Genomic DNA, 144,179 nt, shown 5'->3' with positions numbered 1-144,179 from the left:
GAATATGATGAATAATTGGGCCGTGACAGTGACATGGGTGATAATGAAATGAAGATATACTTAATCGCCACAATCACACTGCTCTAGGCTGATGTCATACAGAGAATGAGCCAGAGACACCACCTGCCTTCTGGTAGCAAACTCCTCCCTTTTTGTGATGTTGTGTCATCGGAGCCATTTTTGGCTGGATCTCTTCCTACATCACTGCAGTACTTTCAGGCTGACTATAAAGGCTCTCCGACCAACAATGGTCTCATGCTTGCCAGTTTCAAATCGTAAACATTTCGTACAACAAAGCAAGCTACGTTGGTCAATCCTGGACACATTGGACTGGAAGGCAGAGGTCGAGTACAAACTCTCCTTTCTCAGCCATCCAGAGTTGTTGATGTCACTCCCAGGTCGCTCTTGTGTGAGTCCCCTCCTTGCCCGGCCACAATGGGGGTTTGGGCGAGCAGAGCAGCGACGAGAGGGCCTCGCACGGCAGGACGTGTTTTTCTGGGCAGACTGCGAGGAGTCGGTTTAACGGTTGGGAATTATAATTTAACAGCACACCACGCAGAGCCCTGCATCTATGCTCCTGAGAGAGAAAGGTGTTAATTCCATGTCTCAATATGGTTTTTGTTTGCCCCATCGCTGACATGTTCTCAGCCCTAATGGGCACCGGTGACGGACAGCCCTGAGTTTGCTCTGTGTTTGGTGGTAGAGAAGGAGTAATTATGTGGATGGAAAATGCATTGCAATGGCCCCATTGAGCAATCCTTGCTTTTCTAGAATAGCATCCACCAACACACCCTTTGTAGAACAAATAATTTAGAGTGAGGTTAGTTAACAGTGACATTTCAACATCACGCCTGGCAAAACAGGCATGAAATGAATTTCAGTGAGACTCATTCCTATTCCTTTTAAACTGCAAACAATTACCATAACTGTTTTCTTTCTTACTTTGTTTCCTGTGCCTCCATCTTATCTGAAGGTAATGCCTGGCAAGGGGAAGGTAAATGAGTAACATCAGCTTTCACACCACAAATGTACTGTACAAACATCCCAGCCAGCCAGCCAGAGTTGAGGGAGTGGACAGCCAGTCAGCCAGCCAGCCAGAGTTGAGGGAGTGGACAGACACTGGGAGTAGAGAAGACAATAAAGAGAAAGGGTGGACAACTTCATCCTGCACAGCATGTGAACACCCTGTTTTAGCTCCACTGTTCAACACATATGCCATTTATTTTTCAAACCTCAATGCAAAAAAGCCCACCTCAAATGTTAACCTGCATTAACTCAATGCAATATTAAACTAGCAATTATGTAACAGAAATTTACATATGTAAAACTGAAACCAAACCCAGGATGAAGACATGATGGCAGCAAGGGCGGTTTAGCAGGTCAATAATGCTCTGCTGAGATTCTGTTTGGTGGCTGTTCATGTGGACCCAATATCCTGTCTCTAGACCTCCAGCCTATTTATCCTAACAGGCACACACACACACACACACACACAAACACACACACACACAAACACACACACACTTACACAAACACACAATGAAACATATGTTTCTTTCTCAGATGCTTTTTAATGACAAAATGTAGTTCTCAGTGGGTTAGAGGGCAACAAACTTCAAATGCCTGGGCAGTAAGCGACAACAGTGCTTTACCAGTCATTTGCTACGAAAACACTTCCCTGCTTGGCCTCTCCGCCCACAGCCTGCATTCCCCCCACTGTAAATCATGATGAAATGGCTTGCAGGTGTCAGGATTAAAGAATACTCACACAGGACCTCCAGCCACAGACACAGCTGGCTGGCTCCTTTTGCCAGTTCCTTCTTTGCTATTTGTTTTGTTTTTGGCAAGATATTCTCGTCGTATCAGGGCCACAACGGAGGAAGTGCTGAGCGGAGAAGCGGGGGCGTGATGGGGGGGGGGTCAGAGGACAAGGTACGGGGGTCGAAGTACAGGGGGGCTCCTTCAAGGCCTGCTCTCAGTTATGCAGGCAGTCAGGCCAGTGAGTAAGGGAGCAGATGTCCCTCCTGTTCCTGCCCTCTCAGGGTGTTTAGCATACCTGCCTCCTCTAGTTAAACAACATAACCTTCACACATCCCTGGATGTACGAGCCAACCCTGGCCCTGTGCCAGAGGCTCTGGGATCAATAAATGCCCCAGTCACTCCCAAAGACAAACAGCACAGAACAGGAAAATGCCACATTATTGTGCACGATTGTTGAAGACAGCATTGGACTGTAAAACTGTAAAACTGAGTCTGTGTATCAGATACAATTCCAATGTGAATCCACTTTGAGAGGATCTAGCTTGAGCCTATGCTGGAGAAACCATTCACATACCTGACAGTGAGAGAGAAGGAGAGAGTGAGTGAGAGAGAGAGAGAGAGAGAGAGAGAGAGAGAGAGAGAGAGAGAGAGAGAGAGAGAGAGAGAGAGAGAGAGAGAGAGGGAGACAGAGAGACAGAGAGAGAGAGAGAGAGAGAGAGAGAGAGAGAGAGAGAGAGAGAGAGAGAGAGAGAGAGAGAGAGACAGAAATATACTTTTCAAGAAACCTTCTCAGAAAACCTAGACACTTAACTACGTACCTGCTCATTAAGTAGTAGTAGTTGCTGCCCGTGCTGCTGACTGCTGCGATTGTGAGAGCAAAGGTTTGGCCAGCTTTGCTTCTCAGTTGAGGAAAACCACAGCATTAACCAAAGACAGCTTTGACAGTGTGGGAGCAGCCTCCATGCAGAGACAATCTAAAGTGGTCCATAGAGTTCCTCACTAAAAACTCTCTTTGACACATTGGTGAGACTGCAGCTTAGGCTGGACAAGACCAGGAGAGATGTTGATGTATTAAGAGGGCCAACTGGGGCCAGTACTGAATGCCAGACAGAATTCCATGTGCACAGTGTAGGCTTCTCATACTCTACATGTCATGAAATGTCACATAATCTTTAGGTCTGTATTATCCCACGCCTGCCAAGAGAAAGTATCATATTGGATTGCAGAATATAGTCTCTTTGGCGCACGCCGTGTTCCTCAGCGATTACATAAGGGCTTTGATAAGTCATTAAAATGTAAAAGAACGTTTCCTTCGACCCACCCACCCTAACCACAAAGCTGAGCGAAACTGAATGGTTTGGTGGGAAGAAGGGTTAGTTTACAACTGCGTCAGTGAAAGAGGACCCCACAGAGCAGGCTTTATACACCCGCCGCTTTTGCACAGAACCCAATCTCTTGGACCACTTGTACCCCCTTCTTGAGCTAAAGAGGAGAGCCAGTCGGGGAGACAGGGGAGAAGAAAGCTCTCATGTGGCTGACTCGGTAATGGCCGTTCTGTTGGGAGCGGATTGATAGACAATGTCGTAGAAACATAAGGACTCTCGAGAGCGTTGCCAAGGGCTTGATCGAGCCGAGAGCCACTCACAGGGGCTGAGTGTATTGCCGTCGCTGACGATGTTCCCCCAGTCCCCCGTCCACGACTGAGGGGATACCCTCTGATGTTGGACAGGGTCAGCCCGTGGTTCCCTTCCGGCAGATTTATTTCACCAGCAGATGTAAGTTTACGATGAATCGTCCCCTGTAGAAATATGAATCCTGCAGGGCTTGAAGATGATGTTGTGTCGTTAAAGGTATTTCAATAACTGTCAAGTGTCGACAGTATTTCTTTTGTGGAAAGGAGGGAGATAAAGATAAAAATCTCTCCAGAATAAAAACACTCTCACTCCCCCCTTGAGACCTGATCGTCATTTCTCATCGTCTTGGAACAACTTTCGTCCAAGAAGCTCTGTGGATTGTCACACGGACGGCGTACATCTCTGTGAGCCAATCACAGGTCTCCACATGGAGTGAAAGTGATATGAGAGAGTTGAGATTGCTCAGTGTGAGTGACAGCACCTGTCTAAGAAGGCAACCCATGAGGCATGTAAAACATGTACAGGAGAGAAGCCCCTTTGCTGTCCTCCCATGTGCCTATTCCTCCTTTCCCCTCCCCTCCACTCCTTCTCCAATCGTCAGAGCTCTGCTTTCTATTACACAGCAGCTCCGCGGCACCTGCAGGGGCTGGGGCAGAGAGGTACGTATGCATCAGGCTAGCATGACCAGCTGCAGCTCCCTCCAGAGTGTGATGCATTCTCCAACTGTCACGGTCCTCGTTCTAATTTTGTTTTGTTTGGTGCTGGTGGAGAACAAAGTGAAAGAGAAAGATGAACAGACTTTAAGAATTTCGTTTAAGTGAGTTGGTGGATAACACTCCGCCCGCTTACAAGCGAATCAGAAGAACTTCCCTCCATAACAGGAAGAGAGCGGCACTTTTTTCCGCCCCCAGACCCCCATTTTACCCTCACTGTATTTCGGTATTACGTCAAAAGAGATTTTGGTAGATAAACAGCTAGTTATTCTGTATTTCAACCATATGTTTGTGGGTGGAAAATTATTTGTAATGATCTTCTGGTGGAACTCTCTCTTTAGCCAGATTCACCCCCGCTTACGTGGCTAACATACACATTGAACATCCAACACTTGTGAACTTCAAGACAACTATGAAGTTACCTCCTTTTTTTTAATATTTTTTCAAATTTACCCAGACCATGTGGCACTGCAGTAGCACCGTGAGATAAGTCTTCAAACAACAGTGGTGACAGGAAACATCCCAAACCAGACTGTTCTCCCAGAACAGTCCACAGACAGTGAAGTCATCAAACCTGTAAGGTGTTGCTTGAAGCATATGCTGAGTTCTCAGTTTACACCAAACATGACCATGGTGGCCTATCCAGATGATCTCAACCCCAATAACACCCTAATAGATTGGATTTCGAGATATTTGGAGTCATACCAGAACCCCATCCCAACAACGTTAGAAGACCATGGAGTAAACTGAGATGTAAAACTCCCAGAATGAGCAAGAACAGGGTCAACTACTACTTCACTTTGTATTGGAGTGGAAATTTGAGCCTTTCTTACTGAAAGACTCAACACATTACTGCACATCTGCCAGTGTCAACTCAATAACCTTTGATTCTATGAGCTGGTATAATCTTCATGGCATGACCATAAATTGGTCCATAGAGAATGTAATTGAGTGGACAAGCCATTTACAGTAAGCAGCATTGTTCCGGACAAGCAAAAAACTGAACAACACAACACAGTAGTTGGCAAATGTGTTCAATAACTGCAAATTAAGCATCATCTGTGACTATTAGTTCAGACGATCTTGAGAACATTATGGTAATTAATGTTTGGATCGCGTCTCAGCCTTCATTGAAGAAATATGCTTGCTCTTAGGATTTGAGACATGGAAGTGATAAAAGAAGGAAAACTGAAGCTTCCTGGTTTTCCGACAGAGACTTTCAGAGCAAGCAAACAAGGAAACAAATAAACAAACAGACAGACAGACAGGCGGAGACCACCACACCCACCCAGACTCCTCTGACATATCCCCCTCTCCAGCCGTCCTGCGGAGCCAGAATCGTGATGCTGACTCTGCGCTCCAACACACTCCCTGCTGCAATCAAAAACCACCAGGCCCCCAGGCTCAGAGCAGGCTTGGCGTGGACACAACATTAGAGCATATAAACAAGCCTGCAGTTCCATATAGAGGCCTTGTAATTGTTATGAGGTGGGTTAAGAAGGATTGCCTCTTTTTTTACTGCAGATTTTTTACTACTGTTGTAAGACACAGGGCCCAAAGCAGAACTTTACTACCACATGCAGCATAGAACACAAGTTCTTACCAAAAGGCATATAGGCAGACACAGTCCCTACATTTTCATCAGCAGCTTATCAGATACCTTGTGACATAAAACATGGTGCTGCTAATATCTGTCTTAAGACTCAAATATTAATTAATTTAGAGAAGTGATATGCCACATCTCACTTTCACAATTGAAACCTAATGAATAATGGTGGCAATAATGTTTTTTGACATGCTATATTTCATGATCGTACAAATGAAGTTAGCACTCTCAAATTTGAAAGTCTACCTGAAGTAGCTGTACATTTTCACTCCTGGTGCTTGTCACAAATTAGGCAGCATGATTTCACTGGAACAGAATGAAAATAATGAAAAACAGAATTACATTGTATTTATCACGCCCGTTATACTGACAGCTGAAGTCATATGAAGTCACATATAAATGACCCAGCCAAGGAGTTAAAACTGGTATTCTGGGTCCTGAATGCCATAACGGACACTGGCCAAAGTCATCAGAGCACAATGACAACATCTCTCATGTCTTCTACCAGGCCATTACTAAACACACTAAGACATTCCATGTTTCCTCTGTCAGTTTGAATATAACAATGTCCACTTACAAAGGTTATTTGACACCAACAAAAATGAGTTTGCTCATTCTGAAGTTGTGCAATATTATTATTCATAATATTGCACAACTTCAGAATGAGCAAACTCCTACTTCAGGATGCTCTGAAGTAACTTCTGAACTGCTCTGAATGAGTGAAGGTGGCTTTGCTTGTGGTTGTGCTTTGCTCGATGCAATAACACGTTGTAATTCCATTACATAAATGATCTAGGACAAAAGATATAGAAATCAGATATAAAAACTTGTGGTTCAGCTGATGAGAAGAAAGGGGGGGGGGGAAGAAAGAAAAAAGATGGACAAAAGCACATTGTTGTTGTTACATTAATCTGGATACAAGAATGGGAATTTTCCTCCTCATTATGACCAAGCTGCTGGGCAGGAGGCTCTGGTTTCTCTCCCCTACCGTGCCCTGGCACCCCTGCAGCATCCCCACGGAGACGGCTTCCTCGCCGTGATGAGCTTTTGACAGGTCTCGAAGCTGCCCGCTTAATGGCGTGCCAGCCCAGACGTGGGGCGGCCGGGACGCTGGCAGCTTCTTGGCCCGCTCCGAGCTCCGCGGGCCTCAGCCCATTTCGCCTCCTTCTTTTTTCTCCCTCCGCCTTTTCTCCCTGCTGCCTCACGATTGTTATGCAAAGTTCTCCAAGCAACAGTTGTGGGAGTCCTCGCTCCGGCACAGATGCAGGCCCTAGATTTCATACTGGGGAGGGTTTTTCTCGCCCCTCCTGGTTGATTCATAGATGTGGATCCCAGAGCGGTGGCCTCCGCAGGTGCTGGACTGTGGTCCACTGGGGGCCACACTGGGGACATCCACCCACCACACCTCCGAGCAGCAGGGCCTCACGATCTGGAATTGAACACTATTATGTCAGTTCCCAACTGCGAATGACAGCTGACAGCTGTTCAACAGCATTCATTCATACATTTTGACACTAGTTCCCCTAGTACACCATCATACCGGGTATCGTCATAGATTTCCTGAGAGTTGTGTTTTTCTTGAGTCCATTAAATTGGCTATTAACTAATTGGCTAATTACAGTATTTCAAGTGGAGCATGTGGAATAACAAAAAATTGGTTGTCCACAGTTGAAGGTTGGAGATAACAGGGTAAGAGGATTACAGTAAACAAAGTGGTGCTACTGCCATCTTGTGTGGAAACTTGGAGGCTACATGCAGAAGGCAAACAAACCTCTGTGGTCCATCTGCCTGAGGTGGTTTGAATACATCATCGTAATTAATTACAGCCATATCATCTATTTCCCTATGTAATCAGGGATACAGCTTCTGTAAGGTAAACATTGTTCCAGGCAAAACTAACATAGACTATCAGGGCAAAGTCTTGAATCACACATACTTATCCAGAATAGACTGTAGATATGGACATATCTATGAATGCCATGACACAGACACAAAGGCATGCATATGCTTTGAATTATCTTCACCATTCACACGCCAGTTTGTTTACAGTCATGGATAAAATATTAAAGCAAAATACTGTTAAAGTATAAATAAATAAATAAATAACAGCATCATAGTGAAGGGAATATTTGGTCTTGGCCTGAAGAGAGAGAGATTCAGCTAGCTCTGTCTCTGTGGGTGTGCCATGATAGGATCAACACCAGCCGGGGAATTCGGCGGGCTCTTATTGTCTGCATGTGGTGTTGATGGCAAGGCAGCTGCAGACACTTCCAGGACTGTTGTGGCCACGCATGATGACTCCTCTTCTGGAATATATGATGACATAAACAACCATCTTCCTTTCTGCTGCTGCTGCTGCCTCTCTCACACGTCGTACTCTAAACTCTTGATGAGAGTTAGAGGAGAGCACTGGGACCTGGACTTGGTGTGGTGTCTGTCATACGGGCTCAATGACCTGGTCTGTTTCAAAGAAACATGTCCACAGATGCAGCAGTATTAACACTTAATAAACTGTCAACGTCACCATTACAGTATCATGAGCATGGCATTGCCAGGTCAACAATTGGAGGGACACATCCACATGGGGAGAGACATGGACATTATGTCATGTACATTTACATTTAGTCATTTAGCAGACACTCTTATCCAGAGCGACTTACAGTAACTACAGGGACATTCCCCCCGAAGCAAGTAGGGTGAATTGCCTTGCCCAAGGACACAACGTCATTTGGCACTGCTGGGAATCGAACTGGCAACCTTCAGATTACTAGCCCGACTCCCTCACCGCTCAGCCATCTGACTCCACACAAAACAACTGTGGTAGACCTACTGAAGGGTCAAGGGACAGTAGACACAAAGCCAGACCCAGAAGAATGTCTGGCCCTTCTATCTGCTTCACATGCGTCACCATGTGAAAATGTAGAAGTAACACCAGTCCTACAGCACCAACTCAATGAAAACATTTGATCTGTTATCAAAACACTGACATTTTCTAACCTGCTTTGAGGTATGTCTTCCACGCATTGGGATTTATTATGAAAAACATACCTCAAGCAAATACCACAGAGTAAAAAAAAAACTTAAAAAAAACAACCTCTACATCATAAAAAGAAAAACATATTGACGTGTACAATTCATCAACAAGGCACGTATCAAAATACAAATGAATTAAACCCCCAAAATCTGGAATGCATAATTCAATTTGGACCTGGTAAGAAAGTGCAGAGCTGTTACTAATTGGAATGAGAGATAAACTGAAACCTTATCTGCAGAATCATGCTTCTGAGAGCTGCATTATTTCATATCCCTTTTGCATATCCGAAGTATGTGCTTGGAAAAAAGGACGAGAAAAACATAAGTGGAGTGAAAGGAAAAAAGCAAATGACCTCACGACTGTGTAACCTGGCAAACATAATGCAATCATTCCTCTGAGAGTCCAAATTGAGCTTAGTGCCAGTCTATACATCATATGTTCACTGCAAGACGGGGCTGAGACTGGTCTTTGAAGAGGCAGTTTTGAAATCATATGCCATTTTCCCTCCCAAGTCCAAATTATTCCTTGTCCCCGGAGACATGTGATTTTGGACTTGCATTTGGAGTAAATCACTTGCAGACTACCTCATGAGCGGTTTATTAATCTGAAGGAAGGGGTGTGGGATTCACCACAAGTATAAACAACCTCCAAAACGAACAACTTAAAGACTCTGGCCATAGGACGCATACTTGGTTCCAGCTCAGCCATATCAACGTGCTTGTGAGTGATAGCACGGGCCGGATACCATGGAGAAAAGCTGCAGGGGAAAAAAAGCACCCCATAATTGGTAACAGTCTCCACATTTATGTAAGCAAGGTAGGCCTTAATTAATCCCAGTACGGGGAAGATCCTCTCTGCAGCTCGCTGACATATTTATTATTGGACGTCTGAGCAGTCTTTCTGGAGTCCATCAGACACTATGTCTAAACACAGCAGCCAGATGGTGTTTTTTCCAGCGCAGCTCCCACCAATGCCTCGGCAGCAATTACCAGAGGTTATCAAGGAGCATCAACCACTAGGCTCAGACCCACGTGAATTCTGCCTCATTCCCCCCCCCCCCCGAGCTCCACCTCAATCACTTCTCTTTTATTCCTCATTAAAATTCCTGAATCATAGGCCTCTAAAAGTAAAATGTTCAGTTAGAGGTTCAGAAAGACTTGGAATTGATGTGTTGGGAATGGGCATGGCTGTTTGGGAAGAGGTTTAATGTTGCTGGCACTCCTTATCAGCATTAGTAAAGCTGAGAAATGATACTTGCCATATGTCACGTCAGACTGCTGCCATCCCATCAAACTCTGCCATTACCAGCAGTAACACGATCCAAATGCAATCCAGATGTATTTCAGCCATTGGGCCGATTCCATCAAGCTTCGATATTTCACTACCCTTATATTAATCTTCTAAAGCGTGTCAGAGATTTCTCCACTGATAACTTCACAGGCTTAAACGACGGCTGAGTCATTGCTCTCATCAAATCAGAGCAGGGTTAACCAAACATTCTGCTGGAAGATGTCAGCACACCGGTTGATCACCAACAGCAATTAACAATCAAGCATTAATCAGAGTACTCAAATGGAGATGTAATCACAAGATGTAAAGAACCCTTTGTTTGTATACAAAAAAGTAATAATAAAAAATATTTATTTCACAAGTCCAACATCCACAAGTACAGAATATCGTCGGTTTTCAGTCTTTTGGATAAATAAACCACATGCCTCACAATACTGTACAGCAGCCTCAACATATCACATTCTTTTGTGTAAGGGGATTTTACAGACAATCCTTCTACACAGCCACCGGATGATCACTGCATGAGACTCACACAGCCCAAAGTGAGGACCCTAGAGCAAGTGTTGATGCTGACACGGCACAAGTGACAACTCTAAATCACCAAAGATTAAAGGCCTTTAACCAAGTCTGTCTCCATTCACCTCCCTGAGCTTAAAGTCTGGAACACCCACTTCGCTGGTCCTCACTTTACAACAAGTCCATGAGCATCTCCTCTGAGGCTGGCTGCCTTTGTACTGATAAATCCCTGCTGGCCCTGATGCAGGGCCCAGAGCCTGTCATCTCGGGGTCATGGGTCAGGCTACCCACCTGCCCGCCCTCCCGGCACCGGCCCCCCAGGATTAGTCCTCATCTGAGTCTTCGTCATCGTGAACCTCCCGGTAGACAGCCAGGGGGCCCCCTTCTGGGCTGTAGCTGCCCATACTGATCCTCAGCCCGTCACACAGCTTCTGGGCTGCCAGTTTGGCCTGCAGCTCCTGGAATCAAAACGACACTGACTGAGCAGGAGCGACACTTCATCAAAAGCTACCCGCTCCAAACGCAGGTATATCTCTGTCGATATACCAAAGCACACGCTATGTCGAGGTCATGTCAGATGATTGCACATGTAGCAGTGTTTCTTTATGACGGTGACGACGGCGTGTGTTTGAACCGTCGGTGGGTGCGGTGCGTGTGCCTCTCACCAGTTGTTTCTTGGTCTGATCCTGCAGCAGACAGGCTGACTCATGCAGGGACAGCATCTGGGCAGGACTGTGGTGCAGAGGGGGAAGCCTGGCTGCGGTGATGTCATTTAGGTGCTTCCTGTCCCGCTCCCTCCGGACTTCGGCAGAGAGCGGAGACGGAATAAGGCCTCCGGTGGAAGGGCCGGGGGACAGGGACCCTGAAGGGGAGACGTCGGCTCTTGGGTTTAGCGTTCTTTGAAGATAGAGAAAGGAGATCTTTGTCAAAATATATATCACTTCCTCAAAAAGGACAGAAAAAAAGCCTATAGACCCTCATCTGGGGCATTCATCATCTTAATAAACAGCTCTACTTAAGAAAGACACACTCCTTTGACACACAGCAATTCAACGTGTACTCACTGATTAGGTTTGAATTTGTGCTTTTTTGTCTCAGGGTTCTTTTCATTCCTCTCCACCAGTTCTGTATAGTGAGTTTTTTTCATTGGCTGGCCTCCAGAGAAGGGGTTAGCATTAGCTACAGGGCTGTTGGATACGTCTTTGGAGGATCCACTGGAACCCACGGTAGTGGGATCAGACAGGCTGACCCTCTGCAAGGCCTCGGCTAGGTCACTCTCTTTTGGACTGTCGGAGTTCTGAGGGAACCCAGTATTGCCAGCAGGACTGGTTTCTATGGCTACTACAGCGCATAAATAGGAGGCAGTGTTGTCTTGCTGGCTGAGGACAGTTGGCTGCATATGGGGTGACAGGGGGGATGTGTCCATGTCCTGGACCCTCCCCAAGGCTGCGTCCCCACCCTGTCGGCCCTGTTGGGATGTTTCAGGTTTGTTGTGGACAGAAGGTGCTCGCTGTGTGAGAGCCTGCTGGTATTTGGACTGTAACTCTGACCTGACAGATGCCAGCTTGTCCTGTTTGCTTTCCTCTTCTTCATTGTTGATCAGAGCAAGACGAACTCTCTCTGCAAAGTCTAAGATTTTTCTACCTTTGTCTGGAAGGGTCTGTATGAAACGCCTGTGAATAATAAAAATAAATCGGTCAGTCTGCTGTTCATATAAATATATAACGTTAGCTAACTATCTTGTGAGACATTCATCGACACAGTTGCTATCTAAGATAGCTAGCTAACTGTAACTGTATGTTACATAGGTTGGCTGCTGATGTTAGATTCTGAAGTGGTTTGTAGCATTATGATGCTATTAAATTGTTCAAAATAGGTTACTACTACTACTTAAATACAGTTTCGTAGCTGTCTACTGTACTCACTTATTGGACAGTAATTTCTCTTGCCGTGATAGCAATTCACAAAGTTCTTCCTTGCTCTTGTTCCTTAGATCCCCCACTTGTCCCTGACGTTCTGTCCACGATGAGGACATTGTTTCTCGAACTCACAAATACACTTTAAAAAATACTTTATCCCGATTTAGGTATTATTTCTATGACATTTTACACACGATTTACACATGATACCGCTAAGTCAGTGTTTATGTGCTACTTCTTTCTTTCATGGTTGTTGACAACTGCGCAGACCTGACAACCGGAATCAGGAAGTGACGACTTTTAAACGCGCTTATCATTTCCAATGATTGAATTATTATTGAAAATGTTTTTAAAATACTCACTTGAGAAAACAATTTAGTTTTTACTGCAACAAGCTGTGATTTTGTCAAGCGCATAACATAGTTTGAATTGTATCTAAGTGAATACATCAGACTAGACGGTCAGTGCTTACTCGTGAATCGACAGCGCCTCTCAGTGTTTATTCTGGAGTTATAAACAAAATAGGTCTCAGACAAAAGCAATCACTAATGGGATAGTTTTATTAGGTTTTTAAAGTACACTGATTTAAACAATTCACTGGAAATGTCTCATTCAGAAAGGCACATCATAGACCTCTAGCTTCTTGGTTCATCAACACCTCTTCAACACAGTCCTGGCAGTGTAGACAAAATCTACTAATTTCGTTAGACTTTATGCAATTAATTGGCTCAGGAATGGCAGTTCCTTAAAGACATAGGTAGTCCTTTTGTAGGCCTATCCACCCATATTAACTTAGGTAATATTCATTTTGCAGGAAAAAGTAAGAGATTCCCACAACCAATGTTGGGTATCATTAAGCAAGCTTTTAACAAAGGCACAACATACTGTATATTTCATAAATATTTAGTATACATATATGAGGGATTAAGAAAATAATAATTATGTTTTGAGAAAAATTGCAGAAAAAGATGCATTATAAATATAAACCTTTACAAACATGAAAGTACATTCACTGTCAATAGATTTTCACTATTTACAGCCTATACAGAATACTCCCATCGTGATTTACAAAGCAGTGCAAACTGTGCTCCACCCCAGATATCAAACAATACTGTATGATTAGCTACTCTATATTAATCTTTGCTGTTATCTCCATAAGTCTCATGAAAGGAGTGTAGATACGACTGGATCTTGCTGGAGAGCAGGGTGGGCCTGAAGTAGGCTTCTCCTCACTGGAGGCCGTGTCTGAGGTTTGTACTGAGATGTCTTGGTCGGGGCCCGACTGCACTGGGCTCAGAGGGGCAGATTCGGACAGCTTTGGACTTGTCAGAGTTCCACGGGACCTTGGAGGACTGGACTGCAGGGACCGGCTGTACTCACAAGGAGAATACCTCAGTAAACTAGACTGCAGTCTGCTGGGTGGCGGAGGACCTGGCTGGTGTGTTCTGGAATGGAGCTGGATTGATGAAGGCTGAGCTGGTCTATGCCTGGGTTGGAATTGGGCTGGGGAGGGCAGGAATTCCGGGTAAACATGGGGGGGCTGGAAATCAGGCTCATCATCCACCCTCATCGCCTCAGGTCTGTGGAAACAGGATCAGACGTAGCAATAAAACTTCCCTTCAGGAGTGTTAGCAGACACAGAGGAAGAAGGCACAGTTGTTGGTGATGTTTACCTGGGGAGCAGATTGCAGCCCACTCCTATCTCTCTGGTTTGCACTACTTCTTTTGGAGCACTCTGCACAGACATAAAATACTTCAAGTTGTCTTCTAACTCATTATTCTAGGAAGAGAAAAAGATCAAAGGACAGAGTCAGAACAGCTCAAGGCACAAGCAAGGTGAACGTGATGTCACTTTGAGTGTGACGGTAAAATGAAGTAAAATAAAAGTACATGCAGACCAACACTCAGAGAGTTGCAGTAAGGGGTAGTTTTCATGACCAGGCAAAACTAAACCACACCACACTGGGCCACAACAAACTACGCTACAACACATTTTATTGGACAGTGTCTGCTTGTGTCACCATGTTGTTTTACCTCACACTCCACAATAGCGATTCTGTCCAAAAGCTCTGAGATGAACATGTCCTTCTGTGCCACTTTAGCTCGTAACGATTCAACCTAGACATCGGTCAGAAAAAAAGAATCATGTGATACTTAAAAACTAAACTGAAGGTTATGTTTTTGAATTAATGTTTTGACATGGTAGATGGCCCGCACCTCCTCTATCATGCCTTTGACCTTCCTCTGCTGGCAGAAGACCATGTCGTTCAAGTGCTTTATCCTCTCCTTGAGCTCTGATGCCTCTTCTTCAAGCTTCTGAGACCTGAGGACACATTGGCAGTCTGTCAACTCTTTGAATTCACTGTGCATCACACAATAAGTTTAGTATCTGCACTGGCTCTATAATGGTATGAGGATTCCTATGTAACTGTACAGTTGTGATTTTCTCATGGGTTTGTATTTGTACCTCTTGGAAGCTGATAAATTTGTTTTGTCTGTGAGTTCCAGCGAGTGAAGACGTTGTTCACACTCCTGCAGTTTCATCTGAAGATGGCCCTTTTCCTGTGACAGTCCCAAATGACAACATGTCATTTTGGTATATTGCACTGAACATCCTCCTCGGTATTGTTGTGCCGATCTTACCTGTCCCATGCAGTCCAGCAGGCGCTCAACCTCACTAATCCTCTGGTCTCTCTCAGCAATCTTGGCCTCTAAGATCTTCGCATTCCTCTCGGCCTCCTCCAGTCGCTTCACGTACTCATCAATTTGGGCCTGTAACATTAAGGTTAAAAAATATCACTGACAGACAGGTTATTATTTTAACCACTAGAGGGAGTGTTACATGTTAATATTCTCAGTCTTGCACACGGACACATTGTCAAGATAGTAGATAGAAGCTGCCCTGCTTTAAAACATTGCCTGCAAGTAAGGCTTCATGATTAATATATCTTGACGTATATACTAACATATATATACTATATATAAATCACATAAATTATCCTAAGTCATGTACCTGAAGGTTCTCAATCTCCTCTCTGTGTTTTCTCTGCTCCTCCCTCAGTCTCTCCTCGTGCTGCTTCTGCAGCCTGGCTGTCACATCTTGCAGGGCCTGGCTGCTGGTCTGCTGGGACGTCTCCACCTGCACAGCCCACAACTTGATGTTTAGACAAAGCATATATGTACAATCTCATATCATGGTGAAAGGAAGAGAGCATAGTGTGAAGGGTAATTGTTGTCACTTTACAGTCAAATTCATTTCGTTATAGCATTGCGTGTAATGCTCTGTCAAGTCTGATTTCACAGTTGTATTCCGTGAGACAGAAAACTGCGTGCATGACCTGTCACTCATTGTTACATGAAATTCAAACTGAATGTCCAGAAATCAGGGGAGATATTGAGGCCCATCGGTTAAAGAATGAGGAGAGTTGGGGAGAGAAGATTAACGTTGGATGACTGAACCAGAGCGTGAAGCAGATGAAATCAAGCACAGAATAAGGAGACTGAAAGAGACAGAAATATGATTTCACCCTGCAGTAGATGATTCAATGTTAGAACTGGAAACAGATCATACTACTTGAGCAATGCAAGGTATGACATGTTAGGGACCAAGAGGTTACCTCAAAGTCAGGTAGAAATATCCCGCACTAGTACGGATGGAATACGCGTATAATTGAATTGACTGTATTTGAATGCACTTGTTGGTGCTACGTGGTGTATGTCTGTAACCACACTTTCATTGGATGTATTATTTGTGGCAGCCTTTCTGTCCAAGATAAATATCCCTAGGGACAAACAAAGTAATCTTGTTGATCTCGTTCTATTTAAAGCTATATTGTAATAAATAACTCAGGACTTCTTGTATGTTTGCCCATTAGTTGGCTGTGGAATAACAAGTTCCACCATTTGTTCGTTGTTCCACAGCAACAATAAAAAAATTATACTGTGGAACAACCTAGAGAGATGCTGATAGCATCTTTAAAAACAAGGCTCCCCTATTTGAACATATCTCTGTGATTATCATCAATGGTGAGAATGTTGACAATGAAGAACCGAGAGAGGCATTTGATGAATATGACAACACTACTTGCATATGTGTCATGACTAATGACATAAGCATGTACTTGGGTTTCGACTTAATGAACTTAAAGAGGTACAAGGTTGCCCAGAAGGCTGCTGACGAGACAAACAGGAAGATCAACAATGAATCCATGCGGGTCGCACCCAAAACAAACGTGCCAGGTCAGCTCAAGCACAAGCAGAGGGAAATACTGTGTGCAGGATACCGGTGAAGCGGCCTACACTGCCCATTTGATATTTTATCCCTGCTGACCTTAAGGCTCAGAGCCCCTCTGTATATATTTGAAAAACATCCAGATAGTCCAGCTGAGGTATAAGACATCCAACCATCGAGTGGGAAAAATTTGTTTTCCAGTCCATGAAAAACCAGTCAGCCTACGTTCAGCACATCACAAAAAACATGAACTTCATATTCACAGCTGCTGTATTTGGTGCAACACCTGTGCACAAGGATGGCACTTAGCATCCCTAGTCAGTTATGCGACAGCTTGCTGTCCACATGCAGAGCCATAAGTCTCTTCTTCTGCTGTTCATTCAAATATTTACATATCAGAGGTTGTTAGGGTTAGAGTTAGGGTTAGGGTCAATGTCCACAGGGTGTTAGTACAGTATGGTATGTGTGCAGCATTACCTGTAGTTTAAGCGTGCGGTTCTCAGCCTCTGTAGCCACCAGCTGTCTTTCCTTCTCTCTCAGCTTTTCCTCAGCCTTCTCACAGGAGCTGCGCAGGTTCCTCACCTCATCCCGCTTGTCTACACGGTTCTGGCAGTTCTCCAGGATGGATTTCTGCAAAGGAACCTACTTTTCATTCCTCAAACCCATCCAGAATATCATGTCATATAAAAGTCATATGGGGAAAGAAACAAATTGTGTAAAAGAAATAAATTGCTTGTTCTGTCATTAAAAATAAAATGTAGCTTTCTGTTGGGTCATAAGCCTCTACAAAGAGCTATGTGGTCGAATTGTGTGTGACAAGTTCTCAAATGCTGTGTGCTGAGATGGGGCAGTGACTGGCCCGTCTATAAATGCTGTACCTGCAGATCGATGTTGGAGGATATGAGGGAGCTGTTCATCTGGTCGAATGTCTCCATAGCTGCTGTTCTCACCCTCACCTCGGCCTCCAGACTCCGCCTCTGGGAGTTTGCCGACTGGAGAGACAGGCCGGAGCAATCATACCCCCCACATCTATTCATGGTTTAGTGTCTAGCTACATGTTTAGAGTAAATTACAGACCTTTACTATCACTTTCTGTGTAGTCGTAAGTACAGGATTGTCTTACCCTGATTTCTTGAGATAGTTTCTCCATTGACTGTTGCATTCCTCCAAACTGGCCATACATCCGCTCTCTGACCTTCTCCAAGGAGTCTCTCACCTGTGGGAAACAGAGACAACACGGATATGAAGTCCCACATCCTCAGTGCTTCTATCAGGCTAGATCAAATCCATAGGATGTGAGTGGTGCCTGCCATGTGCTAGCATGCTAATAGTAAGTAGGGCAGGGCTGGCAGGAGTACCGCAGGCCACAGCTCTGTTTGTTCACAATCCTTAACTAGAATCAGGCTCATCCCTGTCTCCTGGTCTCCACCACTCACCTCCTTGATGTATCTCATCTCATCCCTCAGATGATTGACAGACCACTCGCACGCCATCACTTCCTGTTGTTTGTCGGAGCCTGTCCTCTGCACCACTCCGTACACCTTGGGCCCTGGCTGCTGCGGCGTCTCTTGCACCCCATTGGTCACCGCTCCGAGGTGCTGAGGGAGACAGGATCGCCCCGCTCAGGTTTCTGAGGCACACTCCACTGGGCTAGAGTCTGTGTGTGCCTGCCTGAGAGTTTGTGCGTATGTGTGTACGTCTCTATGTGTGTGCATGTGTGTGCCTATGTGTGTGTGTTTGTGTACCTGTGCAGGCTTAGGTATTTCAAGTATTGCTGCTGAGCAGTCTAAACTGGAGGTTGGGGACCAGTGACTACAACAGTGCAGGGTGCAGCGAGGGTGTCGTGTTTCTGCAACCCAGTACATGAGCTCCAGCTGTCCCCCTTTTGTTTCTCTCTGAAACAGGGCCTGAAGGAGCACAGGTGTGTTCCCACACTATATCAGCATCAAGACGTACACAGGGTCACTGTGTGTCATTTATAACCTGAGGAATCCATTGACTTACACAGATATGGTTGCCGTCTCACAGATAAAAACAGTGAGGTGTTAATATTTGATCAGTCTCGTTTTGTGAATGAAACAATGTGTTCTCTATACTTTGGATCAGTCATTCCGTCCGCACACGCAAGCACACACCCGCGCATCACTGCTCTACATTATTTAACAACACTGGAGCCTGCACAATGACCTTCCCCAAGCCACAGAACAGCATGACCAGGGGACAGAGAACGTGTGTGCCTCTGACTGGGCCAGGCAACATCAGCTCTGTGAGCTGGTATGTCATAATATGCATCCATACTGTACATTATGACATACCAGCACAAAATGCTCAGCATTGCCCCTCCTCCATACAGCATGTGTAAGAAGTCTGCAAGTGTGCAAGACCTTTGCATGAAACTTGAATTCAGTAAGTTGACGTGAACCGAAAGTTCAGCAGGAGACTCTGTACTTTAGAGCATGTCAGTGATCCGCCAGGGTGTGGTTCTCTACCTGTTCAGGTGACTCCCTGCCCGCCGGTCTCTCTCTCTGGATCAAGCCATTCTTCTTTCGTGTCCCATTGACAACTTTTTCCTTCTCTCCTCCTACTTTCTGCTGAGAAACAGAGCAACACACAGTATCTGTGTCAATGCATTTTTCCAAACATAAAAGTCCAATAACTCTTTATTTACTCTCTTCTTTAAATTACATTTACACAGAAAATGTCATGGTTATTACTATTATATCTAGTCCATATTAGAATGGTAGAATATAGAAATCTGGGATGAATACTGCAATGCATTTGCAAAGCATTTATTTATAGTATCAAAAATGATCACCTGTCATTTGAATAGTCAGTCTGATTTGAGTCATTACACAGTGTTTCCTAGCAATGTCCACACATTGGGTGTTGTAAGAGCTAGGGAATAGATGTTAGCACGCTCTTAAACCCGATAACAGGGCTTCAGAGAAAGATGTCTGAATTTGATATCTATATAAAAATCTTTCTATGAAATGAGCGGGACGTATATCTGCACAGTAAATTTGAGCCAAGACTTCCAATCAGTCAGGAGAGAGGAGGTCAGTGGAGGGGAGAGGCGAAATGGGGGAAAAGGTAGCAGTCTCTCCAGAGGAGATAAGAGAGGAAGAACTACAACAATGACGCCAGTGTTGTTTCATGGCTTAATCTGCTGGATAGAGCTTTCTACACCACACAATCCACGAGCAGTCTGACCAGAAATGATGAGGCTTCCTAATTGGCTATGTGAATTCTAACAGATGGGATAGAAGAATGGCCCTCATTATGTTTTATGGCTGTGTAGTACAATACACACACTCACAATGAGGTCATTATGGCAGTACTGCGTGCATATATCCCATACTGACGATGACAGAACTAATATTTGAATGTTTGCAGAATATGTAATATTTTTACCAGAATCTTTGACTGAAGTCAAACAGTGTCCATTAATCCACACAGATATGTTCATGTTGTTCCAAAAGGACTTCAACCTGCTCTAAGGTACCACTGGAAAACTGTCTAATTTGATCATGGAAAGGCGGATGAAATATACAAAAAGACAAGTACATATTTGGATGTCAGATTGATCTCTATTCTCACAGTTGACATGATATCAGTGAGTTTTATCACAAATAACTGTCTCATGCAAGACTAGTTCCACAGGCTGAATGCCTCCTTTCCTGTCCTCAGGACACATCCACATGGGGGAGAGACATGTACATTATGTCATGTACATTTACACATTTAGCAGATGCTCTTATCCAGAGCGACTTACAGTAAGTACAGGGACATTCCCCCCGAGGCAAATAGGGTGAAGTGCCTTGCCCAAGAACACAACATAATTTCGCACAGCTGGGAATCAAACCGGTAACCTTCAGATTACGAGCCTGACTCCATAACCGCTCAGCCACCTGACTCATTTTGTATTGCAAATATTCACCGGATGGCATTAACTTTGAAGGCACTTTTCTTTGACTAAAACCACATGTGCTGATGAAAGCTATGTGACTGCAGGCCCAGGTTTATGAAATGTGGCAGCTCCAGGCTGTTCTCATGCATAGTACTGTAGTAGATGTGTTACACCACATCCAGCCTGATGTCACTGACAGGCCTATTTCCAGCCGGTGTCAGGTTACAGGACACACCCTTCAAGATTTCATGGCAGGTCACTTTTTTGTTATTGTTTCGACTGAAAGAGAAGATCTCTGTAAGACGTCCTGGTTGTTTCCACCCTCCTTCACTTAGCTTTCTGGCCTTGCTTGTTTTAATTAGCAGTTCTTTTCTGTCTTCCGTTGTCACAGGGTTCTTAAATTTCATTCAACGCCATGTTTCATTTAAGTAATAGCTGTGCATACTGAAAGGGAGTCACCTTCAATACAAATTCCACAGTACATGAGAGACCACTTCATGTAGCAAGGGCTGTTTCAAGACTGCACAGCCTTACTTCGAAGATTCATGTTGACATGGGGAATGTCTTATGTCCCTGTCATTTTACAGTTTGATGTACTCAAGGCTAACCTGACAACAAGGTGAGGCTGAGGCACTGAGGTCACCTGCACTGGGCTCTTAGCGTGCGTGATGCCTGCTACCTGAGGAGATGAGGAAAGGTAGGGGTTGCTCTAAGGAACCCCTACCCCCATTCTTGACATGCTCATCATTTACACTGCTGATCTGTAAGAGTCTCTGAAGGTAACTGGCTGTGATGATGAATGTCATGTACAGTTTGTCCTGTCCGCTCCAGAGCATTTAGTCTTGTTAGTGCTGAGCTGCTCGTTAAGTGGGGCCTGTTATGCAGAGGGGGGCAGGGCACAGCTGGCCTCCCCCTCACTCCCCACACACAGACACGTTTTGTGTTGTGTCATCTGCGAACACCTTTGAGGCCCTTGCTGTCGGCACCTGACCCTCCTGTCCTCCGTAACCATCACGTTGGTCTCATTCCACAGCTGACGTGTCGCACAAAATAGGCAATTCAGACAGAACATGAATGTCAAACAGGAAAGGCCATTTCACAAAGACAAAACGTTTTTGTTTACTACCCCTGAAGATCTTCCACATTGGTGAAGCTCTATACTAACAGTGCCAGGACCAGACATAAGGTCAAAATGTTCATCACTTAACACTAGCCCAAGGGACAGAGATTCACAGTTTACATCATTAGCCGACTTGCTATCAGTTGAACTTTGATGGTAAGTACAAGAGTGAGGGAGGCTAGATAAATACTAACATATTCCAGGCCAAGGTACACAGAACATGTAGTACTGCTTTCTGTCACGTTCCCTGCCTCTTAGGAGAGGCTCCCAGCCTTCCCCGAACCTCCCCACAAGACCACACTGAGATGCTGTCAACCTCTTACATCACCACTTCCTAGATCTCAGCTCCATTAAAACAGAGCAATCCTACACGGTAAACATGATACTACTGCAGCTCTCAGTGTAGCTCAAGACAACTGAACTGGTTGGTTATGTGTATTGTTGGCCGCGGCACTGTAATTTACATTATAAGTCACCTCAACAGGTTTCGAAGGGGTGAGCGCACTGATCAATATTTACTCAATACACACACAATATAGAGCATAGACACAAGTGAATGTGATTTCCGTCTAATACATTCACAAACGTTTTTTCGCAGACCACTGAGCAAAACTAGAAACAGATGTGTGTGTGTACACACCCCTGTGAGGTTCAAATTGCGTAACTGGCCCAGATAACAAAAGAGCCATGAATCTCTGTTGCTCCATACCTTACTCGTTCTGTAATGTACAGGCAGTCTATGGTGTGTTGTAGCACTAGATCAAAGCATACTTTTTGCCCACATTCACACCTGTCCACCATTCGTGCTTTCATTGACTGTGTGTATGCTGTGTTTACATGAAGAAAAAAGATTGAAAGGCACAGACTGTGTGACAGTTAAAGAGGGCTGAGATAGGGAAATAATACCACATTGATTACACAGGATAGGTGGAGTGTGTGTCCATGTGAGTGTGTAAGTCTGTGTGTGTGTGTGTGTGTGTGTGTTTTGAGACTTACATTAGAGTCAGAGTGGGTGCTCATGGTCTCCTTCTGTCCATTTTCCCCAGAATGCAGTGTTAGTCTGAGACGCCGAATCGTCCTCTGATTGAAATAACAGACAAATACAGACAGACTTGTCAAAACGTTTTTCTTACAGTGAAACACTTTAGCTGATACATTTGTATTGTGGTTTTAAAGGTAATAACATGGACATGCTCACATAATTAAAAACAATATCAACTCCTGAAGCAGTTTCATGGCTAGCACTATGACTAGTGATGAAATGAACAGACTATTCATATATTTGTAGGCCATTGCACCTCTACCACAAACACATAATTAATTTACAGTGGTTGAGAAAACAACTTTTCCACACTGTATATTTGTAGCATTGATGGTAGTAAACACACACCCAAGTGCCTGAGTACCATCAGCTCAGCTAAGCTCCCAGGATCCATCCCATTATGTATTGGTAGGTAGAGGTAGGTTTCCAAACTATGTTTATTTCATCTTTAGCTGTTAGTAAAAACATGATGGCATTATCAATGAGATAAATGTAGCTCCATTGATGCATGGTATAAATATATATACAAGACATAAATCCTTTTGGATGAATTAAGTTCATTAGAAGTGAGAATGGATGTTTATGACAGTGACGTGTCTTGATAGACCTGATAAAATATACATAACAGGACTGCCTCCCAGGTTCCCAGCTTTCATTACAGACTCTCACTTTTGAACATGCCTCACTGCAAACGTGCAAATTACCACAAATCATGAAACGTAGAGCGATTAACCCTGAGATGAAGATGTCGGGAACAAATTGCCCAGGGACAAGAAAGAGACAAGAGAAGAGAGTAAGAGGAGAAATCAGGGAAAGAGCAGAGGTGAAGGGAAAGAAAACAAACTAGATTTGTCAGCTAGTGCACCAAACAACAGACTGACAAACTAGCCATGCTATTACTGTGATAAGAGACATTCAGAGTAGAGAGGGGAGAAGAAGGAGTAGAAGAGTGGAGAGGGAAGGAGGTGTGCATTCCTCGTGTCCCGTGACGGAGTCCTCATGCCCTGGCCTCTCCCCAGGGGATCATTTACCTCACTGGAAAGATCCGGAGAGTCATCGGTGGTGGTGCTGGTGACCGCTCTTGACGAGCCATAGCGAAGCATGTCTGACCCGTCCCGTCCAGTCTCTGCTCTCTCTCTCTTCCTCTCTCTGTCTCACACGCCTTCCTTCTCCTTTACTCTCTTCCTCTCACTCTCTTTCCGGTGTACTGTACAAGCTCACACAGTGACCACCTGCCCCCTGCTCCAGCCAGAGAGACACAGAGTGAGGGAGTGAGTGAAAGAGAAAGAGAGAGCAGAGGGGAATAAAGTTTCACTCTGACAGTCCAGTGCTAGATTTCCCTCTCCAGTTGATAAGGAAAAGTAAACTCCACAGTCTGTTATTCCTTGGGGTGGCAGTCAGGGTGTAGCTGTAGTTCCACTAGTCACTCCCCTCTACATTGGAGAGCTATGCTGCTGTCCCAGTCCTGGGCGGCTCCACCTGACTCCACCTGGTTGACAAGGCTGCCAGTCGCTCAGCAACCACTATGCTCCCTCCCCCCTCCTCTCTCTGTCTCTCTCTCTCTCTCTCTCTCTCTCTCTCTCTCTCTCTCTCTCTCTCTCTCTCTCTCTCTCTCTCTCTCTCTCTCTCTCTCTCTCTGTATCTCTCTGAGCATGTCATCCCATCAGACCTGTCGGGCCACATTTCAGTTGCGCCTGTGCTCCCTGACTCAGCCTTGCAGGGCAGGTGCACCCAAGCAGCCAAGGAAAGGTAGAGTACACTTTTTAAAATGGGTGTGGCACTAGGGTGTGCATAGATCGGTAATCTAACTATAACGACAGGAATCTCTGTCTGTCTGTCTGTGGCTTAATTTTCTCAAGAAAATAACTATAAATGTGCTCGCCCTCATGTTGAGCGACACGTGACAATGGACCCATGGAGCACTTAAATATGATATTCTTCCACGCATAATATGCAGGGTGATCTCCGAGACCCACCCCTCAGATCAAAAGACAAAAATGTTCATTCAAGCAGGCACTGCACCAAAGAGGAGACACGTCCATTTCACTCCATGTTGGGTCAATAGCTTAACCAGGCAGCACTGCTGCTGGTACTGTAGCAGATGGATGGTGGATAATACAGTTGAGATACAGGAGTGTTTGTTTAAACTGTTCATGTTTCATTAGGGAGGAACAAGGACAGGCATCTGTTTGCAAATTGGAGGTTTCGGTGTGTTTTTTATCTCAGGTTTGCTTTAACATGAATTGATGTTGGGAACTTTTACAATTCTGAACTCCTGAGCATCCTCATCATGAGCAAGACAGGTGCTTGGTTCAAATAGAGAAACATGAACACTTAATGACACACTCAGTCACACATTCCAACACACCTCTATGATATGTCACATTCCTGGAAAGTGACCTATCAACTAAGTCATGTGCAAACACAAACAGAAATATGTAAAATTGGTATACATTCTGTCATACACAGTGTGTACATGAACACATAAACTTACCCCCACACATACACTCTTACAGTGCACCGTCAGAAAGGTTACAATATCAAATTGAAAAGAATTTGGGTTATTGAGTAAATTATTCTCATAGTAAAAGAAGCAGAATCATTGATTTGCAACTTACTGTTAGCAATACGCTGAAGAACAAAATGTAGAAAAGGATATATCAATATACCATATTTATTTCAACAAGCATCTCAACCACCTTGCAGTGAATAGAAAGAAAATCTTGTGAAAAAACATTGTGTGGTTGGCTATGAACACAAGCATGGTTAACCAGTAACCAAAGATCAAACAAACTTCTTTGTTTACTTTTGCAATCCGCAAGCCATGCAAACCTAAATGGGCCACGTCCATTATGATATATTAGAAAACATGAACATCCAATAAAATCTCTGTTATATTTTATAGTCAGTATAATATAAGTCAGTCAAGTGTACTGATCTTGTGTTTCCCATGGAGGATAAACATTCACAGTACTGTTCTGGTTTACACCAAGCTGGTTGTACAAGAACAACTGGATTCACATGGAAGGAGTTTGTAGAGGCTACGCAGAGCTGAAAACACACAGAATGTAGCCTCCAGGAAAGAAAAGTGTAAACCCCAAATATTTCCCCTTAAATCCTGCCCGGCTCGTCAACAATATGTTAAACCTGCATGTCGTTTTCTGATCCACCTCTAACACATTATGAGTTAATTTCCTCACAATAACAAAACTATGTGTTTGCTATTAATCTCCAAGTCTGTCTGCTAAACCAATATCTTACTTTTATGTTGATATGTGTTTAGGCACACAGCTCTCAGCTCTGCCTGCTGGTTTTGCAAGATAGGTCCTGTACACTACACAAAATGTGAGTGTACTTGTGTGAGTGTTGTTGTAATGAAAAACAAAAGTATTTTCAGAGACGTCATTATTCACTATCACTATGCACGCATTGTGTTTACCTGTGTTTTGGAAACATTGCATGAGAGGAGCACTATCCCTCCTGCGGGTTTGACAGTCAAATAATATATCGCATGTTCCCTAGTGATGGACTGTCACTGTGTCACAATGACTCCTTTGTGCAGGTATCACTGAAACCTCCTCAGCTCATGGCAAACTGGTTTTTGACATTTTTGACCATATCTGATGTTAAAACTGAGTGTTGAAAGCAAATGAAAATTGTGCAGTTGAGGGACAAAAAGGAGTGACATTTTGTAATTGTTGATATACCATTAGCCGTAGATCTATTGTCAGTTTTGGTGACAGTTTCTTAATAATCAATGTAAAAAATAAGCATCCTGCATTGCATCTTTAACATTTGAATCAATGGTTGCAAAAGAGGAGACAAATTCCATAGCCCCAAAGAAAAATGCTTTTAAAAAGACAACACAATTGCCTGTAAACCATAATACATTTTTGCTGTTGTTTTTCAAGTCTGTACCTCGTTATGTATTTATTTTGCGGAGATTTCATTGCCATGGCAGAACCTTGCACTTTTGCTTCACAGCAAGAAACTCCTGGGTTTGATTCCAGCTTGGGGCACTGTTTGGTGCTCCGGTAGGTTATGTGTTTGCAGGTTCACGGGGGTTTCCACCAAAAAGATCCCCAATAAAAACATGTAAAACTGTAGATCGCTCTCTTGTCCATGATCCTGGCCAGGTAGAAGGAGAGCACTTGGACTCACAGAGGAAACATTTAATCAGTGGACACTTCTTCATGCGAGTGTGTCAGGGGCGTTGTTAGACCCTTTTTACTGGGGCACGTGCCCCAGTATAAATCTGCTGTGACCCAGTAAAATCAAAAGTTTGAGTTTTAACAATTTACTTTATTAGTTAGTGCATTAATTACAGAAGTCCAGGTGTCAGACTCGGCACACGTCAGAGGTAGGCTAAGAAAACATTACAAAACTAAAGATATCATCTTATTTTGACTAAAACATAAAAACGATATTACATGAAGCGCTCAGATGAATGCGAAAAAATGTGCGCGCTAGCATTAACTATTGATGTCCCTGCCAAAGCTGATATCAAACTTGCATCCCTGAACTCTTGTATAGAGGGTAAAGCAAGGGGAGTTTCTATATCCTAGTAGTGCATTGTGCGCAGCAAGCTTGAAAGACATAAAAAGGGATATGAATAGGGGCCTGTGCCCCAGTAGAGTTTTATGTCTAACAACGCCTCTGGAGTGTGTGTTCCCAGTGTCGCCGCTTCCTGAATGTCTGTGTCACTACTGGATGTTAAATATACTATATATACTATATAATATATAATCTAGTGACTAGCAACAAATTTGGCAACTTTCTGCTGCTTTTGCAATCTCTGTTTTCGCCGGAGCAAAATAACTAATTGTAGGCCTATAGGCTAACATAGGGTAGCTACTAAAGGAGCTACTTTCATGCTACTTTCACTCCCTTGTCATAGGAAGTCGCACAGTCTACACTAGACTGTAGAATTGGATCACTAGAGTCACTGGTATCAATCAGATGCTCTCAGATATCCTCTCTAGGACACGTTTGGCTGATCTCCATGATCAGCCAAGGCAGTACCTCTCCATGATCAGAGGTACTGCCTTGTTCATGCTTGCTTCTCCTCACTCATTCTGTGAAAAAGAATGTGTGCATATCGATAAAAAAATGGTCTATGTGGGCCCCACATGGGTTATGCTTAAAATGTATGAAGTTTCACCTATAAGATTCATTTAAGTTTGATAAACAAAACAAATTAGTTTAATTAGGGGACTGTCCTTTGTGCATGTGTGAGACCACACTCTTTCAGTCTAATAGAAGTTTCAGGAAATGTAGATCGTCTGACCTGCGATTGGGAAAAACTATAAAAATGGATGGCCAATAGGCCTATGTTTCAAACCATGACTGTTAGTTATTCAAGGTATACAGAATGTGCTCTCTTGTACATTTTGTCTAGTTAAACAGACAGAATGTGCGTTATCTTGTCAACATTTAATTAAGTAGGCTAAAAATTCGCTGAATAACCTGATCAGTTATCATACTATGTACTATGACGCAGTCGGTGATGAATATGTCAGCTTGTTGATTTAGTGACACACAGTCACGCACGCACTCACACACAGATTCCTGGTATTAAACATAGGGCCTAAATATGTCATTGTGTAGCAACAACAGAGGAGCAGAAGAATATTGATCTCCTCATCACACTGGCTGAAGTCATTCATGCTAAAAGATAGGCCAAATGAGTGTGCTTTATCTCAGAAGACTATTAGCTAGTATTCTAAAACACATTCTACTGTACCCAAAGACATGTAGGGCTAGGGAGTCAGGTGGCTAGGGAGTCAGGTGGCTGAGCGGTGAGGGAATCGGGCTAGTAATCTGAAGGTTGCTAGTTCGATTCCCGGCTATGCCAACCCAATGATGTTGTGTCCTTGGGCAAGGCACTTCACCCTACTTGCCTCGGGGGAATGTCCCTGTACTTACTGTAAGTCGCTCTGGATAAGAGCGTCTGCTAAATGTAAATGTACTATTTTAGCCAAACATACTCTACTGTACCCAAACACTGTTTTACCCAAACACTACTGTAGCCAAACAGACTATTTTACCCAAAGACACTAATAAGGCCTAATGCAACAAGTGCACAGTGCAGATGCAGTCAGTGAGTAAGATGTCAGTGATACACTGGAATTAAAGATAGAGTGTGTGATGCAGTTGGTGATGACAATTTTTCTCAGTGGCTTTGGTACCTATTTCTCAGATCACAAATGAAATTCTCAAAAGTACTTATTCAGCCTCCACATCATCTAGTCACTTATGCTCATCATAAAAGTCATTTATGGTCATGAGATGGACACCTGCAAAATGTCAGCTTTGCACACTGCCCGGTCTTCAAGCTAACAGTTCCACTACAGTCCCCCTAAAATCAAATCACACACTAAAACTTGCGCACACACACACAGATTCCTTGCATTATAGTATAGATCTGATGACGATGTACAGTGCCAGTTGCAGCTCTCGCTTGTGCAGTAGTCTACATTCAATCAGTGAGAGGTGTTTTGTTTGATTGATTTGATTGATTTAAAGGAAGACTGAATGTGGTAGGCTAAGTGCAATGGCACACGAGTCAGACATTTAATTGGTTTGAAGGGCTGCTGAGGAGAGGTGTGCATGTAGAAAACTAGAATGTGAAATTGCTTTAGGTTTATTACTGTGTCTTACACAGCCCTTGACAGCATATAATCCCCTCTGGTTTGTAAGGCAACAGTTGTCCTCGTCTCATTCCCCATTATCTACAAACACAACTCATAGTCCATAGCAAATCAGAGTGTCAGGCAACACAAACATTATTCATAAACAGTTAGAAGACCTGAGCATACAGTTTACAACTGAAGTAAAACACTGCAGTATGTCCTATATACATACAACAGCTAGAGGGCAGCAGAGCATCAATAACTTTAAATAAAGTCAAAAGTAATATAAAATGTAATGTTTCCAAATAAAATATCATAACTTAAACATATGGGTTAGGGTAGGGTCACATATTTTTCTTAAGTCCATGTATATACATGGGAAAATAACTCAGATGAAAGTATACCTTTATCAAATCAGAGAAACATTTCAAGCATTTTAGAGTCAGAAACACATTCTCTCATAAGCCTTTAAGACGACGATCACGATGTGTGAAAGTTTCAAAGATTCAGAAGCATGACAGTATCTTACTTCCATCTATCTCCATTATTTTCTCCCTCCATTCACTCTGCAAGAGGTCACCCAAGAATGGGCACTCTGTGAAACTTCAACAAAGCCCCTCCTCCCAGAGCCCCCCCCACTGCAGCCCCCGTGTGTAAGCAGACTGGGCCTGCACTGGCAGAAAGGGGGCAGATGATCCCCTCGCATTTAAAAGGTTGATTTGTTTGTTCTCCACAGAATGGCTACAAATGCAGGTCACGGCCTGGGAACAATAGCCAGCCGGCCTCTCTGGGAGGAGAAGAAAGGTCCTTCTTTGCTCCTTTTCTTCTGCTGTAGTCAACTGTAAAAAGCCCTTTAGAGAATGTGGGCATATCTCTTAATGCAGCCAGCCTTTCGCCCCCACATCTTGAGGCCCTGACTGAAAACAAAAGATCAATCATGCTCTGTTCCCCCTGAGACTGGGCTGGGCCCTGCAGTGTCAGGTGCTGGTGCTAAGGTCGGACACAGGATACAAGGACTTCGGCAGGACTACACTGGCCCACTGAGCTACAGATTAAAGATGAAGAACTTGTATTGACACAGCTGCTTCAGCCAGACCAAATATAGTCGGGAAGGAGTTGACCTGAGTGGATCACAGACTGCTGTGACACAGAGGTCAAAGCTTTCATCTCATATCCTTGAACATTCCTCAAAGTGGCTTATTTGTGTTTATTCAAATATCATCAGATAACCATTAGAAGACAGCACAGTCAGTACAATGCACAGAGAAAACTGTCATGTAAGATTAACCAAAGGTAACTTTATTTCTTTTAATAGGGTTTTGAGTCTCAGCAACATACAGAAAGATTTGTACAGAGGTAGTGGCAGGATTTCTTCTCAGTCCTCCCTTAGTAGAGAGAGTGTGTGTAGGAGATTTTAGACAAAGGCCTCCTCATTCCATATGGCAACAAGAGCCTTAGACACCTTTAAAATCCAACAGACAGTGCAAATCATCACAGTGTAGCAAATAAGATTGATTGTCAAAACAGCTAATTTGTATAAACTCCCTCATCATAGAAACTTGCATAATAGAGGTCAGTTCCCTCTCAAGCAGGCACAAATGTTCATTCCAGATCCTTGTACAGCATGGTAACAGTTGTTATATGTTTCCATCGAGGCACATTTCAAATACACATACAGGAAGTCCAAAAGAAGTTCATTATACAGCAGATTGACAAATTACAGTATATTCAATATTAACACTGTCTTGTTCATGGAGTACACCAGAAACAGTAGTAACATTTATGTTGCACAGTATAAGGTTTGTTTGTTTTAATATAATGCTTTAAAAAATCAAAAATAAATTTTTACAAAGTAACAGGAATATCTATCCACTAAGTCGTAGACATTAGACAATAGACTATTAGAGTATTGTTATCTGAAGTTCCTTGTGAAATGAAATTTGTATTTCAATAATAGCTGGAAAAATACTGCAATGTTTAGTGACCTTGAATCAGGGGTCTAAGTCTGATATCAACACAGATGCAACATAAACAGTTTTATATAGATCTTATTATGATGAAAAAATAGTTATATTTTGTACATTTAAAAAATATATGATACAGTAGTGTGTGTACAGAATCCCTCATACAAAGTTCCCTAAAACATACTGCCCTTCATGAAACCTTTCCTTCATCTATTCAACAGGATAGACATTGTTTTAGGTTCAACCAACAAAAGGCTTCACATAAAGAATTTTATACATTGGAATTAAATGTCTTCATTAGGAAGGTAAATATTTGTTTAGTATGCAGATTATTTTTTAGAATCCAAGTTGCCATTCGATTTGATAAAATGCAATAATGCAGTATATTTAAATAAAATCTACAAGGGTTGTGCTCAAATCTGTTACGTGATTAGCAAATAACTTCAACAAGGCATTGGAGCTTTTCCTTTCCTTAACAGGGCATTAGAAAGGTAAATACCGTGATGTCCTTCATATCTAATTGGTGGTGACAAATGACAATTGGTAAAACCACCATCACTAGACGTGCAATAATTAACAAGAGCTCAGGATTAGGAGTGTGTTTATAATTCAACTAATGCTGAACACCAATCTAATCAATCATTTACAAGCCAGCGCAATTACATTTTACCCATGTCTCCTAACAGTCGGTGCACTGTGAAGGGAATCCCAATTATGTCAAGCATGGTCCCATAGTTTCAAAGTTGTTTGGATCACCTCCCAAAAGCACATAGCCAGAATAGCGTGGTCTCTGAGATGTAGGGAGGTCAGTGCAGTTGGTTGCTCTGCTGTATACGTGGAGCTTGTTCTCGTCACAGACAGTCTTTGTCAGTGTTTGTTTACAAAGTGTAGGTAGAGATGATGTTGTCCTGACTGGAGGAGCGCTTGTACCCAGAGGAGCTGAAGTAGGTCTCTCCATCTGTGCTGATGTCGTCTTCGTCGTCATCGTCCAGGTTGTTGAGCAGCGGAGCCGAGTTGCTCTTCCGCCTGCAGAGAGGAAAGCATCATCTTGAGTTAAAAGACGGGCTGTGTTGCTTGGGGGGGGGGGGGGGGGGGGGCTAACTTTAGGCGGAGCACACACGGTACAGTTTCAGACTATTAGCATGTGAATACATTAACACATTTTTCCAAATCTTATTTGGCACTGTACTCTTTTTTTTGGGTTGTACCTGAGGCAATTAGTTTATGTAACAAATACGTGATTGATTTTTCTTATGTATTTTGTATGTGCATTAGGTGTTGTCTATATACTGTATGTGAAGCAACATGACAGTCTGGACTAATTGCCCCATGGGGATTCATATTAAAAGCTCTAAAACTAAACCAGCTCAAGAGAGGCGTGCTTAACATTAAAATTGAAAACAGCATGGCTTTGTTCCGAGTGCACGCTGCTGCTGTAGACCCAGTGTTCCCCCTGTGTGTGTTGGGGAAGCGGACCTCATCTCGCTGCGCAGGGCTTTGAGCTGGCTCTGGAGCTGCTCTGTGGCCTCCTGCTGCTCGTCCAGATCCCTCTGCAGCTTCTTCTTGCCGTGTTCCAGACGGTCGATCTCCTCCTCCGCCTCGTCCATCTGTCTCTTCAGGGCCTTCAGGCGCAGGTTCAACTGCAGAAAAACGCAACACACAGGGTTCAAACGTGACAAAAACAACACGTGCTGGGTGCCAGTTCAGTGGTATGGCCTGTGTAAAATCAGGTGGTAGCGTGTGTGTGTCCTCACCTGGTCCTTCTGGTCCTGCATGGAGTGGTGTTCTTCATCCACTTGCATCATCATCTCCTTGACCTTTCTCTCCAGCCTGCGGTTTACCATCTGCAGGTTGGAACGCTCCCTGTGAAACACCACAATCATCCATCAGTCTGGTTCCACACACTGTAATATCTACCAGATGTAACTAAATCAGTACAGCACATAGGTTCAGTACACCTTTACATGACATTTGTCAATTGTCAATGTGCCATACATAACATTGCTAATGACCAGAAGAATGTACTGTACAGTTCAGCTTATCCAATCCAGTAAAGCGAGGTTAAATGCAACTGGTCCTGATTATTCTGAAGGTCAGACAGCTCTAGTTAATGAGTCTGTCTGTAAGCTGTCCCCTAATAGCAGCCCTCATGTGTCCATACTTTAACTTTCCTTGCAGACATCATAAACCTAATACGTAAGCCCCGAACTCCATAACCCTCCCGCTCATTGTAACCCCTTACCCCCACCAGCCTCTTTCCTCCTCCTCCGTACCTCCCCTCGCCCCTCCCTCTCCTCGCCCTTCCATCTCTCCTCCTCCCCACCTCTCCTCTCCTCCCTACCTCCTCCTCTCCTCTCCTCCTCCCTACCTCTCTTCTTCTCCTCCCCACCTCTCCTTCTCACTTCCTCCCTCTCACCCTTCCATCTCTCCTCTTTCCCACCTCTCCTCCCCACCTTTCCTTCTCCCTCCCTGTCTCCCTTCCTTCTCTCCCCCTTCCCACCTCTCCTCTCCCTCCAGCCTCTCCTCCAGCTCCTGGATGCGGTTCTCCAGCTGGGACACCAGGCCTTCCTTGTTGGATTTCTGGGAGCCCTCCAGATGGGCCACTCTGCTCTTCAGATCCTTGTTCTGGGGAGGACAAGAGTGGAACAATCAGACATTTCCAGTCCCTCTCTCCCTGTGGCTCAGTTTCTTATCTCATTCTTACCTTATAACACAGAAAGGGACACAAAGATGAAGATGTCGAGAAAGTGAAAGGACAGAGAGAGACAGAGATGGATGAGGTGAGTGGAAGCTGAATTCAGAGTTTTCAGATTGTCCGCAGTTGTTTTTCTCCAAAGAGACCAGACAACACGAGGAGTGTGTGTGTGTACGAGTGTGTACCTGTCTCTCCAGAGCCATCTTGTCACACTCCACGTCCTGTCTGCCAGCCCTCTCCTGCAGGAGTTCATTTCTCATCTGCTCCACCTGTCAACCAGAGCGGAGGCACTGTCATCACCACGCTCACAAGCCTTCTGAGGAGCCCATTATTATCACACACCGTCTGCGTCTCTGTGCTGAAGAAACCCTTTGTACTGTAAGCCTGGCTGTGCAGTCATTGTTAAGGCACTCAAGGTTAAAAAGGGCTTCAGTTAATTACCGGTTGGGATGTTCTTGTTTGGTTGCATCCCCCTGCTCTCACACCAGCAAGGGTAATGTGTTGGAGAAGGATCATGTATCAGTCATATTCTGGGTGGACTGATAACTATGGGTGCCAGAAATGCACTTATGCTCGGCTATGATTTCTCAGGAGATGGGAATCTTAACTAAAGTTTACACAAGAAGAAACTTTAGCTTACAAACTTTTTTTTTTGTGCAAAGGCTTTGCTGTTGAGGGAGAATCAAAACTAACCTTTGACTAATTGGGGTGTGTTTTACACAGCATGGAAACATGACCAATAAAACAATTAATGGTTATGACTACCATCACCCCTCAAAGCAGACCTCTTCCTTCAGTCACAAACTTCCGTGGAGAAACTTCTAGGCATCATTGTTCATTGACACTTATTGCCTAGTTCAAGAGGGAGGAGAAATGGAGCTGGGTGAAAAAGACAACTAATCGATAGAGTTGAGATGGTTCTTTTTGGTGAGGGGAGAATGGGTGATATTTTATGCCAATTAGTGGGTGACAGTGGGCCGGTCTGATGAACGATGGCCCCCATAACTGGTACGCTGGTTGCAGTGCTTGAGGGAGCTGAATCAGCAGACTGGAACATCCAGCGAAACTAATGTGCTTTGTGAAAGACGGCAGGAGGAGAGAGGGGAGATTACTCTCATTTAGACAGGAGAGGAGCACCTGATGCCAGGAGAGACGCAGCTGCTCTCTCTGCCGCTGCAGATCTCTCCGCCAGACCCCCATGGCCATGCATCCCCCCCCACACACACACACACACATCCTCCTAACCCCATCCAACCCCACTCTAACTGCACACCGCTCCACTGTTGCCTTGGCAACTTACCTTGGCCCTGTGTTGTAGCCGTGCCACTTTGCCACAATGCCACTCTTTCTCAGAGCCAAGAACTGCACTTGATCAGTCTGTTCTGGACTCTTTTACCACTCATTCAGTTCTTTCTCTATTCTATCCATACTTTTGGGGTATCCATTTTAAACCATAACCTACACAGAAATACATAAGGGCAAAAGAAGGAAAACCTGCCAACACTATATTGTACAGAAGACAAGGAGAATTCCTCATAAAGAACTCAACATACTCTCAATATTACTTAGCAACCCTCTAACAAACAAGACTGTTCACCAGGAAAAATGTGCTTTATCTAAATCTCACTTCATCACAAGCCCATCAACAGTTTCTGTAACAGGGGAAAAAGGTTCCCCCAGATGTGAAAAGTATGGCCAAGCACAAGCATTGATGTGTCCCTGAGACACATTTACGGCTAGCTGAACCCCAGAGTCTGTAAACCTGAGATGTTTGGCAGCCTGCATACATTGGCTGAGGCGGTGCTTTAAAAGGGCTCTTTTGTGACTGATGCATGAAAATTGGATAGGCGCTGTTACACCACGCAGGCAGACTGCCAAACCGACAGATTATAAAAGCTCCTCTTACAATGCAATAACCCCTCTGCTCTCTCCAGAACAGAAATGAACTGGAGTTTTTCAACCACTGATCAGTGGAGGGAGACCCCCCCACACACACACACACACACACACACACACACAGAGTCAGGGCATTGGAGCTGTCAAAGGTGAGAGGATGTGACAAAGCACAAGGAGGAGACCACGGTGTCATATTATGCCACATAACTGTAATCCTTCCTAGCAACTGTCTGAAGAAACCACAGCAGCTTATCTGTATAACTATGATGTTATGGTGTTATAGAGGGTTATATAGAAGGTTATATGAAGTCTGAAGTGAGTTTCAAATTGAAGAGGGCTCAATAGAAAAGAGTGAATGAGTGTAAGGTCTCTCACCTGCTCCCTGCCTCGGTCTATCCTCTCCATCAGCAGGTCTCCGCTCTGACGCTCCTCATCCAGGTCCATCTCCAGCTGGGCGATCCTGTCCTGCACAACACAAAATGGGCCAAGGTACTGTTTATGGCTTTACCAGTGCAGCAGCAGCAAAAGATCTAGGAAGGCAAGTTAGCTCAACAGATCACATCTGGTGTCAAACTTCCAGCCAGTTGAAGACTTTATTTCCTTCACTTTTCACATTACTTAATTGTTCACACTTTTTAATCTCCCTGAGTTGGAGGTTCCACAGGACTCATACCTCCGTGAGTTTCAACTGTCTGGATTTGTCATCTTTAGAATGGGCCTTGGTCTCGGCCTCCATCTCCAAATCATACACCTTCTGTTCCAGAACTTTCTCGTTGAGCACTGCCTCATCTCGCTCCCTCTTACACTGCCTCAGGTCATCCTCCAGGTTGGACAGCTGAATAACACACACACAGACACACATAAATAACACAATAAACAAAAACAGAAAGATCACCACCTGTCATCCAAAAATATCTTGATAACCAAATGATATCTCATTATGGGATTTATGACAGTTCAAATTGACAATTGGTGTGAGTACTACTTTGGTTTCACTGAATAACAACATATGTATTTTATTGCAGATTCACAACCACTTTTGCACTGCAATTTCAACAGTGGCCACAAGATGCCATCTACAGTAAAGATTAAACCGTACCGATTCCAAAAATGTACTTCTGAACAAACATTGCACTGTGTAGCCAACGGCATCTTTAAAAGTTCTGTGATAAATGTCCAATTCCTGGGACACTAACAACAGCAATATGAGTGTAGTAATTGTCGGTTTAAAGACTGAAGGAGTGAATGAGATAAAGGCAGAAAGCTTCAACGGTTCTTTTTTTAAGCTGGCCAGAGTGCAATGTGTGTGTGTGTGTGTTACAGGGTGGGACAGACTAGGGATCTGACAGCAGCTGGAAAACTGACATCACCAGCCATGAGAAGAGTGTTGGGACCGTAGAGGGGGAGGATGTGGAGTCAGTCAGTCCACCTTCCACAACAATGACACATACCGCCCCTTCCTGCAGTCCAGCTGCAGTAAGACACCAGTTTGTTCCATCTGAGCATGTAGATTACACTAAAAACACCCTGACTGACACATGAACAATCAGGAGAAAATCTGACTCACGGCTTCGGAAAATATTACTTTGGTATGACTACTTTTTTAACGGAATTTAGCTGGTTGAGCCAGAGACATGATGGAGAAGATGTTTTCAGTAGACAAAATATATCCCGCCCTTTCTAATTCAAATTATTCACTTCACCCGTTCCCATAATCAACAATAACATTCCCAGCATTCCAAAGTCCTGACAAGGTCAAACTGCTCCAAAGTAACCAATCAGGAGTAGTCAGGGTTACAATCACATTGAGTGAGTAGATCTTACTGACTAAGAGGTCATAGATACACTTAGAAAATAAACCACAGTATCTGAGGTACTGGTGGGAGAGGTTTGGGGAGAAAAAAAACTGGAAGATCATGTTCCAAAGAAACCTGTTGAATTCCAGGAAGTAGCTACTTCTAATCACAAGTATGAGAACGATGGGTGTGATGTGAGACAGTGTCACCTGTTTTGTTATCATCTGAGGTTCAGGGGAACCTTGTTTGAAAAAAAGTCTTGAGACCAAAAGTCTTGAGACTTGGCAAGAAATTATTTGACAGTTATTAGTACCCGGGCTTGGTTCCACCTCTTTATCTGAAACCATACAACCCTGTCAGACCACAGACTGGTACTACCCTGTACCAATACCAATCTCACCTCCACGTCTCCCGGGACAGTTTGGGGCAAAGGGTGGAAAAAGGGAGGAAGGACAACATTCCTTGGGCATGTCATCATCACTGTCCACACCAAGTGGGGAGGGAGGTGGAGGAAGGACGGAATAACCACGCTACAGTGAGTCAGAACAATGGATCATCCCGCCATTGTTGTGGATGAGGGACATTTGTTTACCTCTTCCTGTAGGCTTTTGGTGTCCAACCGGGACTTCTCCAGCTCCTGGCCTCGCTCTCTCAGTTGTCTCTGCAGCTCGGACAGCTCCCGGCGGTTCTTCTCCTTGTACACGTCAATCTGCTCCTGCAGCTCCTGGGTGGACGACTGGGACGCCTCCACTATCTCGCTCATCTGCGAGGGTAAGGGATGGAGACACGGGGAGGGGGGTGAGGAGAGAGGGAGGGAGGGATGAAGACACGGGGAGGGGGGTGAGGAGAGAGGAAGGGATGGATGGGCGGTGAGGTAACAGGGAGAGAGGGGTCACCCATTTCAAATCCAACTCGTGAGCAGATGTGGGGGGGGGGGGGGGGGGGGGGTATGAGCAGGCATGGAAGTGTAGCCTGAAGCTGATCCACTCACCTCTCTCTGTAGTTTCTCCACGGTCCGGTCTAGCAGCTTTCTCTCGTCCTCGATCTCGTTCTTGGTGTTCTTGAACAGCTCCTTCTGACACCTCTCCTCTTTCCACCGTTCCTCCAGTTCTCTGTGGTCGTGGTTCAGTTTGGTCAGGTTTCTCTGGGGGATAAAGAGTTAACGGAAACGTTAAAGCAAGATGAAACTCCTAAAGTTACCATGGGGAGGAGGGGGGAGGGGAGCACTCCAGAAGTGTGGTCAGTCTTACCTGCACATCCTCTAACCGTGTGGTCAAGGCACGGTTGGCGCGTGACATCTCCTCCTCCTGCTCTTTGATCTCAGCCAGAGACTCTCCTAGCTGCTTCTTCTCTTTCTGTTTGAATGTAGAAGTAACATGAAGCAAATTAACATGTAAACAAACACCATCGTCTGAACATACCAAGGGTTCGTCTTCTAGTACACGTAGGTCGTGTCCCCCTCCGATCTCCGCGCCTCACCTCCAGTCTGACAACTCGGTCTCCCAGTTTGCTCTCCTGCAGCTTGGCCTCGTCGATGATGCGGTTCAGCTTGGCCACCTCGTTCTCCAGCTCCTGCGCCCGCTTACGCAGCCGCTCAAACTCCTGGGTGAGACGCCCTGCCTGGCCCTCCACCGCACCCATGGCTGCCTCCACCTCGGCCTTCTCCCGGCTCGCCGCCGCGATGCTCTGGAAACGAGACAGAAGGCTCAGCGACCATTTACCACAAATAACACCGGCCAAGAGGGTCAGTTCACCAAAAGCAAAAGATACCGCACAAACCACAAATGTTTTTGGCAGAGTATTTTTCACCAGTGAGTCATTCGTCTACAGTCCCTCTCGAATGGCCTCCAGCAAATCCTTCACACTTCGTCACCAACCCAGGAGGATTAGAGATGGGTGCACCACAGTGCATCGAAGCCTGTTCTTCCCTCATTCTGAACGGCCTGTGCTACTGGAGCAGGGAGCCACACCAAGCCAGAGAGTGACAAGGCACAGGCAGGGGAGAGAAGGGCACTGCTGCAGGCCCACGCTCTCCCCTCTCCCCCAGCCCAGTCCTCATATCTCCAGCCTGGCCCAGACCAGTGGCTCCACCTGTTGCAGTAGTCTTCCTGCTCGTCCCTGCATGATCAAATTCCCTCATTAAACAGCCCAGTGTTTGGTAGCGTGCTCCTGTTTGTACTTGGCAGCCGTTCCAGGGACAGTGTGAAAAGATGGCCCTATGGTTCCTCCCTCTGCCCATTTTTATGAATAGGGAAGCCTGCCTCGTCTGGCCTGGCTGGGCTGCTGTGTAAGAGAGACAGAGGAGAGGGGGACAGAGACCCTCACTCAGGCAGCTCTCTGGACTGGCTGCATGTTACCTCCCAGCTGACAACAACCAGCATAGCTCTCCATCAAGGCTCCAGGCGAGGCTTTGCACAGGTAGCAGCTTTCAGTATCGACGATGACACTGCTGTCAGAGGGATTTTCTTCACATCCTGGCCATGACAGCTTCAACAGACAGCAGGCTTGCATGCGTGTTTTCAGGAACAGGTTTAACTGGAAAGCGGGTTATGCTTCATAGAATGCCAGATAAAAACTGGTTTGTCTGTTAACTACAGTTGAGAGCCCGCGCTTTTCCACTCCACAGATCCTGGAGATAGTGCCGCTTGTTATCAGAGTGCTGTAGACCAGCTCTCCCACTACCGGCCATCCATCCCCCCTGGTCTGGTCCTGATAAATCTAGGCCCAACTCAACACTGGGATTACCAGTAATGTAGCTCATAATGTACATCATCTAATAACTATAGCTGTGTTAGCAGGTCAACCGTTCCTATTGTCCTGCTGACCTGTGTTGTACATTGTATAGCCACGCAGGTGTCTTATGAAGGGGAATGCCAGCTCTCAGGAGGATCAGGGTCGGGACACTGCAGATTAACACCCAGGACTTCCTCTTTCTCCCTCACACTAGAAGACTCCTCTCACTGTACTTACGGTACACACAACACCAAAACACAGCAGTCCAGTTGAGTTCCTGTGTTAGCCTCATCAGAGACTCACTGAACTCTTGGTAATGAAACCATGTGTGAATACCAGAGAGCTAATAGTGCAGAATAACTATTACAGCATCTGCAATGAGCAGATATGGACTAGCAGTCTACAGTACTGGTAATCCCAGTGTTGAGTTGGGCCTAGATTCATCAGGACCAGACCAGGGGTGTGTGAGTGAGTGAGTGAGTGAGTGAGTGAGTGAGTGAGTGAGTGAGTGAATGAACGAGTGAGTGAGTGAGTGAGTGAGTGAGTGAGTGAGTGAGTAAGCAAGCAATTAGGTTTGTGGTTGTGTATCTGTGTTTTGAAGGGCATCTGACTAAGACTGTGTGAATGTGAATGAACCAGTTCTAAATTATCAAACTGTAGAGCCACTGTGCTTTGAGCCCCTGTAGTGGCTCATTGGCAGTCAGTTAGGAACATTTCAGCCAACATTTGAGTCCAAAGTCCTTCCTTCCTCCCTTCTCCTCCCCCCCTCCTACGTCCCCCTAAGTAGGGCCGTCATTGGAGGGCCGCCGTTGGTCAGTAACGCTTCCAGCCTGAGAGTTTGAGCTAAGGTGAGGAGACAGATCATTAACCACCATGTCTCCAGTCCCTGCTGTCCTGCTGGGTCTACCCAGGCCTGTTGGACCTGTTATCTCCTCTCCCCCCTCACAGCCACCCCCATGCCTGCCAGGGTCATCTCCCCCCCCCCAACACACACACACAACCTGACGTCAGATCAGTCTCAATCAAGTCAAGCACTGAATTATGAGGTCCGTCAAGCCTTTACAGGGGTGCTATTTGTGGCACACAGCAGGGAAAGAACTGCACCCCACAGCAAGAACGTCATGGGGTTGATTCCCACTTGGGGCTGTTTGGTGCTCAGGTCTACCGGGCGTTTCAGTGTGGAGTTGGGATGTTCTTCCCATGCTCACGTGGATTTCCTCGACAAAGAACCCCAATAAAACCTGCAGAACAGATCCCTTTTCCTACTCATGTTCCTGGCAGATCACTGCCCTTGGAGGAAGGACAACAGGATGGGAAAATGCAGAGAAAACATGTCGGTGATAACTCAAGCGTGTGTGTGAGTGCATGTTGGTGTCGTCACCCCCTACACTCGTTCGGCCACATGATAAATAACGATTTCGTCCTTCTATTTGTCTGATACATGCCTGGACAAAATGTTGGGAGCAATCAGTGTCACTTACATACATTTACATTTAGTCATTTAGCAGACGCTCTTATCCTTAGCAGACGCTCTTATCCAGAGCGACTTACAGTAAGTACAGGGACATTCCCCCTGACGCAAGTAGGGTGAAGTGCCTTCCCCAAGGACACAACGTCAATTGACACGGCAGGGAAACCAACTGGCAACCTTCAGATTACTAGCCTGACTCCCTAACCGCTCAGCCACCTGACTCCCAATACTGAGATACTGTGCTGCAGAGGCGGGTTGATGCCAGTCTGGGATTGTAGCTGTACTGTAGCTGGAGAACCCTGGAGGGTGGAAGGGAAGCAGAACCCTCAGGAAGCAGCTCCCCCCCTGGCCCTCACCTTCTCTCTCACTGTCCCACTTCCCACCCTGGGTTTAGAGAAGCATGGGCTCTAACACTCTGGGGGGCTGAGGAGTGTGTGTGTGTGTGGGGGGGGGGGGGGCAGAGTGACAGAGCTCTGGGTGTTGAAAATTCACACAGGGTCTCTTGGTGATCATTGTTCTCTGTGTTTGTCATTTTATACAGGCTCAGAGTAAGCCTCCCTGCGAACAATTGCGCGGGGGTTGATTTCAAGTTCTCTTGTGTACTTTTAAACTGTTTATCTATAGTCAAGCATTAACCACCATTGTGCTGCCTTGGCACTAACGATGTGGTGAGTTATGCGTGGCCCAGTGTGAGTGCTGGGGTCAAAACCCTCAGGCCCCTCCATGTACTCTCTGCTCACATAAAACACACAGAACCCCTGCTGGATGGATAAGCTCTGGAACTCGGGGCATAAACAATGGAGGTTACAGATATTCCTCTGACAATTACAGTGCACAATAAACCTGGTATGGTAATCCTCAAGCCAGCACAGTCTCACTGCAGACACATTTATATGCACATAAATGTCCTCTGGGAGATGACAATCCACTTAATCCCACTCTAAATCCACGAATCCCCCCTCCAAAATAAATTTAATCTGACTTTTAACTGAATCCTAAACCACTCTCCTATCTCATAACCAAACCTGATGAAATTAAAATGAAATTCCCATCACACGTCCAACCACGTTTTTGCTGACTAACTTTACCCATCCCATCATGCAGTACCGACCTTTCCTGACCTTGCAAACCCTGACATGGAATAGGAGTCAACACACAGCGTCAGTCATGACGTCATATGACATTATGAAAGTAACTATAAACAAACAGTCTTCTCACAAAGCCTTGGGAAACACAACCTGTCTGTGCCTCACACACTGACTAGCACTTACAATGTTATAGCAGCAGCCTCTGCTATGAGATGGTTTTAGTTAGTGACTGCCTGATACAGACAGTAACTCCTAGCTACAGCACTGTACTTAGCTACTGTTAACACTGGGCCTCTGGAGTCAGGATGCTGTCAAACACAGGATATCCCACATGTGCAGCTGCAAAGACACACACCAGCGACATCACACGCTACACATGACCAATGCTGACCACAGGGAATAAAATGGCTCCTTCTATAGCATGTAGTACAGTTAATCACGATCTAACTTTGTGTCTTCAATTGAACTGCTTTAAAAGCCAGAGATGGAGCCTCACAGATCATTGCCCTGTGACTTCAATGCTTTACCCCAAGTAATAGCAAGCATGGGCTAAGAGTTGAGGGTGAGATAACCAATCTTCACACAAAAAAATAACAAATAAAACTGACCAAGGTCACTGCAGGTAGGGCTCATTTCCTGTCTGGTATCAGGTTTTCCGCATTCAACACCAAGCACTGCATCTTAGAGGGAATACCAACACAGTTCAAGCTCTTATCAGTGAATAGCTCAGTGAATTGGCAGTGAATAAGCCCTGGTTTGTTTCGCCAGCATGGAGGTATGTGTTACAATGGCTTACCTCTTGAACAAAAGGCACACAGACCCAGGTTTACCTGGTAAAGACAGGCCTGTGATGGCCTGAAAGACAGGCTGCCGTTGAAATTAAAACGTGATGCATGAGAAGCACTGGCCTCTCTCCAGGCACAATAAGAAGCCAGCAATCAAATCTTGTCTTGTCCTTTGGGACATGGAAAGAGAACCCCTTTCTTAAATGGGAGCTCTATCGCTGAGCCAAATAGAGAGATTGAAGGGGTGTTTGGGTTTAATAGGGAATTAAATAGGCCAGCCCAGTGAAAAGGCTTCCACAGAATGTCTTTGAGGGACACTGGTCCTTTGTGCTTTAAAAAAATGGAACCAGAGCAATAACGTTGACTGTCACAAAACTCAAAGCCTTCACAAAACCTGTCATGATTGTGTAGTAGTCAGCCAAAAAGCCAGGAGCTTCAAAAGAGTGGAGGGGGATGAAACTTTATAAAAATTCCCATGCACCATTGTGAATTTAAATAGTTGATCAAAAGCCAACTGGGTGATTATAATGTCAAAAGGCTATAAAAAAATGTTATGTCCAGGGAGGGGGGGGGGGGGGGGGGAGTCTGAACAGGAGCATATTTATCTTCTGGCTTGGGGGAAAATACAGAAATTTGGAAAGGATTGTTGCCTGAGCATGGCCGAGCAGGGGGAGAAACAGTTTGGGGACAGCACTGTGAGTGTCATGGGTGACATTGCTGTCACCTCTAGACAAAAGAACAGGATTATCTGGTTTCACACTGTACAGTCTACTGACAGAAAACAACTATAGAATCTACTCCTCACCATCAGTTGAAAATCCTCCCCAAAAAAGATGGCTTAGTACCACTGTGATCAGAGCCCACACTGTTCAGGCCCAGCATGAGCTAACTAAATCTTTAACTTTCTACCCCTGGTCCTAAATCCTCCGTCAGTCACAGCCTGAACATGCTGACCTGCTCCCCCACTCTCCTGGGGGTATTTGTGGGGAACCCTGGATTGTTGCGGGGCAGTTGGCAAACTGGACTCCCACCCCAACAGCTCTGCCTGCCAGGCAGTGACGCAGGGAAACAATAGGCACAAGAATCCAGGCCAGAGCCTTCTTTCAAACAGGCACGACCCTTGCATGGCAGGGGAACAACATCTCTCACTCACTGCCACAAAACAACCTGCGCGCTGCTGGCAAAGGCTGGCACAGCAGTCTGCCCCTAACCAGCCTGTGACAAACGGCGATAGGATTCTGAGAAATATAACTTTTAATCTCACTATGCCTCTGATGAAGGGGAACTCTTCCATCAGGGAAGAACATGTTCTTGATAGTAACCAGATGACAACCCAAACTCTGTACTTTGGCAGCAATGCACATTCCACTCTTTTTTTCTTTCCAGATGATTCCTTTCTCTCCCTTTGTTTCTCCCTCCTTCCCTCGCCCGCTGACTACCTTGTCTCCCACACAGATCCCTCCCTTATTCCCTTCCTCCCTCCCTCCCACCCTCCGTCCCTCCCAGCCTAAGTCAGCACCTGGCCGGGACCTCTGTGCTATCGTCAGCTGAGGAAACACACCGCCTCCCGTGGGATTTGACTCTCCAAACAGGCCCGAGGACGTGCTCCCCAGGACACATGGCTTCAATGTTCCCACACAAACACTCCAGCTCACACAGAAAACAAGGCAAGGATCCGTCCAGTGGTGGGCCCGTGCCGTCCAGATCTGGGGCAGTGAGGGGGGGGGGGGGGGGGGGGGACGTGCGAGACATGAAAGAGGGCACAGGGGTTTCGGGGGCGGGGGCTGTGGGATCGGTGCTGTGAATAAGAGAGCGGCGTGGGACAGCATCGCTGTGAGGGAAGCTGTAGCTCAGAGCTTTGGTTAGGGTCTGAAGATGACGCAGACAGGCAGAGATGGGTCTCGGAGCGAAGGGTCTGGAGCAGCCTGTCACAGGGTTCTAAGAAAGCTCCGGGCATTAAGAATCGGGAATGTCTGGAGTGGCAGTACAGAAGAAGGCCCCCCTGAAGACAGACCCACCCCCCTCCTTGTCCTCCACCCCCACCCGGGTCAGACCTGGGGATCTGGAACAGTATCTGCTACAGGGCGGGGGACTGTGGGGTCTGCAGGGTAAACATTCCCCACCATCCCAGGCCAGAACATTCCCAGACACACCCCGCTCTCCTTCTCCAGCTCTCTCTACTCACTGCACCTTATCTTGTACATTTTTCACATTCCTGCAGGTTACACTGTGGTACATTTCCTAGTGCTTATTTCCTATGAATCTATATACTGTATGGATCACGCCCCAGCTTACTTTTTCCATTAAATTCCAGACACATTACGGCTCAATAAAAACGATTTAACCTTCAAACTAAGTTACAAAACAAGCTCACCAATCCTTTCAGAGGGATGTCCATACATCCTCATTCAGCAGCATACTGACCCACTTATTCAGCATGTCCCCACCCCCACTGCTATTATTGTGTGGAACAAACTCATCATTCATCGACTGAGGACCACAATGACCCCGGGCCTTTCAGGGTACAGAAAGCGGACGAATACTTCACAACTCAGGAACGACCGCTCATTAGATTAGTGACGGCCTGCCACTGCAATTAAACAGCAAAAGAAGCGATTTGGTGCTCCAGTTTGCAGCATTCGCAGTTGCATAGGGTAGCCCTATCAAACCTAATGTCATGGCCGTACCAGCGTGCGGGTGGGATGCTGGATAGACGAATTAAGAGGACGCGTCTTTTTACCAGGAAAACACAGGGCAGCAACCAGCTTAATATCACACACACACATGCATACATACACACACACACACACACACGGGACCATTATTTACTCCTTCCAGTGCCTTCCAGTCCAACTGTCTATATGTACATACCATACAGTATACACTCTAGATATTCAAGTGTATCATGAATAAACAATTGTACTGTGTTAGTCAAGTTTCTGTTGGTAGTCTATAACAAAAACTGTGGAATTTTAGGAAAACGCCTAAAACAGAAAGTAGTCTAAATAAAACCCTCAAGACAAACGGCAAAGACACGCTACACTTTAACTTCTTTACAAAGCACTGTAGGTAAACTCCAAATGACTAAATCCGGGCTTGAAAAGGAAGTGTCTCTGTTATGTACAGGAAATGATCTCAATGGCTGCACTGGACCCCCACCAGAGCAGGAGGAAGTTGAGGACAAGGAGAAACTTCCACTCTCTGAGATAAACAGGAACCCCCTGCCCCCCTCCAAGCCCCCACTGTTACCTCACTATTGTCTCTCTCCTTCCCCCCCCACCCTCACTTTGCCCCCAAACTCAATTACCCTCCTCTCAGCCATGTCAAAACAGGCCTTTATTTGATTGTTCAATTTCAGCAAACACACTTAAAAGGGAATAAACTACAATTTGGTTCACAGACATACTGAAAGTATTTTCTCAGTAAATACAAAGGTGATGGTAACACAATAGCTACACACAATAGCTTTCAATGTTAACAAAAGATAGACTTATACAGCCTGACTAAATGTAAATGACAAAATGTACAGCTGGTGGACAATGAGTGTAATTCTAATTCAACGTCAAAGCCAGCACAACTTGTTAAGCCCAGAAGAAAAGCTTGGCTCTGGCTAAATCGCTTCTATTGTGTCAGTTACAGTACTAAAACTAAAGTCGCATTTTAAAGTAAACCTTTTTGCGGCTGGTGGAAAGTTATGGGTAATTTCACTTCAAAGCCAACTCGTAACTTGTGGTGCCAACACATAACTTGTTCAATCCAAAACATACCCTCTAAACAAACACTCTAACCCCTTGACTACAGTCCACCTGATGCAACGCTAATCCACTGCACAGTCTGTGACTGGGTGTGGATGGGGAGGGCGGGGGAAGGGCTGTCTACCTGCTTGGCCTCCTCCACAGACGTTTGCAGTTTGTTGATCTCCTTCTCATACTGTTCCCTCAGCTTGTCCACTTCCTGGTCATGTGTGGCCACTTCCTCCTTCAGTGCCCCCTTCAGAGCAGTCAGCTCCCTCTCGCGCCTTCTCAGCACCTCCTCCTGTTCCTCTTTAGCCAGAAGCACCTCCTGCAGGCCCATCTTCAGCTGCAGCAGGTCCTGCACACGAGCACAGGAGGAGAGACAAACAGTGAGAATGGCCCGTGATGTTTACACTGCTTAACAAAAATCCATTACTAGACTAGTGCCCTCGGTGTGCGGGCACGCAAGCTACCAATGCTAGGTGTATGTCGCCCAGCTGTGTCCTACCTCCATCATGGCATCCTTTTCCCCGTCCGACGCAGACCTCTTGGCACCGTCAAGCTCGTCATGCATCTCTGACAGCTGGTCCTGCAGGTCCCGGATCTCTGTCTGGTACTGTTCCCTCTCCATCTTCACCTGGAACAGCCTGACAGACCACACAGAGCCCATCACAACACACACACACCCGGCCGTACACAACACCTGACCCACACACACACACCATCAACACAACACCTGCCCCCTCATTCACACATCGGGGTGCCGCCACCTGTGTTCTGCCTGAACGCCTGTCCTCCAGACCACAGGGGCTAAGATGAGCACCTGGGTCCTGGAGGAGCGATACCACCCCAGCTGCACACTGCTGCAGCACAGAGGGGTTTCTGTGTAGAGGTATGGGGGATCTGGACACAGATGGGCGGTAATTATTTGAAAGTCAACAGCTTCCCACCATATGACATAAACCTTTTCCAGAAGAGGAGAATCCATTACTGACCATCTCAGTCACTTGTATGTAATATATGTCTGAAAAGAGTTGAGTGATTGTCTCTTTCTCTCTCTTTGGTTCTGCTGGCGACCTCTGTGTCATCGGGTTACGGCAGCGTTTGGACTGACAAGGCCTCCCCTGTCCAGTAGCCTCCCTAGGAGAGACTATCCTCTATTGTGATTCTCAAACACACCATCCCAGGGATTTGTCCAACGTCAACAGTCATTTTAAACGTAATCATATAGCGGACACTCCAGCCCATCCCTTTGTGGATCTCCTGGCGCTACATGACAGAATGGAGAAAAGGGGTTTGGAGGCCACTGCAGATACAACGATAAAAAAAGAAATGCTATTTTCAGCTGACACCGGGATCCCACTATGTCGGGATCTAAATCCTCATGGAAAGAGCCCGGAAGGAAAAACCTAGAGTCGGGAAGAGCTATAGATGAACAACTTTCTCCTGATAGGAGACGTAAAGCAGGGGATTATCCCTCTGCGCTGGTTCCTTTAGCGGAGCTCTGTTAACCTGTTGCCCCCTCCCCACCACAGAGAGGCTCTAAGCCGGCCCCGGTGGTCACAGGCCACTCACTCCTCCAGGGTGCTGCGCAGCTCCGCCTCCGTCTTGGCCAGCTTCTCCCTCAGACGGCAGACCTCCTCCTGGCTCCTGTCCACGTCCTGCTGCAGGCGCTTCACACCTGCACCAGCCTTCTCCTGGGCCTGGGTCAGACCCACCTGCTTCTGAAGCAAGCGCGCACATGCACGCACACACCGTACCAACACACAGACACGGGAATCTTAGTGAATGCCATCACATCCAGGGTCTTACAGGGTGTCTGCTGTTCTGCTTAAGTTATCAATTAGCAGCGATAGGATTTGTTTGTCTTAAGAGTCAAGGGAAGTCCTCCAATCATCAGCAAACAGAATGGCCAAAGCCCAAGTGTAAAGCAGTAAATGCTATGATGCTAAAAGCTACAATGTGCGCGGTAACGTCTCGTTTCAAGTGCACTGTGACCTGCCGCGGCGGTGCTACCTTTGCTTGCTTCTCCAGTTGTTGTTTTAAGTCTGCTACTTCCTTTTCCAACTCTTCTCTCTGCTCCTCCAAGGCCTTGGTCTGAACAGTAGAGTCCGGAGACTGGGAGGGAACAGGGATCATATAAGACAGCGTGCCCCTTTGAGAAGCACCAAGCCAACATGCTATGAGCTATCACAAGTGGATGGTGCATTTCTACTGAGCTCCATCGCAGTTACAGTATTTTGCAGATGACACTGTGTATTCTTGTAGAAAGATAATGGCCAGACTTAGTGCTGAACTTTTCCTTTCTAATACCCCCTCCCAATGCCCTGATTAACGTACAGATTACGTAAGAGGCTGCATTGCAAAGTAAACACGGGCTGGTGGCTTGTATGCTTTTACCGAAAGCCTTGGGGCCTAAGATAAGAGGCTCACTGATGTAGCTGTTTGTTGAGCCATGTTACAACCCGGCTACAATGCCTTACTTTGTTGTCCACTTGAACGCTCCCAGCAGCACGCGACTTCAAGGTCTGGATCTTCTCAAAGACCAGATTGACCTTCCTCTTGGTGGTGTCATCGTTATCGTTGCTCCTGCGGGGACACACACACACATGAGCATGGGTGTCGTCAAACCGTTAAAGACCCCTATCTGTGTGTGGTGGGTTGAGGACTAATCCCTGGCTGTTCCGAGAACAGAGCAGCTCTCTCCCAGCCCTTCAGGGGCCAGCGAGGATAACACTGCTTTGATGTGTCACCTTGCGACCCGCTCAACCTCATTATGGCCGTCTATTAGGAGGCACATGCAGGGGAATGTGTCTCCCCATCAGGGGACTGGGCTGGGGGTATGCAGCCTGTTCATGCGTGTAGGAAACACTGGGTCGCCCAAACCTGGGGTAGAGTCCTAAGGTTGCATTCCATTGCACTACCTGATAGAGGGCCACGCCCCCTCCTCCTCCTCCAGTGGGTTTTCATTAAACCTTTCTAACCTCAGCTGGTGAATGTTTGTCCTGTGGGCCTCAGGAGTATGGCTCCATTTCTGTGTTTCCTTCCATCTGTGTTTCCTTTTCCCTGACCCCTGACCCTGGACCTGTGACCTGACACGCCCAGAACAGTTTCCCGGACCGGCTGGACTTAACCAAGGCCTGCAGGAACCGCGTCACTTCAGACAGGAGACTTCAAACTCACACATAACTTAAGGACTGGTTTACAGGCCAGACAGCATGTTTGTGATGTGCAGTAACACTTTAGATGGTTGAACTTGAATGAGAGGCAAGTTATTTTGTCTATAACTATAATTGGCACATCACCGTATTGGACATGTTCTGACTAGGCTTCATTACAAACATGCTTGCTTTAAGCTCACTCCCCAAAGCCCTTTAACCCAGTTCTCTTATAAAACACTGTCTGGCTGTTACAGCAGATAGCTTCTCACTCACACTAGCTGGTGCCTGCTGTCTACCTGACACCTCACTGTGCCCTTATATAAACATTTCACTCCAATAGTCAACCTTGTCCAAGAAGAAATAACACAGAACTCCTGATCTGCGGATCCACTGATAGGGTATGCATTTGAGACGTCTTCCACTGATATGGTATGTGTTGGAGATGTTTTCCACTGATAACTGCTCTGTTTCCTCTAACTAGTTAAGGGGATTTACAGGCATGAGGTCAGAGGTGACCATCTCGAATCAGGTGATAAGCAAAGCAAGATTTCTTCCCTACATTCCTCTGTGAGAGAGAGGGACATAGTTTGAGAACATTGAATGAGTAAAAGAGAAAGGAATAGAGAGCGGTACTTTATTCTATACTATAGAGAGCAAACATCAGAAGGCTGAATCACACACAGCATTGATATGGTGTTTGGGAATATAAATGACTTAACTTTTTTATCATAAATCAGATTCAGATTTTTTTTTTTTTATCTAAGCGCTCCCACACGCCATTTTCTCTGAAAATTATTCAACACTTAGTTTGAATAGAACTACAATTTGCAGTTAACTGCCTGCTGCATAGCTGTAGTCATGGCAATAAAACCGTCATGGGTTCTAGCAGTGTACTGAATAACTAGCAGTGATCAGCAAAGATCTAGCACTATCCTTGAATCACAGCCAGAGATGCTGTTTACATTTCATAGGCATAATAAAACATAAAACGTGTTCATCCATAGACATGTGTGCCAGGACTATTGCCCAGTAAAAACTCACCCATCCTTGAGGTAATTGAACAAAATCTGTTTAGCTGTCTCTTCATGTGTTTGTTGTGAAAGCTCCTGCTGACCTTTGAGAAGGTCTGGCGTAGCCTGGATGCAAATAAAAAGGATCAAGGAATGGACACCTACGGAGTCTACGGATATTTATTTGTTTCTGTATAAGGAAAGTAAGTAAATAAGTATAAAATATATAGTTTAAAATCCATGCCTAAAACACACATTCTCTCAATAGCTTTGTTTACCTGCACATCTAGCTCAGCAGTGGGCTTTGTGCTTGTACTGGAGGCTGGCTTGGATAGAGATGTTGTTGCCACACTAGTCAGAATCTTAGGGCCGGACATCAACCTTCCCTCCTCCGCTCCTTTGCTGTTGAAGGGCAGTGTGGAGGAGCGACTCTGGGGCGCTTTGTACCCCTGGATGGAGCCTACCCCTTTAGAAACAGTGCCTTCAGGTGAGCTTGGGGCACTGCTGCCCTGCATTGGAGCTCTGGCACTGGTCTTCCCCTCCACCGCGGTCACCCAGGAGTCAATACTCCCCTGAGCCTTCTGCAGACGTAGCTGGGAGGGCCTCAGAACGTGCTCTGTACACCTGCCCTGGTTCTTACTGAACTCATCCAAGTAGTCAGACTCTCCTCGCAAGCCGAAGGGCAGAGCGCTGTCCACACTCCGCGAGCGCTTCCGGTCCTCTGGGTTGATGCGGTTCCGCCGTCCCGCCCTGCCCCTCCGCTGATGGCCGCCATCTTTGCCGTCAAACTTGTCGATGAGCTCGTCCACGCCGGGGATGGAGCCTGTGTCGATATCTCGGCCAGTACCGGGTAGGAAGGGGATGTAGCGGCGGTTCTGGTGGCGGTTGATGGTGTCGGCATACAAGGCCTCCAGCTGGTCGTCAGCCTTGGTGGAGGAGCTGGAGGAGTGGCGGGAGCGGGAGGAGGGCTGCAGTACCGGCCCACTGGAGTCAGTCCTGCGGAGGGGGAGGACGTCTGGTTCCAGCCGGCTGCGCTCCAGACTAGAGCAGGCACTGCTGATGGTGCTGGGAGACCTGCAGGTCTTGTCAGGTTCACTGGGGAGGCTGGAGACTGCTGAGGGCTGGGGCACAGGCAGGCGCTGGGGCTGGGATAGAGGTGGAGACTGGGATTTGGACTGGGGCTCGGCCACTTGGGCTTGGGGCTTGTACTCAGGTTGGGGTGGGTTGGCTTGGGGCCTTGACTGAGGCTGGGCTAGCTTGGCCTGAGGGTTAGAGAGGGCTGGCCTGGTCTGCGGTGGGGGCTGGGGCTGTGTTTTCTCTTGCTGGCCTGCGTCTTTCGTCTGGTCTGGGCTGGATGACCTTGCATGGGACACTACGGGAGAGGAGGATCTGGGAGAGGGGCCTTGCTGGTGATTCCCAGTCTCGGCTAGGGAGACTGGGCAGGAAGGCAGGCTGCTGTAACCATCCAGACTCAAGGTGTTATTTTTTGGGTCGTAAGGCTTCAGGATCTCAGGATGCTTCTGGAAGTTCAGCAAGGCAGATGACTTCTTACCCTGAGGGTCTTGAACACCATTCTGAGGGCCACCAAACTGCTTCTGGGACCTGTACTCCACAAACGGGCTGTCAGAGCCAGACTCCCTGCTCCCTCTGAAGTCATACTCATGATAGTTATCGATAAAAGACCCTTCGGTGTCTATGTATCCATTACTGTTGGGATCAGTGTAGGGTTGAGACCCACGGTCTTGGTTGTTCAGAACCACGTAGGGGTGTCCGTCGATCCCCTGGACCCGGATGCTGAGGCCGTAGCTGCCCCCTCCGTTGCTCTGAGCCCTGGAGGCGCGAGAGGCAGGCTGGGTGTAGCCCTGCTGTAGACCACTGTTAGGAATGCCAGAGACTCTGTACGACTCCATTAGGAAAGCAGAAAGAGAGGAAATCTGTCTCCCCAGATTAGGCCCACCTCTGCAAACAAGGATATAAGCTGGTTATTAGGCAGAAAGGAGATGTCATCAGATTAAATAATGTCAGTAAATGTTTCCAACTCCCACTCTGTCGCTAATGAAAGTCTAAATCCTCACAATATTTGATGATGTCATTCTGTTTGATATTTTACTTGCTACTATTACTACTTGCTAGAAAAACAAACAGTTGAGGAGAAGAAAAATATCAAACAGAATGACATCAAACACCACAAACACCAGTCTGGCAAACTGTTCACCACAACTGACTGCCACGTGAAGGGGGTTAGATAGTGAGGTGACCTGAAATAACATAACACAGGCCTAGTTTCCACCAACACACTAAATATGCAAAACACGAGTCAACATTCCCTAAACCTACATCAGCCTGTCGACAAACATGAGTACATCCGATTCCAAAAAGTTCATGACAGGTGTTCATGACATAAGAGTCCATCAATACATTACTATCTTAACAGTCATATGTTAGTAATTACAGATGTGTAAGTGGAAAAGGGCGTTTAATAGTTCATGACTGAGGACAAAATAGTTGAATGTCTGAGTAAACAGGTTTATCAACATGGTGACACGCTCTAAAGCCCGCCACATTTTACACCCTCAGTGACAAGACTCCATGACTCAGAGAGACTGTGTTAGAGGAAGATGGTTGGACTGTCAGCCTCTCAGCTGATCGATGTGAAACAGATTTGTAGCCCCCTCCGTGGGCCCAGGTCTGTGTAAAAGTACACCATGGGAAGCGCTGCTCTGGATTGCAAAGGGTAATAAACCTTCAGCATGCAGGGTTATAAACCGACTGCACGGCCATTGTCATCTCTATACAAACCAAAACACAGGGGGCTCCCGGATATTTGTTGATAGGTCTGACGACCTGCTATGCTTGGCCCTATTTGGGGGTTCAACAATGGGCCTGAGGAGAGAGCATCTCACCCTGGGAGACAGCAGACGGTAATATAAGCATCAGGAACCACCATGTGTTTCACTGGACAATAGGTTGTTATCAGGGGCCTCCTTTGCCCTGCTGATAATGTCCCATTTCCCTTCTCTAACAAATAAACAAGCATATCCATCTTGTTAGTTCCCTGGTGTTAGAAGGACAGGACAAACAGTGATAAGGATGGACGGGTACTGATAAGCACTTGAGACAAAGGTTGCCATCGATGATGTCCAACGGCAAAGAAATGTGTGGACAGGCTGAACCTAGCCTTTTGAGTGAAATCCTCAGGTAAAATTAGCATGCGTCTTATTTGAGATAGAGCTACAGACTCCTATCACAATGTGAGCATCATATGGGACTGGCTCATCTATTAATACTCGGAAGGGCAGAGCGTCATACTTCCCAGCCTCCGTTAAGGAGAAGAGAGGACAATAAGGCCAAGTTCAAACTTCTCCAAAAGGAAAGGCGCAGCAGAAAAAAAAAAGCCTAAAAAGACACAATAGCCTCTTTCACTCAAGTATCACATGTATCCACCACACACAATCTCTGTGGTGTGAGTGCAACTCTTTTCCTCCCATTGTGTTTCTCTCTGCTAGGGAGGAAACAGTCTATCTGAGCCAGCTTCTTCCCTCCTCTGCTCCCCCACGCTCCACAACCAGCCACTGCTCACTGTCCACATCAGAGCAAAGGTCAGAGAACAGAGAGCAGGCTAGGATGTCAAGGCCCAGTCTCTGATCTTTCAGGGGAAGGCTGGGGAGTATAATCTATATGTGCACTGGCTGGTTTTCTGCATCATGGCTGTCCTGCTATCACACCACACTGTTCAGGCCGAAACAATTCAGACCTGGGAGCAAATCAGGACATAACTTGATCCCAGATTAAATATGACAACGTGAGTTTATAGTTATGAATTTGTATCAGACCCTGCACTTTTGAGATTACGGTATTCCTAGTCCAGGGTCAGTACTAGTTATCATATAATGTTTTTCTTTTAACATTTTTCCTTTAGCATGTTTACAGTAGCTAATCACATCAGCTAATAGGTTGAGAAGGAGAGCATATTTTCCAGAGGTAACTTGGGTTAGTAATACACGAAGCAGCCTTCTACAGAGTGCTAGCAGGTGTAACTGTGACTATATACTTAAAAAGCATAAATCACCCGGAATCAATATAATTACAATATATGAAATTAACCGCAGCAACCATAATATTCTGATAATAGTTTTGGGATTATTTGGTCATAAAAATATAGCAATCATAGCTATAGCCAAGTATAGCAAAGTTTGTAAAACTTTTGGGGTATGATGCCTGCCTCCTGATGCTTTTCAGAAACACACAGTTCAACAGGTGGTTCATTCCACAGGTCAATATACTTCGTAAACTATCTAGTAATCACGTCCTTCTCGGATGATCCACATTTACTTTATACATTAAATATAAGTCCTCATATGTTCAGAGCTTCAGAAGAGAAGAACAATTCCCACGTTCTGTCACTTCGAAGATTATGGCTATTATTGTTGCAAAGTTCAAGAAAAACAAGGCTTACCGGCGTCGATGTTCGGTCAATATGTAAATAACTGCCGTTAAGTAGCCTAATCGTGGACAATTCTGCGATTTATGGAAGTGCCATAGTCCCCAAGATTTTCCCAAATTAATTTGTTGAGTGTCTTATTCTGTAAATCAGCACAGTTTAGAACGACGCCTAAAGCGCATCTATGCCCCGCCCCCTGCTAAGAGCTACACAAACCCGCCCATCTAAACGCCCGAACACTCTTTCACAATCAAAACCCAGTGGGACTCGGCTAACCTGTTTGACCATGGTGGATCACAAGATTGCAACTGTTGTTAAATTACACGTTACATTATTACGTGTCACAAAAACAAGTCTTTTGTATCAGTGAAATACAATAATTTAAATCATATACCAAATAATTTCATTATCCAAAACTATCTATGTTAATGATGACTGATTTAAATATGATTTGTAAATGTTATGAATAACACAGTTCTGGAATAGAAAAACTATTTCACTTCCAAAGATTACAGTTTAAGATAACCGATTAAAAAAACACAAAACTTCTCCACTCTGCACTCAAAGCTTTTGTTTACAAGAATGATTTTGTATGTGTGATATGTAGATTGGCTACTTTGCAAAGCTCTGACCGATAGCGTCATCTAGTGGGTAAACACAACAATGTTATTTTGCGGTGAAATCTGTAGATTACTGTAAAAGCTATGCATTTACACATTTATGCAACGTGCAATTCCCGCATGATGAATCAAATATTAATCTACTAATAGCGTATCCTCTACTTATAAAATTGTTCAACAATGGCAACAGTTATTTGAGCCTTAACCTAGGCTGTTAATAGGCTATTGGACAGTAGGCTACAGTAAATAAAGCTGTATTGAATTGCTCAGTATTCTAATAAAGCTTCATATCACAATAAAGGTTCCAAATATAAAGCATTCACACAACAGATTTAATAAAGTATTTCGAACATAACAATGCTTATACTGTATCTGGGATATTCAGAGGTAAAAGCTCCAACTGTTCTACTTTCATTTCATATTTGTTCTAATGCCATTCTGTTCTAGAGCTCTACTCCAACTTTACTAGACCTACTTGCATTTGTTTTGCAATAGGTTCGCATTGTGTATGTCTGGGATGGAAAGGGGGGCTAAACCTAACCAGAAGCTTATATCTGAAGTTAAAGGGTGTCTGATGATGCTAGAGGTTTGATCTCCTTCACTTGTACTAGTTTAATACATTCTTTTGAATGTGGTACACTGCATAAGTCCATGATTTACAGTTGAGCTCAGTTAATCCTAAGTGTAACCCATACAAACCTCTTCCTTAGCTCTAATCCCCTTCATCTATTGCAGTTTTTCAAAATCGTTGTCTCTCTCCGGCTGATATGAACCTTAAAAGAAAATATGTCCTTGTTCCGATACACACTGCCAAAGTCTATGGCATTGAGTATTCTCACACAAGGACATGAAGGAATTTCAAAATCAAAGTTGTTTCATGCTCCTCGTCGGGGAGGACAGGAAAGGGCATCAGCCTACATTCTATTTGAGGCCCCAGCTGCCCCTCTCTCTTTGTTGTGGCCCGCTGTGTTTTCATTTCTGTGTCCGTGGGAGTGGGAGCACTGTACAGCACCACAGCCTTTAATCTGAGCTCTCTGGTGCTGTGTCGTGTTACAGCCCAACACAATGGGGGCTCTGTTCTCCACTGAGGCGCCGCAGCTGGGACCTTCAGGCATGCTCAGTAGAGTGCGCTGTCTGACCCTGGGTGAGAGGAACTGCAGGCATTTTGGAGTGCCAATGGAACACACAATGGATGTGGAGTGAGGTCACAGTCAAGTTGACTCATGTGATTGTAAAGTGTGTGTGTTTCTGTCTGCGTGTGGCTTTTGTTCTGTGCTTTTATGACATGTTTCCACCTTTTTCATGATATCATTGGCAATTATCCTCAATGGTTTGCGAATCACAATTGCTGTGAGATGTGTTAAGGGATAAGACATTGTGCTTGTCACATACATACAAGCTTGGAAACAGCTTGTATGTTTCCAATGAGAGTTTCACCTGTGGGTTATGTGGGACAAGGAAGTAAATTGACAAAAAGCACCCCAAAAAATATCGTCTATACGTCCATTGTATGCTGAACAATGTAAAGTATGGACATACAGACAAAGACAGACAGACAGACAGACACACATGCATACACACACATGCACACACAGGCACACACCCACATAGTCAGATCTTCAGTATGGCAGTAGGCCCTTTGGTTAGGCTCCAGAGATGTGAGCCAAGACCTGTCTTTCAGCAAGCCCACCATGCCTCACTCACAGGCAGCCAGACCCACAGGAAGTAGCTTTCAAACATGGTGGTCCCACTCTTGTAGAAAACATGCTGACCGCAAATAAACACTCCCGGGCATGATAAAAGCAGATAGAATAAACACATACACACCGACACACACAAACACACACACACACACACACACACACACACACACACACACACAGACACACACACACAGTATTATTTGTATTTTACACTCTTCACCCCGTCCCAAATACTATACTTTTGATAGTACATATTTGAAAGACGACAGTCAAGATTTACTTAGAATGAATAGCTGGTCACAGAGTTTTGGCAGTCAGCGATTTCTCTTTAGACTGCCACCTCCACCAGAGCACTGAACTTGGATGGAAACCTGTAAGGAAACAAGGACTATTCTTCCACTCACACTTTCAGCGGGATAATTTGCTGCAGATGTTCTGGGACAAGTTCTTGGATTTAGAGTATGTCTTTTAATTGGACAAGGAGGACTGATTTATATTAGAATTTAATATGTGCAGGTGACTTCTCCATGATTTGACATCCAGCAAAAGCCATTTCCTGATCTGTAAATATATTAGTCTTCCAACATGTCATCTTTATAATAGCTTTGCATAAATGCTTTGGGCATGTTCATAGTTTCATTTTGGAAAATAAAAATATTTCAAATTTAAACCTGAACCCCTTTCCCGCCTCTCATGTTAACTCTGTATGGTTGAAAAACATAGATTAACATTTCATCGTCACTAATTGTTCAAGAACAAAAGAAGCATTTGAGACGACAGCAGATGTGCACTGCTATTACACTTTATTAAAAATAGAAACATATATTCCATAGTACTTTTCATACAGTCTACAATGGTCCACTGATAGTGTTTTAAAAATGATTTACAGACTATAAAACACTCTTGTGCTCAGTTCCTCATTTGGCCTAGATCCACTGTAGAAAAGTCTTCTGAGGACAGAATCTGGCAAGGAAGGACAGTTTTTCTTTCAGGAGCTTCTGTGAAAATTATACTTGAACGTAACCTAATGCACTTTACCAGCACATGCATTTTCATGGTACAATCACAAAACAGCATGAAGAGAAAGAACAGAAAAAGATGGAAACAGAAAGACTGGTGTCACCCAGAGAGGGAAATAAATCCACATACAATTTTCTTAAAAAAGATGGCACATTTATTGCTACATAAATGTTATATACATATTGTGATTTCTGTTACAGGGACAGAAAATTCAACTTCTCACTGCTGGTTTTTGATGTGCATCAACAATACCTTGAAATATTTGACACAAGAACAAATCTTTTATCAACCAACAATGAAAACTGAAGATGGACACAGATGGAGAGCACACCTTCAGGAATCGGGAGCTCGTACAATACCTCATACTAGACTGCGAGCTACAACCCTACTATGTTCTCAGGATGCTATTTGTAAATTTCAGATAATAATAGACAGGTTATGGTAAATAACCGTACATATTTACTGTCTAATATAGTAAAATAAAGTAAGAAACTTTTTACTCAAAACTTTGATTTCAAAAATCTAAAAAGAGTAATATTTTAAATTCAAGAAATGTTCTTACAATATTATTGTATAAAAGACTAATAACTACATTGAAAAATAAGCCAAATGTTTTTTTTGTCTTTTCTTTTTTTCTTCATATATTATACGAGGGAAAGCATCTGGGAATACAGCAAAGTCTAACAAAGCCAACAGAGGAGCAAAGAAACAGACAACAGAAAAAAAATAGGGAAAATGAGAGCAGGCAGTGACATACATTATAACCTCAATCAAAGTCTGCCAGCAACATGAATACAAACTCATGAATACTGAAATGAAGAACAAGGCCACATACAGTCAGAAAGAAACATGACAATAAGGGATCCCAAGTTTATCACAAATGAGTGTTGTTGTAATATGAAACTCTTGGGATGGTATTCAGTGGCATCCTTTGTTCTATTTTATTTTATTTTTTACAGAATACTGGATGTGTCAGTCTTGTTTTAAGGGAAGGTGATAATGGAAGACAATATATAAATAAATAAATGGAATATAAAGCAAGATTTAAGACCAAAAGAGACTTAAAAAAGGAGAAAAAAACATGCACACAAACAAATTAAATCGGCGACCAATGTTCTTTATCCGCAACGTAAAAAGAAACAAGGAAATCGTGCTCAAAACTGCTTTCGTTTAATGTGGCACCAGCCTGCAGGACCAATTGACCAACAACATGTGAATTCATGAAGCATCTAGTCTAGCCATTACCCTTCCATCCACGCACTGAGGCTCACTGTATTAAAGTACTTTACTGCTTTGATCAAAACAGAGCCATTCTAAATCACTTAAAAAGTTTCTCTCTGCTACTTCACATTGGACATCATATGCTTTACGACAAAGCCTAGAAACATGAGTTGTATACAGTTACAAATAAACATATAAATTGTGATTATTTTGAATAATGCTTTTTTGTTACTTTTATTTCTTTATTAACAGAAAGAAAAGAAAGTGATACGTTCTTTCAGGCCAGGTGATATTGTGGTCATCGTTTTGTTTCTACTTCTTCACTAAAATATATCTGATGAGACAGCACTAGCCAATCACAAACAGAAGAAACTTCAGGACAGAAGTCCTAAGCATGACTAACTAATAGCATAACCAAAGCCCATATGCTATCATAGAAAATAAACTGCAACATCAGAAATATGCTTACGTTTAACACTATATGGCAAAGGAATCGATGGGCAGTGAAGTCCCTCTTTTCCTTTAGTTAAGACACTAAGAAGTATGCAGGGAATGCTACGGCCTGTGAATGGTTTGCTCTCTTTATCGGACTTGCTCGCTAGGGAGAATAAACACGATAAGCCTGTATCTGACTGTTCAGGAAAACTAAAGTTTGCCACAGCTCTGTCTCCTTCAACACAGAGACTAATGGTGTCCAAGCTAGTGTACTACGGCCTGTAGTCCCACTGGTAAGATCACACCACTCATGGTCAGCACTCTTCAAATTCAGTAACATAAAAGACTGAACACACTCATGAGTAGGTAGTTTTGGTTAGCCATGCTGTTCATTGCGGAATGAATAGAAATAAATATACGTGAGTAACTTATCTTTTTTAGACTTAAGTCTTTGAACGCTCAGAAGCGCCAATTCTTTTGCAGTTGGGCATAAACATATATTAATTTGCATCTTTCTCAGTGCCTGAGTATCATTCCCTTAGATCAGGCTCACACTAGACTAGCCATGCTGGAGGGCTGGGCTGTATGAGTGACACTGGCAAACTGTAGATCAACCGAACAGCCACAGGCTTCTCAAAGCAATTTTCATAGCTTTCCCTTTAGAAACATAAACTTTATAGCTCAGTAACATAATAAATAGAAAAAAATGAATACAAAACACAAAAACAAAAACAATTGCTGTTACAATGCATTCGTCAATTCAGTTTAGGCACAAGGCAACTTCCACATGGGGGGTGGAGGAGATCGCGACAGTCTCTGATCGTTCAGATGCGACAACGCTGCTTGCAGACAGTGATATGTGCTGAAGTTTTTCTAGTGGGCAGAGTTTTGCTGAGGGCCGCCTTCACAGGGACCTGGACACAGGGTTGTCTTCAATCTCAGGATTGTGTTAGTCTGGAGTTTAGCTTCAAGTGGTCTGTCTCCTCCAATTTGTGTCACAAACTGTGAGTCCTGTCTGCCATTGGGAAGCAAGGTCCTCAAATCTTACATAATTGATCTGGATCACTTTGATCTGCAAGGCAACAAACAGGAATAACATCAGAGATGGAGCTACAGCAACAAAAACACAAAGCTATCCAGCAATCCATATGTCAAGCAACTATCCCATCCAAGTGTTTCAAGCTGAAAGTGGCTTGTTCACAGCAATGACTGAAGCGGTGTATCTCCACAGTGTGATAGTGTGTGGGGCGGTGTCCAGAAGATGGCTGTACCTGAATGCTCCTCACAGGTGTCCCATGGGGTTGGATGTGTCTGTGAGGCTGGGGTGGACCGCTGGATGGGCTTGCTGGGGGTCTCCAGAGACCCCAGACACCTTTTCTTCTTCCCTCCTCTTAAGGCAGGCCGCTTTTGGGTTCAGGTTTCGCTCTGCGAGGGTGAAAAGCAAAGAAAAAAAGAGATGGACTGAGACACAAACGAGAAAACACAACGCAGCACTATTCTCTCTGACTCTCTCCATCGTGGCAGGCATCCGGACATTTCCCTCTCCTTCTCTCTCTCTGCGCCGCGTTCGCCCCCTCTGCTCACAACAGCGTCTGAACTGGCCCTGTCTTGTGAGAGAGAGAGAGAGACAGGAGAGAGAGAGAGAGGGAGAGGGAGAGAGAGAGAGAGAGAGAGGGAGAGAGAGAGAGAGAGAGAGAGAGAGAGAGAGAGAGAGAGAGAGAGAGAGAGAGAGAGAGAGAGAGAGGGAGAGAGAGAGAGGCGTGAGAGAGGGGAGACCCTAACCTCGGACTTGCTGCTCCAGGCTGAGGATGACGGCCACGGCCTGGTGGAGGATCAGCAGCTTGGTCTGGGGCTTCTCGCTCTTCAGGTGGAGCTGGCACATGCGGCCCAGCTCCTTGAAGGCCTCGTTGATGTCGCGCACCCTCAGACGCTCGCGGGCGTTGTTGGCCATCCTCCTCTCGCGCTCCCGCTCGGCCTTCTGCTCTGGGTTCAGGTCCTCGTCCTCATTGATGCTGCTGCAGGCGGGAGAGAGAGAGAGACCCAGAGAGGTGAGACCCTGAGAGGGATACAGGTCTCGTTCCTGCTGTGGTGGTATCAGTGAGGTGTGTGTGTGTGTGCGTGGTACCTCGTCCGGGTGCCTCCTCGGGGAGTCTTGACGTCTCTTCTGTCGCTCTCGTCGTCTGACTTGAGGTCGTCGGAGGAGTGGTTGTCGTGCATGTCCTCCTTGTCCTGACTCTCCATCTTCAGCTCTAGGGCAGCGGCCACCTGGCCCGCCAGACCTGCAGCCAGACCTGCCACAAACACACCAGCATGGCATCTCACACTGCTTAACACATACACGCTAGCGTCCCTTCCAGAAACGTATGGCACACAAACGTCCTCTATGTTTCATCACCAGAAGACAGTATGCCAGTAGAGGGGCAAAAATCTACTTTGGGGGGCACAATTACACAGAGAAGTTGTGCTGCAAAACTTATGTTTAACTTAAAACACTTATTATATAATCAGCACAAGTGCCTTCACTGCACATTATTGATACTGAAATGACTTAATTACGTTATATATATTTCCGCCCATGCACCAGCATGATTATGACATGAGGTCAGTCAGTTTGAGAAGAGCATACAGTCATGGGCTGGTTGGAGGGAAGTGGAGAGTGTCTCACCTCTGAAGGTTTCTACTTGGTGGTTGAGCTCAGCGCTGGAAGTGGACCCTCCCCCAGCCAGGCCTCCATGGCTGCTGTTCAGACCGCCAGCCTCGTCACGGTGGGCCCCACCCTGTCAACACAACACCCAGGAGGAGGAGGAAGAGGAGGAGGAAGAGGAGGAGGAAGAGGTGAAGGTCAGTCAGAGAGGAGCCAAGAAACATCTCAATATGTGCTAGGCTGAGTGTGATAGTCTCTGAGGTGTACGAGGACATTCAAACACAGATCTGTCCCTGAGATAAATCTCTCAGACTTCTAAAGCAAAAAAAAATTCTCGTCAACTATATACTGACCTTCCCTCTAAAATGGAACGCAGTTCAAAAACAGAAAAGGTAACCTTGTAGCTTTTGGCTCTGAGCTCCGAAAGACAGATTTGCTAAGACAAGTCAAGGATAAGGCACATGGACATACATCACTATGCAGGTACTGTAAAATACTGCAATATTTGCTTTTGGCATATATCTTGCACATTCACTATACTAAAGTGTTAGACTGCACACCTATACTACAGTAACAATCGTTTTAGTACAGTACAGCTGGGTCAATGAGAAGGGTTTGGTACCTATATGAAAATCACATTTTGTCTATACATGCTAACATGTCATTTGTAATATGGTATTAGGTTATTACAGATGCCAAGAATAATCTCATAATATCGACTGCTTTGCTGTTATTAGTATTGTAACAGTTTTTTAGTGTTCAATTATTGCAGCTGGGTTAGGTGGCTTAGGTTCTATTGTGAATTTGTTGGGTTTTGTATTTACTTATATTTATATATTTAAATATACTTTAAACTTTATAAATATTGTTCAATTTAAAGAAAAAATTATCTATGAAAAAGCCTTTCTTTAATGTCATCCAACGTCTTTTTGTGGCTATCTTTTTTTAAAGTAGCGGTTCAGGCACTGTTTAGTCACCAGTACCATTTTAAAAGTATCGTTTTGGTAACGTTATTGTGAAAAAAATGATATCCAACCCTATCAATGAGTCAAAGGTTAAACAACAGAGACTTGTTTGTAAGCATTCCTGATGATTGATTTCTACTGATGTTGGGAACTGCTTTAGTTTGCTTAACTTTAATCAATAGCATCATAAGACTAACTAAATATGAACATATATCCATCTGCCTCTGTTCTCAGATACAATTTGCTTTGTCACAGTTAACTGCGGTTTGACGTGCATTTCTCTTCTACTATGAGGATGTGTCTCTTTCTCTGTTCTAATTCAAGACACAAACAATACAAGCTATTCGAAGCCTGACCATTTCCCTGTTTTGGCTTCCACATTCGTAGTGAGCCAGGCTTCTCCCGCCATGCCAGACCACATTGCCCCTCCTCTCCTCACCACATGTTCCCCAGCTATCTGGTTTCTTTTCTGGAAAAGGGGGGGGGGGGGGTGGTTGGCCATGGTGGTGGTGGACGGGGTGACATCTTCCACTTTTCTTGCGGAATGTGATCCCTAGTCACTCTTAGCCTCTGTTAACCCCACTGCCCCCCCACCCCTCACCCCGTCCCTCCCTCCCTCCTTCCCAACCCCCCACCCCGTCACCAGAACGCTAATCTCCGCTGCTCTATCAACAGGTGTCCAAATAGCTCTTTGTCTAGAGGGGGAGGAGTGGAGCTGGGGTTCTGCCCAGGGAAGAACGCTGCCATTTTCCTGGCTGGGCCTGATTACCATACAGCTGAGGGTGAGTTGCTGTGGCCTCAGAAGCACGCTTCCAACCATTCACATCTCCTGAGCTGCTCAGCGAGAGGTGGTGAGAGGAGGGGAGGGCAGGGGGCTGCCTGAGCTAAAGCCTGTGGCTGGGCCCTGTGGAGGCGGCAGGGCCTTGTCAGAGCAGATCTGTTAGGGTCTGAGCTCAACTCTCTCTCACAGAGGAAGCTGTGTGTCGGTGCAGACACAGCAAGTTCCCTCACTGTCCGCCTCTTCCAGTCACAGCCCACCACAACCACCACCATAGAACCTACCCCCCGTAGCCCGCTCACCACCCTCCACTTAGGAATGACGGAACCACTGACGTGCTACTAAAAAGCTATTTTGTTGCACACCAGAAAATACAACTTGGAGAGTTCCAAGTAGCACTACGCCAGTAGCAAAAAGCTCTGTGGAAAAAAAATCGACCACCATGCTTCATTTTCTTCTTTCTACAGAGATCTTACCGTGCACGTGGCAACAGCAACAAGACATCTAAAAGACACATTTAAAACACACTGAAACAACAAATTATTGTTGGCCAAGGGGACATTGGTCAAGTGTCATTGGTTTCCGCAGAAGCAGCTAAGACCACAAGTCAAACTACGATCCAAATTATGTTTGATGAATTTCAGCACAAATCACAAACACAATCCATTATAGCTTCTAGAAGCTACAGCCAGCGGGTAGTATTTACTGAGTTTGTTTCTAGCTCAGCAAGAGCGTGCTGACCATGTTTCTGTCCTCCTTTGTCCCATCCCCTCTCTGAGTGTAGAGAATAAATTTAATCTGATAGAATCTTAATCCCACCATGCCAGGATTCATTCAGAAATTTCACCCCAAAAATATGTCTCAAATGATTTTCCCATCACCTAGGGATTAATGTAGAACTGGCTTCCACTGTTGCAACTTCCACTACAGATGTGCTTAAATCCTGTTCCTTTTCAAAATGAAATAGCTGAGATGGAGGATGAGGGAATACAGCAGGGTTTGCTCTAAGACTTGCATTCCCCAGTTTCCCAGGAGTCCCTGTCTGTAGCACTCACAGGACTGTTCTACACCAACACTTTCCAGACCAAAGCACTCCCTTTTGCCTGGTTTTCTTTTTACGTGGTGCCTTTCTCATTGAGAGAGAGTCTTGAGCCAACCATTACACACATGGAAAGTATGTGAGTATAAGTTAAACTGCTCTCTGTGGAAAACGGCTCAATTTTTGCACATGGCAACAGCCCATTTTGAACAGGTGGTATCTGAGCTGGTTTATTGGTGTTTTTGGAGAAGCACAGCGCAAAACCACGCACCTCTTCATTAAGAAAATAAATGAGAGATGTATGCGCAATCACTCATGTGTTGAAACACAAAATGCTCCCCAATGGTCACTGCGTTCAGTCTCCTAAACACTGGAAAAACTCCACATCGTTTCCCTTCGTTCACGTTAGATAACTCCTACCATCGCTGCCGTCCGACTGCCACCCAACCCAGAAGCAGGGAAGCTGGCTCCGATGGCTGCTATTGGTCCATTGTGTGCTTGTCCCAGCAGGCTGTGTATGTCGCTGGGCAGACTGGCGGTGGAGCCCACGGCATGGTTCCTCAGGACGAGGATGGCATCGTCCAGTCTGTCCAGGCGATCCTCCATCCGAGACTGGGAGCACCAAGAGGGATGAAGAGAGGGGCGCGGGGGAGGAGGGGAGAAAGAAGGACAGAGCAGCTTAATATAAGCACATTACGAGCAAAAATTGAGGACACAGATTTGATGGTGTGGTCTTGGGCGAAGGAAAAAAAGACACCACATGGATAACAGAGGCAGTAAAGAAACAATCATAGACGATCATAAAAGGCATGGAGTTGAGCCATTTCAACCTGAGGTGGAGAATGAGGGATGTATTCAGAGCAGACATGTGCTTTCGTTTAAGTCTAACCCCCAGAAAACTGAGCCCCAGTCATTTTGAGTACCATGACTATTAATTTGGTATTAAGCGTCTTATGACTCTCCTAAGATGATTAGTACAAGCTGAAATGGCAAAATAGAAATGAACAAACAAAAACCCCAAAAATGAAGAAAAAATAATAATAATGAAAAAAAATGAAAAAAACACACGCCAAACCCAAATAAAAGAAGTGGCCAAAAAAAGAAGAAAAAAATATACTGCAAATACATGTAAACTGAGGTCTGGCTTGTGAGGAAAAAAACTGGTAAAAACAGAAGGATGAGTAAAGAGAAGCCTGGGTCTAAAGGGCAGGAGTACCTCGCAGACATCCTTTAAGAAAGACATAGCATCCTGGAGATGCTCATGAAGCTGCTGGTGAACTCTGTTTTTCTGGCAAAGTCAGACAGGAACAGGAAAGCATATGAGAATAGATCATCATCAGCGACAGACTTAGAGATACCAATGAGGTGGACAGGGTAAGACAGGTAGAAAGGAAAGATAAAGAAAGAGTCAGATAGAAACATTTGTTCCATATTGGTTTGGCAATGACCTCTGACCTATCCTATGAGCCAGTCCACTACTCTGGTGTCCCAGCCCTCCCTCCCAACCCCCTTCACACCAACACACTCAGTCACTCAAACTGAAGATCCATGGCAAGAAGCACACAGAACCATTAGGTACTGTAAATATTGACCCCCACCCCAAGCGGTCTGATTGTGTGAAGTGAGTGTTGGGGTGGGAGGGGTGTAGAGGTGAAGGTTGTTCCCTGGCTGTGCTGTGGTCCAAAGACAGCACAGGAATCCTTAAACAGTGGTTCAGGGCAACAGCTGCCAAGCCCCTAGCCCCCATAACTTGAACCCCACTCCTCCTATCCCCACCCTGGACCATAGAGACTGGGACAGATGGCAGTGGACACGCCCCAAGGGACGGGTATTGTTCAGCGTTGCCACCCCCCCACTCTCACAGACTCCTCCACATTTGTCAGCCAGGAATCTCCGTGTAATGCTACCCCTGCCCTCCAGAGAAACCCATCTACTGAGAGAGTGTCCATTAAAAGGTGCTCAGCATGTTGTGGGTGGGACCAGACAGGGGCAGGGAGGAGACAGAGGGGACCTTACCAGTGAGTGCAGAGAGTTTTCGTAGTTTGGAGACGAGGGGTTCTGGCTCCCATCTCTGGACCACTGGTTGGTACCTGGGAGGAGGCAGACAGGAAAGGAGAGTCACGGTTAATCACCTGACATGACCCTGTCAACACAACATGGCCGGCGACGGAAAACTGCATCCTGCTCCATTCTGCTGAAACATACAAGCCACCAGGCAGTCATAACACGCAATCACATCCTGTCTGCTCTCTGCTTTTGCCCGCTGAGAGGTATTGTCATCTTTGGGGGTTCGCCTACATCATTTCCTGCCGACCCGGGCTGCATCCTGTAACATGAGACAGTGGGTGGACGGCTCCAACAGCACACTGGGACTGGCGCTACATCCGCTCATTAATGAGCTAATGGCTAAAAATGCCTGGGGAACAATGTGAGCACTGATAAGGCCCTGCCGGGGATGTCTTCCCCTGACAGGGCTCCTCCATGGACAATGGTCGTCTTTCCAGAAGTCTAGAACTTTCCAGAATACAGCAGAGAAGTGTCCACTGGTGCACTGATCCGCTGACAACCTAAACCTGGTATGATTGGAAGAAAATGAAGTTGACATTCTAAGCAACCAATCACATGCCGGGGCAGGGTAATACTATACATGAGACTAACAACCTTCTTGAATGCCAGAAGATCCAGTCCAAGGATGACACTGAGGCCTGACCAAAACTTTCCGTTCTAAATTCTGAATATGACAAAGACAAGGCAGCTAGAATCCAAACAAATTCTCAAAAGATCAAATTAATGGGTTTCTTTTTGTAGAAAAAACTTAACTTGGATATAAATCAAGGGTATTATGAACTGTATGTGGAAGTAATTACAATCAGTACATAAAACGTGCTCAGTAAAAAGTGTCTGTCTGATTGGGCCCAAAATTAGTGTGAAATAAAAGGAATTCACATCTGCTCCTCAGATAGAACATTCTGGTCCAGTTCCTTTATCCAGATCCACACAGTCCACTACCACCGAGCAAACACAGTGCAACATGAGGTAATGCATTATGCCAAGCTTGTGGTTTATAAATGAAAATAGTTTGACTGTCCTTAATGGACTCTGACAATAAGGAAATGTCCCAGGTTATTTATATTAGGCAGTGTTAGTGAGCCAAGCTCTGGGCTGACGGAGCACCGTCTGGTCTCCATTACACTGAAGCCCAGCCAAGCTCAGGCCAGCCCACATACTGGAGCAGAGGAGAGTACACACTGTAGCACAATTTCCACATGGGGACTGTGTTTAGGTTGCCTCTCTGTTATTTAAGCTTTTTGTCAAAAGCTGTTAGAGCGGACCTCATTTTCAACTGCTTCTCCCAAAATATAATGTTGTAGAGAGAGTGAGAGATAGAGGGAGGGAGGAGGAGGGGCGGGGAGATAAATACCATCGGTTTGTTTCTGACAAACATTAGGATAACATCTTGCTTGGACCTTGGGGTACTGTTTAGGGTAGGACTTTCCACTGATCCATCCTCCAAAACAGTGAAGCACACCCATCCAGCACCCTAGTCGACGTGTATCAGGGAGCCTTACTCTACACATCGCCTGGAAAAGCAGACTTTAATTAACAGGCTATTAAAAGCTACTTTGGCACAGGAAATGAAGGGGCCTCAATGTTGTGCCTCAGCTTTCTCTCTGGTGTGAATCAGGCAAGAGCCTCTCATGAGGCTCTCCGAGCTGAGGCTGGGGCTGAGACTAAGATTGAGGCTGGGTCTTGGGCTGAGACTACGGCTGAGGCTGGGGCTGAGGCTGGCTCGTATGATAAATGAGTCTGAGGCTCTGGACTCTGTTGTAGGGCCAGGCTAATTGAACACACCAGCCTGGATAAATAGGCAGTATCTGTGCCTAATGAACAGATGGGTGCATTCTAGCTCCGTCTCGACCTCAAGCCAAATGATGCACCGGCCTTCATTTAGAACCTCTCAGTTATAAAAATGAATAAACATATTTTCAGTCATCCAACTTCCCCTCTCAAACTGCAGTAACTTTGTGTTTTTTATCTGGGGGTGGGGGGGGGGGACAGCGATCCAGACAAATCCTCTTGACAGAACAGAAACAGTCCACACACACACACGTATTGTCATTTCTTATCGTTTGTGTTTCTTTATCAGCTATAACGAACAAACCACACCCAAATGACTGTGGTGTCAGCCTCCAGAAAGAGGCATGCATCATGTGACAGGTCCGTGTTATGAAGGTCCGGGTGCCTGTCTGGAGAGAGAGAGGGGATCCCCCCTGTGTGAGGCCGATATGGGCCACCTCGTCAGCTGAGTCACGGCCGCCCCCCTGCCCCCCTCTGTCAGATAGATGAGGCCCATTTGCAGCCTGGTCTGTGGGGGGGGACAGCTGTCCACGGGCCAGGGCAACAGCTGAGGTCGATGACGGGGGGGGGAGAACGTGGGGGGGGGGGGGGGGTACGCGGGACAGCTGTCGCCAGTACATCATCACATGAGGAACAACTGCCCACTAAAACAACACACCGGGACGTCCCTTTTCTGGCAGTCTCGCTTTCTCTCTATATCGGCCCTTAATTTCCTCACCCTTTCTCTCTCTCTCTTTCTTTCTCTCTCTCTCTCGATGCATCTCTTGGGAATCTGCAAACTGATGCTCTACCTGCCCTTCCAGAGGGGGAGCTGTGGGTCACCACTGTACCTGCAGACAATGCAGCACCAGCCGTGACCGTCAGGGGCGAGGGAGAGTCAGCGGGGGTCGAGGGGTTGGATGGAAAACTACTGCTGGTGTGGTCGGGAGAGTAAATCTGTAAAGAGAGAGATTGGAACATTGGAGGAAGGGATAGAGGGAGACAAAGAGAGAGAGAGAGAGATCCGTCAGTATGGCAGCACATGCGACCCTTTGAAATCCCAACCTGTCGTTCCTCCATACTTTCTTTTTTATTGCCTGTGTTACCATCCCTCAGCCAGCGCCAGGCCAAAATTGTCTCATCAATTCTGGGGATTTAACTACCAGGGAGCCCATAAACGTGCTCAGTGCATACATATGGGCCTTTAACTGTGAGCAGGGTCCTCAGTAAAGTGAGAAAGCTGTGTTAAACACAAGATTCACTCTGACACCTTCATAGAACCAGTCCCCCTCCCCCCACTGTGGTCGCTAGCTACTGTCATAGCCTGCTCATCACAGCTCTTACTGGAACTAGAGGGCAAGCAGGAAGAACACTTACACCATCACTGCTACCGTCACCTACTAGGGGGACAGAGAACTACATATTCACTTGAGATCTAATGAAACCACTGCAACAAAGCAAGTGAACGTTTAGGCTAAGGGGGACTAAAATCTCTCTCAAATACCATGAATATCCCTCTATCGTGTTTCAATACAACTCCAGCATAAATCCGCAGTGTAGCTGGAGATAAGAAGGGGTAGGGAAAAAGGGAGAGAATGCCAGTCAGAGAGAGAGAGAGAAAGAGAGAGCTAGAATGAGACAGCAAGAGGGAGGAAGAGAAAGAGAGAAAGGGAGAGAGAGTGAAGCCATCATTAATCCTTCAGTTAAATGGGGTTGTGTGTGTGCATGTGTGTGTGTGTGTGTGTGTGTGTGTGTGTGGTGGAGGTGGGGGAGGGGGTGCACCCCCCTGCTGCACCTCTCTTTAACTGACCTCACCATAGCCTGAACCGCCTGGCAGAGGTAGTCTCTAATGTACTAACTATCCTAGTTATCCGAGTTTGAGAGCAGGTTACTGAGTTTTCAGGATGTCATGTCAATCACTGGATCATAGGGGGGATGAAGTGACTCGGAAGCACAGAGATTACATCTTTTCAACTTCCTCTGGGATTTCATTTGATTAGACAAATGCTGGATTAAAGCACACAACACATCTCCCATTTTCCCCCCTTTCATCAGAGGATATTTGGTGCTATAATGGGAATGCAGAAATCCGGGAATTAGGGTTTGATTCCATCTAATTAGCAGAGACAAACAGTAAATCCAGTGGGATTTCTGTTCGAAGTAAGGTTCAAATTGCACTCCAGCATTTGGCTTCTGAAAATACTTTATCACGCACTCACTATTGATAACCATATTTTAACACTGATCTTGCTTTGTATTGCAATCAACACAGAGCATCCAGTGAGGGCCGAAGTTATTGTGTCTCTCTGAGTATGTTAAGAGTAAAAACCAGGCCCCTGTAAACGTGTGCATTTTAACCTCAAGGGATTTCATAACTCCTGACCCTGTGGTGTATGGCGGCCTATTCATCTCCTCCGTGGCCTCTTCTGCTGTATTCAAACGGCGACACCACTAATTTTACCAACAACAAATGAAGCTCCACCCCCTCATTGGTCATGCTCCCCCCAGGCGGCGGGGGGCCAATAAGCAGTGCCGGTTTAAAAGGGCGGAGAACAAAAGGCTCACAAAGGGAGGGCCTGCAGAGTTGAGCCACAGCAGTTAGAACCCCCCAATCCCCCCCAACGCCGCCCACAGCCCCCCCCCTCCCCCCTCCCCCAACACCGCCCACAGCCCCGCCCCTCGTCTCAGCCCGGCCCAACCGTGTCCATTTCACTACAGCTTTGTCATGCTAATGGGATTGAGTCTGAGAATACAAAAAGACTTAATTTGTGATTATCACCCCCCCCCCCCCCCCCCCCCCCCACACTCCACCACCACACACACTCTTTCGGGGTGAGTATAGGTAAGCCATCCACTTCCCAAATGTAAAGCCATGAGGCTAGTCAGATGTCTTTTTTATCACTTTTTTATCACTTTTTCCCGGGGAAGAAGTTATGAAGTACTTGGTTTTCATGATATCTGAAGATAGTCAAGGGCTGGTGGCTGAGCGGTTAGGGAATCGGGCTGGTAATCTGAAGGTCGCCGGTTCGATTCCTGGCCGTGAATAATTACGTTGTGTCCTTGGGCAAGGCATTTCACCCTACTTGCCTCGGGGGAATGTCCCTGTACTTAATGTAAGTCGCTCTAGATAAGAGTGTCTGATAAATGACGTAATGTAATGTAAGGTCTTATGCTGGGCTAAAGATATTGTTATGGGGATCTAAACAGTAGAGATAGAGGAGGGTCAGGAGCTGAACTAAAGGCTGAAATATACTACTCTGACTCCATTACGGACAGACAGACAAAGTCGCTCTGGATACGAGCGTCTGCTAAATGACTAAATGTAAAAAAAAGTCCACAAGTCCAAAAGGTAGAGCTGCTGCTTGCCCCCTACGGACCCCAGAAGATGGAGAACGGAGTCTAGAGTCAGAGCTACTGGGAGTCCAACCCTCAGCATGATGCATTAGAGGACAACACAAATACCAAGGGTTGATTATTCAAACTGGTGCATAATCCATAGGCTTTGGGAATGTTTTTTTGAAACGTACAATTCCCTTTCTTGTACACTGAGATTAAGACCACAATTATCCAGGCTTAGGCCCAAAAACTACTGCAAACATATCCTCTGGGCTTATTTAATCAGCGTTCAGTATAGCACTTAATACCCGATGGAACCTGCAAGGTCTCAGTCTTTAGAGATAGAAGCAGCCATTATTCTAATGCACTGTCTCCATTTACCACAGACACTGACACTTTGGTTTGAAGGTAAGTCTGGGTGGGTAGACATGACCAGAGGCATTCACACCCTGAGAATGGATCAAAATGGACAGGAGAATGCCCAGTAGGAATTCCTCAACGTCAATGTAACCAAAATACTTCAAACCAAACAGATTACAACAACGCGAGTGTGCAATTTTAGGTGGACTGGGGATTTGCCACTATTTACATGAACAACAAATGGGTTTTTAACCCCTCAGATAACTCTCTTGAGCACCAGGCTGGATGTGGAGGGGGGGGGGGGGGGTGGACAACTCACCGAGGCAAGGGCTTTGCCCAGCGCATCTCCAGTTTGTGAACCTCCGCTGCCGTTCCCCCGATTTGTGGCAGCTACGACAACAGAGAAGCAGGCCTTTATAATACCGAGCTTAGACACAGCCAAGAGAGGTCACACAGCACACACGACAGCCAGACGGCTGCCTGACCCAGTGACATGAGAGGCTAGATGTTCATCACAGATCACACCGTTTTTTTTACATAGATACATTTTAAGCAGGCCTCAGGACTTGAAACTCCACACAAAAACAGACAACGTACCCATGACTCCCTCGGGGACGTTGACGGGCGGGGTGGTGTGTGTGGCGTTGACGAAGGGTGAGGTGCTGGCATTGCTGCGATGGAAGCTGGACATTGGAGGAAGACTGGCGTTGATGTCTGTTGGAGAGACCGAGTGTGGAGGGTAGTTCTGAAAGACAGAAACACACAGGACACCAGTTGGCTTCTTAGTTTGGAGAGTTCACTTCTACCCATGATTCCATTTTACTTCCTGGCCAGTGATGAGAGTGATGCTGTGGTGTGGGAGGGGCAAGAAAGAGACAGAGAAGCACGGACATGAGAGAGACAGAGTGAGAGAGTGAGAGAGAGAGAGAGAGTGTGAGAGAGAGAGAGAGAGAGAGAGAGAGAGAGAGAGAGAGAGAGTGTGAGAGAGAGAGAGTCTGCATGTGTTGTCCTTTCACTATAGACTGCTTTGCAACATTATTTTACCTGAAGATTCATGCCAATAGAGCATGATCAATTGAAGTGAGTGAGAGAGACAGAGAGTAAGAGAACGCGAGAGAGAGTGAGAGGACAGAGAGAAAGACAGAACGAGAAAGAGGAGAAAGAGTGTGAGAGTGAGAAACAGAAAGAGCGTGAGAGACAGACAGAAAGAGAGTGAGTGAGAGGGGGAAGGCTTTGGTCAGATAGCAGCTGCAGCCACCACAGTCAGCAGACAGAGCAGATCAAGCACTGATACAGGGTCAGCAGTGTATACACAGATAATGACCAGACAGACAACATCAGATAGAGAGATAGCAAGACAGAGAAACACACACACACACTTACTAAAGGCGCGAGTGTTGTGTGTGTGTGTGTGCTTGTGTGTGTGAGTCTTGGGGAGGATTTGGGGCTAGACTACCACAACGTCTGGCAGCTGAGAGAATACACAATCACACATTCAGACTTTACGTGTGCAGTTCTATAGAATCAATTTGAATTCAATGTCATGTTTATTGTGTGGACACCAGCTGGGCATGCTTACCAGACGCTCATGTGAGTGCAGGTTGCCGTAGTTTCCAGACTGTGGCATGTGAGATGACGACACTCCCAGCATCCCACTGTAGCCGGGCTGGCTGATCCCATTGGATGAATTCCACTGGTCCGAGGAACTATGGGTCCCATCTAATGACACACACACACATCAAAAAAACAGAGAGCAATTCAAGTCTATTTCAAGCACATTTCGATCGTTTACGATCCTCCTTTGGGCCAACGTGAGGATCGTCCGCTTGACGGGAACGGATCAGACCGCACTGGGGAACAGGGATCGCTTTCGTTTCAGTTTGATTGGTTGCGGCCAAAGTCGGGAGGAGATTGAATTCAATAGGCCTGAGCCCCCGTGAAGAAACCAACACACACACATGCAGCTTGATGATGAGAGCTGGGAGAGACCTCTCCACAGAGTTCAGACCTTCTCTGTAGAGTCTGGAGGTCACACCATAGGGGTTTGTCTGTGGGTCTGGTTCTGGAACCGAAACACAAGCCAGGCTCTGGACACAGCTGACATAACACTGGGCTCCCAGGATAACAGAGACACCATCCCTTCAAAGAACCAGGACTCTCAGTCCACACACACACATACACAAATACAGATCTACAAAGGTAGGAACAATGTAAGTGTCATCGATTTAGTTGAATAGTTCAAATAGTTCAACCGATACAATCTGATACACTGGAGACAGTAACAGAGTATGGTGTTTTTATGATCATGGTGCATCGTCACTAAGGAAGTACAGTATACCGGGGATCAGCAAAGACAAGACGTTCATGCTAAACAATCACTACAGACCCAGGATCAACATCAGCACTCAACCCAGTTGGATGAATTCCGAGATGGAAAAAATATGGTTAAAAATCGGAGGCACTCACCAAAGTAAGTGCTGGCGAACATACTGCTGGGCGGTTTAGGAGAAGAGTATGAGGGGGAGTCTCTGTTGAAATCTTCAGAGTTGGGAGATGGTGCGTACACCTGACGAGAGAAAAAACAGACATTATTAGCGGGAAAAGAGCAGCGTGAGGTTGAGGCAGCACGGCTGTGTTCTGGGGCCCGTCCAACTCATTATCCTCTCAGACTAGGGGTGAGATCCCCTCTCTCTCCACGATAGCTCCAGCATAATGAGAAGGCGGATGAATGAGTAGACTAATGCAGAGGACCTGCAGCTTCGGGGCTGCCCTAAACCCCCACCCTCCTACACTGCGAATGTCTCTGACATTAGACAAACAAACTAACTCTGCCGCGCCTCAGTTCCTCACAGGGCCGGCCGTTTGAAACGCAAGGCCCGGATCGCATCTTCGTAATGAGTGCTGCGCTCGAGCTCAGAATCCACCATGCCATTTGAAGGTCTCCGTCGCACAGCAGCTGGGCTCATTTGGAAGGTTCCGGGAGGGAGGAGTGGATTACAGGGGGTGTTTGCATTTCAGATCGTCTCAGCTCTTAATGGAAGTATAATGACATTGGCTCACGCGCTTACAATAAACACGACGCAAATTACTCCTCGCCAAAGGCACATATCAAATGAGAGGGCAGGAAAGAAATGAGGGGGGCAGGCAGGGTTTATTATTTATTATTATTTATTTTGGTACCTGTGAACGAGGGGGTGCTGAGGAACTGCATACTGCTGTGCAGCTGTGTCTGTGCCAGGCTGGGCACAGAGATCAAAGAGACTGGAGGCCAAACACCAGTGATGTGGTCCCTTACTTCATCCCCTCCAGATGGGTGGAGGGAAGGAAGGAGGTAGAAGGAGAGCAGAGGAGGGAGGGTTTGGGTAGACTCACCAAGTCACAGCAAGGGCAGGTCCCTAACACTACCCATTGCCTAGCAGCACAAATCACCAGCAGACCTGTCAACCCTTATACGCACTCCACCCACCCTGTCCTCTAAACACCTGCCATGTAAATTAACTTTTAATGACCTGACAGCTAACTCTGGGGTTTGAATCAAAACTTTAAAGGTGTATGATGCCATTAAATATTGCAAGAAGTAAAGTAGACATTAAATGGTCAGTGTCATTTTAAAAGTTGATTTTCCATTTACTCACTGACGGCGCACCGACTAGGACAGACAGGCACATGCGCACACACACGCACGCACGTGCCTGTGCACCCGCACAAGGAAACACGTGGGCCAACATCAACACTTTAAGCACCAAGTCAGCTTAGCCAACGCAAGGCCACGGGGTCTTGCTGAGCGAGCGCTTCGTCTGTGTGTCATTGGCTGTGTGTTAACACTAGCACCCTGGGAAGGGAGGGGCTCTCTCCTGGGTGCGCCGGCTCACACATGTGACCCAGGGTGTGGGGCTCCCGTGGTGATCCCAGGTTAGCCTACCCAGGAGCGCAGGCTTTGTCTACGTCTGAGCCCTCCATGGGCAGCATATGGCGGAGGACAATGCTAATTGTCTCCTTTACCCTGGGCTAACCAGTCGAGGCATTAATAAACCATCCCTAATGCAGGGAGCGTCGTTCTGCAAGGCCTCTGGAGGAGAGGGCCCGCCTGGGTTTCCTTTTACCAGGACGGTAATTAAGGAGCCGTCACTCACACAAACAGAGGGTCCCAGAGGGTTCCAGACCAGCCCCGCTAGCTCACTGGGCCTGTTGTGTGAGCTAGCCCTGCTTTGTTTTGGACTTTCTTATCAAAGAGAAACAGTACTTCGATGTGTCTTCTCCCCATGAAGTTAGAATTAATTCAGGAAAAAGATTTACTTAAATTCACCTCAGGCCTCATTTGACACTTGTGGTCGATCCTCAAGTGGGCTAGTGTCCCTGTACATTTACAAAAAAAAATTCTAGTGGGGTGGTTGTCTAGATGAGGGCAGTGATCTCCTTCCTTCTATCCAAGCCTACATCTAAGTAGGCCCACTCACTCACCTCCCTGCCTGGCACACCTGCCCTTGATCACCACCAAGCAAAACAGCACATGGAAAAAAACCATTAAACTGTCAACATAGGGATATACCAAATGGAGTGGAAAAAAATTACTCCTTTAATTAAAAAAAATACTTTTGAATGAAAAAAGCAAGACGGAAACAACTGATAAAGTCACAAAGAGAGAAAGGCTCAAAGCGTTGGACTGCAAATGACAACAGCAGTATCCTGTCTCTGCATGTCACTATTAGGAGTCAAAACCATGCCTGGGGGCATTTCTTTTCAAGTCCACATCTAACACACTACTAAAGGCTAAAAGCATACAGCTCCGACACAATGGTCCCCCGTTCTAGCAATGTTCTGCCGTCCTGATGGGACACGTCCAACATCTCCAGTCTGCTAGCAGTCAATGCTTTCAACAAGACGCTTTAAGCCTGAAGCTTTTCATGCAAAAGGCCCCCAGATTTAGGACTCTGGGGGAAAACAACTTTGAAAGAGTGAGCTGTACTGTCTGATTATGGAGGTGATATGCTGCAGACTGTCTAAGGAGAGCTGTCAGTGTGCTTTCAAGAATCTCTGGCCAAATGCAGTCATTTTCTTGGGCTGTAAACACTCATTTCATATTTCCTCGGGTGAGATGGAACACATTTTCCGGATGCTTCCTTTCTGAAATCCTCATTGCACTTGAGGGATATTAGTCAGGAAAGGCAACACCTTAGATAAATATACTCCACCCTTCAAATCCTCTCAAATGTTAGAATTCTCTGAACCTTGGGCAACTTCTTTTTTTATGGAATTGGAGGAAACAAAGGAAATAAAAAACGTCACACACCATAAAAACTGAAATCAAAGACTTAAGGGCCCTTGCCAATAAACTAGTAATCGCGCTACATACAAACATGTTAATGTGAGTTCTGGTGACGTTTTGAGAGTTAACTATAATTTTGGGGTATTTTCACCCAAAATAAGCTGGCCTGAAGAACTTTGATATTGGTTATTTATCGACTGCTGCGCATCATAAAGCTCAACTCTGACCTGCAGTGCCCACATGCTCCCAATTTTCTCCCTGTCGTTTCCTGTAACACAAGCCTGGTACGAATATAAAAAAGATCAAAGTGGTCTGTTCTGTGCTTAAGGAACAAAGGGGATTGTGTCCTAATGGGATATAAATAAGTATAAGTTAGCTGACCTTATAAAAGTTAAGACCTGTACAGTGATAATGATAACCATCAATCAATGTAGAAAACAACTGTAGTTACTGTAATAACTACCTTATAAAGAATAGCTATGACGTATTGGTCTGAACATAATTAGTTAGTTAAATAAAGGAATGGTAAGAAATGTAGAAATGCACCAGTGAGCAGAAGTGAATGAGGCCTTAACAGTGATGTGGAGTGTGTTGGTGTAGGGGCTGTTTCAGTGGTCTCTAGAGAGAAGCTGCCTCCACACCAACAGGAAGCAGAGGGTAGGTCTCCTCACGTCTAGTGTGGTTTTGTAGAACAGCAGCAGGCCCTGAGAGTGTCAACACCTCCACTCTCCTACACCTGCCACACGAACACTTTTAACGTCGGAGGAAACGCTATCTCACTCCAAAGCTGTTCAGCCGCAACACGCATGCACACGTACACACGCATGCACACACATGCACACGCATGCACACATACACACATACACACGCACACACGTACGCTTACACATACGGTAAATTTAGAATACAACGCATGCCCTCAAACACAAAGTTTTAAAGACAACCTAAAAACCAAAGAGTGTCTTTCTGAGAAGTCCAGGAATCACATTAGAGTAGAGTCAAGAATGTAGATGTGATTAAAAACAGATGGAATAACAGCAACGCTGGTGCTTGGACCTCAATCTGCAAACAGGAAAGTCAAACCTCAACAGGCAGCCACTCTCCCTTAATCATTCCCAGACTCCCACTTGTTATTATTTCAAGCTCGTCTCAGTGTTGAACCAACCAGCCAGTACAAATAAATGCAGTGCTTCAAAAACAAGTTTGTTCTGTCTATCATACTGATTAAACCTGTTTAAGAAAAACTTAATTTAACCTTATATCATATATACATTTAAATGAAAGGGAGACCTGAGCCAGAACTGTTGCATTTTTACAACTTCAAACAATTTACAATTTTTCTATTTGACAGGAGGAGTGCTAAATATGGGACTGACTTTGATCAAATATACCTGCTGAAAGTAGAAATCCTGACATTACAGTCCTACATTTGAGGTGAGCATGAAAATAAATAAATTGTTCTGACACACAGCAGTAATTACAGTTACAGAATATAAGGATTTGGAGAACTACAAGACACACACACACAGAGAAAGTAGGACCATGCAAGACGCTCTATAACTCTCTACCCAGGCTGATCACAATCCCACTTTCTGTCGCTCTCTCTCTAGCCTGCGTGCAGACACACACACTCACACTCCCAAACACACAGCGCACCCACAGACAAGCACACACGCACACACACTCAGACTGCAACAGAGAGAAGAACTGAGTACTCACCGATTTCCCGTTGTAGTAATACATTAAGGAGTTGTTTCCCATTCCAGGGACAGGGTACGCGCAATACATGATAGCTTCTGCAAATGCAGTGATGGCTCAAGCAAGTGTACTGTTTCAAGCCTGCTCCCTAGACACACATCCAACCCGCTCAAAGGGGACTAATTCTTCCAGTCCTGGCCCTCCACACATGGATCTACTCAGAGGGAACTTATGCAAAGCAGGACTGAACCATTCTTCCCTGTGTTAGGGGGTGTCTGTGAGTAGGGGAGGGGCAGATATGGTTCTTCCCTTTAAGCCTCATAAGTGCTGAGGCAAAGAGGAATAGAGCGAGGGGGAGGGAAGGAGGAGAGGGAGTACGAAGATAAAGGGAGGGCAGTGGAACAGAAAACAAATGTGAGAGTGGATTTAGAGAGAGAGAGAGAGAGAGAGAGACAGACAGAGAGAGACAGAGAGAGAGAGAGAGAGAGAGAGAGAGAGAGAGAGAGAGAGAGAGAGAGAGAGAGAGAGAGAGAGAGAGAGAGAGAGAGAGAGAGAGAGAGAGAGAGAGAGAGAGAGAGAGAGAAATGTCTCTGAGCACAGAAAATTTGAGATTTTCTGCAGGGGAACACCAACAAACTGGAACTAAACCATTTGCTTTTAGGCAGGATATCGTTCATTTGAATTCCTTCAAAAGCAAACAAATGACGTGTATGTAAATAAAGTGTTGGAAGAATGGTCTCCACCACAGGTTCTAATCCTGGATGGGTTCAGCTTCTGTTTTTTAATGATTTAATTAGTGTTAGATTGGTGAGGTTAAACTGACGGATAGGGTTTCTCTTTTAAACTGCCATCTGGCTGGAGCATTAACCTGTTCCCACAATCAACAAATGTGCAATTAGCATTCACCTGGGACAGCGGTCACTCGGTGCAGAAAGAGTATAGAACAAGATGACACTGATAGGAAGTCTGATTTGGTCCTTTTAAAAAGAATAAAACATAGGATAGTGAAATGAAAGAGAGAGAGAGAGAAAGAGAGAGAGGGGGGGAAATGAAAGAGGTAGGCGTGGAGGAGAGATGGAAGGAGGGGAAGGATGATGTCCTACCACATCTGAGCCAAAGTGTACATGTCCTGTCAGTGTTTCCATACAACGTTTACGTTACAGCTGATGTTCAGTGTGACCACCGACATGAGACTGTATGTTGTCGGGGAAAAATACTTCAGTGTGGTTCTGACTGTAAACAGACAGTTTGCAAGAGACTGGGCTGTGAAGTCAGGCAACAGGACTGGGATGGTCTAGTTCTTGCAGCCCCGGGTAACAAAGACCAGGAGACAACCACCTCACTGAGGAGATGAGAGCAAAAGGGAGAACTGAGAACTCACTGATGGGAGGGAGGGAGGAAATAGAGCAGAGGCGAGCAGAGCAGAGCAGAGTAGAGATTTCTGACCCTGGTACCATACAGAGACACTTTAAATCCACTCCACCCAGACTCCATGGAGTCTTTCATGTCTGCCACTGGCCGCTTCCTGGACCAAACACAAGTCTGTGGACTCATTCAGAGCACTATTGTTATAAAAAAAGATGAAAGGCCCCGTTTTTCCAGAGAAAACTACAGTTTATTATGTTTTTCCTTTGGTACTATTATTATTTATTCCTCTTTCTTCTTTGGGATTCTTTTAAACTCTTCCAAGGCAGTGGGTCTACATGCTGGTACCACTTTATATCTGGAACCGTTTCAAGTTGATGCTTTAAGGAAAATTGCCATGATAGAAGTGTGTTTGAAGGATCCAAAAACGAGCCGAGGCACAGAGGACCGGGCTGAGAAAAAAGAACATGAAAGCTCAAAGAAAATGAGGAAAGAGAGATGGACACCAAATTGGTCGAAGAGCATCCATGTGTTGTTCACAAAGCCAGAATACTGTATGCAAATTGTCTTAAAGAGCCATATCCTCATCATCTTTCTAACTGGTTTCTTTGTAGTAGACCCACACACATACATTATTTGATAACATCTAAGAAATACTCACAATTCAGTATTGCTCCTCAGCCATCAGTGATCTGCTATGTTGTCCTGAGGTAGAGAAGTAAGCCCTGTAACTCATCCCTTCCTAAAAGCAAGCAGAAGACCTTGTGATCCACTGTAGGGCCCTGACTCTGAGCCCTGCTCTACAGGAAACTCTGTCCCACACCAGTCAGCCTCTAGATGGACCAGGTTAGCGCAGTCTATCTGAAACTGACTCCAAGTAGGCCAAGCCTTTAGCTCACTGACCAACCTCACACCTCGACCAACGATCCACCTGCTCACTGAACCCTTCTCAGAGCAGCCTCGAGAGTTGCTTACCAGAAGGCCTGTTTGAGTGTTGAAGGAGATTGAGCAAATCCACACGCCGAGGTCACCTCCCATCTCAGCTCACACATGGATTTGAACCATGAGGTCATGAGCCCCGGGGATTGTTTCCTGTGAGAAGCTGGGCTTTTTACAGAGGGAGTGGCAAAGGAGGGGGTTGGGGGGGGGGCAGGGGGGTTGCAGAGAGGGGACTCTTAATCTCAGTTTAACCCCCCCAGAAGGAGTTCACAGAAGAGCCACGCACAGCACCACCTTGTCTTAATGACACATTCCCTCCACATCGCGCAGATGATTTACAAGAGAAAAGCGTTGACGAAGCAGGCGTGTTTCCTCATTCGCGGGCTGCTCCAGTTCCAGACAGGCCACAGACGTCAGTTTGAGACGTTGGTGAAAGTCTAGCAACACACCAGTTTCCTCCTGCTCCTCTTATTTCCCTAACGCTTTGCATGCGCAGAGCACGGAGGTGTGCAGGAAAAAAAGAAGTTATTTATAAAGCAGGCTTTCTGTGTGTGTGTGCTCTGGGTAAACACACACACGCACGCACCCAAGCACGCATCCTATGGTGTAACTGCCACGCTCTATGAATGTATAGCATGGCAATCCTGTCTCGGCCGTGGATGAGCTGTTCTAGCTAACTGGGATGATGTCACACCCACACGCAAACGTCCTACCCACCCAGCAGGTCGCTCAGACTGTGCAATGCATCTTCGAACTACAGACAAGATAACGAGCAACAGTTCCCTGTTCAACCCTCCCTATCTCTGACTACTGGCCAATACACCCACTCTCTCATCCAAATATGATTTTAACGACTGACCAGCCACGCTCCACCCAACTTTGTTCAAATTTGAATTCCCTTTGTTGTCCTAAAACTGTATAGACGTATCTTCCAATGTCTCCTACAAAAAGAAAACAACCAAGCACATTTCTGGGGTATAGCCGAATTCATCTCAACAACCCCCATTCAGTAATGTATGCATATGCACAAATTATAACCAAATAACAACAGGAAGGTTCCAACTAAAAGATTTGTGTTTTAATCTGTTTACGTGGGCCCTGTAATCCAGTAAGCATTCGAAGGGCTGGAGAAGGCAGGTGTGTTTGGCTGGAGGTGAAACTAGGCCTCGGTCTCTCCTCCCGCCCAGAACCCCCACAGCAGCCTACGGTTGGTCAGTAGTGTGTGTGCCAGTGTCTCAGCCTTTCACACAACACTCATTCCACTCAAAGGGATCAACCCTGCTTCTACCTTCAGCCATGCCAGGATTCGCCCATCGTTTAACCAATCAACTGGGAGTGGATCCTTTCAGTGTCCTGGAGTGATCTTCACGAGTTGCTGTGCTCTCAGCACAGTCACCGGGCTGACAGGGGCCCAGAATAGCGTGCGGGGCCTCCTAACCTAATTAGGGCTGATGGTTGACAGAGGCCCCTGCTGTGACTGCCAGGCCCTCTCCAGACCTGGGTTAACACAGCGCCCTCACGCATGCCTGCCATAAGTCATTGACAACAGGCCCGGAATGTGAGTAATGACTTTAATCTGTGCATTAATTTGTGCTCTCTGTTCTTGAACTCCCTTTCCTCCCCGGTAGATGAAAGCAGGAGGGAGCTCTGGCTGGTGTGCTTGCTCCTTCATCTCTGTCTCTCGGTGTCAGTGGTCAACCTCAACGAGCAGAGATGAACACACCCGGGGTGTCCTGGAGATGGGTACGACTCTGGTCAGGATCACACCAGTTATCTATCTAGTCAGCCATCTGATGAGCTCATCCGCCCACCTCCACACACGAGACCAGACCAGGGCCTCACACACTGCCCCCTGGTGGTTGACCCTTCAGGACTGAGCAGGGGTGGTAGCTGGGCTGGAACCAGCAAGGGCAGGGAGACTCCAGATATGTCCTCTGGAGTTTTCGAATACAAAATCCCACTCTAAGCCATTTGACAAAGAAACGTAAAATTCCAGAAGCATACGTTTATTGACCAACCACAAAAAAGCATGATGACACACCAACTACTGTAAATGACAACGACAAGGACTGTGCCTTCAAGAACAAAGCATTTGATTCATTCATGTTAAACTCAGAAAGCGATAGACCTAGACTGTCACAGAACAGAAGCCTCTCACACAAGCTTGTTGTGGAACACGGATGAATGTGAAGGTTAAGCAAGTCATCTGGGACTGTGAAATAACAGACAATCCTGGAGCACACATCATAGTCGTCTATGCAAGACAGCCTAGATGAAAGAACCACATCAAACAGAGTTTCTTTCGCTGTATTTGCACAAGGCTTTGCTGACGCGTTTCATCCCCAGGCACGTCTATTCAGAGGAACCCTTCTCCAGGTCCTGACCTGCTGTGGTTCAAAGGCAAAACAAAGGAGAGGGTTTCCTGCCTGCAGTTCCTTGCTCCGCCTGCAGGTGGCTGTCTAAGCAACATCCACACGGTGACAATGGCGGAGGAAGTTCACGCACACGCACACGCACACACACACACACACACACACACAAGTAGTGACAGAAAGGAGGGGAAAGGGAGAAGGAGGAAGAAAGAGAGTGGATAAGAGGAGAAGAGGGGGAGTGAGGAGACAGAGACAGGGAGAGGAGGAGAGGGAGAAGATCTCCTCTGTGTGTCATTCACCCAACTGCACCGCAAGGCAAAATCCTGTGTATTGGTCTCACACCCTGTGGCCAACTTCCTCTCCTCCAGAGCCTGTCTTCCCACTAAGCGTAAAAGCTCCCAGAAACAAGGGTGTCGGAGTGATCTGTCAAAAGCAAATGACGATTTCTTTTTTTGTTGTTGTCATTCACAGCCAGGGTTCTCGCTTGCAAATGTCCCTGAAGGAAGACGACACCCCCCCCTCTCTACACCCCTCTGCCCCCCCCCCCCCCCCCGCCCGCCACTTTCTTCTCTCCTCCAGCCATACCGTCACCACAGCCAGGGAGGAAGTGTCACATCAAGCCGTTGAGCCTCTGACAAGGGCGCGTAAAAAAAGCCCTGGCTATTTACACACACAGACGCATGAGCAAACACACACACACAAACACACCAGCCATACCCTGCAGGCTACGCACGAATATCTACAAGATACAGCTTTTCCCCAGGAGCAACGCAGTGGCGTGTCTCCCTGCTGTCAGACAGGGCCCAGCCCAGGTGCCCACACAGCTGGCCGACAGCGTCCCTGCTCAGCGCCCCTCCACGCCGCCGCACGGCGGACGCTCCGGCCAGCCACCGCACGTCAAGTCCTTCACTTCAACCACAGGCTGAGCGACAACGCTCCCGAGGAGCCGCAGGACCGGCTGCACGCCACGACGACGGCTCGATCGTATCCGAGAGACACGCCGCGGCTTTTACCGTCGCAAGTTATGGCGTCGTGTTTGTCGGGCTTGTGAGAGACAGCTAATCCTCACGTGGGTTTCAACAGTGTGCACAGCTTAGGTTCATCTAGACTTCAAAGGGGAGGAAAGAAAAGCGCTAATCAAGCTAAAAAGCTGCTTATCAAGCTGACTGATGAAGTTGATTTGGCATCGGAATAAACATACCGTACGAGGGCACACGTGCACACACAAACACACGCAAGCACACATGCAGACACACTCCTAAAGTCGTCAGGAGGACTTGGACTGTAAAGTGGGTTATGAAAAAAAAATAAAAAAATGTAATAGGTCTATAAACATGTGAATGTTTGCAATCACCGGCTGGCTCTTCCTGATAGGCCCTATGTCCGGGTATATACTGCAGGGGGAAACCTTTAATGCACAGGGGATGTGCCTTCATAAATATTTAGATTCAAACATAAACTTTCATGTATATATACACACAGCAGGATCGCATTTAAACGTACTCCTCCTCAGATTCAAACTCCTTAACTATCTTTAGGTTAGGAAAGTGAAAAAGAAAAAAGAAATCGAAATAAATAAATAAGAGAATTCCCAGCAGGGGAAATAATGATAGGAAGCATTGTGTTCATTTTGTTTATCAAGCAGCTATTCAAGGCCTCTGGTGAAGGCCTGGTGCTTACACAAGCAAAAGCTTTCAGCGGTATCTGCAGTGGCATTCCTGCTTTCCAGCTACCTGCAGGCTCGTTGCACAGCTGCCCCCGGCAACCCAGCGCTCCAGGTGCACATCCACACCTCTGAACACCCTCCCCACCACCACTCCGCCCGCCAGTTCAGTGGTGTGGGTGTGGATGTGGCGTGGCGTGTGCTTCAGAACCAGCCCCACACACACCAGCATCTAGCCCAACCCCACCCGCTCACAACCAAGTTGCCATCACCTGCCTAATAGCCGCTATCTATAACCTCTAAACACCTATAAGCTGCCCCCATACACCCTCCTACATCTCATACCCCCTCCTCCGCCTTGCTGACACCTCCCACTAGCAGCCCACTCCAAACCCCCCCACCTCACCACCTCCTTCTAGCTGAAACCACCAGACCTCCAGCCAACCCCCCCCCCCCCCCACCACCACCACCACCACCAGAACCTGGCCCAGCCTTAACCTGTCTGGAGACAGAAATAACCTCACTCTGCATTTGAATACTATCAAGCGTCATACCAAAGCATTTCCCTGTATTTGCACACACCTAAACAGTTCCTCTGAGATCCAGCCCTGGTCTCCTACACAGCAAGCAGAGAGAGAGAGAGAGAGACAGAGAGGAGGCAGCACATCCTCCTGGTGTCTGTCACTACTCTTTGCATCCGGGCCCGTGCTGCTGCTTTGATTGTGCCGTTATGAGTCACGCAAGTGCACCTGCGCCCATGTGTTAAGTACTGACAAATAAAAGCCCTGCATCCATTTACACAACAAAGGGATGTACCCCGCAAGGCAACCAATCTTTCTTTGCCTCCCTCCCTTCTTCTCTGGAGCCCCCCTCCTCTCGCCCCTCCAAATACCCCCCCACAAAAACACCACCATACTTCACGTGCTTAAGAAGAGGAAGACAGGGCTCTTCTCCATGCTGCCCTTGACAGCTCCCCCCCCCCCGCCCTCTGCTCCCCTGAAAAGTAGGATTCAAACCCAGATTCCCAGAAACAAAAACAAAAACACACATCTCTGTGTCTCTCATGTGCCGCGTCCTGTTCCGACGTTCAATTCCAGAGGTGCGGCGGGCTCCCGATTATTGCGGCTCCCGAAAACGCAAATCCAACCTCCGAGACGCCCCCTGTTTTGTTCTCGGACGACGAATCCTTCCTTTAGCACAAAAGCGTAGAAAGAGGGGATCTCTGCAAACCAGTTGCTGTTTCTTCAAGAAGCCATTCTCTGGTACCAGTGCTGAGGAGTTAAAGCGAGGCTTAACGGAAGCTTTGAAAATCCACCAGAGTTTTCACAATGAACATCTGACTTTAGTGATTCCTGCATATTAACAAGGGCAGGCCCAGGCGGAGGCAAGCTGAGCTCCACACTTCCTCTGCATCCTAATGTCTTCTGCTCCACCGGGATTATTACCCATGGAAATGTCTCCGATTCGGTGCTATTAATCTCTGTCTGTCCTCCTGTTCGGCTACATAATGACTAATTAAACATCAAAAGAGCAGTGCTGTGGATGCGCTCTGACAGCTCTGCTACCCCGCGCCCCGTCCCTCAGGAGGGCCTTTGAGGAGGCCACGCTGTGACAGGGCAGCCCCCCAAAATCAATCACCCCCAATGTACACACACACATACACGTAGGGCTGCGACACACACAGACACAAGAACATGAAAACAACACGGCTGGTCTGTGGCCTCCCTCACACGTCACATCAAGTAAGCACCGCTGGTGTCTATGTCGAGGGGGTCTTTGAAGAGCGCACAAAAACAAACAAAAATCCCGACTAAGTTTGTGTGACAGTGGTGTCAACAGCTCCCTTTGTTTGTGCGAGTGTGCCTGTGAGTGTGTGTGCCTGGGTGTGTGCCTCTGTGCACGTGTTTGGGTACGCTCACAGAGAGATCTATTTCGGTGAGCTGTGAAGCAGGCAGATGAAATAATCTTCACTCACAGATGAAGGTAAGCCAGGAGGGACCTTGCGAACTTTCTTTGTTTGTTGAGGATCTGTGGAGAGATAAAACAGGGTTCAGGCAGAAGAAGGAGTTTTTGCGGGAGGTAAACACAGCACACCACACACTCCTTGACATGGAGAAAGAGGGAAGACCAACTTCGTCAAATAGCAGCGTGTCAAAAAAGAAAAGAAAAAGCCATCTATTGCTTGCATGTTGAGCCATTCATTACACTTATCACTATCAAATCTTTTCAGCCAAGCTTTAAAGAGTCAGCTTTAAAAGAAGTCATTAATCGTTCAGGGTAAACACGGGGACTTGGACAGGGCAGGCTTGTTCAGGGAGCTAGGGAAAACAGATCAATGGCTTCTTACAAACAAGGTCACTTCAAGTAAAACAAGCCCGAGCTCTGTCTTTGTCTAGAACAGGAGCTGGATATCCGTCCCTTCTGAGAGTCCACTATACTGTGTTTACTGAGGAAACTGTGTCACAACAATACTGTATACAGGGTTGATTTTATACAGCTTCAGATAGACATTTTCTTAAGATACAACATTTCATATGTAAAATATAATGTGTTTAATAGTATTCAGTAGACTGTTAATAGCAGGTTACTAGCTAACTGGCACTGACCAACTGGTTTGGGGTCCTGTAGAGAGCGTCTTCTGGGATTGGCCCCGGTGAAGGAGTAGAACGACGCAGGCGACTTTCCTGGCGCCGGTGCCGGCCCGGGACTGGCCAAGGCGATGTCGGCACGCGTGCTAGCCTGCAGTAGGGGCACAGACACACGGAGAGAGAGTCTTGAGCAGGTTGTCAGGGTGTGACAAACAGTATGCTACCAGGAGCTCAAACACAACTCAGCCTGCTAGTGAACTCATGCACTGTCAAGTTTGATCACTGTGACGGTTAGTCATGAATCAGCCATCCCCCTAATGCTCTGTTAAAGACTGTTAATCAATCCACTGAGCAGCATCATGGAAGTGTGCTCCTGTGGGAGTAAGGGGGCCAACAGTGTGGGCAGCATTACCATAACTCCCCAATAATCTACCCAGAGATAAAACACGTTTGTCTTTAATGGGGAAGACAGTTAAACCTCGATTCACAAAACCAGATGAGCACAGATCTTTATGAATGCATGTCCACCTAGCAAAGCCATCATACTTCAAGCCTTCTTTTTTTTTTACAGCCAACAAATCAACAAAGATGAGAAGACAATAAGATAAATCAGCATAATGGGTAAATATCTGAAGGATGGCACTGTTTGATCGTTATTGTAAATATTGTTTTTGTGACGGTTCATCAGCATAAGGGATCGAATTTCAAGATTGAAATTTCAATAGCCATTACAAACACACACACACACAAACACATACAGAGAGACAGAGAGAGAGTTTGCTCTGGGATGTGGCGCTGTTAGCAGCTCCAGTGAACTCCAAGGAGAAATCGATCCAATCAGGCTGACCTAGTGATTTCCCTCTCCTCCAGGCTGCAGTGGAGCAGTATTGATCAGCAGCGATCACTGGCATCTCCACACACAGCAGGCCAGGGACACGTCCTGGCTCCTGGGAGATGAGAGGAGAAGCTCTACCAGGAAGGAGGGGGAGGCGGGGGGAGAGGAAGGAGAGGTGGCCAGCTAAAGGCTCATTAAACCATCTGTCTGATCTCTGGAGCTGTCGTCTCCCTGAAGAAAAAAAAAAAAACAGGGCGGCTTAACTGGACAAGTGTGGCACCCGAGCCAGGGAGCAGCAGACTGCTGGACCAGCCTATGATCTCAGGCACACGTATCCAATTAGTGGAGCCATGCCGGGCGACACAGAGCTGTCCCAAAACGGCATCTGACTGGCTCAGATTAGCAGGCTTCCCAGGTGACTGGCCCAGGTGGACTGGCTGGCTGGATGGTCCATCCTATGTCAGATCTGTTCTTCTTCCTTTACCAATATCCAATCCACTAACTGTGCCCCGAGCAAACTGGCTGAAGGTATCAATTAAGGCTCTGGCCCACTTAGGCCAATTAGTTGCAAGCCTTAAATTGAGACTGAGGTCAGTTAAGAGAAGCAGGTGAGTGGTTATAGAACTAGTCTATCTCTCTCTCTGTCTCTGTATGCCTCTCTCTCTCTCTCTCTCTCTCTCTCTCTCTCTCTCTCTCTCTCTCTCTCTCTCTCTCTCTCTCTCTCTCTCTCTCTCTCTCTCTCTCTCTCTCTCTCTCTCTCTCTCTCTGGGCTCCTAGTCTAGTCTGGCATCATCTTGTGTGCCTTAAGGAATTCTCAGTGGAAGACTGGGAGTGGTGGTAGATTGACACAGTAAGCACTGACACGTCAATCCAATAGAGGTCAGGCACAAAGACAGTTCTGACCTTGGGCTGTAATGATGTAAAAAACTACAACAACAATGTAACTCAAAAATCAATTTTATCATGTTATGCTCCTGATGTGAAATTTAACCTATTCTACATAAAGATAAATATCATTACACGCATCAACCGACTATCACAACAAGGTCATCTCTTGGATGTGATCTTCTAAAAATACCAGAAGTCCTAATTTCGACAGATTGAAACGAAGGCCATCAAGTCCTGTGAAAATCAGCTCTGGCACAGCTTTACTGCAGGAGGAACAGGAGGAGTGGGGGGGGGGGGGGGGACAGGCACTGCAAACTGACAACCTGTCAGTGAGGCTACAGCCTTGACATTGACATGGCACAACAGACCCAGTTCGGCTGCTGCCTGCCCTCTTTGTTCAATGATATCCCATCCTCAAAGCGATATTAGCGTTTCTTTTTTAGAAGCCAGCGTGGGGTAGGAGTGGAGTGGAGCTACCAAGATCAGATCAACTACCAATTACTGTCTAATCTACCGGTATTAGGACCCTGGGGAGATGGATGGGTCGCAAGGAGAGCATGGGTTCGGTGGTGTTGATTAGACAGATTTGGTATCATGAGAATCCTATTTAAAGATTACTGGGGAAAAAAGCTGTTATGCTTTCAGGAAATTAAATCCATAATCTTGGATTTTAAAAGAAAAAGGATTGAGCGCTAATTGAGTTAGCATGCTAACGTGTAGTAGTGAGTGTCATAAGTAGAGGGATCATCGCCCAGTCGCCCAGACCCGGTAGCCTAATTACCCCTGTCTGAGTTTTAGTATGAATGGGTCTGACACGATGTAAACCCACTTCAAATATAAAGGGCAACACCTTGGTTCTCGATGTCAGGGATGAATTATACAGGGCAACCACTTGCCATGAATGACACTTAAGTCAGTCATCTCATCAGGCTAATGTCTAACACCCACCACAAGTCTTTATGTCAGAAAGCTGTACGAACGGCACGGCTCTCAGCCCAAAGCCTCTTCACATCACAACGCTCATCTTGCACTGAGAAATGTCAGGCAGATTTGAGGAGATAATGGAAGTCATCTGTCAACTGCAGCCTGTCACATTAATCAGCCTAATCCGTCTCACAGGAGGCGAAGGAGTTACCTGCAGAACGCAGCGCCGACAGGCAGCCAGGCAACACGCCAGCCCCTCTGTCACCAGCACAACCCCCCCGCCCCTTACAAACAAACATACACACAGACAAAGACACAGTCTCAGACACACACACACACAATCGTACACACACAGCCCTCCTCATTACCACAACATCACCAGGGATACGGAACGCACACTCGACACATGCACACACACAGACCACTCTCTCGTCCTCTTGCTCGAATCCACCGTACTTGAAACAGTCCGAGGGGACCTGTGGTACTTGTGCTTGGGAACCCTCCACCATCACCCCCCCCACACACACACCTTTCCCCCTCCCCCAAAACACCCTGCAGGTTAAAACCCATCTACTGTAGCTAGCTTGCTTGTTGCCTAATTGATGTGAGCTCTGTGCGAGGGTAACAGTGGGATAAGGGGCCACAGCTGGCTGTAACACTATGAATATCTAACCAAATAAAACACAGGGAGTTCTACATCAAGTCCAAATGATGCAATAATACGGTGCTGAGCGAGGCAAGTGGCCTGGGCTTGATGACAAGCCTGTAACTGATGGGCTCATTGGTAGATATCTGGAGCAATTACTGGACTTTCCAAAAGGCAACCCCTTGATAGATTGTTTGTGTATTTCAAATTTCCCTTCCTGGTCCTCGGAGAGGAAAATACAAATGTTAGCATTTATTAGGTTTGCAGGATGGATTGTGAAATCAACCTTTTACAGACGGGGTTAAAAAGTTGCTGTGGACATTGAGTTGCTCATTAAAAGATAAACAATGCCTGATAATCTTTGCACCTGAGATGCTCTGCTTCTGCTGTGTGAGGTTCAACGGACGAACCCTGTCGATAATCACCAGAGGGGTTATACAATATTAATATAGCCGTTTCCAGCATACATTTCTTCCTGCATTCTCTGAGGAATGAAATGGCTTTTTTGGTCTTCCTGTTTTTCTTCTGCGACCACATGAACAGAGTCTTTGCCAGCCTCAGATCCCAGCAGCTGCAGGCCTGCATGAACTCCCCTGGTTCCTCCCCAAAATGTCTGAACTGGCATTCCCTCTCAGAACACTCTTTTATGAATGAGCAAATGAGCTCTAGCACCAGTGTCTGACTGGAAGCGCAAAGCACTCTGGGACTGTGGTTCACAGAGTGCAGTGTGTAGGGCTTGTGTATTCCAGAACAGAAAGGACAGGAGAGGGGCAGGGGGTTTTCTATCGAATGTAATTAGTCATTAGTTTGGGGAGTGGGTTAACGCGTGGCTCAATAAGGTCAGAGGCTCCACTGACCTCGGGTTAAGCCTAAAGATGAGGCTCTATCTTCTAAAGACATAGCTCTGTTGCATCCTAAAAGCTAATCTTCAAGGCGGGACTTTGCACTGAAAACTCAATCCCAATATCAATGGGCATTCACCAAATGTTCGAACAAATTTGTTCTTAAACCCCACTTACGCAGTTTTCACAAAGATTCTGGCATTCACCAATGTTTTCTTATTTGGGATTTGTTCTTAGGTAAGAACAGAATTTAAGCACACACGAGCACTCTTACACACACTTGAGAGCTGACATGTTTGCGCAAAGTTTGTTCGTTCGAATTTAAAATTGAATATTTCTCTCCTTTATAATTAATAAACTAATTATTTTCATTATTTTACACATAATTATATGTTTGTTTGTTTTAATAAATACACACTACACTTACACTTCTGCTCATTTGTAAAGCACTTTGAATTGCCATTGTGTATGAATTGTGCTAGGCCTATATACTGTAAATAAACTAGCCTTGCTTTGTCTTCAATTCACATCAATTATGTTAACGGGAACCTTGCCATCCAATAATAAGTGACTGATCAAGGTATTTATAGGCCCATAGTAGGCCTATTCCGCACACTGGCACTACATCAGTTGGCTGAGCGGTGAGGGAGTCGGGCTAGTAATCCGAAGGTTGCCAGTTCGATTCCCGGTCATGCCAACTGACGTTGTGTCCTTGGGCAAGGCACTTCACCCTACTTGCCTCGGGGGAATGTCCCTGTACTTACTGTAAGTCGCTCTGGATAAGAGCGTCTGCTAAATGACTAAATGTAATGTAAATGTAAATGTACACCACACAATGGCGTATTTACTGCTTTGTGTCAACCGCTGACGCTACTAAATATGATGTGTAGTTTTTCGCTAACTTCTTGCAGCAGTACCTCCACTTCAGAATTAAAAAAGTTTTTCTTTCTTTTGGAGTCGAGGCCTCCACCGTCTTTACCACATCTTTTAGACATTTCTCTGAGTGTGCACACGGCCCTGCCATCTCATGCCCTTTTATGGGAATTGACGGGGCGTTTACCTATGGTAAATAGGAGCACGGGGCAAAAGCTTTCAATTGACAAAATATTGGGATTCGTCATTCTAAGGCCACACCTGCAAACAATTCTGCTGTTTAGGAACACAGCATGAATCACACGTAGACTTTTCTTAGGAACTTTCTTAAGAACAAATGTAAGAAATAACTTAGGAAGATATTGGTGAATGAGTTTGTGGGAGTGGGAGTGGGAACAATAAGACTAGTGGGAAGCCATTTTCTGTGAGACAGAGAGAGAAAGACAGAGAGAGAGGGAGAGGGAGAGAGAGAGGGAGAGCTGTGGCTTGTATACAATCAGGCCTTTGTGTTGAACATCTGGGTGGCTGTGGAGAGGGCTGGGCTGTGCTCAGCGACCCTGGCTTAATGGAGGTGTTGAACGTGGTGTTTCTCTGAGCGGTGGAGAATCTGGATGTCCCATGCTCAACTGACCAGGCTGGGGAGCAGGGGCCTGCATACACCTGTCTAATCACTCACTCATTATCTCTGCAGTCCCATTACTCAGGTTGTCTCCCGAGGCCTCTTTTCATCCACCACAGAACCGCAGGCAACCACAACACATAGTCTCTTTCTCTCCAGCTACAGTTCACTCAATACACTCTGACATGGATGGACACTTCCATTTTATCCATGGTTACAAGAGGCCATCAACATTGAGTAAAAGACAAGATTTACAATACTGAGATGCATATTTTGGGGGGAAAGACGTCAACTTGTTATTTGAAACTTACCTGGCAACCAGACACCCCAGGCTCCCTCCCATAGGCTGGAAATGTAGACCTCTCCGATTTACCTGAGGAGACACAGAGAGAGCTGCACTTAGACTAGAAACTGTACAAGGTTGATGCCCTTGAGTACATATACACTACCGTTCAAAAGTTTGGGGTCACCCAGACAATTTCGTGTTTTCCATGAAAACTCACACTTTTATCAAATAACTTTCAAAATGAATAGAAAATATAGTCAAGACATTTACAAGGTTAATTATTATTATTAGAAATAATTATCCATCCATCCGGATGGATGGATGGATGGAGAAATAATTATTTTTATTTGAAATATAAATGTTGTTCTTCAAACTTTGCTTTTGTCAAATAATGCTCCATTTGCAGCAATTACAACATTGCAGACCTTTGGCATTCTAATTCTAATCCTTCTAATCATCCATTAGTCTTCTAAGGCAATTAGCAAACACAATGTACCATTCGAACACATACAGTAATAGTTGCTGGAAATGGGCCTCTATACACCTATGTAGATATTTCATTAAAAAACAGATGTTTCCACCTAGAATAGTCATTTACCACATTAACAATGTATAGTGTATTTCTGATTAATTTAACGTTATCTTCATTGAAAAAAACAGTGCTTTTCTTATAAGGACATTTTTAAGTGACCCCAAACTTTTGAACGGTAGTGTATGCTGACATTTGTCTACCGTATTTTTGGGAAAATAAGCCGCATTTTCTATAAGCCGCACCCCACCAGAATGGGGGTTTTGTGTTTGAACAGTGAGAAACTGTTCAACGGTCTAACTCCACATTTCAGTGCGAAATTTTTTTCGAGCTTTGCACGTGCTTTCAGCAACTCATTTCACACGTATATAATGTACTGAGAAGTATAGCCCGACCGATAAAGGATTTTTAAGGCCGATACCGATACAAATATTTGGAAAATCTGATTATCCGATATCGGCCAATATAAAAAAATATTTTAAAAATCCAGAAACGCGTAACAAAACAAACTGATTTCCCTAACAGTAGTTATTTGTAGTTTACATTTAGTCACGTTTAGCAGAAGTTCTTATCCAGAGCGACTAAGTACAGGGACATTCCCCGAGGCAAGTAGGGTTAAGTGCCTTCCCAAGGACACAACGTCATTTGACATGGCCAGGAATCGAACCAGCAACCTTCTGATAATAGCCATCTGACTCCTGTTATTATTTCCTCACTAAAATAATATGTTAATGCATATTAGTTATGCATTAACTGCATAGTTAATGCAGATATTTTTTTTTAATAAAAATACAAACTTAAGATATGAAACCTAATGTCCTTTGAATAAAAACACAATAAAAAAACCCATTAATATTCATTTAATGGGGAGTCAGATGGCTGAGCGGTTAGGGAAGCGGGCTAGTAATCAGAAGGTTGCCAGTTCGATTCCCGGCCGTGCAAAAATGACGTTGTGTCCTTGGGCAAGGCACTTCACCCTACTTGCCTCAGGAGGAACGCCCTGTACTTACTGTAAGTCGCTCTGGATAAGAGCGTCTGCTAAATTACTAAATGTAAATGTAAATTTATCGGCCATTGTAAATGCCGATACCGATAGTTTGGAAAATGCCCAATATCGGCCAATAATATCGGCCCGCCGATATATCAGCTGCTCTACTGAAAAGCAAATCATGGAATTTGCTTTATAGCATCTTTAAGGGGTTAAATAGCATTCACGAAAAAAGTGTTTTCTACTGTTGTTTTGTTATAAAAACGTGCTATAAGCCGCTGCAAAATATAAGCCGCACCACCACAAGAAACATTTAAAATCTGGGTATAAACCGCGGCTTTATTTCTGAAAAATATGGTATACCAGTTGTTTAATTATGATAATACCCACACATATTAATGTCAATGAGAGATACCACATGAAGCTTCAAATGTTTAGTTAAGGAGAATCACCGCTGACATGTTGACATGGTGTTGTGCTGCCCACGCAATCCTATTCCATAACCAGCATCTAGCGTCTGAACCTGCACAATCTGATCTTTCACTGATAAATATTCACGGATGGAACCTGATGCTCTCAGACAGACTGCCTTCATCAGTGTTGTGCGTCTGGTGTACCCTGCTCCTCCTGCGAGACACTACCCAGCAGCCGTCAGGAGGGCAAACACAACATACGGCTCTCCACACACATGAATCATGTTCCTCACAATATCTAAACTCAGCAGTTTTTACCCCCGACATGAAAAAAACAAAAAAAACAAGAAAGCTCCTGCGTGAAAATGATAAACAACTACAACAACCTCATACGTTATTTATTTTTGTCAGGCTTCCAAACATTACGAGCGCTAGATGCAAGCACGGAAACTAAATTATGTTTACTCTGGGGAAAAGGTAAATATTTTAAGTGCGTGAGGAACTTGCAGAGCCGGGATATTGTGTGAGTCGCTGACTGATCTGAACGTCAGCCTGGTGTGTGCAGGTGTGGGGAGACTGTTCGCATGTACAGTATTTGAGCAACGCTTCGGGGCACGGTCGTGTTACATCTGTAGACGACGTCTCCAGAGAGAGAGGAGGCTGCAGGAATCAGGTGAGGTGGTTTAACTGACAAAGCTGCTTCCCTTGTGGGATCAAAACAACTCCTTTAATGCTCTGTAACATTTCTGGGTTACCTCTCTTGCAAAAGGAACGGATATTTGGTTGCAGCTTTTCTGCTCGTAGATCATATATTCTGTGCTACCGTGGTGGGCTGAGACATCTGTCGTTGTGGAAGAATGAAAAGGTCATATCTTTTTTTTTTATAGTTCCCAGAGCTGCATCTCAGTGTGACAGGGTCTACAGCCCTCACGCACTCTCTCCCCTCTGCAGACGCATTTATGTCCAACAGTGAAATATCCCTCCCCAGCATGTGTTGTGTCACACTCTCTCTGTCTGTGGTGAATAATTGATGGGGTGAGTGTTGTTGTTTCAAACCCCACCAGAGCACAGCCACGCACGGCTGAAAAACATCCTCTCGGGGCGCCTCTGCCGGGGAGCGAGGCAGCGAGGCAGCTCCCCTGACCCTACCGAGCATGACCCCGACAAGCCAAGCGTTGTAACACGCCCAGGGAACGGAGCGCCGTCAACAGCGCGGCCCACACCGGGAGGGAAAAGATCCCAGAGGAGCCAAACGGTAAACAGGCATTTAACTGTTTTAGCGTGCCGCTACGCATGATCCCCCACAGATGAGAGTGCATCCTGGGTAAACAAAGAGATGGCTTGCTGGCACACCACTGTTTACAATAGCAACATGTGCACCTAGTAGGGAATGGAGATGAATATACAGATACAGCTGAGAGGCCCTTCAGTAGATACAGCAAGTGTGGCAGCAACTATCATACCGAATGTTTTATTAATCTCTTAAATCAAATATAAATATACGCTAATTATTTTTGATTGTTGTGGCTAGGAGAAGAAATAACTTGGATATAATATAAATGTATGTACACACACAGTACACACATAGTATATTTCAGTTTCACAGCTGGAGTAACAGTGTCAAATAACCACTGTTGTAAATGGCAGGAATATCTATGGGGGCTCAGAGCACAAACACAGAGAGGATGGGAAAATAATGTCAGCTTATTCATCATAACATAGTCATCTACAAGATGAAAACAAGCAGAAAGAGTGAGTTGAAAAGTCTCTTGGAATGTTAAAAATCAACAATGTACGACAGCCCTAGCCATTGCAATGGCAATTTGTTTAAGTGTTACTGGCGAGTGTTTGTGCCAAGCAGGCTGCTGGCTGAGACACTGATGTTTAAGGAACCGATGCCAGCTATCGCAGCTGTGAAGCCACTGCCCCCCCCTCCCCCCCTGTCTTCACCATAAGCCAAATGAGTCACTTCGAGGAGAGAGAGAGAGAGAGAGAGAGAGAGAGAGAGAGAGAGAGAGAGAGAGAGAGAGAGAGAGAGAGAGAGAGAGAGAGAGAGAGAGAGAGAGAGAGAGAGAGAAAAAGAAAGAAAGAGAGAGAAAAAGAAAGAAAGAAAGAGAGAGAGGGGTAGCGACCAGGGTAGGGGCCAAGCAAGAGAGCGGCTACTGATGAAGGTCCAGTACAGAGGTCACCGATTAACAGGGCTGAGGCCCCCCCTGTTGACTCTGCTCTCTCTCCTCCTCCTCTCTTGTCCTTCCTTCCCTCCCTTCCTCCAACCCCTCTTCCCCCCTCTCCTTCTCCTCCTCTCTTGTCCTTCCCTCCCTTCCTCCGACTCCCTCTCCTCCCCCCCTCTCCTTCTCCTCCTCTCTGGATGTGTTTGCAACCCCCTTTTATCTAATCGCATCCTCCATCTCCTCCTGGCAGTGCTTTGGGAGTGACAGCCAGAGGGGTGCTGTGATCAATAACCAGCCCGGCCCAACGCTCCCCTCCGCTTCCCCCCTGCCTCCCCCCTGCCTCCCCCAGCTTCCCCCTGGAAGCCACCAGCAGGCGCTTCCCCTCCCTAATAGGACACATCATACATTATAGAAGATCTCTGACTGGGGATGATGAATGGGCCAAAATCATCACATTTAAGAGCAGAGCGCATGTGGAGTATGATGTGTGGGGCGAGGCCAAGGCACAAGACAAGGGGTGGTGTGGGAGAGAGAGAGAGAGAGAGAGAGAGAGAGAGAGAGAGAGAGAGAGAGAGAGAGAGAGAGACAGAGAGAGATAGGGGGAGAAGAGAGAGAAAGAAAGAAAGAAAGAGAGAAAGAGAGAGGGAGAGAGGGAGTTCTTAGGTACCTGCAGGCTGAGAGGAGGCAGACAGGACAGTAGGTTCTGATTCTAGCTAGTAGAGGACACTGCTGCCTCTGCATTAGACTGCTAACTCAGCCATTTGAAACTTGGCAAAACTCAGAGAAGTTTCAACAGCACTTTCACTAAGGCCTGAGAAGTAACCATGTTCATTCAATATGGCCATTGAGTGACAGGAAAGATAGCTAACTGTGTATATAACAGAGCTGTACTAAAATCAAACTAGAGAGGATACAATTTCTGGGGAAATTGTAGGGTGTGCTTGCTTGCGTCGGTTGCACAGGGGTCTGTATATTTTATATAAAAATGCATCGGGCCTACTTATTATTTATAAAGATTACATAGATTTAAAAGCATCTTTTTTTTGCTGCTCATTTACAACTCAAAATACGAGTGAAGTGTAGAATGAAATATGATGTCTTCTCATTTCCCCTGCAAGAGGCAGCTGACAGGCTGAATCAAAACGAATACATTTGGCAGACCGGTGTTAAAATGGACCTAATCTCTATGACTTAAACGTCCTTTTAAGTTGTCCCTTCTCGTGATATTTTCAGGCATTTAGCCTACTCATATTGCATTCATTCATTAATAAAGAACCCCCTTTGAAGATTATTCTACGACTTTACCGGCAGAAGATAGAATCGCGATTCAAACAGTACCATCTGCTAACTGAAAATATGCCCCCAAAAACGTAAATAAGCTTGACATTTATTTAGTGGAAAATCGCTCATTCATAAAAAGCTCACTGGTAGCGATCATTGTCAGTAACAACGCAAAATGCGATATAGCCCTGTGTGGAGAAGCTGCCCCGGTAAATTCTGCTACTACAGTACAGTACTAGACTACTGCTGTGTTCGTCTTGGTAGCGATTGCGTTGGTTGAATTCGATTTAACGTTCCGTTGTACGGTTTAGGCTGAAATTAATTATTTTCATGAACAGATTGACAAAGTTTAGGCTGTGGCAATGAAGTTCAGGTTAGTAGTCAGATTGTTTCAACTATTGAAAGACTTGAGTAAGGGGAGTGCCGAACATGTTCTGTCGCCGTTTGACTTGAACAGCTGAGGAGTTTTTGTTAGCTACTCACACTAGTGTCTCGGGGAGGCTACAGCGTTGCAGTGAGCTACACTGGTTTGAAACCACAGGTAATGGTAATTTCACCAACAAATCGTTTACTAATGTCAGAATAAATCCTACAACGAAAATGTATATGTGAGGAATGTTTATTTTAACGATTGAAAACAGATACATCATAGACCACTGTAGTATGTGTTGCCCGGGCAACACAGGCTAATGTCATGATGCTAATATGTCAGTGAAATAGTAGACTACTGTTTCCGAAAGTAGATGTACTTCCTTAATAATATCAGCTTATATTGTACATTACACATCACAATTGTGTGTCATATCACAAAGTAAAATGAGTAAATATTTATCACCCTGGCCTCTTTGCTTGTGGCGTTTCTGCAGCTGCCTTGCAGTAAAGCTATAGTTAGCCTAGCTATCCCCCAAGTTAACAGATGCAAAACGAATGTTCTGCCAAAGGTAGTCACGCGTGTTTTCGTGACGTTAGTGACGTAAGTAGCGTCATTGACTGTGGCTAGCAAGTTAGCCACCGTTAGCTTCACTTTTCGCCACAAACACTTAATTTCCACTTAAACCATGCAACGGAACGTAAATTCCAATAGAAGCAACTCAATCGCTACCAAGACGAAACTTTTGACACCGAGGTTGTCTATGTAGGCCAAATATTGACTGAGTTTTAGGGGGGCAAAAAGAATAATAAAAATAATAATAATAATATATATGTGAGAGAACAAAGGTTGTGCCCTTGCCGAAGGCAAAGCACACCCAATAATGTTACTGGTTAGTAAGTGAGTTCTTCTGAGCTGACAGAATATATGTACACATGTCTGGTGGACGTGTGTGTGGCTGAGACCATGGAGGACCAGGAATAGATCACATGGATTATTGAAAGTTAGGGTTGCTTTACAGCCAAGCAACTAAATTAGCTACAAATACACCCAGGACACAGATCTCTCTCTCTCTCTGTCTGAGGCAAGCTCAAACTCAATCTGAGGAGAATAGGCCTCAGTAATAACCATATTTACAGAGCCAGAACATGACCGGGGCCATTAAATCGTAATTCTCCTTTATGAAGCACAGAAGTCTGAATCGAGACCTCATCCATCAAAACTCCCTAACCTGTTGTGAGAGAAAGGAGCAGAAATCAGCAGAACAAGAGGCCAATTTCACAGGAGGCGATGCGGGAAGGCCCGGCACTTTCCATGGCATTAGCCATGCTTGGTTTATTATCTCCCAGAGCAGGCCTGTCCTGTGCTATCACAGCGTGCACGGAACACAGAACAGCCTTAATATCCCCATTACTAGATCTGCTCTGAGCAGGTGCTGTAAGGCTACAGAAAGCAATATTCCTCCAACTGTTTCATTTGGAGATTCTTGTCTGTGACAGTTTGTATTCCTAGTCATATATTTAGACATTTTCTATTTTGTTGTACTTCCTGGCAAGGGAGAGTTTGAAGTGGCCGTGATGGATGGGATGTTAAATTAATTCATCATCCTTCCTGGGGTAGAAGACGACAGGGCCATCCAGGTGTTGACATGCGTGTCCACCAAGAACAGTCTTGACACCGACGCAGACGTAATCCCCCAGACGCATGATGCAAAACCAACAGGAATAAACCTGTTTAATTACAGCCGTCACTGCCACCGATGTAAATATAAATGAAGTCCGCTGGGAACAGTCACCTTGAATATCAGTGTCTCCCAGATAAATCAATGGCACACAGGTTCTCTTGGAAAAATCTATCAACTTGAAATGAAAGAGAAAACACCCTTAAATTTTGGTGTCCGCCAGACACAATAAATGTTAAAAGTGTAATGATATTTTACTGCACATTCAGAAATCCAAATGCTGTCACTATGATTGCAATCTCTCAAGATCGAAAGCAATTTTCAAATAGAAACTAAAAAACTAAACTTAAGTATCCATGCTTCTAGATCAATGTCAAGAGATTGATTTCCCCTCGCCCCTCTCGTTGTTCGGTGAGCAGAGAGAATGTGTTGTGTATAAATAGCATCTCTAGTATTAAATATTGAAATCACATTGGGCTCAGATTAAAAGGCTGGCTTATGAGAAAGTCATTCAGAGTGTGACTCCCTATTGATTTCCGCGCCGCGGTGCTGTGCAGTGCCCTTGTTTTGATACAGTGAGAGGTAGTGATCTAAGGATCTCCAGGGATCAATTCAAAACCCCAGCCACAAAAACAACCAATTAGTGAGCTCGCTCTACAGCCTCTCAAATGCATTCCGAGGGCCTCTTAGTTTTTCCATCAAGAGAGCCCTCGCCTTTATATAGGCAGAGACCAAACAAACACACACAACATAGGCTGAGGAAACAAGGGGTAACTCTGGAGTCAGATGAACATGTTCAAGTCCGTTCCCACTCAATTTTTTCCAGCGTGCGCCGTGTTGTTTGTGTGTGTGTGTTTGAGTGTGTGAGCCCAGCCCCATGCCCCTGTCCCTGTATTACTGCTAGTGTTACAACCCAAAGCAATCCATTATCCCTGTCAAGTTAATGTTCCATGTTGGGCCATATGGCAGGGCTAACACTTGCAATAAAGGAAATTCCTTCGACTTGTTGTAATCAGCACTTTGAGCTGTCTAAATAACTGATCTAAACAGCTTTATTGTGTTGTGCATTTTTGGTTCACGTCCGTGACAAAAACAGGAAAGTAGACAGGAAAACAGAGACAGAACAAGTGATGGGGGTTGGGCTTGGTGACCTGCAGCCAGGAGGCCAACATTGGAAAAGCAGTTAGATCACAGACTGTATGAGCCTGCTCAGCTTCCACTATGATATCCCACACACTGGACCTCGAGTGGAAAGTTCTGGTTCAGAACATCACCACCAGGAACAAAACAGCTCACCCACTCACTGCTTTCCCTGGCTTTTCAAACGGAGCCTTTTGTTTCCCACTCTCAAGTGTTTGTGGACATCCATCCTGTTACCTTTTGATGTTTCCGGCGGGTTCTGTTTGACTGTAAATACAAGCTTTCTGGGAGCAGGGCTGGGCAGGGTCTAGGAGAGGCCGGGGGAAATGAGAGGACCTACCCTCTAAGCCCTCCTCTTCCACCATGCATGTGCCACCATGGGTACAATCCTGTCCAGCCCAGCCCTTCCTAGCCCAGCCTAGTGTAGCCTAGCCCATGCCAGCCCTGCCTGGCCCAGCCCAGCCCAGGCCACCCCAACCTAGTGTAGCCTAGGCTAGTCCAGCCTAGCCCATGCCAGCCCTGCCTGGCCCAGCCCAGCCCAGGCCACCCCAACCTAGTGTAGCCTAGGCTAGTCCAGCCTAGCCCAGCCGAGGTATCAGTAGGCCAGGGGCTCACACTGGGGCCACACAAAGCGCTATGGGAACAAGTATGTCACTCTCTCCCACCCTGAGCTCAGCATCAATTTCTGTTAATTACAGCCTTGTCAGCAGCAGCATTATTCAAACAGCTAGCGCAAATGTTAATGAGTTCTTATTTGCATATTTATTTTCTCCTTTGTTGAAATGTCATTGATTATTAGGTTCTACGATGATGAATGCCTCCGCTGATGCGCTCTGATATGTAATTAGTCATTAGTTGGGATGAATAGATCAATTAAAAGAGAGAGACTAGGATTAAGAGAAATCAGAATCAAACAGGGAAGAATCTAAGAAGAGACTTCTTAAGGTGAGTCATGCTCTCTCCACAAAATGAAACAGGCTCCTTTTAGCGCAAAGAGAGAAGCTCCCTCCGTCTCTCTCAAGTTTCGAAAGAGGGAGCATGAAATGGTTCCCAATCAGAACAAGGCCTCTAAATATTCAGCAGGTTCAAAGACGACCTTCATTATGACACACGTCCTTAAAGCCTTGAAGTATGCCTTTCAAAATCAAGCACCGCTGGCCCCTCCGACGGACTGAGAACACACAGAGGGCTTCTTCCCGGTGTCTCTCTGGGTCTCTGCCTGGGAGAGAGAGAGGTGTGGATCTCCTGATTGTATTTATCCCACCCTCCCCTCCCCCTCAGGGATAATCAGGTGCTGTGTCTTGGTCTATTTGATTTCCCTGTGACGGTAAAAAGGGAGAGAGGGGCGGACGTCGTGTGCGTGGGGGTGGAAATGTTTTCGTTTGGCCTTTGCCGCCTTCCCAGCCTAACTATCCTCCAGCCAGCGCTTGCTATCCACAGATGAGGAAGAGAGAGAAGAAGAAAAAAAAAAGGCATTACTGCAGACCAGATGGGAACATTCCACATGACCAAACCAATCAATCACCTTGGTGGGGCGCAGGTGCCACACAGCCGTGCAAGCAACACACCATTTCACAGTCTATCGGCCACAAACACATGGTCACCAATCAATGGCACCCCCAAGACCTGGGAGACGGGAGCTTCTCTGGAACCATACCGGGTCATGGCTGACGACTTCATAATCACACATCCTTTCTCTTAACGGAGGAGGGAGGCGACGAGCTATCCACCAGTCGTCTCCCTCGACGTGCGTGCGTCGACGCTGTGACGGAGGCCTTCCGCTGCGACGGAGGCCTTCCGCTGTGGGACTCCACGCATGCGCACACAGACGTGCGCATGGGGCACCCACACAGAATGTGGGCACTTGAGAACTGGCCGTGTCAGGACAACAGCACCAGCGGGGAACCGGAATACTTTTAACGAGAAGAAGAAGAACACATTCTTGCGTGTTCCCGGATGAATACCGGAGTACAGCCTGTGTTCCACATCAAACCACGCGTGGACGGCTGGTAATGGACGCCAGGCAACGGTTAAACAATGAGACGTCGGAGGGAGGGGAGATGAGGAAGAATAGGCACCGGTCAGGAATGTTGATCCAGCCCTGAGTCACGCTGCGCTCTGGGCATATTACCCTCGCCAGAACGCCTGGCATGGCTCTCTGAAACCTTGACGGTCGAACGGCCAACCCCAGCATCGACTGCTGCCTGGAGACTGTGCCGTCAACATGGGAGCAGCCAGTTGGTTGTGTGTGCTGTGTTGGGAGGACTGTGTGTGTGAGGGGGAGGAGCGGAGTGGGCGCATTGGAGTTGACTAAGCATTTAATACCCCACCTCCATCTCCCTGGCAGCAGCAGGGCGCTAGACAAGTGGCTGAGAGAGGGGGGGAAGAGGAGAGGGTGAGGGGAGGAGAGGAGAGGGGGATAGAGACAGATAGAGGTTGGGAAAGGGGATAGGGAAAGACACAAGAGGAGAAAGAAATGAACAGAAATGTAGAGGGGAGGTAAAGGGGAAGCCGAGGGAGGTGGATGAGAGCAGAGAGAGGATAGAGAGAGGATAGAGAGAGGATAGGAAGGAGAATGGAGAGAGAAGACAGAGAGGATAGGGAGAAGAGTGGTTAGAGGAGAGAGAGAGGATAGGAAGGAGAGAGGAGAGAAAGGATAGGAAGAAGAGAGGAGACAGGGTACAGGAGAGTGAGAGAGGATAGGGAGGAGAGGAGAGAGAGAAAGGATGAAGGAGAGGAGGATAGAGGAGAGAGAGGGGATATACAGGAGAGAGAGAGATAGGGAGGAGAGAGGATAGAGAGATAGAGGATAGAGAGAGAAGAGAGAGAAGAGAGAGAGAATAGGAGTCAGGTGGCTGAGTGGTTAGGGAATCGGGCTAGTAATCTGAAGGTTGTTGGTTCGATTCCTGGCTGTGTCAAATGACGTTGTGTCCTTGGGCAAGGCACTTCACCCTACTTGCCTCAGGGGAAATGTCCCTGTACTTACTGTAAGTCGCTCTGGATAAGAGCGTCTGCTAAATGACTAAATGTAAATGTGAATAGAGAGAGGAGAGAGAGAGGAGAGAGAGGGGGGAACAGAAGATAGAGGAGCGAGAGAGACGATAGAGAGGAAAGAGAACAGAGAGAGGAGAGATAGAGGAGAGAGAGCGAGAGAGAGAGAGAGGCTCAGCTTGGCTAGAGTAACAGAGTAACGGTGCTCCTGACAGACTCAGACAGCTCTCTGTGTGGGCTCTGATTTATTCTCAGGTCAGTGATATCCAAGTTCGTGCTATTTCATGCATTTTAGTCTTTTGTCAGGAAAACCACTTTTAACTGACCACAGCTCCTCTGTGGCTTCATAATTATCCCAATGATGAGGAAGTATTGTGTATTCCAGACTAGTATTCCAGGACTCGTGGGAAACCAGGGATCATCTGAGATAAGATGCATGTGGCTTTCAAACACAAACGGTTCGACAGTTCACAAACACGTACAAGCATGTCTGCTGAAATCAAGGATTAACAGCTCATTATAAAACTCACTGCCTGGGGCTAAAGCGGGTAGCAATAAATAAATGAATATATGTGTAATAAAAGATTTAATATGGATGAACAGGAACAAAGTGGGGGGAATTGGTGTGTGTGCACAGGAGAGGTGTGTGTGTGCTGTTTGCCAAACCCCGCAGGTTGGATTATATTACAGTGGGTGATGGATCTGTGGTTGCCTATGCATCAGGGGAGAGGGCATTGCTGTGGTTCTGCTCCTGGGACGAGTGCGTATATGAAAACGAACACGATTACATTGATCCGTTTCTCCAGTTTCATTTCACTGCATGGATTGGATTGGGGGGGGGGGGTCGGGGGGGATTGGATACGTTCAGAGAGGGCTGAGGCGCCGCATGAGGCCGCTCCCTCGCCCAGGTGTGTGTGTGTGTGCCCGAGGGTGGGAAGTAAGGAGCTAGGGGGTGTTGCAAAAGAGCTCCGGGTGGGGGGGGGGGTAGGGGGGGGGGGGGGTAGGGTGGGACTGGGGTAGGGTGGGACTGGGGTACCCGTAGTGTTGTTTCAGAGCAGAAGCCAACAGGTGTGGGGGGGTAGGGTACCACTGAGGACAGACCTGTCTGTCAGGCTATCAGAAGTCATCTACCCCTCTCATGGTGCGCTCGGAAGTGGGAGGCTTATGGATGGGTGTGTAATCACGCTGTCAGCCCGGGTTATAGAGACACAGTCAATTATTCATGCTGGGCTCCTCTGAGGAACAACTGTAGCACAGCCTGTGTGCTCTCACAGACAGCATCTGTACAACTCGGAGAGGGGTAGAGCCAGAGCAGGCTAACTCGTGAAGCACATATGACCTTCTCTCAGTGGACCCCACCGGTCTCCACTCTGGGGAGCTTGTTTACATACTCAGAAACTAGGACACACACTTAGTTCCAAATTAAAACTGCTGTTGAAAGTTTGTAATATAATAATAGTAATATAAAAAAAACTGGCGAAAACAGAGCCCCTCTGCTCCCCGACTTTGCAGCTTGAGAGGAGAGGGTGCTGTGGTACAGCTAGGAAGGGACCAGATCTAGCACCATGCCAGAGTGACTGGACTCCTTCCAGGAGATCCATGAGGGCAGAGCAGCCAAGTCTGAGAGGAGCACCCAGTTCTGGTCTCAGTCAGGAGACTGCAGTTGTTCCACTAGCAGCATTCCTTCCTAATGAATCCTGCCCTTTAACTCCATGTTTTTATTTAACAATCGCTAACGTTTTTATTGGCGTCAGCCAATGCGCCAAGGCAGCTAGCGCCCGACTAGAGACTAGCGAGGGAAGGAGGGATAAAAGCGAGACGAAACATAACAAAGGATTGAAGGAGTTTACAAGCGAGGACAGATAGACTGAGAGGAGGACAGAAATAGGTTGAGGAGGGAGGAGAGAAAGTGACTGAGGTACTGGGAACTGAAGGCTGGCAGGCAGACAGACAGAGATGTCCGAAGAGAGCCAACAGCCACATCCAAGATGAAAGCATGGATGCACTCCAATAGCAATTTGAAGGTTTTTTTCTGTTGTTTTGCTCTGCCTTTAGATGTGTGAAAAAAGAGATTGGACAAAGTCCTGACGGCTCATGATTCAGTCATCAAAACCCCAGTAAGACAACCTCCACAATTCTAAAATCCCCGCTCACCTTAGATGTATCTCACATGCATGCAAAACACTTTTTGATGTGTCATTTAGCATTACGGAGATTTCTATGGGAAAGCGGTTGTCTGACTTTAGGTGTGGGCTTTACAAGAGGGGGCTGGCGTTGTCACCAAGAGAAACAGCATAAGCAAGGTAGAGGGAGTTGTTGAAAAGGCAGGCTTGGGGGTGGAAACGTGAAGCCATCATAAATCCCTACATTCTATTAAACCTGAATGAATAGAAGAGTTGGTTTCGACTGCAATGCTGGGCCTTTAATCCGCGGTCATACCTAACATTGTAAATGTTCATCTCCCATGGAAAGGGGGGAGCATGTTTTGGTATCGTGTCTGACAGCGGTCGTGTGAGGACGTACTTCCTTGCTGGCGGACCTGTGATTGCGACCCCCGTGGACCCCCCCTGTTTCGTCAGCACACCTTGGCCCGTCCTCCCAGCTCTGCCAGGCTACAGCTGATCTCCTGCAGCTGGACAGCCATGCAGGCGGCATGCAAGGGGCCGGGGGGCTGGGGGCATGGGAGGAGGGTCGTGATGGGTGAGAGGGGCTGGGGGGGGGAGAGGGATTTTGTGCCCTTTCAGCTCGTCTTGAGCTCTTCACGCTCCACTGAGCACAGTAGCAGATAAGCACACCCCTGCAGCTCTGCATAATGACCGGCTACATCCCCCCAGACTACAGCGCGCCACACCTCCTCCGCTCAACTCGCTCCTCTCTGCTCCTTCTCCTCTCCCTTCCTCTCAATGGCCGTCCTCTTGTTCTCCCTTCCCCTCAGAGATGCCACACCAATCCATAAAAAAAGGTAAATTACAGAGTAGCTATTAATATAGAGGGAGATAATAGCTAGAGAAACTAATGTAGCTTTGTGACTTTATGCTTTCCACACAATGGGGGGGGGGGGTCCTATGTAATCCAGTCCATCTCCAAGTGGAGTTAAACCAGCAAATAAACACACACAAAAAACACTCCAGTTCCAGCTCTTCCGTTGAGCTGCATGTGGTGGCTGGTGCAGCGACAGAACCTACAGCCAAATTCACTGACAGCCCTAAACAATCCACACTGACTCACACCTGTGACTAGAGCTCTCCATCTGTGGCAGTATGTGTGTGTGCGCGCACGCATGACCAAACTGCAGTTCCACCTCCCACACTGCAGAGGAGGCTGCCGGGAGGAGTGGGCCTGACCTAGAGGCATGGAACAGAGAGAATAAGAGAGAGAGAGGTGGGGGAGGAGTGACAGGTGAGGAGGGGGGGGGTGCTTTGGCAGCACCTGTGACCCAGGCTGCAGTGGCACCCGGGTGCACACCTGATCAGCACCTGGCCACAATCACTGCACGAGCCGGGGGGGAGGGACCCTCATGGGACCGAGCTCTCTCACACTGACACCTGCAGCCATGAAACAAACCACGCTGGGGACGCAGGCATGGCGCAGGATTTGGCGCGCCACGATAAGCCTTGAGGAACAATTAAAAAACAAAAAAGGAGAGAAAGAGATACTGGCAAGGTGCTGAGATGATATTGGGGGTTTTATTCTCACCGCACAATGGCCCCTCTTGTGCACAAAACCTTAGTCTACAAAATGCTCGGCACACTTTGCATTGTCACTAAATGACTGCGTAATTTCATTTCTTGGAAACCCATTAGGTTTCATCAAAAGCAAAACAGATGAGAGCAATTCTTTGCACAGAGAAATAATTTTGCAAGAAGCACAGGGATGGAGAGGAGAGGAGGGGGGATTCTGTGCCGGCTGGAAATGAGAATGCCAATTTCAGACACTAACTCTGCCTGCGCCACACAATTATTTTCCTCGTGACGGGGTGCATTACAGCTTCTCATAACCCAGATAAGACAAACATTCACACACACAAACTAGCCTAATCGTTGTTACAATTCATTGTCAACATTTCATCTCTGTGACTAAGAATTGAGAACGGCAATAACAACATTTTACACATCTTTTAAACATAAATGCTTGTTTCTCAGGCACAAACAAAGTAAATAAGTAAACAAATTGAAAGTAAACGTTTCACCCTGACCTTTGTTGAAAGCAGAAGTTAATACTAGCTGTTGCTGTGCCTCAAGGTAAAAAGATGTTGAAAAGTCTTTATTTTCTAGAAGGAATCAAGTATATGATCGTCACTACTCAAAAGTAAACACTCTTTACAATCCTCAAGGTTGTGCTTTTCTTTATTGAATACACTCTCAAAAGTGTAGCCACGCTTTCAAAGGAAGCTTTTCACAAAGGAGTCTCGGTTTGTTCTATGGGCTGAACTCTAAAAGGAGATGTTACAGACTACACAGACGTTTCCCCAGCTTAACCCCTAAACGTCAGTGATTTGTCATCCCCAGTTAACTATGTAAAAGGCTTTGCAGAGGTAGGTATATGAAGCAGGATCTTTCAGGAGGAGACTGAAAATAAGCCCCTCCCTGAAGACAGAGGTGCCTGGCTCTGGGTGGGGGGGAGGGAGGGCCTCTGGGCTGGGGGATCTGGGCTGGTGGGACCCCTGAGCCATCGCCGCGGGAACATATTTTATCAGGGGGGTGCTGGGAACAAATAGGCCCTGGACTTTGATCCAGACCCACCAAAACCGGCCCCAGTATACGCCACCATAGCTGCCCTGCTAATGCCTGCAAATTCTGTGTTTAATGTGATGCTAGTTCGGGAGTTCGATAGATAATGCGAGCGTGCGTAGCGTGCAAGCCAAATTTGTTTGCCTTTATTTGAGCGCAAAATCGTTTTTGAGCTTTGTGTAAAATCAACATAACCGTTTTTCAATTGCTAAAACCTTGTCTAGTGAAGGTGATGTATTTTTGTCTCTTCATTTTTCAGCCCCACCCTTACGTTTCTTAGCCTGGTTTTCCATCGTTATTCTTCTCCCGGTGCTCCCGATGGCCAGTCCGCTACTGCGGGGCTGTGCCGCGGTGGTGGATTTTCAAGTCATATTATTTTTAATTCTCGTGCTGTCAGGGGGTGCTGCAGCACCCTCAGCACCCCTAGTTCCCGCGGCCATTCCCAGAGCAGGGAGGAGACACCTCCGTCTCTCCTGAGGGTCCCTAGGGTACAGACACCATTAAGTGGCATCTAATAGATTTCCTGTGGCTGGAGATACCAGCAGAGCCCCTATGTGAGTAATCCCTGGGATCCTAGGTGACAACAGGAAGAATACAGCTCTGAGATCACCAGTGACTCAGGTGGTTAAATTAAGACCTGAGCAGAGCTCTTTGAGTAGAAAATAGCATAAGCCCACAGAACAGCACGCAGTGCGTGCACTGCAGCGTGTGTGTGTGACGATGGTAATACTAATCAGATTTATTTGTACTACGTCTAGTCAGAGCCCGCAGCACGCTTTAGGAACCTGAGCATCGCAGCAGCAACTCAGCATTTATTAATACAAAGCCAGGCACGTGGCTGGATAGAACTGGACACATGCAGGCACGTTCCCCTTCGTAGAACAACCACTCATACAGTCCAGTCACTCACTCCTCCTGAAAACAATGGCAGCCAAATGCACAGGGCAGGGCGCGTGTGACAGTCAGGAAGTTAAGAAAAGTGAACAATGGACGGGTACGATCTTTGAAGTCTTTGGATGGCCTTGTAGGAGACTTCTCTCGCTTTCTGCTCATGTCTTTGAAGCGCAGCCATCAATGTGACTCACAGCAGAAATCCTGTCTTACTGCAACAGTGACTTACAAGTACCATCTGAGGCCTGGACCGACGTCAACCAACTTCCTCTCTTTCTCTCGACTCTGTCATCTTTCATGGCTAACCTTTATTTAACCATTGGGTTAAAGTATAAAGTCTGTGGAGAATAGTCTTTTACTCACAACAGCAACATGGACCAAGAGATGTAAACACTAACAGTAAATATTCTTTCAGGGTCAGGCTTGACCACGTTCAGTAGGAAGACTGAACAAGACCAGAGGGAATTTGGCAGGAAATCAACCGAAAGGGAATTCAGAACCTCAAAGCCGACTGGCATGAAAGACATGAGGAACTGAGGTAGTGGAGGACACGTCGCAAATGGAACCTCCAGCCGCTTCGAACAGAATCCAGTCTCGCTCTCCAGTATAATCCCCCACCACCCCCCTACCTCACCTCACACACACAAACTAACACACAGATGCTCGCACACTAATTGCTCTATTTCCATGAGATGGGTACCTGCCAACAGCTAGCCTCTCATCTCTACAACAGGACTCATGCAGGTTCTAAACCTGGGGATCCAGGTAAATCCAGGTTGTCTTTGGGATCCATCTGACTCACTACTGGTCTACTCTCTACAGGAAACAACATTTGAGAAATACGCCATGTTCTCTATGCAACTAACCGTACAATAGGAGTGTTTTCACCGTAACTTTGACATGACATGAATACTAATTATACTAGACTATTCTGGACTATATTTTATATGTATGATGTACTGTATGCCCCAGAGCCAAAATAAGTGTATTCTTTAGCCAACTGTGCCATGTGTCTTGAATATCAACAAAGGACTAAACCAGTTTCTCTTTGTGATCACATTCAGTTTGACCAGTAAATACTGCATTTGCTGAAGAGGCAGGATTCCCTATCTGCATATTTATATTTAATCTAAAGCTGGATTAGAGCTTATTAAATATTGCCTCAAACAACTACTCACAGTTAGCCTTACGCAACAGCACCCCCCACCCTCATGTACAGTCTCACTTCAGTTTGACACTCTTAAACACTTCAGAAACCTGCTTGCCTTTCTAGAAGCCTACCTCATAAGGATTTGACAGCAGGTAACATAGGAATAAATGTTGGGACGCAATACTGTAGCCTGGTCCTAACCAGAACCTCGTACATTTCATTTGTACAGAGGGTTTGGGACCGCTCCATTGACAAGCGTTAACTTCCTTGAAGGCGGGTACTCTGTTGAAGTTTAAAACTATTGGATCAGCCCAGAGCCACTCTGATCTGCCATAACCAATCGCTAGCGTTCGCCTTAGCCAACTCCTTCACCACGGAGGTAGCTGCCGTAGCTGGAAAATCAAACTTTTCCCAAACCCCGTGGGGAGGAGGGCCACAACATCATGACCACCAACAAAACTCAGCAAGGATTGTTCTTGCTCCGGCTTTAACTTATGGATATTCGGCAGCGTTGCCACAACCGCAGAATAGCTTTGCTCGCATCTTTCTCCGCCGCCATTACTGAACTACAACTCAAACTAGTGAATGACATCAACGTCATCGTTCTCAGCCACTCCCTCTGTTCGCTGATTGGACCTCCAAAAAAATTGTTCCTAAAACCGACTGATGCACTAAAATCCCAGACCTTGTACAGAAGCAAAATCCAAATTGAGCGGAAGTACGTAGGAGGGCAGAGCCAGGCTAGCAATACTGTACATTAGAAGTAAACTGAGTAGAGAGACTGACGCAAAAAATACTGTTCTCTGCAGCACAGCACTTCATTCTGAGGGTTGGGAGAGTGGTGGGAGAGTGGTGGGAGAGTGGTATCTGCTGGCCCCTCAGCCTCCCCTCATCCACACTGCCCGGGTCCTCGTCAGGGGGGGATCACATGACCAACAGCTGAGAGAGCAGTGCGGAGCTAGTCTACTGCAGGGCCGGTGGGGCAGACACCTGCAGGCCTGCATCCCAGAGCCAGCCTGCCCTGGAGGATGTGCAGTGCTGTAAAAGGATTGGAGCGAGTGGAGAAAGGGAGGGGGAGGGAGTGGGTGGGTGGAAGGGGGCACGTGAGGGCCAGACTGACTGAACCCTGGCCTGCTCTGACACTCTGGATAACCCCAGCAGGGACGTGTGTCATCACTAGGACATCCCTGGCTGGCCGTCAATTTGAATTGTCCTTCCTCATTCTCCCCGACCACGTGTTTACTAGTGAAGGGGCCAGGCCACGAACACACATGTGCTGTTGGGAGGACACAAGGACAGACTGCAGAAGAGCTCACGGATAATAAAAGATGTGACGTAGAGACCGTTTATCCACGCACCATGCAGCCATGTTGTCAACAGTTTATTGCTCAAAGTGTTGTTCGATGAATATCAGCAAACATTAACTACAATGACCTATAAAACAAGCTTACATTATTCCATGTCTTGCAATGACCGCTGGTTAGAACATTCATTCAACATACCAAGTCAAATCAGTCCCTGCCAGCCATCTGTTAAACAGTAAAAACTGTAACAAGTTCCTTAACAATAGCTGACCTCAACTAACCCCAAGCTGTTTTCAGAGTGTCATACATCACTTTACGATTCAGTCAAGTCTACTCAAACCCCACCTACCATCTCCACTGCCGGCTCTACACCATTGAAATAAAACGAATGCATGAAAATGGAAGAGGAAAGACATGTAACAAAGGCCAAACAATGGCTAGCTGGCTTTTCTCCGTCTAAGTAGGTCTTAGGAGGCAAGAAATCTTATCTGAACTAAAGCTGATTTCGATGTTTTTCCAAAGCAGTCAATGAGGTTTCCGGGGCCATTGTGAGTCAGCCCCCTCTCTCACACACACAAGGCTGTGAGTCAGAGACGGCCATTGTCTCGCTCCACCTGCAAACATATCAGTGAAGCATGAGGCCCCTCCACAATATCTACAATCATATCAGCCTAAACAATACCCATTCTGCTCCCCAGTACAATACAGAACCAGTGTGACTGAGTTTGTTATTCTATGAAATCATACTAGGTTCACTGTCTGTTGTTCACGTTCCTGCTCTGTACACTGTTGAGAGGTGTAGCATGGACCGGATAAAGGTAAACATTGCAGCCACGTCATTTTCTTGAGGGAAACTCCAGACCATTGGGATTTGGATTTAGATAATCCACTTTAGATTAGCGTGGCTCGGTTTTAAAACTGCTATGCTGAGATCACACACAAATGGGTCATGTACACAAACAACACGTAGTTCCCCTGGAAATACTAGGTGTCTAATTGCGATGCTTAATTGTATTAAGCCCCTGCCTGCCTCTTCCAACTCTTCCATGGGTGAGAAATAACCTTTCAGGCTTGATTTAATAAGGTTGTTCCACGTAAATACGTAATTCCATGTAAATCCCAGATATTACTGCTGAAATTCAATTTGATAAGAGCGGGCTCATCTCCCAATCCTGGCCTCAGATAAGCATAGGAAATTTACGCACACAATCAGATTGCCTAATTCCCTGACACATCATTGTAGCAGATCATTTCCATATTCTTCTACTTATATGGATAATTACAGGCAAGGGCGAGGGGCTGTGAGGATCCTTGCCTCCTGAACGCATCCTGTGATCAATCGCTACAAAGATAACATTTCACCGCCTCCCGCACCAGCACCCATCCGTAAACTAACCACCTTGCATGGCAACCAGTCTCCAGGGCCATCTTACAATGAGCCCAGATCCAGTCGCCCATAAAACTGTCAAGTGCTAACACATCACAATGACGCCAGGGGAAAAGGCTGGGTAATATATTGCTTTTAATTGTTCAAATATATCTATCACACAGGAAGGGAAAAAACACAGCCTTTAGAAATTGTAGTCAACCATTGAGATTAAAAAAATATATGATATTGGGGTTAGGCTGGGGAAGTTGTTTTATATTATCGTTCTTATACACAGTGGTTATACAGTAGGTTAGATGGGGACCAGCCCCAGAAAGTTCACCATCATAAATCTCTGAAAGCATTCAGATCTGAATGAAATCACTGGTGGTTTGAAAAAGGCTTTTATTAAAGGCTTATTTATTGGTCCTCCAGGACAGAGCCAACAAGAGAACGAGGCTCAACATAAGAGTTTTTGATTTAAAAAAAAGAACGATTTAACAAACCCCAAAGCTGTCCATGCCCATCATCCCCATTATCACGTCCACCACCTCCTCACCATCCCGATCATCACCTCCATCACCACCACCTCCTCACCATCCCCATCATCACCTCCATCACCACCACCTCCTCACCATCTCCATCATCACCTCCATCACCACCACCTCCTCACCATCTCCATCATCACGTCCATCACCACCACCACCTCCTCACCATCCCCATCATCACCTCTATCACCACCTCCACCTCACCATCCCCATCATCACCTCCATCACCACCTCCTCCTCACCATCCCCATCATCACCTCCATCACCACCACCACCTCCTCACCATCCCCATCATCCCCATCACCTCCATCACCACCACCACCTCCTCACCATCCCCATCATCACCTCCATCACCACCACCACCTCCTCACCATCCCCATCATCACCTCCATCACCACCTCCTCCTCACCATCCCCATCATCACCTCCATCACCACCACCTCCTCACCATCCCCATCATCACGTCCATCACCACCTCCTCCTCACCATCCCCATCATCACCTCCATCACCACCACCTCCTCACCATCCCCATCATCACCTCCATCACCACCTCCTCCTCACCATCCCCATCATCACCTCCATCACCACCACCTCCTCACCATCCCCATCATCACGTCCATCACCACCTCCTCCTCACCATCCCCATCATCACCTCCATCACCACCACCTCCTCACCATCCCCATCATCACCTCCATCACCACCACCTCCTCACCATCCCCATCATCACCTCCATCACCACCTCCTCCTCACCATCCCGATCATCACCTCCATCACCACCACCACCTCCTCACCATCCCCATCATCCCCATAATCCCCATTATCACCACCACCACCCTCATCACTGTCCACATCACTTCTCCAGTAGAAGTTGCCAATGGCTTTTTGATGTCTAGAAGACAGTCTTCTGTGATAGAAAGCTGTACTGATGGCTTACACCCTGGGGGAGGGTCAGCAACCAGGACGGCACAGGAGAGGAGAGAGGGGGGGGAGAGAAAGAGAGAGACAGAGCAAGAGAGAAGGAGAGAGAGGGGGAATGGGAACAGAGGGGAAGAAAACAGAATAAAACGCTCTTTGGCCCAACAGCGCTGTAGGGGCTGCCAATTGCAGATGTGTGACAGGCCTGGTCCATACAGGGCTACATACAGGACTACAGGGCTTCTGGTTGAAAACATGGGTATGTGCAACCACAGGGCATGTGAGGGGTAAGGTAGTGTGAATCACCTACTTACCCATTATGCTGGAGTTCATAAAAGGTGTCGGGGACAATCCTTCATGGGACACTAATCGACTGTCACTCAAGTGATCACCATAATGAGGGCTGTCTGCAAACCCCTGGGGGGAGAGATCAGAGTATTAAACACATTATTAGGCTGCTTCACTAATTGAGTGCTATGACACTCCTCTAATTACTAAGGAAGAAGAACATGATTGGTCAACTGTCCCCTCAAACTGTCCATTTTTCTCTTTTCCATCATTAAAAAACACTTCTTGAATCTCTGGCTGATTGTTAAAGCAGTAAAAATGCTGTCCAGAAGAGCATGTCATAGCGTACGCCACATGTTTGTAGAGTTAGAAAACACAAGGTTAATGATCCATGTTTAATTCTCGGAATCTAGAGAGGAAATGGGCTTTTTAGAGAGGATGATTTTGACATCTTAATTGTACATACACATTACATGGATCAGAAAATGCACGCACCAACAAACACAATCACATACGGATGAAACAATTAGGAGCAGTCGCTGCCCTTGGTGAAGATTCGGCAGAGCATCATCCAGACAGGCGTCAGTGTTACAGGCCTAGTGAGACTCAACCACTCTCGATGAAGATAATGTAAGACTAACGCACGCTAATGTTATTTGTTAAGCTAATGAGAACTCAAGTCATATTGTTGCTTAGCAACATTTACACTTACTTAAACACGTAGCTTCGTTTTTACACTTGAAATGGCCTGAGGTGACGTTGTTTGTCTGTTCATTTCACACAAGAACTTCATCGTTTACAAATATCTTAAATGAACGAATCCAAGTGTGAAATAAAGTAGTGACGCTATGTCTATATTATTTTTAAACATATTCCTATACTCTTATACACAGTGTAAATAAATAAATAAATAGCTATAATCTAATATTTTTATTAAAAATATTTATATTCAAGTGTTGTTTGAGAAAGAAAAAAAATTATGGAACAGCCCCTCCATCCTACCAAGGTACCTGCAGCTTAAAAAATTGCCTTTTTTCTCCCGTGGCTGAACAGTGCCCTTTCATGACAGTTATCAGCTTCAGGGGCTTAGGTCTAAATATCGGTCACAGTATGGTCTTTGAAAACTCAGGGTCCCCTGCAATAAAAGATACTCTGTAGCAGTGCTAATCCCAGGCCCTGTGAAAATCCTCCTGCGCTCCAGTCAAATGCGTCCCCCCAAACTACATTAACTCCCAGCAGAGGGACCAAGCTGCACTGGGCGAGAATTTCTATAGAGCTTTTTTCACCAACTCATACCCTCTGCATTCAACATACAGTAAAAAAGTAAATCTTATTATCCATCTTCTTTTTGGAGAGTGGATGGTGATGGAGTCATTTCAAAGGCAGCGGAGTGTTGTGCTGTGTCGAGGAAATCCACTGAGAATCTCTATTGTGTTTCTGCCAGGCCGCACTCTCATTTAATCACGCCATGAAGGGACACACTAATAACACCATGGTTAACACACAGACACACACACACACACACACATACACACACAGACACAACAACCTAAGAAAACCTCTATTTTTACCACAATGCACCACAGAGTATGTGAGTGTCAACTGACATTTAACAGAAGAAAACAAAGCACTGTAATGAACAATCTTACATCAAAAATCTTCCGTTTCTCCCCCAGATCTTTTCTCTGCTGGTGGTGAAAGCTGCCACAGAGCAGGAAAAGGCCAGACAGGAGAGGTGGGGGGGGGACAGGAGAAGAAAGGCCGGGGATAATGGTCAGGGCGGCCTCACCCAGCCTCCACTCTGTGGGCCTGATCCTCTGGGACCATTAGATCATCAATCACAGGAGCCTCATCATCCTTAACAAGCGCTGGCCCACGTCGATCTCAGACACTAACACATGCTGTCAGGATGACCATGGGGCCCGGTTACCGCTGGCAACAGAACTGTCAGATCACTGCTTAAGCATGCAGGTCACAGCTCGCGCCTTGCCCCCGATCTCTCACGGCGGCATTTAAAAAGTCATCTCGGAGATGGCATGTGGCGTTCCAGGTGAAGGTGTCCCTGCACATGGAGGCTTGGGGAGGGCCGATAGGGGCGTGATGGACATGAATGGGAGGGTGGCGTGGCCGGGTTGAAGGGGGGGGGCGGGGGTCCTGCGGTGGCGCTGGGCAGAGCCCCGGCTGTCAGACGGACAGCCTGCAGTCACAGCTGCCCAGGATGCAGAGACTGGCTGAGAGCCAAGGTCAGCATGGTGGGGCTGGGGGGACCACTCTCAGTCCACTAATCACACGCTTCTAGCACAACAGCTCAAAAGAAGCACAGGGAACTCTACTCCTCCTTCCAACACAGACTCAGAGCAGAACAGGCTCTTCCTGGGAAGGAAAGGAAAGTTACCAGCCTCAATTAGATTGGTTAAAACATTTCCCCCAAAAAATCGGAATGGCAGCAAAGGGCTTTACGATTGTGATGGGTTTAAAATGGTCTGGACTAGACCCCTCTCTCTCTCTCTTCCTGCTCGCTGTACTCAGCATCGAAAACACAAGCTCAATGCCTTTCCTTCTCTTCAACATCCAAGATAGCAAAGAAGAACAGAAGATGAGAGCACGCCATTCTTCAGACAAAACAAATTGGGATGTGGATCAACTGAGGATGTGGATACACTGAATGTCCAGTGAATTCTACTTGATATAGAGCAAGGAGTAAGTACACGACAGACAACAGTCCATATCCAGCCTGTGTGCATTCAGCACATTGCGGATGTACAGAATAACACAAGGTTCGGAGGTGTGCTTCTTTCTACAACTGAGCGCTGTGCGGAGGGGGGGGGGGGGGGGGGGGGGGGGGGGCATTATTCATTGCAATGCATCACTCAGGCCAGAAACACAAAGAGCCGACCCAGTCTGTTTTGTGTGGACAGACAGAGTGATGAATGGACAGACTTCATGGAGCAGTTAGAGTTCAACTGTGCCCGGGGATTAAAGAGATTGGCTTCATTCTCTTTGGTTAAAGTCATCCGGATGAACGTTTGACTGGCTGGAAACCAGGCACAGGAGGCACTCCGCCTTTCTCTAATATCATTCTGGTCTTCGACTACACTCCCTCTCAGTTATTACCAGAGAATATCCTGCTAGTTTAGAATTGACAGCTGCACTGTGAAGTAGGCTATGGCAGAATGAATTGCTCTGTCATGTCACTGGGCACACAAACTGTAAACATGAGTCTTAGTAATTATGAGAGCACATTTTCAAGATCTGAGGCCAACACAATGGTTTTCTTTGCAAGTAATAAAGTTGATCATACATACATTAAAGGGGGACAAACAACCCAACCCATAACATTATGGTACATTTGTGTTGTCTTTACCTGTGCATTTTTTTATACATGTGCAAAATGTCAAACTGTGAGTGTGTGTTGGTGTGTAGGTCTGCATGACTGTGTGTGTTTGTGTGTAGGTCTGCATGACTGTGTGTGTTTGTGTGTAGGTCTGCATGACTGTGTGTGTTTGTGTGTAGGTCTGCATGACTGTGTGTGTTTGTGTGTAGGTCTGCATGACTGTGTGTGTGTTTGTGTGTAGGTCTGCATGACTGTGTGTGTGTGTGTGTGTGTGTGTGTGTGTGTGTGTGTGTGTGTGTGTGTGTGTGTGTGTGTGTGTGTGTGTGTGTGTGTGTGTGTGTGTGTGTGTGTGTGTTTGCAATACGGCGGCGAGAACAGCTGTCTGCTTACTGATGCCCGTCCCCTGCAATGTCAGAAACAGTGATTTATATGCACCTAGAGCAAAGATATCTCAAGCGTCTCCATCTTATAATTCAAATCAGGCTGCCGATAGAGCCATAGCCTGTAGATGTTCATTCGGGAAGGGCATTGGAAAATAAACAAGGTAATGCGGGCTGAGCAGATCTGACATTTAACTGATTTCTGATGGAAAGTGACAGGAGATTGACATTAAATGAAATTCATACAGGGCACCCGGAACAACCAACGTGTGAGAGACAAACAAACAAATAAGAGACACTGAGATATGTTCACGCTCTGGAATGCACGGGGAACAGTTCTACAGTATCTTCCACTATTTTCACTATTATTATCATGAAACAGTTGTATACAGACATTTACCATATGCATAACTTAAATTCAATTGTGATGTAAATGTATTACTAGAGAGGATACAATTTCTGGGGAAATTGTAGGGTGTGCTTGCTTGCGTCGGTTGCACAGGGGTCTGTATATTTTATATAAAAATGCATCGGGCCTACTTATTATTTATAAAGATTACATAGATTTAAAAGCATCTTTTTTTTGCTGCTCATTTACAACTCAAAATACGAGTGAAGTGTAGAATGAAATATGATGTCTTCTCATTTCCCCTGCAAGAGGCAGCTGACAGGCTGAATCAAAACGAATACATTTGGCAGACCGGTGTAAAAATTGACCTAATCTCTATGACTTAAACGTCCTTTTAAGTTGTCCCTTCTCGTGATATTTTCAGGCATTTAGCCTACTCATATTGCATTCATTCATTAATAAAGAACCCCCTTTGAAGATTATTCTACGACTTTACCGGCACAAGATAGAATCGCTATTCAAACAGTACCATCTGCTAACTGAAAATATGCCCCCAAAAACGTAAATAAGCTTGACATTTATTTAGTGGAAAATCGCTCATTCATAAAAAGCTCACTGGTAGCGATCATTGTCAGTAACAACGCAAAATGCGATATAGCCCTGTGTGGAGAAGCTGCCCCGGTAAATTCTACTACTACAGTACAGTACTAGACTACTGCTGTGTTCGTCTTGGTAGCGATTGCGTTGGTTGAATTCGATTTAACGTTCCGTTGTACGGTTTAGGCTGAAATTAATTATTTTCATGAACAGATTGACAAAGTTTAGGCTGTGGCAATGAAGTTCAGGTTAGTAGTCAGATTGTTTCAACTATTGAAAGACTTTTGAGTAAGGGGAGTGCCGAACATGTTCTGTCACCGTTTGACTTGAACAGCTGAGGAGTTTTTGTTAGCTACTCACACTAGTGTCTCGGGTAGGCTACAGCGTTGCAGTGAGCTACACTGGTTTGAAACCACAGGTAATGGTAATTTCACCAACAAATCGTTTACTAATGTCAGAATAAATCATATAACGAAAATGTATATGTGAGGAATGTTTATTTTAACGATTGAAAACAGATACATCATAGACCACTGTAGTATGTGTTGCCCGGGCAACACAGGCTAATGTCATGATGCTAATACTTCAGTGAAATAGTAGACTACTGTTTCCGAAAGTAGATGTACTTCCTTAATAATATCAGCTTATATTGTACATTACACATCACAATTGTGTGTCATATCACAAAGTAAAATGAGTAAATAGTTATCACCCTGGCCTCTTTTCTTGTGGCGTTTCTGCAGCTGCCTTGCAGTAAAGCTATAGTTAGCCTAGCTATCCCCCAAGTTAACAGATGCGAAACGAATGTTCTGCCAAAGGTAGTCACGCGTGTTTTCGTGACGTTAGTAACGTCAGTGACTGTGGCTAGCAAATTAGCCACCGTTAGCTTCACTTTTCGCCACAAAAACTTAACTGAAGCTTAAACCATGCAACGGAACGTAAATTCCAATAGAAGCAACTCAATCGCTACCAAGACGAAACTTTTGACACCTACGTTGTCTATGTAGGCCAAATATTGACTGAGTTTTAGGGGGGCAAAAAGAAAAAAAAAGAAAAAAAATAATAATAATATATATGTGAGAGAACAAAGGTTGCGCTCTCGCCGAAGGCTTGAGCACACCCAATTACAACAATATGAAGGAATATTACATTACACTGGGAACCTTTGAAAATGTGTTAATAATGAAAGAAAATGACTAATTTCTAGAGAAACATTCATCTTAAGTAGGTGATCAATATTTTCATTTCATTGAAGTGAACTACATAAAATATAATTTGCACCTCAACCATAATACTGGAACAGATCTAAAAATGGGGTAATATTCTCCAACTCAAGAATTCCACAATGTTGTCATAATATTCTGAGGCACACCACATTAATCAGCCTCCCTTGACAAATACTTAATATTTCAGCTTAGCTCAAATAATCCGAACGCAATGACAAAATATTTAAACCCATCACTTAAGAGGATATTTTGCCATACAATTAGGTCACGCTGGAAAGGGAAATTATGCCAATTACAGGTCACACAACATGACTGGTGCTTGGCACAGGGGGTAAAGTCACCCTCCCTCCCTCACTCTATCCCTCGGAGTAAGGAGAATGTAACACGTTGGTGTAATGAGTGCTAAGTGATGTGCTGTGGAGCAGAAAGGCCAGGCAGCAGAAGGGGGGTGGGTGCAGGTCTTACCCTGGAGGGCTGGAAGGAGGGACTGGACTGGCCACCTGAGGCCCAGGATGCCTGGACCGGGCGCTCATCCATACCTGTCAGGAGAGGAGATGCACAGCTCTGTCACACTCACACGCAGGGATATAGACACGTCTAGAGAAAAATACATCTTATGAACCGAATGTCTTCCTTGTATAGCACTGGACTACACACATAAGGAACACATTCTGTTAGGATTTATTTTTCTCTGCAGATACAGAGAGATGATATGTTTACAAAAATACACATTAGCAGCAGGCTCTATTGATCAAACACTACTGTATGTCGGTAAAGGATTGCTTGGGAACAATATGCATCTATTTGTCAATCAGCGACTGTGCGGTTACTCAAAAAGGGCCGTCCAATGATGTTTCACTTGTTTCATGTCACATAGCAACATCCTATCGGCTCTCTAGGGCCTGGTTGAACGAGAGTGCATCTTGACTCATGTCTGTCGCCGAGAAAGAGACAGAGCTGCCACTTTCCTGGTGGAGGCATTGCCACAGAGAGCAAAGCCACGGAGAGCAGGCAGCAGAGTTGCGAAGAGACTCATCTATCATCCATCTATTCGAAGGCTGAGCTTTCCAAGCACAAGGCCAATTTTCACTGCGTCATTTATTTTGGTTTACATAAATCACAGACCAAAAAAATTGCACTCCTTAGCATGTGTGCATGCTCAAATGTGCTGGAGAGCAACTGGAGCTCTGTGATTTGGCATTGATGTATGGCCTGGCCCTATCAAAACAGCTGAGCTCTGAAACTTGATGAAACTCTTTTTTTTCTTTCTTTTTTTGAATGTCCATGCTTTCAAAGACAGAACAAGAAAATAAACAAATAAAATCAATGACTTTGACAAAATTGCATGAATTCAACATCTGCTATGTGATGCACAAATATAATATCTGACCTTCTAAATTCAATTTATAGAGCCCGTTCAGTAAAAAAAAGATATGATTCTGGGATTGTTCATGATGCTCAAACCAATATTGTTTTGTAGGTAACAGCATTCCACACCCTGGCTCCAGTATAGAGAACATAATTGAAGAGAGGAGAGCCATCAAGATTTTGCAAGTTATTGATTGTCCCTTCTGTAATTTCATCCTGCAACTAGAAAACTGCAATACCATTCATTTGATTCCATTCTCAAATGAAAGAGATCGGATTTCAGGGAATTGTATTCAAGAAAAATCAAATATAGCTATTGCATGAGGTAAACAAAAACCTTTAAACCAGAACACAGACCCTCTGCGGGCCTGTAATCCACTTTTAAGTTGTTGTTTTTTTGTTTCGGTTTTTTTTTATGTGAAAGCATTCTTGACAAATAAACACAAGAATTCAGTTGCCTCCACCGTGACACTTGGCTGCATGGTTGATCATACCCTGCTAAACAGCAGCTATCAGAATTTGCATGTGCAGAACAAACAAGGCCTTCAGAAAGAAAGAGCAGAAGCAGACTCTTCCACCAAGCAAAAGGGAGTCTGACAGTACATTACACAATCAGTGTGTGGGCTCGATTTTGGTTTCATGCCAAAGACAATGTGGTGGCCACCCATTCAGTGCAGCAGGCAACATTCAACTCAGTTCAAGGCAACCGTCATTCACCACCATTCTCCAGTTCACACAATGGATATAGGTCAATTTCAATCAACAACATATCCCCCTAACGCCCAAAAAAACGCAAAGATGAATCTGAAAGGTTGACATCTGAAAGGTTGACATTTTGGAGCCGAGCTGACCCATGACTTTGCCATGACTCTGTAAAGGCAGTGTCTTGATACGCAAACTGCATCCAGTCTCCAGCTCTAGTCTCCAGTCTGCAGTCTGTACCCTGACTTTCAACCACTGCCCTGGGGCCCAGACTCCTCTCTCTCTCACCTCACATGGCACAAGTCTGATTTCAACAGCCACTGTTTCACTGTACTGTGACACACACCAGCATGCCAACAAAGGAAGGAAAACATAACAGATTGATGATGCTACAAATGCTACAAGATACAAGATCTGTAACTGCGCACTTAACTGATGGCTAAAATGAGAAGACAGCCATACTTTTCATTTTGGAATTTACATCTTTATAATATGGCCTGGTCAACAGTTGGGATGAGAAATGTTATGTTTAGATTTTTTTCATGTAAAAGATCAAGCTACCCAAGTTACCCAAAGACAATAACCCATATTTATGAAATGATGAAAAGTCAAGTTCAATCCAAAGTAACTTTTCACAATATAGACAATGACTTCACAGGCAAGGTCTCCTCTGAGACATAGTTAAAAGTTGGTGATGTATTCTTACTGTGGAATCCATCACCAAAGTCCCTGCTACAAATATTAAAACAAACATCTAAGACATATTTTCAGCCAGCTGTCTAACAAGGCTTAAATAGAATCAGGGTGCGTTCAGGACTGGCAAGAGGAGGCCCAGCTGAACAGACTGAGTGGAAGGAGCCTCCTCTATGTGGTTTAGAGTGTTATGAGTCAGCTGCTCTATTTAACCATCCACCAAATCACGGAGGGCCAATGTCATGAGACACCTCCGGCAGAGGTCACACACCAACAGTTAAGCACATAAAAGACTCCGGCTAGGCTTGATTTACAACCATTTTCATCCAGGCCGATCTGTACCCAAACACGGCACGCATTCACCTGCCATTCATCAGTGTGATGCCACGTGTGTTGTGTTTTGGTGTGTAGCAGGTTTATGGAGTGCGGTGGCCGTGTCGTGCCACTGTGCTGTTAACAGAAGGGCTTCAGAGGTACGGCACGCAGACCCGTCACTCACATCCGTGGCAGCTCTGCTCTGCGCTGTAACAAACTCCACCACATCTCCGCTCCTCACCCCTACAGCACTCTGGTCACACCAGACACAGTGTAACACTGGGCTGCCTTGACAGCCCCATCATCTACCCTGAGTGTGTGTGTGTGTTTGTGTGTGTGTGTGGAAGGGAGGGTATGGGGGGGCGGTGTGGTAAAGACCTTCATATAATTATTTCAGACACCCTCTTCTCAATTATAGAAATGAACAGGAAATAGACAAAGACATTATGCAGATACAAATGCTTCAGCCCGACTAGCTGAGTTCAACTCTCTCCCCCACTACACAGAGATATGCCAGAGAATGTTCATTTACATGCAGTGTCTGTGAGAACAGGATTTAAATATGGATTTGACTTGGCAAGGGTACCACTTTGTGTGCAAATCCTTGTCTTTCCTGTGTCTAAGTCGAGCAGCCGTTGGAAACAGCCTTCCCTCACTCTCCCAGGACATCAGAAAACTCTCTCACTGATTAAAATAATATAACAACTTAAAATGTATAAACAAGTTAATAACGGAAACCAACTTGACAGATCTCTGCACTACTTTGCCCACAGCCTGGTATAACTCTAGACACTGACGACATCTGATACAGCTAGGCATGAAGAACAGATGTAGGACTTGTAGGTCAGCTGTTTGAATGCATTAAATATGCTGACAAATTAATTGCGCATCTCCGCTGCAATAAAAATTACATATCTTTCCAAGAAACAGAGGATTAAAACATGATATGGTGTTCCTAGATTGCATTTCTTTAAGAGGACAAAAATAGATTACAGGGATATATATTATAAGGAACATCATGCTGATCAAACAGTTCTCATCAATCGAACTAGATGCATTCAAACCATCTATCTGCAGTCTCAAAGAAATAAATGGCAGCTGTATTTATGCTCCTTGGGAGATGGGACTTGGGAACACTTTTAAATTAAATCATATTCTTATTGGATTTACTACATAAACAGCCACCTCCATGTTAAACTTTCTACATTCAAAAAATGTGCAGGTGAATCAAATAAATTCCAACATGAGTTTATTCACAGAATGAAAAGAGAGAATGCATACAGATACAAAATTAAAAAAACAGTCTGAAGTATAGCTGCTTATGGCAAGACACCATGTCAACCTGGGAATGTTTTAATTGTCTGTGCACAAGAAAACCATGATTGGCAGCTATGGTAGACAGAAGTGGATGAGTGTGATCTGTAGTGTTGATCTAAAGGAGCTGGGTGGGGACTGGAGGGCTGCTGTGAGACCTCTGCTGCTCTGCTTCATGAGAGAGCAGGGGAGGCTCTGCTTGGAGAAACATTGCTCAGATCCCTGCCAACTGACTGTCAGGAACAAACATGTCACATCCTCAGTCTCCAATCAAACACATGGGAACACAACCTTGAATGGTGGGCAAATATTTATCTTGGCAAAGTCTGATCTCCTCTGGAGTTTAATTGTTGAGCAGGTGTCGGCCTCCCCCTCAGACACACAGTCAAAAGGGCACCACATCGATAGTTCAATGTGATGAGTTCCCCCCTGTTTTCTGGCAAACCCCAACTGAAAAAAGAAACGCATTTGTTACTTCACACACGCCTGGGACCAGCCACCAGCTAAAAACAACAAGCACACCAGACGTGACATCACAAAGCACCATTCGTCAGAACCTGCTACATTTTTTTTCCTCTGCTGGAAATTGCTAAGAAAACAAACATTCAGACCAAATGGGCATTGCTTGTGGAATCACCATCGGCTGTGATCAATACGGACCTACGGGGAAGCGACCTCATAAACGACGGACTACGGTTACCTCAGCTGGGCCATTACCGGCTCTTTTGCAGTCCAGCCTCGCCTCACCCAAGGCCCCAAATCTGCTCCAAATACAGGCAAAGAAACATCATCATTACCGCAAATGGAGCCCAAACAAACCTGCATACTTCACTATTATCTGTTGTTGGGACTAATGAGGAAATTAAAAGTTTGCATCATTTAAAATTGTGATTGCCAAATTGTGGAAAGCTACATACATGGATTAGAAGAGAGAATTGTTGTTTGATTAGTCGTGGAAATCAAGCGGGAGCCTGCAGTGTCAGTAACTACACAGTGGAAGTCGTCAGAGACAATATTACAAACAGAGCTAATCAGTTAATAGTGCTCGCCCTCCTAATCATTAAGAAAGAGTTTTGCTACCAACTTGGCCCTGTCAAGCTAACAAAAGCGTTCGCGGGGCGACTGCTGAGGGAACATCTCATCCACCTGTAGTGATGAGTGGCTTGTCAAAGCTGCAGCACTGTCTTCATTAGACAGCCTCCCTCCCCCCCTCCCTCCCTCTGCTGCTCTCTTTCGCTACCGCCCTGCCTCTCTTCATCTCTCTCTCTCTCTCTCTCTCTCTCAGATCCAGTCATCCACAAAGCGCTGTCACAGAGCAAGGCCTGGAGAGAGGCAAATGACAAGGCTGCTCCCCCCTTTGGGATACCCTCCAATTCTGAGCAAACAGTCGGCAGCAGGCAGGCAGATTAATAAGACGCGCTGTGGAGTTGGATAGATATGCATCTGAACGTGTCACGCGTGGCGTCTAACAAGAGCGCCTGCGACCAGCCCGTCGACGGAGCCCAGCTTGAGAGCATTTGACTGTATGCAAAGGAGGGAGCTATTTTAGGTTGTTCACTTCCAATCTAACAGCTAGCCTACTCTCTCACGCCAGCACAGAAGCCGTTGGCTGAGAGGACCAGCCCTCGCTGGGGGAGCTTGTTTGGAGAGAAGACTTAACTGTTACCAGGAGGAAGACTAACATACCCTGAAATAAACTAAACTAATGGCTGAAAAGCATTAGAATGGATGTTTATGCTAACCTGATTTATCTTGGGTGAGACTTCAACGTCATTAATCATAGGCAATACATTTTAATATGTTTAAAAAGAACAATAACACTGACATGGCAGGTATAACATATATACCTATTATTTTACAGTATTATTTGTTACAAAAGATTCTATTTAGTACACTTTTGTGTTTTTGGTATACCACAAGTCCCCCCTCCAACTTCTGTCAGTGATAGACGTGAATAAGGACAACACAGGCCCTGTCAGCGAGGGTTCATGTTTGGTTTCCTATCTCTCTCTCTCTCTGGATCACTTTGGAAGGGCCTTGATGGGTCCTGGCAGTGCAGTTCTGCTGCATTTGTCTGGGTATGCCCAGTTCAGACGCATTAATCCAAACTCTCATTCCCTGCAATTTCCACACTTCCTTCCTGTGCAGCGCCCCTCACCATATGTTCACAATCGCTTACGAAGGAAAGGTGCTTCTTCCTCCAACCTTGAGCTCCATCACAGGAACTGGAGCGCACAGGCTAAAGAGATGAGGAATTTATCTTCGCCAACATAAATTGCCAGGGAGCAGCAGTTCGGCAGAATAAATTATTTTCTTATTTAACGTAATTCATTTTTATTTATTTTTTGCAATGTTTGTGCATCTCCAAGACATTTTCCAATACCAGATGCAATAATATTTCATTAAAATGTCAAAGTCCCTAAACAGGTCGAGAAATACGTTTATGAGAACACAGAGGATGAATAAATAAGGTAAGTGCTATCCCTGCACAGCCTCATCACTTCAAGAGTAGCTACATCAAAACAGTTTCCACTCATAATTGCAGGCTCGGTGTTGAACCTGTAAAAGCTCTTCAATTGCGAACCACTCAGCGAAGAGGTTAACTGGGGAAGGTTCTGGTTGGGGCCGCAGACAAGCATATGTGCTGTTAAACTCCCTATCTGTTGATGCACTACGCTTACATCTTATTGAGGGGGGAAAACACACATGAAGCACAAAAGGATTAGCCTAACAAAACCCACAGGCGGGTTCCTGCAATCAGTACAGTGTTTATTACATCAGGGGGATTTATTTGTATTGAGCTGCTCATTAGTAGGTTTAATCAGAGCTATGTCTTATGACTATTCTAACAGCACTATCAGACCCCTCATCAGAGAGCTGAGAGCTATCACACACACACCACAAACAGGTTACACACTTCAATCTCTACTGAGATGAAAGCAAATGTAAAACATCATGATAGTTGTAGTTTCCGCCCCATATGACTGCTGATACACAGCCTTCCTCAACTCCAGCGCTCCTGGTCATAAATAGCTGATATGGCACAGAGAGGCAGAGAGGGTCTCACTGCTGTGCCTGGGACTGCAGTGATCTAACACAGTCATCCAGCCAGGCCTCACTCCTCCTCCTCTTTGCCCTGACCAAGCCTGCCTCCCCTGGGCAGCAGCATGCAGGTCCCAAAGGACAGGGATTCTCTGATCACTGGCTCTTCTAGGAGGTCATGGGGATCAGAGAGCAGGCTGTGACGGTCATGATGGGTGTGAGGAGAAGTGTTACTGTCTGACATCAACCTTTATGGTGTGCTGATCCTCATGATGGGGTGAAGTGACTGACATTCAATCAGAGCTCCTGACCAGTAGATCTCTCCTGTCCAGTCTGTCTGTCAGTGAGGGAGGGAGGGGAAGGGGGAGGGTCCAAAAACGAGGCCAAGACAAGATTCTCATTTGATTATTTCACTTCAACCTTTCTTACGATAGGCCATTCTGACAAGTAACCTAACAGCATAGGAATGTTGTATGCTGAATGATAATCCAATCCAATTTTAGTGGTTTATGGATAATCAATTCAGGAACTGTCTATGTAGGTTTAACTACAAATCACATTTTGTAAAGTAGCCGTCAGTGACATTAGAGTAAGGGCCATTCCAGAATCCAAGTTTCCCTGGCCTTGGTGATGCTGTGTTTACACGTGCCCCTTTTGTTCCTCATAACAAAATTATTACACGAGGCTCCGAAAATGTACATTTGCTTTCTCACCGAAAGACATATCTCTGATAAAAGACGTGTAAGGTTCCATTATTCCAATCCGGGCAATTGGATCAAACTAAATGCAAAGTTGGGACATGAGGTGAGGTCAGAAAACTATATGGTACCACCATACCTAGTGGACCTGTTGGCCATTGTTCCAATTCCCCACATAGCCATGGGGAAAGGAACCATGAGAAAAGAAAAAGGGATGGGTGATTCAAAGTTGAGCCATATTGCAGATCTTAACACAAACAATGAAACTAAAACAATTTCCAACCCAAATGTCAATACATAATTTATCATTCAGAATTCCAAAATACTAATACGAATTTGCATAAATATAAGAAATGATAAGTCTTTGTCTCCTACAATTAGTATTTCCTTAAAAAAGAGCAGTTTTAAAATTGCATCTAGAAAATCTTATAGCTATCTGTTCTACCTGCAACCTTTCCCTCTTTAAGTGATGCAACAAAGCCCCCCAAAATATCTGTCCCTTCATTACAATAATTACCATGGTAACAAACAAAAATGAGGTTGCGTGAATTCAAAGTTGAGAGCTTTACAGAAGATTTAGCTGGAGTCCATCGTCTTTTAATGTATTACTCTAAATCCTTCAAAAGACAAATTAAAACCAGGAACAAATCAGTGGTACGCATTAATCCTCTAGTCTTTTAAAAGAGAAGAGATTCAACTTCAATTTGATTGGTATTTTGCACAGCACAGGAAAAAAAAAAATTCAGGACTTAGGCCTAAAAATAATATAGTATGTTATATGCAAACACAGTTGCAACTAAATCTATACATAGGGGAGGCTGTCCGAGCCCCTGCTGGGGATTAGGCCCACACAACAATGACTTCTACTCATCAGCATTTTCTGTATCTGAAATGGAAATCCTGATAAATGTATGAAGCCTCAGGTCATGCTCAGCCCAATGCCACGTTACGCTGCCAAACTAGCCACAACACCTGCAAGGGTTGGTGTGTGTGTGTGTGTGTGGGTGTGTGTGTGTGTGTGTGTGTGTGAGAGAGAGAGAGAGAGAGAGAGAGAGAGAGAGAGAGAGACAGACAGACAGACAGACAGACAGGGAGTGGGGGAAATAGGTGCGGGGAGAGACACAGAAAGAGAGAACGAGAGACTGAAAAAGAGAGAGGGCGGAAGAGACAGAGAGAGAGACAGAGAGAGAGACCGAGAGAAAGTCGATGAAAGAAAGCAGAGAACAAGCCTGATGGAAGTAGTGATAGAGACAAAGATAACCCACTGAGCTAACACCAACCTTGTGATCTTACAACACAAGAACAACACACAACTGATATAAATCTATTTCATATGGTGTATATCTAATAGATAAGATATTTGTCGGTGGTAAACCTCATTCTAATCTTGCTTTCCAACACCCAATCTCTCAGTACATGCATTAACTGACCAGGCAGACCCTCTCTTTACTAACCTGCCCATCTTTAAACACTAACAGAACTAGAAATACAGACAGTGGGGGAAGAGGTGTCCACAGAGGGCATGTGATCACTGTACTCTGGATGGCAGTATTCGTGGCAGAGCAGCGCTCCCACACAGCCAGAAGGACACAAACAAGACCTCTCCTGGCACGCCATGTCTCATTACAGGTGCAGCGTTAAGGCCACTCTAGGAAAATAGTAGTCTTTACAAAAACAGATGTTCTTATGTAATCATCAAACGTATAATATCTATTTCCCCTGCGATAGCAGCTGCTTCCTCATAGAAAGCCCAGATCTTCTAGGATGTCCTATCTCTGTCTCCTCCTGAGATTGAGAGTGTGTACTGTTGAACCAGCCCTGAAGGCCCTGTCCGCTGAACGCCCTCCCCTGGGTACCCCTCCCCTGACTGGAGCAGCATCCTGGGCTTGCTGACGCCCACAGCGGGCGTCAGGACGTCAGAAAGCCAGGTCATTACTCATTCCTTCCCGCGAGCCTCCACTCTGCTACTCCCGATCGAAGGCCCTGCGAGCTCCCAGGCACATCGCTGACAACATACGGTAGGCCTTGCTGCACGCAACGGCCACGGGCACTCGGATGACCCCTTCTCCCCCCCCCCCCCCCCCCCACCTCAGAAACATCCTCAGAGGGTATGGCCAGCAATTAGTGGTCAGGGCGGAGGTAGCTAAAGCCGGCCAGCTCTTCCCTTGGGTGAGTCTGGTGAAGGTGTGTTGAGCAGACTGCTGCTCTACCTCTCTGCGTTGACCACCAGTGCAACTGCATACATGTTCTACAACTAACCTAGTTATGTTCCATAACACTGAGAATATGGCCCAAGATGACTGCCTTAGGAGCAGACTATGCGCAAAATACTAATAGTTATGATAACAGCACGTGCCTTTTCCCTTTATATATTTACATTTACATTTAGTAGACGCTCTTATCCAGAGCGACTTACAGTAAGTACAGGGACATTCCCCCGAGGCAAGTAGGGTGAAGTGCCTTGCCCAAGAACACAACGTCAGTTGGCATGACCGGGAATCAAACTGGCAACCTTCGGATTACTAGCCCGATTCCCTCACCACTCAGCCACCTGACTATCTCATAACCTCGGTCAAAAACTGCACATGTGAAAGAAATACACTTCTGAACTGAGACATTTCCAGGCACAAAACTCCACCAGACTGACTGCACAGATGGGCAGGTTTAGAACATCAAACGTCACTGTGAAGGTTTTACTGAGCACCACAGCTAACTGCACATCAAAATGCAGAAAAATAAGCATCTACCTTAAATCATGACTTCTAAAAATGGCCAGAATTTACATCTAGGCATTGATGTACAAAGTGATTTTTCAATCAAAAATAATGATATCCTATGTGAAGTCTGATAGTAATCTAGCTTATTCGCTGTGACAGGAGACGTTATTTTGATGCTCTAACCTCTTGGCAGACAAAAAAAAAAGATGCAAAAGCCATGCCAAGTAACCTGCCTTCAAAGGACTTCCATTGCTATGGCAACAGCACGATTCTCCGTAACCAAGTCAGGAGGTGACCTGTGATACATAAATGAGAGATGTCCAAATTCTCTCAGAATCCTCCCTCCAGTGGCGGGCCAGTCTGCCAGAGGAGGGTACCCATCTGAAGGCATCATAAGCGCAGTGTGTCCAGTGGTTCACAGAGCAGGCTGCAGGTTATCTAAAAATAAACAGACGCCTCAGGGAGAAAAGGATTCCTTCAGCATCACACTCTGAGGCTTCAAACATGAAATGAGGTACATTAAGCAAAGGCCTGCAATAAATACTTTAAGATCAAATTTTTTAATTATATTGAGATGATTTTTAATTCGATGTAATTTTGAATTAAATCGAATTTCAGATTTTGGAATCTGAAATCAAACATTCTGTAAAGTGAGTGTACGTCTGGAATAATTTTTGTGTTGTTATTAATACATCAATAGCATGTGTGCATCTGAAACTGATGGAATTCCCACACCCAACACCAACAATCTACACGCCAGAACAAAAAAACTCTTACTATAGCAATGAGAACTGAAATCAAGCTAAATGGGGAAACAGGCTATGGAATAAGTGATTCACGTTCCAATTCAACTTATTTTTCAATAGAATGACACGAAAGCTACTTTCTGTTACAAATATTGAATCTCTTTGAACTAATCCTTTTTTTTTTAAGACATGCTTAAATGGAGGACCGACTTAGCAGTTGCTTTAAACAAAAAGACTGGAGAGAAAAAAACAATCCTTTGAAAATGCTTTGAAGATAAGCTGCATTCAAGATGAGTTTTGTCACCTTTAATATCTTTGCACGTTGTGCAATGTGGAGCAGGGGCTGTTTTGTATGTGAAATAATCTTGAAAAAACAAGAGCAGAGTACTTTAACTGAACAAAGCAATCCTTGCTAAATAATCACGAATGAAACGTTCATATTCCACTACAGCTTATTAATAATGAATAAGAAATAACACCTTTCTCTCTAATCCATTGGAAATAACAGCTAAAGAAAGTGCTTAAAAGTTGATACACAGAGAGTTTGTTAGGCTGTACGAAAACTGATGAGTCTATAGCACCAAAGGGACTATTTCTCTATTTTTCTAGTCTGAAATCAACTCCTTGTATCCACCCCTAGCATTGTGAATGCCAATTCATGACATAACAGAACCTGACATATGTAAATAATACGGTGGAAAGTAGCTTGTGGTGGGTTAGGTCCATTCAAACATAACTGAATAGTTCCAAAATAACCCAATTCTTTGACTGTGGGCCTAATATGCAAATGCTAGAAAATACCAACTTTCTTGGATTGTTAAAATGGCTTTAGACATACTGTGTATACCATAATAAACCAAGGATCCAAACATCATTAAAAAGATTACAATTTTGTATGAACTATGAACAAAATATGATATCATCTTCATCTTAGAGCAGAAAGTACTACAAGAACATAATTATTAAAAAATAACATCATTCTTGGTGTACAAGTATAACCAGACTAAAGTAAGTGGGACAGAGAGGGCAAACCATGATCTGACAACTCCTAATATAGCTCTCCAAATATAAAAGTGCAATGGTGGGCTCTGAGGGTAGTTATGTACCTGAGAAGAAGAGCCAGAGGTCTTAATGTGAGCTAGAAAAGCACTAGTGTGTACACATTAGTGTTGTATGCTGTGGTTAAATGCGTGTCAAAAAAAGGAAGAAAAATATGTTTTGTGAAGTGTGGTTAAGGTGGCATTTAACATAATCCTGCAGGACATCGTAAACAAAAGCACCCCATTAATGTCTTCTGGTTAATGACATAGGAGAGGACATGACCAAATTACTACTTTTCATTTCTCATTTGCAAAATACATCAGAAACAGACAGTGAAAACACTGTCTCATAAACATCTCAATTTCTCTTCTATTCCAAAGAGAAAGCCCCATGCTGATACTGGTCTATTCTGGAAGCTACAGAGTGCATGCTCAACACATCAGGCTTAAATGTGGATAGTCACATGATGTCCATGAATTCCATGCTATATTAAATTATAAAGCCTTCAGAAAAGGTTATTCAGTGCAAATCCCTTCTTTAATTTAACAAATTCCTGAAATAAGCTTTTTATAACGTTTTTGATTTAAGTTTTACAATGATCATTGCTGGTAAGAGTGCTGGTGGGATTCATATCTGGATAGGGAGATAATTTGGTCATGGGTTATGATCTAGTATTTCAGTTACATACAACCCTACATGTGATACAATATGATATGAATACATTGTGACTGTGTGATGAAAAGTCCATTTGAAGAATTGCCTATTGTCAAAATGATATTGTCTGTATAGCTTTATCGTAAGAACATTATAAAGCATTAATAGTTCTGCATAGCTCCTAATACATGCTTAAGAAATTTCCAATAAACCATCATGAATGTCACACAGATTATTTCAATGACTTGGTTAGCATCATATTCACTAGGATTATAAGCATTGCACATCAATGGAGAGTCAAAACCTCACAGCATGTTTCCGTTTTGAGTTGCAAAGCGCTCTAAAACATCCGTAACCATCTAGAGTTTGTTCACAAATATCTCTTTTTATTTATTTGTCTTGATGCTTTGTTTCAGCTAAAAGTGTGTCCTTCATGTTCCTGATAACTGACAAGTTTTGCTTTGTTGCTTTACAGAAAAAATTTATTGAAGAGACATAATGCTTGATTGTTGTCTTTCTCTCGAAACACATCAGACAATAGATGTTCTCTGAATAAATGTCCTGGGGCATTTCAGCTGAGCAAGGATCCACAGGAAAGCAGGAAACGTTGGCATAACTTATCAACACATACCCACCATGTACCTGCCTAAACAACCCTCCCTCGCCTTACAGAATACTGGGTTTCCAGGAAATTACTGTCAAATGGAAACAGCTCTACATGTGTGGCCAACAAGGTATCGAAACTAAATCACCCTAACCCAAATATCTATTATTACACCAAGAGTACAACATTGTGGTGTGAGGGCTTAAGTTCTGCTTTACACGGCAGTTAAAATAACAAGCAAACAAGCAACAAGCAAATTAGGTCTAGGCTAGCCAGCAGTTGGATTGATAAAACTATTTAAAACGTCTCAAATTATCCATTCTTTATTCCACCATACTAACAATAGTCAATCTATGATCATTCCAGGTGGAGGTATCATGTTTCAGGCACCAGATGTGCACACTCACAGGCATTACATTGAGGAGGGAAATTGATCACATTACACTGGTTTGAAAATCACCTTTTTCTTGGCTATTTCTTAGAAATGAACCTCCCTAAGCAAACTCAATTCTGGGTAAACATGAATTATTTTACTACGAACATCCAACACTATTTGAAGATGACAGAACCAAATAAGAAGTCATAATTTAAGTAAGTTTATGGTTTGAAATCCTACCTGACGTACTGAATTGGCTGCTTCCGAGGGTGGTTGGTCGGTTTTTCCCACTGTTTACAGGTGGCGAAAACATCTATAAAAACAGGAAAAATGTAGATACTGATCAATACTGCATACTATTTCATGAACATTTCTAATTAAATATGTCTTACTGGAGGTGCAATAGTACACATACAAACTAGTAGGTGGTATAGACAACAATCATACCGCACTAAAATCCAGTAAGTCACTCAATTCCTTGTCTGTCCCGATAGCGGCAATCCGCTGCTGAGGATTCATCCTTGCGATCTTTAAACCTAAAAAGAAAAAACACTTTGCAGAGCTTTGGATAGGACATACGAGTTCTGTATTTTGAACTAAAATAGATAAACTGGAACGTCAGAATTGTCCTGTGAAAGATTTTCAATTACTGTCTAGACTTAGGCGCCTATGTCAAAACAGTGACACATGACATTGCAGTTCACCTAAATCACCAAAGCAAAGGTGCAGCAACAAGCACTAGATTGGCCTAATTACAGTGAAACGTTATTAGCCTGATTGTCTGTCTTCCATCTTTCAGATGACTTGCCAATAAATATTTCCTTCTTAAATGAACACGAATAAGAGGCGCCAACCCAACGTTGATTTGATTGTGTAGAGATGACACCTAATTACAGGCAGAACACTGAGAAAACATGGCACAGTTTATCAGATTTGCAACATCGTTTTCAACTGACTACCAGATATCTTAAACAAAACAACTTCCACTCTTCTGTAAGAGAATCTGTAACAAATTAACTTAATTATATTGTATACCATAGACTAGGCTAATGCTAGGAGCATGCTTTGCTTTATGGGTGCGCGGACTGATGGAGCCATATGCACATGCTTACTGTAGAGAAGGTCTACAGATCTAAATCAATTTGTAAATTATAATTTGTCGTTATATTTAAAACACATAATTAGGCTATACGTTGAGATAAATGTCTTTACCAGTTTTTGGCGTAAAATGTCAATCATTTACTCATACACTCTCCAGTCTGTGTTAAATCCAACTTCTTTCACCCAGTCCAAAACCTTCTGGCAAACTCACTTATAAATATTACCTTTTTCCGTTAGAAATTCCAACTAGGGCGATCGGGTGTGGCAGTAGAAGCCTCGTTTTCTTTTGAATGCGTCTCAAAGTCAGTAAAATTGTGGTTTGCGCTATATTAGTTCGCAAATATCCTCTATATGTCACTTGCGAGTTTCCCTTAGGCAGACATTTTTGCTTCGCAAAAGCCTCAGCACAACGATGACATTCGGGGTTGTATCCTTCCGCTGAAAACAGTGACACGGTGTCCCCTGCAAACACACCACCACGCGGAGTGGTCGCAGACTTGGGATGACATTCCATTTAAGGATACTTCAAAGGAACATGCATAAGTCTGTCGTGCCGTGAAATTGTGAAGTAAACTATTTCCAACTTGAATCTGTGCCTCTTTGATTTAATCACATGTATTTCATTTCAATTAGCTAATTCAGACTTAGTCATGGATATTGTGGGAAATCGTGTTTTACATGCAGAATAGAAGTGTAGAGCACAATACAAAACAACATAGACTATAATACAATGTCATACCACACCATACCATTAATGGCCATATAATAACAGTTTCAATCTCTACGAATATACTACGTATGATATAATAATAATAATAATATGCAGCCTATAGAATATATATAAAAAGCTAAAACTTCTGCGGCCAAAGAGGTAACAAACTCTTAGATTGCTCTTGCATTTTTGCTGGATGGGATGGGGCAGCCCTAATTGAGTCTGGAAAGGGAATGTATTGTAGCAATAGTTGTATAAGAAGGAGCGTTCACGACATAGACTTCGATGATATAAAAAAATACAAATGGTTTATAGAGCTAGAATAGTACGTCTGTATCTTAACAGTCATAAGACAGGTCACAGAAAACTGTTGTCAACTTGGTCTTGGACTGCAGTCGCACAGTCGTTTACCAGCTCAATCAAAATAATACAACACGTCAGAACTACTTTTCCCTCCGCTTAGGCGAGAAGGAAAGAATGAAAGAAAAGTACAGTGGGAATTGTGGAGCATGTAGAATAAAGAGTTCTACTTTAAACATTATTGTGGTAGAATACAGTTTGTGGTGAGGGCTAATATACTCCTTGTTAAGATTTTAGGCTTGTCTACAATCAAAGTTAATGCTGTCAAAATGAAAGCGCGACAGAGTTAAGGGTAGTTAGGGGTAGAGGTGGAGCAAAAACAAGATGTTTTTACTATTTTATACTATAGAACATAGATGATTTGTTATGAATTAGACAACGGGAAAGGAGAAAGTAAATAGTCTGAAGAACATGCTTCTGAGATGATGATGATAATGATGGTGATGAAAACACATCAGGGTATAGAGAACTTACTAGGCCTATTGTATTTGTCCAAATTTCTGAAACTTTTTTTTAATCAAAGAATTATGCTTTGTAAAAAATGTTTTACCATTAAACCTTAAATACACAATTGAATTAAAGTGAAATTGGGGAAATCAGATGAGCACTGTAGCCTAACTGTTGTTTTAGGTTCAAGGAAAATATAAGAATGAAAAGAAATTGCCCTGTTGTCATTTATAAAATCCAGACTGCCACCTGTTGGAGAAACAAACTTACTCCAGCAGGCCATTATGTCCTCACTCACCCTCTCAAATCCTCATAACCTGCTGCACGTGCTTTAAAGTCATATAATGGCTTGTATTTTGGAATTAATTAAAACAGGTATAGTCTAGGCTAAAGACTTCTATCTGGCTGAGTTATCAGTCATTGTTGCAACTATCAAAATTGTTATCTTGCAGCAAACCTACATAGAAAGTAGGCTATTTGTTGTTACCTGGTCAATGTCCTTATTTAGATCAACTAATGCAACGTGTCCGTGATGCAGTCAGTGATTAAAACGTCAGTGAAACACACAAATACAGATTACTGGAACTATAGATAGTGCACAGTTCCCGTGATACAATTGGTGGCACACACACAAATACACACAGATTCCTGGAATTATAGATAATGCAGTGCCCATGATGCTTCTTGTAACGGAAGCTGTCAATCAATATACGCTTTCGTTGAAAGCGACCAATCATAAGAGAGTCAGTGCCAACATAGGTTGTCCCCCAAATTGTCAAAAGTCAAGTAGACCCGCGTAAGCAGATTTCTATGGAATGCCATGTTAGTCAAATTTTAAAATAAATAGGTAAATAAATACATAAATACCTAAATATGGCTATGAAATAAACCCTTAAATAAAATGGCAATAAATATACAAATATAGAATCATATAATTATATAGCTGAATACATTTACCTACATCAATAAATAAATAAATTTACCTATTTCAAAATGACATTTTTGTAAAGACGACATTTATTTATTTCATGGGACTTTTATTTCCTAATGGCATACTTATTTATTTTTGAGACTTTTATTTTCTAATGCCACATATTTCCGAACACCACATTTATTTCTGTGCTGTATCTATTTCCAATCCAACATGCAAACGAGAGGGGCGTGGTTATCTTCAGACCAAAGCAGCTGCACAAGATCGACGGCAGACAGGGACACCTATATTCGAGAGATTATGGAAGTCATAAGTAGTGTTAGAGATGGCATGCTGGCCTTAGATCAAATTAATCAGCATGGCTTGTCAGGGGATATCATTTTGACACACATTGTAGATTTTGTAGAGGTACTTGGGTGGATAAGTGCTCTACAGAACATAGACATTGACCACAAAGTCTTACAAAATATAGTTGACTTATCGAGCACCGTGTTCGTGTAAAAGACGGAAAGCCACCATGGGGCTAAAAAGAATCTTCCTTTAGGGTTAAGGGTATTTTGATCGTAGCCTATTGTCTGGGTTCACAGTGACCATCTAAGTATTAATTTGTAAGATGTACTTTCATAAGGGGCTGTGATATCATGGGAAATTTGGTTATTGCCTCAAGACAACCCCAAATACGTGATTAGCCTACACATTCGGGTATCGGTGTGCCCACAGTAACCAGTTGTTTTCGATGAACCCATACAAAATGTTAGCCTGGCTCTGCCCTCCTACGTACTTCCGCTCAATTTTTGATTTTGCTTCTGTACTAGGTCTGGGCATGAGGTACGCAAGTCAGATGTCTCCGGTTAATTTTCTACCTGTCCAATCAGCGAACAGAGGGAGTGGCTGAGAACGATGACGATGATGTTGTGCTCTAGTTTGTGTTGTAGTTCCGTTATGGCGGCGGAGAAAGATGCGAGCTAAGCCATTCGGTCCGTTGTGGCAACGCTGCCGAATATCCAGAAGTTAAAGCCGGAGCAAGAACAATCTTTGATCCCCACGGGGTTTGTTTGATTTTCCAGCTAGCTAGGAGTTGGCTTAGGCGAACGCTAGCGATTGGTTATGGCAGATCCAGAGTGGCTCTGGGAAGATCCAATAGTTTTAAACTTCAACAGAGTACCCCAAGGAAGTTAACACTTGTCAATGGAGCAAGCCCAGACTCTCTGTACAAATGAAATGTACGAGAGTCTGGTTAGGACCAGGCTAACAAAATGTTGCCTGAATGCCGATAAATTCATGACGGAAAGCTACTTTTCTCCATGAGCCTGAATAGTTCGCATTGTCATATGTGTTTTTGCTCTAGTGCGATCGAATCCCACTTCATGCCAGCTTGCAGCTGTTTTATTTTCTTAGCCTACAAATATTAGCCTGGTCCTAACCAGACCCTCTTACATTTCATTTGTACAGAGGGTCTGCGATCACTCTAGCCTGAGTGCCAGCCGAACTTAGCCCCGCCCACAAAACATTTTGGTCGGGAAGTTGTCCGAACAAGAGCTGTTCGGATCAATCAAATTGTCAGGGCGGGCTTTATACGATGATGGACAGATGATCAACAGTAACGTAATCAACCACGTCACCAAAGAGCGCTTGGGTTGAATTCGTTTTCAACAAACATGAACGTGGTGGTCTAAATTTTCTTGATTTTACAACCCTTAATAATACTTTTAAAATAAATTGGATACAGCATTTTCTAATAACCCCACATCTACATGGAATTCATACGTAACTA

The 144,179-nt window shown here is 45.3% G+C and overlaps 4 protein-coding genes across 13 annotated transcripts; all 4 read right to left on the bottom strand.

The window, feature by feature from the left end:
* Positions 1–10,372: 10,372 nt before the first annotated feature.
* polr2m (RNA polymerase II subunit M) lies at positions 10,373–12,700 on the bottom strand. The gene is made up of 4 exons (XM_067249368.1): positions 12,480–12,700; positions 11,619–12,227; positions 11,220–11,451; positions 10,373–11,012 (listed from the first exon to the last, which is right to left on the bottom strand). Exons 1-4 carry the CDS (start codon positions 12,587–12,589, stop codon positions 10,878–10,880), a joined length of 1,086 nt encoding a protein of 361 aa, XP_067105469.1. The 5' UTR covers positions 12,590–12,700; the 3' UTR covers positions 10,373–10,877.
* A 328-nt stretch (positions 12,701–13,028) lies between these two features.
* On the bottom strand, positions 13,029–24,192 carry myzap (myocardial zonula adherens protein). 7 transcript variants are annotated; one of them, XM_067249361.1, is made up of 15 exons: positions 23,805–24,192; positions 22,728–22,811; positions 19,194–19,295; positions 18,450–18,611; positions 18,141–18,302; positions 17,828–17,920; positions 17,583–17,696; positions 17,182–17,346; positions 15,487–15,612; positions 15,117–15,245; positions 14,941–15,035; positions 14,691–14,796; positions 14,508–14,591; positions 14,147–14,253; positions 13,029–14,053 (listed from the first exon to the last, which is right to left on the bottom strand). In XM_067249361.1, the coding sequence occupies exons 1-15, from the start codon at positions 23,874–23,876 to the stop codon at positions 13,597–13,599; spliced, it is 2,058 nt and encodes a 685-aa protein (XP_067105462.1). In that variant the 5' UTR covers positions 23,877–24,192; the 3' UTR covers positions 13,029–13,596. The 7 variants fall into 7 exon arrangements, with proteins under 7 accessions (XP_067105462.1, XP_067105465.1, XP_067105464.1 ...); XM_067249364.1 differs by having other exon boundaries at positions 14,147–14,208; XM_067249363.1 differs by having other exon boundaries at positions 17,182–17,334.
* Positions 24,193–30,683: 6,491 nt separating this feature from the next.
* On the bottom strand, positions 30,684–56,331 carry cgnl1 (cingulin-like 1). Of its 3 annotated transcripts, none has more exons than XM_067248931.1 (19): positions 56,195–56,331; positions 52,017–53,697; positions 51,770–51,864; positions 50,051–50,156; positions 49,584–49,685; positions 49,143–49,291; positions 48,076–48,214; positions 47,713–47,925; positions 39,236–39,442; positions 39,007–39,111; positions 38,748–38,900; positions 38,349–38,519; positions 36,634–36,795; positions 36,336–36,425; positions 34,250–34,333; positions 33,870–33,994; positions 33,124–33,232; positions 32,846–33,009; positions 30,684–32,395 (listed from the first exon to the last, which is right to left on the bottom strand). In XM_067248931.1, exons 2-19 carry the CDS (start codon positions 53,646–53,648, stop codon positions 32,248–32,250), a joined length of 3,954 nt encoding a protein of 1,317 aa, XP_067105032.1. In that variant the 5' UTR covers positions 53,649–53,697; positions 56,195–56,331; the 3' UTR covers positions 30,684–32,247. The 3 variants fall into 3 exon arrangements, with proteins under 3 accessions (XP_067105032.1, XP_067105033.1, XP_067105034.1); XM_067248932.1 differs by having other exon boundaries at positions 49,143–49,288; XM_067248933.1 differs by lacking the exon at positions 34,250–34,333.
* A 2,967-nt stretch (positions 56,332–59,298) lies between these two features.
* Positions 59,299–140,337, bottom strand: tcf12 (transcription factor 12). 2 transcript variants are annotated; one of them, XM_067248681.1, is made up of 20 exons: positions 140,180–140,337; positions 139,302–139,390; positions 139,095–139,167; positions 125,050–125,123; positions 118,725–118,827; positions 95,967–96,028; positions 90,047–90,179; positions 89,416–89,468; positions 76,604–76,703; positions 75,717–75,856; positions 74,735–74,882; positions 74,457–74,527; positions 71,293–71,398; positions 68,621–68,694; positions 67,025–67,216; positions 63,844–63,955; positions 63,304–63,469; positions 62,961–63,193; positions 62,450–62,603; positions 59,299–62,250 (listed from the first exon to the last, which is right to left on the bottom strand). In XM_067248681.1, the coding sequence occupies exons 2-19, from the start codon at positions 139,371–139,373 to the stop codon at positions 62,461–62,463; spliced, it is 2,055 nt and encodes a 684-aa protein (XP_067104782.1). In that variant the 5' UTR covers positions 139,374–139,390; positions 140,180–140,337; the 3' UTR covers positions 59,299–62,250; positions 62,450–62,460. The 2 variants fall into 2 exon arrangements, with proteins under 2 accessions (XP_067104782.1, XP_067104783.1); XM_067248682.1 differs by lacking the exons at positions 89,416–89,468; positions 90,047–90,179; positions 95,967–96,028; ... (3 more) ...; positions 139,302–139,390; positions 140,180–140,337 and adding an exon at positions 81,123–81,262.
* Positions 140,338–144,179: the final 3,842 nt, after the last annotated feature.

This window comes from Osmerus mordax, chromosome 13, assembly GCF_038355195.1.
Source record: "Osmerus mordax isolate fOsmMor3 chromosome 13, fOsmMor3.pri, whole genome shotgun sequence".
Lineage (NCBI taxonomy): Eukaryota > Metazoa > Chordata > Actinopteri > Osmeriformes > Osmeridae > Osmerus > Osmerus mordax.
Note: the sequence above shows the minus strand (reverse complement) of the source record. Positions and strands in the feature narration are given on the sequence as shown.

Bases quoted from the DNA above. Each gene is read 5' to 3' on its own strand.
- polr2m (XM_067249368.1), bottom strand. From the start codon at position 12,589: ATGTCCTCATCGTGGACAGAACGTCAGGGACAAGTGGGGGATCTAAGG. The intron at 12,228-12,479 runs GTGAGTACAGTA...TATTATTCACAG, and splicing joins GAGAAATTACTGTCCAATAA to GCGTTTCATACAGACCCTTC. The intron at 11,452-11,618 runs GTGAGTACACGT...CTATCTTCAAAG, and splicing joins CACAAATTCAAACCTAATCA to AACGCTAAACCCAAGAGCCG.
- myzap (XM_067249361.1), bottom strand. From the start codon at position 23,876: ATGCTTCGCTATGGCTCGTCAAGAGCGGTCACCAGCACCACCACCGAT. The intron at 18,612-19,193 runs GTAGAGAACCAC...GTGCTCCTTCAG, and splicing joins GCAGGGAGTCACCTGAACAG to GCCCTGTTTCAGAGAGAAAC. The intron at 18,303-18,449 runs GTACACAAACAC...TGTCTCCCTCAG, and splicing joins AAATACCTAAGCCTGCACAG to CACCTCGGAGCGGTGACCAA.
- cgnl1 (XM_067248931.1), bottom strand. From the start codon at position 53,648: ATGGAGTCGTACAGAGTCTCTGGCATTCCTAACAGTGGTCTACAGCAG. The intron at 39,443-47,712 runs GTAGACAGCCCT...TCTCGTTTCCAG, and splicing joins CTGTGGAGGAGGCCAAGCAG to AGCATCGCGGCGGCGAGCCG. The intron at 33,010-33,123 runs GTGAGGACACAC...GTTTTTCTGCAG, and splicing joins TGCAGGACCAGAAGGACCAG to TTGAACCTGCGCCTGAAGGC.
- tcf12 (XM_067248681.1), bottom strand. From the start codon at position 139,373: ATGAATCCTCAGCAGCGGATTGCCGCTATCGGGACAGACAAGGAATTG. The intron at 96,029-118,724 runs GTAAGTAGGTGA...GTGTCTCCTCAG, and splicing joins TATGAACTCCAGCATAATGG to GTAAATCGGAGAGGTCTACA. The intron at 74,883-75,716 runs GTAAGCATGCCC...TCTGTCTTTCAG, and splicing joins TGCACTCACATGAGCGTCTG to AACTACCCTCCACACTCGGT.